This window comes from Chelonoidis abingdonii, chromosome 3 (genome assembly GCF_003597395.2).
Source record: "Chelonoidis abingdonii isolate Lonesome George chromosome 3, CheloAbing_2.0, whole genome shotgun sequence".
Taxonomy (NCBI): Eukaryota; Metazoa; Chordata; order Testudines; family Testudinidae; genus Chelonoidis; species Chelonoidis abingdonii.
The window spans coordinates 172035153-172179331 of NC_133771.1; the positions used below are offsets into that span (position 1 = coordinate 172035153).

Below are 144179 nucleotides of genomic sequence, written 5' to 3' on the forward strand. Positions count from 1 at the left end.
TGGTCCTAACCCTTTATGCCCCTTATGTCATCATGCTGCAATGAATACTCCTACACCCCTATCTTATACCATAATAGGAGGTTTAGAAACAATCTGGTCACTATGGAAGAGAGTGGGCTAGATGACTTACTAGAGGCTCCAAATGATTCTCTCTCTGAACATATCCAGTGAAAAATTATGACAACTTAATGCGAAAGGGAATTTAGGGATAGAATGGCGGGTGTTAAGGGAACAAAGGCTACTTGATCATTTCATGAAGTTCATGCTGATGTACAGATGTGATAAATGGACTGTGACAGAAAAAGAAAACACATAGGGGATGAAGTTAAGAATGAGATCTATTTGACTGTAGAATAATTTCTCAAGACCAGGGCCAGAACGCATTTAAGTTTTTGTATATATAACATCTAGGAGACTGTAGTGGATATAAAGAAGTAACTGAGAGATCATATTAGAGAGACAAATTAAAAAGCTCCTGGAACGAGCAACTGAATGACCTAGTACAAATGACAATGTGCATAAAGGACACCAAGGAGGAGGCAGGAGAGAATCATCATCACAGTTTTAATGAGTATAATGATAACCAGGCAACACTTCAGGGGGAGATGACAAGGCCACAGAATGTGTATGAAATTGAACTTAAGTACAGGGGAGTGGACTGAGCAAAGCCAGAATACCTTGTGCTGACTATTAAAACGATGGGCCAAATTTGCTGCATAATATAATAATGAATCGCATTTACTGGCACATATTTTTCTAACAGAAGTATCTCACAGAGCTCCCCAAAAGGTGGGGTAGGCATGACAGTGACCCCTATCGCGAGTGCCAGGCAATTGCCTACAATAGAGTTGAAAACAGCGATGTGATTTGGCTCCATGACGGTAAGAACAGGCTCAAGAAACAGTAAACCCCAAGCAAGCCTGACAAGAGTCCCCCTCGTCTTCCCCTTCCAGCTTCTCTCCCACCGCGCACGGTGCGGCACCTTGAAGCGTATGCACTGCTAATGCTGGCTCGCGGAGCCCCCGCCTGCTGCACAGAGGGACTAAGGAGCCGGGGTGAGGGAAAATCTGGAGGAATCCTCTTCCATGCAATCCCATCACGTCATTTTGTTGGAAGGCAAACACGTGGTGCAGGGAGACCTTATAAATCTCCCTCTCCATGCAAGATCGTGATGTTATCTGCTGGCAAAGTTTCCCTCTTCGCAAGGAAAGCAACGGGGCTCAGCGAGGGAGGGAGGCAGGCAGGCAGGAGGAAAGAGAGAGAGAGAGAGAGAGAGACACTAACGGGGCTGCAGATAAAGTACAGCAGAAGCTGCGCGTTTCGGGCCGGGGGAAGCCCTGCGGATCGGGCCTTGCGTGGCAAGCACTGAAATCAAGCAAGAGGGAGAAAGCGGCAAAGCACCTTTTCAACGCCCCGGCTCGCGACCCACAGGAGGCTGCAGCAGCAGGAGCAACAGCGCCGGCTTGTTGACTGTGGCTTGGGTTGGCTTTTTTTGGAGGAAGAGGAGGGCGCCGGGGAAGCTGCACCGCAAGAGAGGGGGGCTGCTCGGTGCATGCAGCCCGGGGCGCCGGCGGCAGGATCAGCACCGGAGCGAAGAGCAGAGCTCACCCAGCCCCGGGGAGTCCCGGGCTCTCCCCTCGTGCACACACGCGCACGTGGGCGCCCTCTCGCCGGCGGGGCGGCTCGCTCTGCTCGCAGTTGCAGCTCCGCAGCGCGGGGCCAGCAGCTCAGCGCGCGCCGCCAGCCCGCCCTTGACATCGCCCCTCTCCCGTCCCGTCCCGTCCCGTCCGGTCCCGTGCGTGGCGCTGGAGGAGCCCAGAGCAGAAGCCCGGAGCTGAGCGCCCGGCTGCCACCCGCTGGCCCTCCGGCTTCAGGCGCGCTGCTCACTGGCCAGCCCCGCCACACCGGCTCGCTAGGGAAACTCCTCTGGTGCCCGACGCCGCGGTAGGGGCTGGTTGAAATACTCCCTGAGTTTGTTCCGTTTGGAGGCTGATGCAGAGGTAGCTTTCTTTGCAACTCGCCTGTGTAACTCGGGGGCGTTTTTCATTTGCACGCCCGTTGCCTTTTCCTGGCAGCCCGGTTGCATTTCCAGCCTCAGCCGCTTCCCCTCCTTTGCACCCCCTCCATCTCCTTCTTTTTCAAGTCACTTTTTTTGGGACGCTGGGTTTAAACCCGAAAATGCACTGCTATCTCCTGAGCGTGGTGCTCACCCTGGATCTGGCCGCGGTGGCGCTCAGCCTGTCTACCTGCAGCACCCTAGACATGGATCAGTTTATGCGCAAGAGGATCGAGGCGATCCGAGGACAGATCCTGAGCAAGCTGAAGCTCACCAGCCCTCCCGAAGAGTACCCCGAGCCCGAGGAGGTACCCCCGGAGGTCATCTCCATCTACAACAGCACCAGGGACCTGCTGCAGGAGAAAGCCAACCACAGAGCCGCCACTTGCGAAAGGGAGAGGAGCGATGAGGAGTATTATGCCAAAGAGGTTTACAAAATAGACATGCTGCCTTTTTACCCTGAAAGTAAGTCCTGTGTGTGTGTGTGTGATTTCACCCCCCAAGCCTTGGCAGTGCCCAGTGCCCTGAAATACCTGCCCCATGTATCATAACTCCCTTTATCTGTTCATTTCATTCCTCTTCTTAGTTCGTTTTTCATACTTTTTGGAGGGGGGAAAGGAGTCGGTTACTTGCAGATCTGCTGTCACACACACACTCACTCTCTCTTACTTTTTCCTCTCTAAAACGACCCTATCTCTCTCCACAGCTGTCCTGTCCCTCAAATTATCCCTGCGGTTTTTAAAAAGGTATAAAAAAGAATTACAGGCTTCTTTCCCTCCCCCTGCTAACTCCCCAGTCCACAGAACATCATCCTCAAGATCTCTACTTAAATTGGTGTGGAAGAAAGGACAACTGCAGAGATCTCCCTTCTGTTTAATAGCTGCTGTTCCAATTAACGGTGCCTTTAATTTTAGGTACAAAGAAGTTCCTCCTTCTGTTTAGTGTCAGGTTGCTGAAACCCCTCTCATTTTTCTGCCTTTGCTATTTTTTTGAATGACACCGATGATACACATCTCATTCTGAACAATAAAAGGGAAAAATGTTCTGTGCTGATATCTAATCAGATCCCACCTATAATGAATACAAATCATCATAACATGCGTCTTTGTTTTGGTTGTGGTGGTGAGTGTGCAGAAAAGCATAAAACTCCTTTTAAGAAAAAGGTAAAAGCTAGCTGCTCATGCCAAGGAAGGTTAAATATAAGAGAGAGAAAAGAATAACTTCACCATCAGGGTATCCAAAACTCCAGTGCCTCCCTCTTCCCCCACCTTCCACTTGATGCCCTATATATTTGCTGTCTTTTTTTGAAAAGTACATACCTCTTGCTTAAATAGATAATGTAGCCATCTTGGTAACTTTATCCTAGAGTTTCTAATTGCATTTTCTTTTATTTATTTTTAGTTTACCGAGTTGTAGCTTTAGGGCTTGCTGTGTCTTGCATGTGATAGTCCCATGATGCCAGCCAAAGTGTCTGAACCTCTCTCTTTGCAGCTGCCTTTTTCTTCTTTTACTGTTGAATGACACCATCAGGTACAGGACACCCTTGCAGTCAAAGCCATTTTATTATTGTAATTACAATAACAGCTAGGACAAATATACTCCACCCTTGTTACCCTCAGGGAAGGAAGATTTTTTTATGTATATTGGAGCCAAGTGGATATACACAAAAGGTTCAATGTAATTTGTAGCAATAACATTGAGACAGAACGTGGAACTCATGGCACTTTTCCTTCAAAACACACCCCCATTGCCACACCACCCTTGCTGATATTTTGGTGAAAGTCCGAATTTTGTTTTGAGACCCAACAGCTCATACCCTGAGCCTGGTAGCAAGTATTTACTAACAGAAGCCATAGAAAGTAGTAGCAACTCCTTGATTTATGGGTTTTTGAAGACATTGATCCTAACCACAGATTTGCCTCCTTTCCCCCCCCAAAGAAAATCATATAAAGAACTACTACTATAAAATCCAGCCATATACTTGTTTGAAGTGTGTGACATCAAAGTTGACAAAAGAGGGTCTATTTTTTAAATATTGTCAAAAGCCAGAGTGGTACTAAAGTATCAGCAGGGTTTTGACAGTGTAAAGTAGTCTTCAGGTATCTACCAACAGAGTGCATCAGAAGTTTGGGATCAGAAGGCCATTTAGCAGCAGATCCAATACTACTGTGCAAGTGCCGTGGCTAACATCATAGTGAGTAGGTTAACTGTTTTTCTACTGCTCTCTAGTTATGCTGGATTGAGTGAACCTTTCCAAAAAAGACAGAAAGGAGGGAATTGCTCCACCATATTTTAAACAAACAAATTGAAAGTGCAGCATTGGCTGCTATATACATATTCTCCTGGACTTCACTGAATAATTTTCATAACTCTGCAGTTCCTGATCCTGTTAGGACAGTGATGAGGAAGGAGAAGGAGATCAATATGAATGCATTGAAGGTCAAAAGCTGCTGAGATGAAGGCATGGGAAAGATCAGTGGTTGAGTTTTTAACCACAAAGTTGTTAGCGTTCAGTAACTGACTGCAGCCCAAGTATTACAAATATGCTCTAATTATACTCATAGTCAGCTATATATCACTGCAGATTGCTGATAGGTCTTTGTGAGGCATTTTATACAGTTCAGACTAAATATTTTTAGCAATGAGGAGATGTGAAAGGAAAACTATAAGAGATATTGTATATACCCTAAGGCATATTTTGTCTTTAATATTATCCTTGGCCAACTGTACTATATAAATACAGTAAATATGAATAGAACTGGCAAGATGCCAATCTCCTGGGATGAATTTTAGTCAAGAAGGTATTTATGGGATATAAATAATACTGTGTCAACATTTAAAGAAGAGATCTGATTAGTTTTGAATTTATTCATATTAATCTTTTCACATGCTGTTAGTTTAAGGCTCAAAGTAAAGTTATGCTAAGGTTTACTGATAGTTTGCACTGAGGGAATAAGGGGGCATCTGGCATCTGCTTGACAGTCCATTTGAGGTTAAAGACACTTGTAGGCAGAATATATGTGGAAATTCAGAGAGTCAAAGAATAATAGACTCGTAGACAATAGATTGCAAAATTAGTGTCACAAAAATAATATCAAGAAGCTTTGGAAACTCAAAAAGCAGTTGAGCTTTGGTTTGTGCAGTAATCCCCATGTATCTTGTTTTGGGTTAGGTAATAAAAGTCCAAAGGGTCAGTAATTGAGTCGTTTTACAGAGATTGAATGTGAAATCTAAAGACAGTAGATGATAGAATGCTTGAAAGCTCTGTGCCTAGAAACAATTATCTTTCGAGTTCCAAAGTCCTGGTTTTATTAAAATGGGGTCATATTAGAAGATAATTTTGTCTCTGGGATAAAATTGCTGAGTATACAGGTTCTGATATTTAAATTGGATGTTTATTTCAACTTAGTGATGGCAAACACTGCAGTTTTAATCTGCAGATATGTAATATAAGTACAGTTACAGATTGCAAATAATAATCTGACATATCTGGGACATTTATTATACATACATATAATTAACAAGGCATGTTTTCAGGATTTGGAAGCCTTATTTGTGGTAAACATATAAAGGCCCAATTCAGTATTCCTTATTCATCTAAACCTCCCATTACAGTCAGTAAATTAGTAAAAACTGATGGATTGGGCCCTATGAAAGTAAGTGATCACTTTGAGTATTCTATCATCTTTGGAGGAGATGGGGATAAAATATACAAAGCTCTGAAAAATTAAGATTTCTTTTCTTGATAGTTGTTTCACATTAATGTTATACTAATATTATACAGACCCCACTCCCCGCCATGAAGTCAGTTCTTGCCTATCCATCAGTTTTATGGAACTTATTGATGTGACTTATCTTTCAATGAACTCTATAGCATGAATATTGTATTACATGGACTGTCATTCTGCTGAGTATTTGCCTAATGAAAAAAAACCAACTATATAAACTGGCTAGGTACAAGGCCATGCTTCTCTTTTATGAACAAGGAGTTGATTTACCAGTGATTATGTGCATGTGGACTTCTTGTCTTCAGAATAATTGAGTTACTAGTACAGTGGTGGCTATGCTGTATGCCTCCCCTTCACTGATTACATCATTACCAAATGTTAACATCTACTGATGTGCAGCTCACGTGTGTTTTGCATTTAGCAGAGGCTAGAACTTAATCTTTCAGGATTTTCTATTTTGTTAAAAATATGGAAGCATTCTCAAAAGGAGTGTATTATTTTAAACCTCCCAACTGTGTTGACCCAGTGGCCTAGCATTGGTGCTTAGCACCTCCCTGGAGTTTGATTACCCATAGTCTCTTGTAAGGAATTTGGAGTACTGGTGGAGGCTTCCAGTAGGGTAGAGGGAATGTGGTGGGAACGATGCCAAGCTTAAACACGAGTAGCATTCTTGAGTCCTCCTGTGCTCGTTAGAGCCAAGAAGTTGCCGATGAATTTTAAAAGGGGCATGATAATATTATGAACAATGGTATTTGTAATTATACATACTGAGTGGGGTAATCAAATGTCTTTCTTTGCTGCATAAGCTGATCACCATTGAGGTCAGGAAGGAATCACTCCTCCCACGTGTACTCTCATCATACAGATAGCAAAGTGTATTCTGGGTGTTTTTTGCTTTCTTCTGAACCATCAGGTATTGGCCACAGCAATAGTATAGTATCAGATTTGGGAGCTCAGTAATCTGATCTGGCATGGTAAATCTTGTTACTATGTGACTTGAGGAGAGGGAGACTAAAGAAAATAAATATGGAGGAACACCTTAGGTTCTTAGAGGGGTTCAAAAGACCTTCCAGAACAACAGAAACAAACAAACAAACAAAAAAAATCCTAGGACCAAAATCCTGAAGCCCCGTCTCAGTGCCTGCTCATACAAAACTCCCATTGACATCTTTCTTAAAGAGATACCATCATCTTGGAATCTAGTCAAGTTTTAAAAAAAGTAAATTTTCTGGTACTCCATCCAGCCGCTACTCCTCTGCCAGTTTGGGGTTTTACAGTCACAGATGACAATTTTTAGATGTTTTTCTGTCTTCTGCTTCTGTGTGAAAGACCCACATAAATAAAAGAGGAAACTGACTGACTAAAGTGATAATCATGCAAGTGACTGTATAGATGGAACCCTAAACCCACATGACGTTTCTTTGGCTTCAGCCAACATGTTATAGGATCAAGGCGCAAATGGCTACAGAGGGAAGGGAGCAGAACTGACTATTCTCAAAGTGTTGTCAAACACACAGCGTAAATAAACTGAAAAAAACTAAGACCAACTATTTGCTTACACTAACCTCTGTTAGTCCTAGTCATTTTAGGTGTCACTTGTAAAGACAATAGGTAAAATATTTTCATAGGCTGATGTTATCACTTTAAACTTGGGACTCTTGCATGTACAAGAACTGAGCAAAAACTAAACAAGGACGCTAGGATTTGTTGTTCAGTGAGGTCCCTATTCAGCGAGAAACACGTGTACAGCTTTAAGGATGTGAATAGTCGCATTAACATTTAAAGCTTAAGTAGCTTGCTGAACTGGGACCTGATTTTGTGGGACATTAGCAGAGGTATGAACAGAGTTTTGGAGCCATGCAGCTGAAATCCCTCACAACGCTTAGAAAATGTATCACTAATCATCAGGACAAGTAGCAGAGACAGGACTTGAAAAGTCTTTTTCAGAAAAAAAAAAAGTTTTCTGTTCATTATCTTTGTTATCCTGAAGAGTCTCTTCCAGTTAGGCTGACCAGATAGCGAGTCTGAAAAGTCCCAGGGGGCCTAGGATAATAGGAGCCTATATAAGAAAAAGCCCCAAATATCAGGACTGTCCCTATAAAATCGGGACATCTGGTCACCCTACTTCCAGTTGGAAAGCTTGCTTTCTTTGTTTATGCAAGTGTCTCTATGCTAGAAATGCTTCCACATTACAGATTAAGAGGAAACTCTCAGCACATCTTGACAAAACAAGTCATTAGTGAAGATGCACAAATGTTTCCATTCCCATTGTGAAACCATATGCTATACATTTAAACAGGCAGTTTTTAGCCTGGGAATTATATGTTCTCCAGGTATTATTTTAATTTAATAATATGTTATGGATGCTGAACAGATTTGTTTAGACTAAAAAGTTTGCTTCAGTCATTTGTACAGAGTATGTTTGCATCCTGCCTACAACCACAAACTGTGGTGTGTTTCTTTTTAAATCTATGATATCCACAAGTAGGTGCCTAAATGCAACATTGCTATCAATTTGCTTCCTGGAATGGTCTGGCTAAAGCAGCTAGGTTTCCTCTTCAAACAACTCCTTCAGAACCATCTACACCGTCCGTGCTGTTCTATAATAACTGAGGGAAAACCCAGCTGTGCAAAAATACAGTTGAATAGTGCAGAAGGGAGTAAAGGAGAGGGGGAAAGGGTTCAAAGGCCACAACTCTGCATAATGGGGCAAGGAGCACATTGAACACCAGGCGTCCTATCCTCCTTCCTCCCAATGTAAGCTGCAGGTTCTGGGTGAATGAATGAGTGAATGATGGTGCCCTCTAGTGGCTGGCAAAGTGGAGAAGAGACTTACTACAGGAGTTCTCCTTTAGCTCATATGACAGCGGGTGGGGCTTTTGGATCCGAATGACTGGGTGTATACTTCTGGTGGGTAATGGTTGAGGTTTTTTGTTACATACAGCAGGAGCTCTGCAAGTTGGTTCTGAACTGGAAAACACCTTCGCTGTGCAGTACGATGGCCTCCAAACCCAGTGGAGTTCCAAGTGGAAATCTGCTTGGGCTATTCACTGCTTGTTGTAGTACAGTATTGACTTCCCCCAGGGGAAGAAGCCTGTGGCCGTTGCGTGAACCATATAATGTGTCCCTGGGTCTGGCAAGCAGTGCAGATAGACTCTCTCATACCCAAGGCTCAGGGAGACACACCTGGATTTCCCTGTGGATTCCCATGCAGTGTGAAGTTTGCACCTGGATTGCCATCCTGTGGACACTATCCCATGTTCCCACCCTAGGCAAGAAAGCCCTGTAGCAATCCTGTGAGTTTGAACTGGTGGGATTTTCAAAATATCTTTTCCCATCATGCACGTTTTCCTGCAAGAGGGGAAGGTATGGCCCTAGAAACCGAAATTTCCTATGATTGTAGTTGCATGATGCACAGTGAGGTGCATTGAAACTATTCTGGATTTTCACTACAGACCTCATCTTCCTCCCACTGAAGTTAATGGAAGTTTTGCCCCCAGGCTAAGCTCTTTGGGGCAGGGTCTGTCTCTTTGCTCTGTGTTTGTAGCGCACTTAGCACAGTGGGTCCTGGTCCATGACTGAGCCTCCTAGTCAGTACGGCAATACAAATAAATAACAATCATAGTTTTAATCTGGACAAGATTGCACCACATATCCAAATGCCCTAGGACCCAAAAGTCATTGAAATCAATAGGAATCTTTCCACGGACTTCAGTGAGCTTTGGATCAGGCCCAATATGTTATATTTCCCTTGTATTATAAAACTATTATTCATTTATTTATAAATTCATTTGCTTTCCTTGCATGGAGAAGCTATTGCTTTTCAGACAAAAATATAGAGCAGGCTGAGTGAAAATATTGACTAGTGCATTATATTTCAGCAAACACTGTCGCAAACAAAACAAAACGGGGGGTTGGGGGGGGAAAGAGGAGAGAGAAAGAAAATGTTGTGACTTTGACCTTGGCTCTGTTTGTTTGGCTCCTTCCCACCATATCTAACCCACACTACTCTGACAACTACTGCATCTGTCTTGACAGGCTAGTTCACAAATAACCATTCATTCAAAACTCAGGGCTGTTGTAAGATTCCCTGTTTGTTGCTTAATCTGACGACTGTGAAGTTGAACATTGGCTTTGAAAAAAGGACCCTGCAAAATGACCACAGGTCCAGTCTGACTTCACAAAAACAAAAAAGGAGGTCTTGCTTGAAAGAGGATACTACACTTTTTAAAATATGTATATTTAAGAGCATTAAAACATCTATTGTTGCCAAAGCCCAAATTGGAATGTTCTGGGAAAGATAATTTAATTTTAAAGTGCTGGACTCATTTCAATGATGGTAATTTCAACACTTCCTGGGGAAGGTCTATCAATGATTATTATATGCACACAAAATGCAGCAGTAGATCTGTCATTCTTTCCATTTCAGTTCTTCACTCGTATAAATTCGTTATTTTTCCTCATTTGGCTGGTGTCGGTGTCTTGTGTTTTCACTGGCTGCGTCTCATTCAAACCCCTGCCTTGAATTTTAAAAGGCAAGCTAAGTGCTGCTGAAGTTTCCTTTTATTTGTTTTTGTTTACATTTAGCCTTTGCAATTCAGTAGCTAGCTCAGCTAAAGCAGAGTGTTGGTTAAATCATAGAGATGATTAAGGAATCAAACATGGGTTTTTTTCCTTTAAAAAAATTGGGAGTGAACTTTGTGAAGGTGAAAAACTGATAGCCCTGTGTCTTGTTGTTTGTTTGTACAGCTCCTGGCACAGTGGGCCCTGATCCTGCCATATGAGTGTTAAATAATAATGAGCCCAACATTCAATGAGCAGATGCTGTTTTAAGCTCTCCAGCCTGCACGTCTGCTAATGCATCCCAAACCTGACCTACAATAGCCCTTGTTATTTCAAAGCTTGGCTGCTCCTGAGCAGACGCTGCCCAGTGTGCTGTACGGATTGGTGTTTTTGTGCTCTGGATAAACAGGCACTAAGGACTAGCTGAAATTACCAAGAGTTCTAATAGGAAGAGTAATAAGTAGCATTTTTATAGCAGTTTAAGTCTTCAAGGTGTCATGTAAATATTAAGGCACAATTTTCCCCTCTTTAGGTACAGAGTTGTTGAAATACTGGCCAGAAGTGGCTGGCAAGCTTGGAATGGTGAGAGAGGGACCTAAGTCACCGCTGGTCATTAGAGAATATGGGAAGCTGCTTGTCCATTTTCAAACCCTACTTGCTTATAAGAATGAGGCAGACCAACAAAGCTGAGAAACACTCCTGTGAGCATAGTGAACATAACACCAGCTATTTCTCTTGGATCTTAATTGCAGACTTCCACGTTTATGAGGTTTTTCAGACTGGAGTCAACTCCAGCTAACTCTGCGCAAGCTCATGTTTAATGAACATACAGTCAATGAAATCTTTAGTGACTAGGAGCGAGTTTCATTCCCACATGTGAAGGTGACAATTTGCACCCCTTGACCACATGCCGGCCGGAGCAGCTTCAACAGGAGGCATTCACCCTTGGGGAAAGAAAGGCAGCTATATTACTACCATCCTTCATCAGGATGGGCACTTTTAAACTGGGGCTGCATAGGAGCTCTGCCAGTGGCTGTTGCCTAGGAGATGTGTTAAATCAGTGCATATCCTGGGTGCTCTGGTCCCACCCCCTCACCAGCTGATCCTGCCCAGTTTGTGAGCTGCTGTACTGGCTCCAGACTCCTAGCAGAATAGGGGGTATAGGCGGCTTTCACCATTGCTTCCCTTCCCTGAGCTCAAGTTCTTTGCAATGTGCCCTTCAGATACAGAGTAACCGCATCTCAGCATTAAGATATGCAGAAAGATGCTTGCACATTTTCTTTGTCCCTCCTGTTGCATATTGACGTAATATAGAGCAACAGAATATTGCAACAAACAGCATGTAGAGCACTAGGTATGTCAGCCTGGGAATAAGTGCCACCTTTCTTGAAGAAATCCACTGATCTGATGGTGTTACCAATCAAGAGGCTTATATTCAGGATCTACATTTTGAGCGGCTGGATATCTAAACTAGCAGTTAGATGTCTTTACAGTGGACTTGTACCAAAACCCTGGGTCCGAGCTCTCTCAAAAGTTGAATCTGGATCCAAATGTGGCAGATTGTGTCCATCTTTATGTCTGGGAGTGAGTCAGTTGGAATTTTCACACACCCCTCCTTTCTTGTGGACAGAAGACCCTAAAAGGATGCAGAAGAAGACACCTTTAAATAGATGACCAATGGCTGAGTCACAACAAGTATCATGTATCTAAGGAAACATTACACCCTTCCAAATTGGGTTCTGTCTTAATCCACTTTAGTGGGAAAATTCTCTTCCTTCTGGTGGTAGGGTATTTGTTATGGTAGGGCTGGAAAGAGTTCTGTCTTATCCACACTTACCACAAGACTAGCTGCACATGTGATGCAGCTAAGTCCTTGAACTGTTTGCTTCTACATGACTATTGAGAGTCTGTACTACTGATTTAGGGCCTGATCCAAAGCCCACTGAAATCAGTGGGAGTCTTTCCATTGACTACAAAGGGTTTTGCATCAGGCCTATGATGCTTTACCCTCAGTTAAAAAAAATAACCAAATTTTCAAGGTATTTTTGGACATTTTTGTAATGTGGCTCCTTGACTTTGATGAATTGCCATCCAAGATGTTCCTCTGTATAAGGCTTTGTAAAAAGCTTTAAAAATAAACTACACTGTAGCTTATTGGTAGCAGCATTTGATAGCAGATGTCATCTGGTAGCAGCATATGGCAGCAATATGGCAAGAGCAAATGATTATAGAATACAGAGTATTAGACATGAGTTTCTGTCCTGTACCTCTCAGGTATTCCACCCCCTCCCCTGCTCCCCGAGAAATGACAATCTGACCATGAAGACCTGGCAAATAATCATGCTGTAATACATTACTATCATCCTCCCTAAAGCCAGTTCTAGTCTAGAAGCTAAGGGCTCCTTATCTAAAAAGTCTCTCTACAGACAACTGTAAAAATCAAACCTTAATACACATAGCAAGAAAGATTCTAAAGGCTGCAAATAAGAATCTGGTAACTCAGCAAGCAACCCAGAAAGAAAGGCCAGGGCTAAGCCAACAAGGTCTTTTTATATTATCTGCAATATCTTAAAGTCAGTCCTGAATGGAGCTGGAACCAGCAGAGCGACTGCTAAAAGCATCAGTTTTTGAATCAACTAGCTGCAATGATATATGCTGAATTTACAAGCTGGAAAGCAAAGGAGTTTGAGAACAGGAACTGTGCTAATGGAATGGAAGTGAATATGGTTTTATATAGTGCCTCTTGCTTGATGTGTCACAGAGTGATGAGTTAAATATTTGGAGGTACATTCTGATCTCAGTTACATAGATGAAAACTTGGAGTAAAGCCATTGAAACCAGTGAAGTTAATCCAGATTTTCACTGGAGTCGTGGAGATCGGAGTTTGTCGAGTGAGTGATTCAGCAAATGGAGCAGTCACTGTGGATGGGATTTTCAAAGGAGCCTAAGGGAGTTAGCTTCTAGTTCCCATCAAATTGCAATGAGATTTGGTCCCTTAGGCCCCCTTTGTAAATAGCAGTCCCCTGTACAGATGATAGATCAACAGAGGAACCTGCATACTAAGAGTTTATCCTGCTTTCTTAAAAACACAAACAAATCAGTGAGAGCTCAGCAACCTTCAGAGGAAAAAAGGAGGGGGCTTGGTATTACCTCTTGTCCAAAGGAAGCCCCCACTACTGCAGTACTTCCCGTGCCTGATCAGGGCCAGCCTGGAGTATGTGTCCAAATACCCTGGAGTAGAAATTAAAGCCAAAGGGCCTGATTCTCATTTACTCCTTTACATTGTCAGAGTGGTGAACATGACAATCAGACCCACAATCTTCTCCTTCAAAGGCTTGCTTACTAATGGAGCCATAATGCCACCTGATTTGTGCAGGTGCCAAGGAGAGGAGCAGAGACAAGAGATTCTGCTCAGAGCATACATTTCCAGATCTGGCTGCATTTTTAACTAAATAACTAACTGATAACTTGACTGTCTGGTAGTTGAGGAGTGGCTGTGTGTTAACCTAGAATTCAGTAGGGTTAAATGCATTGACCTAGGTTTAGCACAGGGGTCAGCAACCTCTGGCATGCGGCTCGCCAAGGTAAGCATCCTGGCGGGCTGGGCCAGTTTGTTTACTTGCCACTTCGGCAGGTTCAGCTGAACGCAGCTCCCATTGGCCGCAGTTCACTATCCCAGGCCAATGGGGGTGGTGGGAAGCCGCGGCCAGCACATCCCTTGCCCGTGCCGCTTCCTGCCACCCCCATTGGCTTGGGACAGCGAACCGTGGCCAGTGGGAGCTGCAGTCTGCCGAACCTGCCGATGCAGCAGGTAAACAAACTGGCCTGGCCCATCAAGGTGCTTACCCTGGCGAGCCGCGTTCCAGAGGTTGCCAACCCCTCGTTTGGACCCTAGCATATATCACAGTAATTATGAATTTATTGGGTTTATCTTATTTTCCATGGGTAAAATATTGAAAAATGTCCAAATGACTTAGGAGCCTAAATCCCGGTTTCAAAAGTGACTTAGACATTTCAGAGTCTAAGTTCTGTCGGCTTATTATTAGTCGGTATCATTATGGAGGCTAATTTTGAAAATTTGGTTCATTAGCTCATCTTTCTCATTTGCCTGCCAATGTAACATTGTTCCTTACAGAACAGTTGCTAGTGCTGTGTCCAGTGTAATACTATAAGGAAAGACTCAATGTTGGTATCCAAAACTGTTGTTAAAGAATAGATGTGATCAGAGACATCCTGCCCTCCAGTATATTTGCAGTACAGAATGAAAGATACGTGTGGCAGGGTGAATCAAATTTGACTCCTGGTTATGGGCTTAGGGTGCAGTCTGGGAGCACAGAAAACTTCCATTACCTCCAGCGGGACTTTGGTCTGTATAATGACTGCAGCATCAATTGCTACACGGTTAGAATTCTACAGGTTGATTTCAAAATCCTGTGGTTAGGGTCTTATTCCTTTTTAATATCTATAGGTTTTCAGAATATTGTTTATTGCTAGGATTTTCAAAGGTACCTAAAAGAATTAGGCACTCAATACAGGTGGGTGCCTTTAAGATCACAGGCCAGACTGATTTCATCCCATTCACATTTATAGAACTTGCCAATGAAGGGTCTTACATACTAACAGTGTAAAAAATATTTCCCATTGGCTAAAAGTTGGGATTTAGTTTTGTTTCTAGTTACTACGTGTTGGTTCCTCCTCAGGTTTGACCTTAGGCCAGGTAATGCAGGTGACTACATCCTTACCCCTCACCTGGGCTGTCCTGTGCTGATTCAGCAGCTTGCAGGCTGGCTCTGTTTCTCCCAGTAGCTATTCTACCAGGATGGAAAGAAACCCACACTCACAATACTCTCCTCACCCACAGCTGCTTGGACATCACAAATAACCATAAAACCTGTGCTTCATGAATCCTAGCTGCATACTGGTCTGATCTGATCATTATTTGTTCATTATTTGACTTGGAGAAGAGCTCTGGTGGACTCAAAAGCTTGTCTCTTTCACCAGCAGAAGTTGGTCCAATAAAATGTATTACCTCACCTACCTTGTCTCTCTTGTATCTGGGGACCAACATGGCTACAACAATGCTACAAACATTTTTTTCACTGACAGATCAAATGGCTGCTTATTACACTAGCATTAAATAATAGACAAGTGCCTACTTGAAATTTTGTGGTTACTAAATTTGTACTTGAAGGCATTAGACTTGAAAGGTCTGTTAGTCACAGCTTAGGGCCAGTTCATTCCAATACCTCGCTCTGAAATTTTATGAAGAGTAATCTCACCACTCCAGGAGTTAATATCATTAATATTATCCAGTAATTTATTCTGAGGTTTCTTCCTGGTTGACAATTCAAAATCATTCTGTGCATTTCCTGTCCTAATTTGCAAGCATTGCTTTCACTTTAATGATTGATGTGAGACAGAGAAGACATCAGAATTCCAATTCAGTTAAAAACTTGCTATTTCTTCTGTCTCTGCCATTCATCTATTATCCATTAGCTGGAGTATCTTTATCTTAACTATTTAAATTGTATTGGCTGAGATTAGAATCTGTGAATTTCTACTCGATTGCAATACAGATCAAAATGTCCAATTTTCTTTTTACTTTCTTTCCCCTCCCTTCTTTATTGCACTTTTTTTCTCTGCATATTTCCTGTTTTTGTTTTTTTTTGTCTCTAGAGCAAAAGGTTGGACTGCCCAACCTGCTTTTCTTGAAAATGACTTGCTTTCGTTTCCTTCTACAGCCAGGGAATAGTTTAGAAATTCTGTTCTCTGAGCCCGGGGCTAAGTGTCAGAAGCCAGCTTCAGGGCTTGCCAAAGGAGCAGGAGTTGTTCCTGGCAGAGGTGGGGCTAGAGGAACAGGATCTAAACAGTGGGACTCACTTTCATCTCCTCTCTACAAACCGGTGCAGAAATTTGCTGACTACTTTTAAATCTTTCAGGCAGGATTGATGGGTCATTGGGGCCCTCTGTTTAAAGTAAAACAACCTACTATGATAGATAGTAATTGAGAAAAAGATACCATAATTAGTCTGTGCTGGGAGGGAAGACATCTGGTGTAAGAGTGAGTTACTGCACGTTGATTGTGATTTTGAACACTTGGTAAGGGAAAATGGGCTATTCTAAGCAGCTGGAGCCATCCTCACTGTCACCTTCCATGTACTGCCTCTGTTCTTAGATACACACATGCTCAGAATTGTTCTAGGGAGAATAGGGCCTGTATTTCCCCCGCCATTTCAACATCCCGTATTTAGAGGCAGGGACAAACCCGAAAGCTCAGATTCATATCAGTTTTTTTCCAAAATTCAGGGGAAATTTGGATCTGTTGTTTTGGTTTGGCCCATCACTGTTTTGCAGTGTGAAAGTATCAATGCTCAGAGTGAACCCTTCTGCTGGAAATAGTGTATTGGATAGTGATGATGCTTCAAGATTCTTATAGTCCTTTGCAAATTGCAAGCATATTATATCAGTAACAACTTTACAAATATGATATATTTATAGACTACTGGTTAATAAGATACAGAGTAATAAAAAGTGTGACTTCCAGGACTGCTGGTAAGAGACAACAGAACTTTGTTCCCTAATGTCACTCATCTGACCTATGTCAGGTTTACCTGGGTTAGTTCCCCTGACACAGGACAGGGTCAGTAACAGGTGTTGTGTCCCACCCACTGAACAGGTACACAGTGCAAAAAACCACTACTGTATACCTGCACTGTAGTTGGGACCATTCTGCTGCTAACATAAGTACTGAGAAGATGGGGGCATCCAGCAGCATCTGTCTTCTGCTAGACTCCTTGATTCATAGTAATCAGGTTTCAGATCAGGGCATAATATAAAAATGGCCTTGATGGAGAATCTTCTCCAGGCCTGGTATCTGTCTGCTGATACTGCTAGATCTCCGTGTCCCAATAATTGCTCCCTTGCTCCTTAACTTCTTCCTGAGACCACTCAGAGAGCCATAGACTCAGCTGTCACCCAACTCATCTGAATGTCTTCTCCAATGACTCAGCCTCTGCCATCACCAGGGACAGGTGCCCCAATGTCTATATGAAATCAGCAAAAGGATAAAGAGTTGTTAGCTCAATCTCAATTTAGGAAAGACAGAACCAGTGCTGGTAGGGAGTGGAAAATACTATTAAGGAACTAACCAGTACACTAAAATCATCAGTGATTCAGAACATCACGGATCATCAAGGTGGTGCAAAGCCTTAGGGTCTTGCTGGAAGCCTTATTCTCCCTTGACATGCAGCTTGCCACAGTGCCGAGAAACATCTTATTTGACCTTCACTTGACCAGTCAGCTGTGTTCACTCCTTTCAAGTGAGGACCCAGCCAAAGTGATCCAGGTTTTAAACATGCCCAGGTTGAAATATAGCAACTCAGTCTACTTAGGTTGGACACAACTGCTTCAAAAAGGCTAAAGCTGGTAGAGCATGTCTTACTGGTGGAAATACCCAATGCAAACACATCACATCTATGCTTTGCCAATTTCACTGGCTTCCCACATTTGCTTCAGTGGAAAGCTCAAATGCCTGGTTCTAATCTAGAAGGCACTTAATAGGCTGACATCTGTTTGTTTAGAGACTGCCTTACCTTCCAGGAGATCCCAAGACATCTACTCTCACTTTACAGGGACCATGTAACTGAGTAGGCCCAGATTCCAACAGTCAGCCAATGGCAACAAAGCATTCTTGATGGCAGGGCTTTGGCTGTGAAACTTCGTGGCAGAGGAGGTCAGACAAAGTACAAACCAGACAGTGTTTAGATCAAGGTACATTTTTTTGATAAGGAATTGCTATTCTTAATAGTGCCCCAAAGAAAATAATCCAAACCTCTACACAAGCAGTAACACTGTGCTCCAGAAAAATGGAGACAAAGCCATTTATATTCTGGACTTTTATTCTTCTTAACTTTTTAAAGATATCCCAGTAATAGTGGTTATATAACCTCCCCTCCAAAAAACAAACAAATAGTAGACAGTAATATAGATAGGTACAGCCTCCCTCTGCAGATTATTTCTATCAGCTGTTGCCAGATTAAGGAGTATGTGTAACCCACACATCTCCTGGGTGTGGTGTTCTGTCCCCGCTAGTGTCACCAGGACCACTTAGAGGTTAATGAGTCTGCTACAGCCTAAGCTAAGGGCCACGTAGCTTTTAGCTCATGCAGTAGAGGCTCGTGCATTTAGCTCCAGAGGTCCCAGGTTTGATCCTACCTGCCGACGAGGGTCTGTTGGTGTTAAATATGCATCCCTTGCTCCATAGTTCTTGTCACAGAGGCCCTGCACATTCATTCTTCTTTGATGCTGTGGAGGGGCCAGAATGAGAGGAACCACTTTCCACTCCGTATTGCAGCTGCTGGCTGAGGATTTTCTGGTGCGTGGAACCACATGCCAACCAGAATTTAGCCATGTATTTACAGGGATCATTTCACTCCAAACCTAAATGCAGCCAACTCCTTGGTAGAAATATGCTGTATCCATCTGTTGCTAGCAACACTATCCAAGAGAGGCTTTAGGAGGTAAAGTGATGGATACTTTAACATATGCAGTACAGAAGCCCCAACTGAGATCAGGCCTCTGTTGTGCTAGGCACTCTCATATGCATAGTAAGAAACAGTTCCTGCCCTGACAGGCTAGCAGTTTAAATTGATGAGCCAGTGGATGCTCCATGATATAATCATGCAGAAGAAGAAACGAGCCTGCTCTAAACTGGAGACGTTCATACCAGCTCAAAGATTTCTTCGTGCTGACAGTATTCATCATCCTGCAGCTGTACTAGTCCAATGTACTAGTACTTATCTAGAGACCAGTCCTACAGTAGAAGCAGGGAATTATATGTTAGAAATGTCACTTATCATTCAGTGTTACTGCTTTTTGCAGGGCCTGATTTTTACGACTTCTTTAACAGTGGCCAGATACCTTCTAGTGATTGTTATTTCTTGTCAGCTGAGTGTGAGATTTGCAAAGAGAATTTAGAATCTAGAGTATATTTCCCCATCAGACTATAGCAGTTGCAATGTAGGTCAAACTTCTGGCTCAAACCGTTAGACTGTTTTTTTAAAGGCTTTTACTGCAGACCAGCAAAAGCAGGAAGTTCAAAATTAAGGATGAAATATCTCCAATGACTCCAAAAAAACACACAGTATAATGAACTCATTAAAACTCTGCCACCCTGCTTGTGTTGAGTATTACCTTATTCTATGAGTAATTCCAATGAAATCAATAGGATTACTCATGGAGTAAACTACTACTCAACCAACTAAAGGGAGGGTGGTAATTTCTGGGCTTGAGAATGGGATGTCAGCAAGAATTTGGCACTGGGTTGCTTTTATCACAAATTTACATTACTGCAACATAGTTTTTTCAGTTTTATTTATACTGGAGTTCTTTATTTCTCTGAATTAATAGGCGTTATATATAAAGATATCACATTTTTCATCCAAATAACAAAACTATATATCATGATTTCCCAGGTAAATATATATATATAGAGAGAGAGAGAGAGAGAGAGAGAGACTGAAAGCATATTTTGTTACCAGGGCATATCATTTTTAGCCTGAGGAGCTGTTGTTGTTCATTAGAGAGCTAACTCTAGCACAGTACTAGCAAATTTTATTTTCAATGGATTATTTATCCAGTAAACTGTGGATGCTTCAAAGAAATATTGCCATCTTTCATTTATTACCTACTTATGTGACTATTAAATAGCACATTGGTATAACCCTGTCATTCACTGTGACTGTAATGGGAATTAGGTGTGTCTAACAACTACAGCTTCAGGCTCATCCACAGTGGCTGCATGTGCTCCAAGACAGGAAGGTCTGGTTGGTGTAATTCATAGCTGCAGATTCCCTTGCTGTGCCTGCTCTCCTCTCTTTCAAATAACAGCCGCTGTACATGGACTCTCGGCCAGCTGTCCCTACATACAGATGAACTCCATTGGTTCTCCTGCCTCTTGGCCCATCTGTGTCTGCATGGAAGAGGAAGACAGGTATCAGGACCCCACCAACAGAAATATGTAGCAAACAGTGACTTGGAAGAAGATGTTGCTGAGCCTGTATAGCATCTAATTTTCGAACGTGAACAGCTTGGCCATCATCATTTTTGTTTTGTTTTGAACGGCTGTCTGTAGTACAATACTTAGCAGTTCTTTAGTATCTTTCATCCCAGGATCTCAAAGCACTTTACAAATGCACATGGGAAATTATGAGAAAGTGGGAGCAATATAATTCTGCTCTGACTTCCAGCCTTGTGATTTTATAATTGTTTGCTCTTTGTTAAGGGCTAAGGATCTGATACATGTTCTCTAGAAAAACGGAAGCTATTTCGGAATGATAGGGTTGGTAAATAAGATGAAACATAAACTCAAAGAATTCCTTTTTTTTCCCTGCCTCTGACCTCAAAATGAGCAAAAGAGTTTCTAAAGTAATTAATTTTCATTCATCTTCAAGAAGTCAAAGCCAAGTAGTATCATCTTCCTGACCTTATTCAATCAGTGTGCAGTGCTGGACAGGGTTGCCATACTATCAGTAGGGTTTACCAGAAAATGCCATCTTCTCAGATTTGTGCTTTGGACGAGGACTATTTCAGTGATGTTTGTACAGTGCCTCACCCAATGGGGTGTGGGTCTGGAAGCACCACCATCATTCAAGTTATTATGATTTCCAAAACACCATCTCAGTAGTCCTCTACATGTGGTGCCATGAGTATATTACTTCACTAATGAACCTCCCTCTTTCACCTTTTCTGTGCTTCCCTTCATCTCAGCCTCCATCTCTTTGTCTCCATCAAATGCACCTGTCACTGCTGAACCTAGGCATTATCTAGCTTCCTGGACTCTTCAGGTGGGTGATAGGGGAGAGTGGTTCTATATATTTGGAATGGTTTAGGCAGGGAGCATATATAGAATTGGCATTTTCCTAAGCATCTGTTGTGTATTTAATCTGTTCGTGTTAATTGATATTAACTACACATTCATATTTTGTTTTTTAAATGAATTGCATGCAGATCCTCAGCTGGTATAAATTGGCATAGGGGCGTTATATTTAATTCTGAAGCCAAATGTTTGTGACATAGTCCTAATACCTGGAGGACAGGAATTTATAAAGGAAGTGTTAACTTCTAACTTTGGGCCAAATTCCTCGTTTCCTTTGAATCTAAGGGCCCAATTTACTCTTATGGAAGCAGCAACAGTGTTGCTTTGAAACTGTTTCAAGGAGATCATGCTGAATTCAGCAGCTGTTCAAAGTGCCAGCTATTGACGCAATAGTCTCTAACAGGCTATCAGGACGGGCCTTGAACTAATCATGATTCTGTAAGTGTAGGCCTGAAATATTAACATTGCATCACCCACAGGAAGGGGCATGTGCATTCTTTTGCGCATGCTTATAAACAGCAAATTGCCTTATTAGGAAAGAATGACCTAAATAAAATGTATAAGCACCTTTTATAATCCTAGACACGTCAATACAAGGACCAACTTTCCTAAGTTCCGTTGTACACTTTCTTCTGTATCTGGTTTGACTTCTCAAACGGAGAGACTTCTGTAAGATATTATTTGCAGATTATCTTCTGTTTCATGCTGTTCATAATAGATCTTTAATCAGGACCAAGACAGGGCAGGGAAACTACAAAATGTTAAACTTTTGTGGGGACAGGAGTGTTGAGTGATGTAAGTGCAAGTTGTTCATCACTTTGCTTCTAGAAGGCACTGAATATCCCTCTAGTCTTTTAAAGCAGAGCAGAATTCAAATATATATGTAACAGAACGTATAGATCAGAGAAGTTAGGGATGGAAAAGATCTAGTAGGACAGGTAGGGCATCTCCCTGCCAATGCTGGTGTCTGTTCACCTCAGTCCAGTCTGGTGGTAACTGTCTGAACCGATAGGCTAACTTTTCCTGTGGGACTATGATTAAAACGTTCAGAAGCAGCTTGGTGACTTAGGAACTTAAGTCCCATTTTCAAAAGTGACTTAGGCACTCATTGAAAGTTAATGGGACTTAGGCTTCTATGTCACTTAAGTGCTTTTGAAAATTGTACCCAATATCTCACTGTCTGGAGATACTAGGTTTTCCTGATGTTCAACCTAACCCAACCTTAACCCAGTGCTTTTAGCTTCTCTTCATTCTGCCTAACTGATCTTTCTGTCTATTCTGTACTTACCACCATTGGATCAGAGTGCGTAAAAACGTCTGATAATGTTTTTGGCACCTTGTTAACATTCACATGACAGTGCCAGAAATTATTCTAGCAAACAAGATATGTTCCAGGGTAATGTTACTACTGCCCTAAATCAGCTCTCTTTTCTTGGTGTTTAGGTTCTTCAGAGGTTTGTCAACAGTTACTGTGACCCATTATTTAGCTCTTGTCATGTTTTCTCATAAACCAGATCCTCCTGCCCTCTAATCACTTTGTTGCTTTTCTCTGAAGTCTTTCCAGTTAGCCAGTATCTTTCTTGTAAGAGAAGCTTGGAACTGAATGCAATATTCTTGATGTGGCCACACTTGATTCACATAGGGCTGGTCTACACTACCGCCTAAGTCAATATAACATGTCATTTAGGGGTGTGAAAAAGCCCCGAGCGACACAAGTTACAGCAACCTAAGCATTGTGCACACCAGCGCTGTGTCAGCGGGAGATGCTGTCCCGCCGACATAGCTTCCGCCTCTTGTGGAGGTGGAATAATAATGCTGATGGGAGAGCACTCTGCCACTGGCATAGCGCGTCTTTGCCAGACACGCTGCCATGGTGCAGCTGCATCACTGCTGCTTTGCTAATGTAGCACTTGAGTGTAGACTTGCCCATAGAAACAGCCTCCCTGCTCTGTGATGGGATGCCTCTGGGCATGCAGTCCAAAAGCACCTATTTTTTCTGCTGCCATGTCAGATTGGGAATTCATCTCTAATCTGCTATATCCATTGTCAACTCTCTCTCTCACTACTTTCCCAGTATTTTAGGTTATTTCTCCCCAGACATACTAACCTTCAGTTTAAACTTCATTGTTAATTACTCTGTTTTTACTCTCTCTAGGTTTCCATAAAGCTTTTTATATGCAGGGGCGCATGGGAGAACCTCTTGAAATGTTTATGCATACTGAAAAAAATCTTCTTCATGTGTTGTATTTCAAGAATCCCAGTGGCATTAGATGAGGTGTCTCAATGGCCTGTATGTAAGTGTCCTTCTACAGTGTTATGTGAGTCCTGTCATATGTATCAAGCTGGGTAAAGTGCATTCCGCAACCAAATGCACGTGTTGGAATTCTGCTGTACAATTCTGCAACCACCCTTTAACCACCTTTGGTGTAGGGAGTTTGCAGCTTACGAGAGCAACCTCCAGTTGGGCAAAGTATGAGCACGCCTGAAACACATGTAAGTATGCATGATGCTTTGCAATAAAAACATTCCATGTAACTCCATTTCAGAGTTTACAAATTCAGGGTGGTTTGCCCAAAGGGAGCATTGCTACTTGGTTTCCTAATTTCTGGGTCAGTTCCATGTTTCACATCCTAGTTTGCAGAAGGGTGTTCTCTATTTTCTGTAAACCCCTTGCCAATTTAAACACTATATACAGTACTTAATAGCCCTCAGTATCCGGTGTAACTTGAAACAGAATCATATGACTAAATTAAATCAGGAAGATTACTTGCAGTTATGCTTCTTTAGCTTTAATCAGTTAAATACCTGTGCTATCCTACTGATAACAACTGTAATCAATAAAATATATCTATAATGTATATACAACACAAAGCCGACAACTTGTTCTGAAAGGCCTTTTTGGTTGCTCTATTGCTTTATACCAGGGGTTCTCAAACTGGGGGTCAGGACCCCTCAGGCGTCATGAGGTTATTACATGGGGAGTCATGAGCTGTCAGCCTCCACCCCAAATCCTGCTTTGCCTCCAGAATTTATAATGGTGTTGAATCTATTTAAAAGTGTTTTTAATTTATAAGGGGAGCGGGGGTTGCACTCAGAGGCTTGCTGTGTGAAAGGGGTCACCAGTACAAAAGTTTGAGATCCACTGCTTTATACTAGTGTGTTCATAAGTAATCAGCTCCATAGCCTGTTCTTAGCAAGAATAGATGCCTTGCTAGTCTGTTTTGATCTTTAAAGGTATTGTTTCTCACACTGGTTTACATCTGTATTTTCTGAATCATCCTATTATATGAAGCAATCTGTAGAATATAACTCAGTTCACAGTCTGGGTTAGTTTTGGATTCTTTCTCTCTGTCTGTTGCCTGTTTCCCCACCTCATCTCAACCATTTACGTTTGTCCAGCAGACCAGGAAGGGAGCTCCTACAAAAATGAAGCAAGTGTTGTTTCAAGGATCATTTATTTTGGTGTTATTGTTAGGAAAAGAACAGAATAAGTAACAAAAATAAAATGGGTGAAACTTCAGGGACAATTAATAGACTAAAAGCATTGATCAAAACTTACAGAAATAGGGCCTTTTACTTTGATCTGTTGGTGAGCTTGGACATCGTTTCAGTATCTATGGAATTCTGAGTACCCGCTAATGCGGTTTGTAGCTTGCAGTCATACCCACTGCTACTGATACAGCTCCATAACTTTCAGCATTGTAGGGTCACTCTGGAGTGCAGGTTTTCTGTCATCCTTTCAAAGTTTTTGACACCTCTTTTGGTATGTGGAAGAGCTGACTTAAAAGAAAATCTGAAACTCACCAAGAAAAAAAAACAACCCATTGACAATTTAGCAGAATGTGCTCTTTGAAACCAATACTTTGCTGATCAACATGACGCAGGTAGCTGCCATCTCTGTGACTAATGGAAAATGAGTATGTCTCAATCAAACACATTTGTCATATCCTTCAGTTAGATCCAACTAGCTCCATTTAGCTGTTGCAGTCGTATCCAGGAAAACCAAAGCTTGTCTTGTAAAATAGGAAGTTCAATCGATTTTGAAAATACCAGATGCAATACAGACAAGAATTCTGTCTTCATTCCAGAGTTAACTCACATGATTACCCTTGAGTTACTTCCTTATCACCAAGCAGAGCAGCCACAGAAAAACATCTGTGCCCTGCCTCCACACTGGCACTCTACTACCTTGTGTTTGCTGCAAAGACTTCTGGAGACACATCCCATGGTTTGTAGTGCTACAGTAATCTATGCTGCTCAGTGATTTTGTTTGGTTTTGCACTTCTTCCATTCCAGCCACTGAAGGGTTAAAGTATCATAAGTGCACATTGACTGTATCAAATATTAATCCTTTTTAGTCTGTATATGATTTTGCTCCAGGCAAGGCATCTGTCTAGATCTTCAATAACCAGTATTTGAAATAAGTCCGTTTTAAGGCTCAGAAGACTGTCTAGGGCACAACAGATTATGGTAGGCTGAAATATTTCAGAAAAATGATTTTTTTTCAAATAAAAAATGACTAGCCAAGTTTGTAATAGAAATAACAACTGTATTGTAAGTTAAAAACTTTGGAATCCGAGTATTTTGGCAATATGGCCCTTTTACTAACTTCTTCCCATTTTAAATTGTATTGGGGAAGCTCTCAGTTGTACACAAAAGACCTTCCTGGTAAAGGACAGCTAGACAGTTGTCAACCAAATGATCTTATTCAATATACAACTCATGTTCATTGTGATGGGAGAATACATTAAAACTTTTGACCATGTCAGCGATCCTTTTCTTAGATTTCTGGACACAGTCAGCCATTTCCAGATCTACTTCTGAATCTGAGGAATTGCTTCGATCAAAACATGTAAAAGATATGTTGTTTTAGTGGAAACCAAAAAATAACTGAATCTTTTATTTATACCAATGATTACAGTGTTTCCAAGGATAGTTTGGAATACCAAGAAATCTGAAACAATAGCACCTGAGGAACAATTGTTAGACCCTGCCATTAGTCATGGAACTATTAAATAAATGTAGGATTTTTTCCCTTTTTTGATTCAAAGTGATTTCATTTGTTTTTTATTTTGTATATTAAGTGCTAAATTCTGTGCTCACTTATACCTGGGCAACACTATTGTGTATCTACTGCTGCAGGTGAGGACAGGGCCAGTGCTACCATTTAGGCCAACTAGGTGGTTGCCTAGGGCGCCAACATTTGGGGGTGCCAAAAAGCACCGCCCCCAATTTTTTTTAAAGCGTTTCGGCGGCTGCTGCGCTGGGAGGGAGAGAGAGTCTGAGCCGCCGGCAGCCAGCCCAGGGGGTCCCTTGGTCAGCACACCGCCGCTTGCAGCCAGCTCAGGAGTTCCACTGGGTCAGCGTGCCACTTCCGGCAGCCAGCCCAGGGGGTCCCCTGGGTCCGCGCGCCGCAGCTTGCAGCCAGCCCAGGGGTTCCCCTGGGTCAGCGTGCCACTGCCGGCAGACAGCCCAAGGGCATGAAACTTCCTTGCACCGGCCCTGAGTGAGGATAGAATGAAGCAGAGCAATCAACTAAAGGTGTTCCCATATTTCCCTGAATTGATGCTCTTAGTGCAGGCTGACTGGCCTTGTGTTTGTCTTATACCTTTGTCAAAATCTTGGTGGGTTTTGCAGTGATGGTCTGGAAGCAGACTTGCTTTTCCATCTTTTGACAGAAGCCTGCTCACAAAAGATACCATGGAAAAACCTACCAGATAGCCAGACTACTCTAGTTGTGTAGGCTAGAAATACATAGTACAGTACAATGCTCCCTTCAGCTGTTTTAAAATTCTTCTCTATTGTGCAAGGAGTACCCAGGAATCCTTTTGCACTGTTTCATCCTGATGGTCACAGCAGGCCACAGCATGATTCTGTCTCAGACTTCTTGGATACATGGCAGCCCATCTGTAATTGCTTTGAGAACCTTGTAGAAATTCAAGCCTAATGGTGCAAAGATTTCTGTTTAGTATTCTGTTAGACAGAACAATACATACAGTAAGTCAGCTTCTCACACGTGCACCTCTACAGGGTGGTCTCTTCTTCCTTCAATCTTGATAAAGAAACATTCCTCCTTCCCTTTTTCAGTCCCAAGTGAGCAGATGATAAGAAGAGGTGCGTTCATATTAAGTTTTTTGAGGTAAGGTTAGGTTTAAGGTATGTTTAGAAAGCTCTAAAGTTCTAACATGATTAGAATTTTTTGTGGCTACCATATAATCCATTCCTGCTCTAGCTGAATGTGTAAAATCTTATATTAAGATAGTTTCTTCAGTGAGTGTAGCAGTGGGGATACATTCCATTTCTATCATCATTACCTTTCGAGTAGAAGTACCAGAGACTTCTAAACTCAGGTAATAGTGTAAGTTACTTATTTGAGTCTCCTTCTGTTCCACAAGCAAACGCTACCAGCAGGAGACACAGTTTTCTCCACGTGAACCATTTAGTGGGGGAGGGGGTAAACTTTGCAGTTTGGGAGGGATCCCCCCCCAACAGAGGAGAGGCACATAGGCTTACATGCCACTGTCCCATCCCCACCCCCATTTCTGCAAACACAGAGCTGCCCAGCTGAGGGAGGCTGTGTCTCTGCTCTGCTGACTCTGCAGCTGGACACCACCTTCTGGGTCCTAGTGCCAGTTGAGCTCCCCATCTGTGTGCTCTGAGCCTTCCTGTTTTCTGTGAAATAGCAGTGCCCGTGATGGGGCTGGGTAAGGGGAATGGGTGGGGGAAGAGGCAGTGGGGAAAGAAGGTAGGGGGTGGAATAGGGCAGGGCAGGGGAATGTAGGAGTGAGGTGAGGAGGCTTGGAGCATGGCACAGTGGGGGAGGGAGATGAGATGAGAAAGAAAAGGGGATAGGAGAATTGCAGGGGGAAGCAGGACCCTGGCACGCAGCATCCCTTCAGCAGTAGCTGGGGCTCTCCCATTAAACAGGCCCATTAAATCCTCACCCTGACAAGTCCTACCCCCTACACCTGCCCCCCAATGAGTCCCCCACACTAAGACCACACCCCAATGAGCCTCAGCCAGCTGCACCTGCTACCCCATCCCATGAAGTCCCACTCCCCCAGCACCTGGAGCCCCCACTAAGCCTTCCACACCCTGACCCCCGCCAAGCCTCATCTCCCCACATCCAGCCCCCCCCCCCTCGAGCCCCAACCGTCTTCACCTGGATCCTCTGCAGAGTCCCATTGTCCCTGCACCTGGAACCTCCCAATGAGCCCCTGTTCATCCACCTCTCCCACCCCTGCACCCAGACTGGCCCACACAGAAATCTCTCATCCCACACCTAGAACCTCTACCCTAAGCCCCTCCACACTTGGATCCTGCTGGGCTGAACCTGCCCACCCACATCTGGTGTGCCTGGCACAGAATAGCAAGGCCCCGGGGTGTTTCTGAGGCAGGCCCGGCCCTTGCCCTGTATCTGGGTCGGGTGCAGCCTCACTGCCAATTCCCCTGTACCAGGGGAGATGGGGGCTTTAGGGTGATCTCCCACCTCAATGCAGCCAGTGGCCTGTGCTCCCCACTGCTGGAGCCACATTTACTTATTGACAAATAAAATTTGCAGAGTTGTGCAGAATTTTAAAATACTGTATGCATAATTTTTAGTTTTTTCGCGCAAAATTTTAAATTTTTTGGCATAGAGTTCCCTCAGGAGTATTTAGTGGGGAGGTTCTGTAAGTCATAATAAAAGGATAATCCTCTCATAGTTAGGTTAGTGTACTGCACCGGTAAGAAAGTCCTGAGACTGTTGACTGATATGGCAGAATAAGAAAGGATGGTATATTTCTTACCATCCTTACCTGTTGTTTGAGTTCTGTCCAATTCTAGATTTCTCCTCACCCCATCTAAAATATTTCTTCAACCTTTCAGTATTCTAGGAGCATGCAGAATAAGTCCAACTAAAGCATTCAGGGATGTGCTATGAACTGGAAACCCTATCTTTCTATTTCTGTGTGCTGGACGTAAGGAATCTTAGCTCAAGCATGAGGACTAGAAAGTGAAAATGCTAAGAATTGAAAGGCCAAATTTCAGAGGAGTTCTGAACACTTTTGAAGCACCTGCAATTCCAGCTGAAGCCCATGGGAGCTGCATTTGCCTATTATCTCTCAAGACTTGGCCCTAAATTAGCAGATAAGAAATGTGCTTTTTGACAGCCATGTGTTAGGATCCTTCCAGTGAGTCCATACTGTGTGATCGAGAAGGTAGTTGCCATGATATTCATTTTTGCCTCTAGTAATGCTTGCTTATAAAGAGAAGACATTTGAATCTGCCTACTGCACTGTGATTATATTTTTACCCTTTAGCATCAACATTGTCTCCTAGGCAGCAGGCAGAAGGCTGTTTAATGCATCCAAATAGGCATTTTCAGCTACTGGGAGTTACTGTAAGCAAATATCTCCAACCTGGCTCTCCTAACTCATTAAGTACCACACTTTGCAGACATCTATGACTAATTCTATACTAGCAGAATGGTGGTCAAATGATTTCAAAATCCTGCATGCAGGAAAAGCTTTTACTTGGTTTAAAATACTGCCCCCTGAGCTTGGTTGTAAAATGCCAGGAACTCCTGCACTTGCTGATGACCATGGCTATGTGTGATGATGTGGGGAGAGATTCTATGAGAGGTGAAGAGCATCACAAATCGGCCCTGATCTTTCTTCCATTGTTCTATATTTATGAAGATCGTACCAAAAATGTAAACAATTTGTTCCTCTATCCAAAGTTGAAAGGTTTATTCAAGACCCAGCGCTCTTTAAAGTTTCTAACTAAAAAGGCAAGTAGCATTTGTCTGTTTCCCTTAGGAAGGCATTTCTTTTAACTGTCACTTTGGTAAACAATCTGACTGTTTAGATATCCCAAGATTTTTAATACCTTTATTTGAATTGCATAAAGCTAGTTGAATTCAGTTTGACACTAGGCAACAAAGCATATACATTTAGGTGCCAAGGAGAGACTCTGCTGTGCTTGAGATGCTTTACATTCCAAACCAGTTACCTTGTAAGTGTAATATTTACCAGATTTCAGTTCAGCTGGAGATGAAGAGCAGGCCTGTGGAGGAGGGGGAGCTAGGGAGAATTTGAGCTTGAGAAGGAAAAGCTTGAATGAACTGGTACAGCTTGCTAAATTCTTATTGGGTAATTGACTTAGGGGAAGACATTGTAAAGAACAGAGTCACTCACTGGGCAGTTTATTCAGGCTAAAATCACTGTGCAAGAAAGGGAAGGGAAAAATTGAAAGAGCCACTCTAGCTGTGGATGTAAAGCTCTCTAGGCTTTGTTGGAGGTGGCTAACCTCTTTGCAAGCTTTGAGTTTTATTGCATTTGCACATGTGGACTGGTTATGACGATGACACAATAGCAGTTTTAAGACTTTCATCCCTACATAGCTTTACTTTTGTGCCAAGCCAGAATTTGTCTAACCACGAGACTCCACTCAGTCAGAGGGGATTTCGGTCAATTTCTCAATCAATGCTGGAAAACTTCTTGTTTGTAAACAGAGCTAGTCAATGAGATAAAGCTAAATGGTTGCAAGGATAGGGTCCCATAAACATTTTTTTGCTGAGCAAATAATAAAATCCAGAGTCTGAGAAGAAACAAGATTGATTTACAAAATCACCTACATAAATTATGTCCCAATAATCCCCTTTACATGCCAATGAAGAATGATTTCAAATGTTGTCTAGTAAACTGAAATATTAAAAAGAAGCTGGATCCAATTGGACTTCATTCTGTTGTTTTTTTCATGCCTCTCCAGCTGAAAAAAAATGCTCCAATTCCTAATACAATGTGTTACAATTGTGCAAAATCCTTAATCCTATTTTCCATTCATTTTATGTAGCAATTAAAACCACAGCACTGGGAACTGCTTTCATCGGCAACTTTCAATTGCAGAAGTCTACTTAACTTCACATATCTTACAATTATGCATTTAATTTGACTACCTTTCAATTCCAAAAGATGCTGAAACTTAACAATCTTACCTTAATTATCAATATGTGCATCTGTTCTCCTTCTGACATGTACAGAATTGTACTGCACAGAACATGACAGCACAATTAGGTCTTTTTAAAAAAAGTGTTGTCTTTCATGGAGGGCATTGCAAAATGCTTCACTGAAAGAATAATATATGAGCTTAAAGAGAAAGGAAAGTTTTAAGGGAATAATTAAAGATGGGAAATGACTCAGTGGCTTGAAGGAAGAAAATTGTGGGTGAGTTCCAACTGAGATGCAGCAGCAAGAGTGATGGAGCCACCACCAACTGTGGAGAGTAATGTTTGGGAGGCACTCAGCATCTCTCGGGGTGGAGCCATACAAGTAGACTGAGAAATGGAGGGATAGCTTGGAAGGGACAACACCGAAAGATCATGATTCATTCAGATGGCAGCAATTCAAGACTAAATCACTAATGAGTGCAGTGCCCACTTTCAATGTGATCTCTATGCAGAGAATTGTCCATGTAAGCTAGCTCTCTTGACAATTAAAACAATACTTGTTTGTTGAGTTTTAAAAGCCAAACTTCATATTTCAAAGTTAGATGCTTTTGTGGGACTGGATGGCTCTGTCTCTAGACTGACATCCAGTCCAGGTGAATCTCACTCCAGTATGTAAATGTCTGCTTCACAGATTCCCCACACTGTTGACACTAATTGTCAGCCCTGACTGGGAGCCTCAGATGAGAGGGCAAGAATGAAATGCTCATGAAGATTGAACTGCACTCTTACTCTTAGAGATGGTCTTTTCAAGACAGGAATCAAGTACATTGGCAGGACTCTAGGGGGAACTCATATTGCCACCATCATAGATAAACGGATTCAATCATTAGGGCTATCTATCCAAGACAAAATTCGCACCATTTGCTCTTAGGGTTACAGACTGTAACTCAGGAGAGCTCTTAAGCACATGCTTAAATCGATGCCTGTTCAGGAAAGCTCTTAAACTGATTTGAGTGGGACATGAGTTAACGTTAAGCACAGGCTTAATTGCTTTCCTGAATCAGAGCCACAGACCTTTTATACCACTGCACTATAGAAGATTCAGACTGATTTTATCATTTATCCCACACATATTCTTTTCCAATTGGTTGAAACTCTCTGCACATTAATAAAGGGAAAAGAAAATCTTTTACATGAAAACAACAATGCTGTGAAACAAGAGCAAAATGATTACAGTTGGATTCCCCCTCTCTAAGATAGAGACACATAAACACAACAGTCTGAACAGCTCAAATTGAATTGTGAAATAGCCTGAGAATGTATTTTTACTGCCATTTCCTTGATTTCAACACCACTAAGTTTGTCATGTATGACGGCTTTGTGGTTGTTGTGACACTGTTGTAGAAAATTGGATTTAGCGAAAGCTTACTTAGTAGTTCTTTAAATAATTCAGAATGTTTCCAATTCTCCCCCTCCCACCCCCAGCACAGCTTGCTTCAGCAGTGGCATGTTTTTGTATTGTATGAATAGTCTGTTAGCACTGAGTCATGATGTCAGTGTATAACCGGGAGGTAACCTTGGGGGTTCCAACCCTTTTACTGGGTTGTACAACAACACTTGCAGTTACAAGTCCTTTCCCACAGACGATTAAAGTGCAGTTTCGTATTCAGAGAATTAAAACATTGTCCTGGTAATGTAGCATTGAAATGCTTAACTCAGCTGCTAAGAGAATTTGTGATGGCTGTGTGTATTGTGGGAGTTGTAAGGTTTACAGAACCGGTGTTTTGGGCCCAGCCTGATTTTAGGGACATAGAAATATCAAGGCCAGTCTCAGTTTACATTAAATGAAGAGTAAATCTGTGCAGGGGATAGCTTTGAAAGTGTACTAAATCAGTTTTTGGTGTTGAAAGTTTGTGCCTGTGCTTTACTCCAAAGATAATGGATGAATCACGATCCATTTTACAGTCACCCAGGACTGGCCTCTGCTACCCCAAAAAAACACACAGCCATGAATCCTCCAAATCAAGGGGACTGCAAACCAGTTTGTGGCTGAGCGGGGTAGTACCTCATGGCTGCTGCTGCTGCTAAGGTAGCAGCAGGCCTCCTCTCAGCCTGCTGACTGGCTCCCTCAGTACCCCGCATGGAAGGCTATGTTATTAAATGGATTTAGCCTGGGACTAAGACCTGAGGATTCCTGCATTCTAATCTGACAGACAGTGAATTCTTTCTGTGGGGCTAGTCAAATCACTTATCCACTCTTTGTTTCTGTGTATCCATATGTCAGATGGAGGCAATAATACATATCTCCATACCTACTTAACATATATAGTGTTGCCAGTTTTGGCTGGACGTATTCCTGGAGGTTTCATCACATGACATAATCTTTAAGTAAAGATTAATTTTTAATTCCCGGAGACTTCAGGACAATCCTGGAGATTTGGCAACTCTAGTGTAATAAGAACGGCCATATTGGGTCAAACCAAAAGTGCATCTAGCCCAGTCTCCTGTCTTCTGACAGTGGCCAATGCCAGGTGCTCCAGAGGGAAAGAACAGAACAGGTAATCATCAAGTGATCCATCCCGTCTCCCAGTCCCAGCGTCTGGGATTAAATAGTGAATTGATGTTTGTAAAGCACTGTTATACGTGTGCTAGAAGTCTCCAGATTGCACACACTCACCCTCACAGGGTCTGAAGGCTAGAGCCCCAGACTCCAGTCTCATTTGGAGAATGTCCCCTTGAAATTAAACATTTCTACATAGTACAACCCTAGCCTCCACTTCTGCAGTGGAAGAGAGCATAAAGTTTTGCTCCAGACCCTTTTTACGTAAATTGAACCTGTTAAGTTTGGTGTTCCTCACAGAACCACGATTTTGACCCACCCTAAACTCCTCAGCCTGGCCCTGAGAATGGTGCTGTGATCACAGTGGAGAGGAGTTATTTATATTTGGTAGGGAGGTAGGGAAAGAGGATAAAAAAGTGGCCCCATAGACCTTAGAAATATTCAGGCCATTTCTGAAAGTGTCAAATACTAAGGAGTCCATTGAAGTCATTGAGAAATATCACCAGCTGTCCAGTATGTCCACTCAGGGCTTTAAACGTAGTTGAAATAAGGTTACTTTCTTTTTCTGACTTATATGTACAGTATGTTTAGTTTATTAACAAACAATGGTGACAAATCTTTTTGCACTTGGCGCAGTGTATTGAAAACTGCATTCTTGCTGCCTCAGAGCTGGCCTGAGCAGCCATATTGGCATCAGACCCCTGTCTCCAAGTGCAGGTGCATCCTGTCCATCTGCGGCAGGTTTCCCTTGAAGTCGTTAAGATTCCATGATTCCCATGTGCCTCTCTCTGACCTTACGCCTCAATTCCAATACCTTGAGAAATCTTAGAGCCGTGAAAAGAGGGATATGCACAGCAGGTGCAGCTACGTAGCTATGCCAAGAGTCTCATATGCTGAAGAGAAGAATAGATTTGTAACAGAAGTAACGTTTGCAATAAGTCTGACGGATTCAGTAAAACTATGTCTGGACAATATTTTTTTTAAAAGATATGGCTCATTAGTAAATTGGCACTGAGATAACATCCCAAAGCCAGGTTTAATCCTGTCAGTATAAATGAAATTGATGAGGCAGGTGCCAAAAAGAGGACAGATTTAATAATAATAAACACAGACGCAAACCCAGCCCAATACTTAATCTCCTGTTGATAAGAGAATGAAAAACACTGTCTTTCATAAAAAACATTCTTGGGGTTTTTTTTTATTATAATTATTATTTTATTTTTACTACCACCCTCAAGAAGTCTGCATATAGAGCAGTATGGTTTACAAGTAATGTAGCCAGGCTTTTCAGTGTATCTGCCAATGGGGATGTCTCTTGTTACAGATTCCTTCTGAAAACTTCATTTTAGTAGTCTGCAACCAGGAAAGGAGGTGGGGGAAAGAAAGGAAGAAAAGGCCTTTGTTATGAAGTAGCCTGTGGTCAATCTTGCAAACATTGCAGGAGTTGAATCTGATATGTTTTAGGCATCAGCATGCTCAGCTTACCCAATACAACAAATTCAGAGGGCCTCAACTTTACCAGTTAATATCAGAGGGGTAGTCGTGTTAGTCTGGATCTGTAAAAACAGCAAGGAGTCTTGTGGCACCTTATAGACTAACAGACGTTTTGGAGCATGAGCTTTCGTGGGTGAATACATCCGACAAAGTGGGTATTCACCCACGAAAGCTCATGCTCCAAAATGTCTGTTAGTCTATAAGGTGCCACAAGACTCTGCTGCTTTTACCAGTTAAGAGGGTCAGTTTGTGTTCCCTGATCAGTTTCTTAAATGGAGATGGGAGGTAGTGCCTGTGATTCTTGCTTATAAATTCTAGCTGAAAAAGGAGCGGCACTCCATGGGAAGAGATGAAAGACACTTTGGGTATTTTTCTTACATTCCAGTGTAAGCAGAATAGCAAAGTGCATACCTGAGAATTTTCCAAACACAACACACATCTATTTACATATTTGATTTCAGTGGTGATACATGATAACCTGGGATTTCATTCAAAGAATACCGATGGCGATTTGGAAGGGTTCTCCTTCCTCAGACGTTCAGAAAATAGCTGACGAAAGCTGAAGGACCATTTGTTGGCAACTTTAATCAGGAGAAAACATGAGGCAGAGAGTGTGAAGACTGTCATTTTGTGCCGGAAAAACCCTGGTCCATTGTTACACTAGACTGCTGTGCATGCAGGGTGAAATCCTGGCCCTATTGAAGTCAATGGGATTGACTTCAGTAGGGCCAGAATTTTACTCCAGAGCTTTAAAGCGAGGCTGGCGGCCCTGGTGGAAAGAATTGTGCTAGTGGAAAGGTTCGAGCTAGCATGCTAAAAATAGAAATGTTGATTTCCCAGCTCGATTCTGCCACATCTCACCAGGAATAGAAAATCATGAGACCATGTGACTTCAGTAATGATATGAGATTCTAGGGTACAGCAAGCAAAGCTTCACTGTTCATTTAGCTTTAGAATTATATTGGTCTTTTTGCCTTTGTGTCATAAATGTAGAACATTCTGATGTGTAGCTACCATTAAGCTTGAGCCATGAGTGTCAATTACTAATTAAAAAAAATAGTTAAAGGGCCTGATTCTCATTTACATTCTTTTAAAGGCCTCTTTACATTAGCAGAGTAGTGTAAAGGGGCCTTAGTGTAAATGAGGTTCAATTTCATAGCTTTAATCATTTTAGTTTGTGTATGTCTTAAAGATGGTCCAGGATGGAAAGCCAACTAGTACCACCAAAGTACTTTTGGGGAACTTGGTTACCCCTTTTAAGTAGTCCAAGACAATTGTTGAACAGCCCAAAATATGACCTGAAAATAGCTCTCTTGATATGCACCAAGTGTTATCATCAGTGCTCAGCCCCTGTGTTTCAGCATGGGAGAGGAAAAGCAGCACCAAAGGATATAAATAAAGCAGAGGGAAGGAACGAGATGAGTGAATGTGTGCCGTGGAATTTCTTTTCAATGGATTCATTTCCAAGCAATCCTAGAGGCAGCAGCAGACTGCATATAGTAAAGCAGAACACATCTGTGAAAAACTTGCAGGTGTTTACGTGTAGGTTGCTGGCTGGCCTGTTTTTTATTTATTTATTTTTTTTTTGCAAAGGGGTGAATGTCTAATCTTCCAGAGAGAGAGAGAGGGAGAATAATTGCTAGTCTTTCCCACTCCAGTGCTGCTTGTTCTGCTTCATCCTGCCGAGTGTAATTTAGAGGGGCAGATTCATATTCTGGGAAGGGTTCTATATTCATTTCTAAGAAAGTAAAGCATTCAGCACTGGTCACACTAAGTCCTTCTTTGGTCTGTCACTGTGCCATCAGCAGTGATTTCTTTGTCCCATCAGGATTCTCTGTGCTCTGGGCAGGAATATATAACTTCATTTATCATTTTATAATCCTAGAGATGTAATGTTACACAGCACTCACGCAGAAAATATAATAGTCTAGCACAACCATGAAGAAAGATGAGCTCTGAGTGCACGTTGGAAGAAAGAGAAGGAAAGTTTTCTAGGGGAGGCCACAGACAACTACCCCGTTCTTTCTCTGGTCAGAGGTTCCAACCATTCGAATATAGCTTTCAAACACCTCTGTAGTTCAGAGATATTTGGATCAGGATTTTGATTCAGGGCTTTGTGCTTAGTCCTACCACACTAGAATGTTTTCCCCGATACTAGTAATGTCTCTTCTATAGTGGTACTACTCTTCTGTTCAGTCCTGACCCTTTACCATTGCACTTCTCTTGCGGGGGAGAAGTGTCACTTTTACAGAAACTCAGTCTTATTCAGTGGAATGCACTCTCAAGACAGGAGGAATTTTAAAGGGCCAGGATCATGCCTTATGTTTGACTGAATAGCAGTGCCTGACTATGAAGTACTAATAACAGAAGGCCCTCGCAGTCCATATGGTAATTTACTCTAACATATATTTAAACATGTGAGTCTGATTGCACAGCATCTAGTCTTTGTTCTCTACTCTCTACCACTAGATTTCCATAGTCATTTCCTTTTCAATCTAAGCAGATGTTAGATGCACACATACAACTCCCTTCCCAATCAATGGGATTTTTGTGCATGGAAAGACTTTGTGATGCTGTGTATATATTTTAAGGTTTTACTCTCACTTTCCGACTAGCCCTGAGTCGCAGTCGGATCCCCCATTCTGTTTTGCAAATGGATGACCCTGCAACACTTTGTTTAGGCTAAATTCAACAAGATCTCTCTGTCTCCAAAAATAAGTGTATTCTAATTTGTTCTGTGGCCTGTTTCTCTTGATGGGAGCCTCTTAGCTCCCACATAATGTCATTGACGTGTTGTGAAATGCAGGAAGCACATGGACATACAGGTAATTATTTTACAGCAGGCCTTCTTTTGAAAGGGAATAGTAGCTGTTGAAAAAAACCAGCTTTTGTTATCCACTGACATTAAATATGGTCACCCTTCTCTGTAAAGGCCTTTTCCTCTCACCTCACCCACCAGCCATCCAGACTCTTTCACTATCGCTTTCTATTTTGGTAAAATTCTCCTGCAACGGGTGGCAGCGTGTGTGGGCTGGAATGAAGCAGGCATGCGTAGTATCTCTTTCTCCAAACTATTTAGCTCTTGCTGTCTCTACTTTGACAGCACTTAGCGTTTGGTCTTGTTTTTTTAATAGTTCATTCATCTGCAGGAAAGGAAGAAGGAATGGGTGCCCATGATGCTGTGCAGCATCCAGTGACATATTAATGTTGGGTTTGTTAATGGCAAGTCATAAGCAATATCAAGAGAAAGAGAGAGATAAAGAGAGGATACACAGATGTTTTTTCATAACATTTTTGCCTTTTCATTTAGGCCGTGCCCAGTATGTTACTTGATAGCCTACTGTGTGGCTTTTTGATCACACAGACGCTTGTGTTCAACAATTGTTTGCATGTTTTTGTAGTTGGTCTGTTTATCACACGTTTGACACCATTATCCTAGGCAACTAGCAGGGACTGGGAGAAAGTTTTTTGCTTTATGCCTTTTGGAGAAGGGAGCCAGGGGTTGACGAAGATTTAGGTCAGATTTTCAGTAGGTCTCACCACCCATAATTGGGGCCAGATATTCAGGAGCACTCTGTTCCCATTTCAGCACCAGAATACATGCCAGATTTTCAAAAGAGCATAGCATGTGCTGAGTGCTTTTGAAAATCAGGCCACAAGTGTCATAGTAGTAACTACTGGTTGCTATGTTTTTTTAGAAAATCTGACCCTTATTTAGGTATCTCTGTGGGAGCTCAGCAACTTGGAAAACCTATCCCAAATTACAGGTGCTAAGCATCCAGAAAATCTGATCTTGCTTGTCTTGGCTTAAAGCACCAGAAGAGGTTAATCCATGTCTGTCAAAAATACGTTAGCATTAGTTTCACAGTTTGCAAATGGACCCTGGGTCTCTTTGCACCAGGGTGGGTTCCAAGCCTCAGTTAACTCACTGTTTCATTGCAGCTACAGTCTGTCAGAAAGCAGTGGCTGTATGTGCCTGATAAAGGCATGATAATGTCAACTATATCTGAGGCCTTTGGCCATCACCAGACACAGATCATCTTTTCAGATAAACCAGCAGTGCACCTACATCTCCCTGTAACTTTACTCTTTGGTGTTAAGTTTCACCATCCTCCCCCACATTTTGAGGAAGTGAAGTTGCTGTTATCCTTTCTCCTGGCCTCCTCAGCTCCAGGGACTGGATGTGTTTTGGGTAATACATCCAGTCTGTTCCTGCCATGTGGCACAGAAGATGGACATGCATTCACTCTTGCTATCTTGCTCAGCAGTCCTTCTCCACCCAGTAGCACACAGTAAATGAGAAAGGGAGAAGGAAGAGCCAGAACTGACTATGTTCAGCAGGGTAATTGTTTTGTAGCCTGTATTAGTGGTATGGGGTGGCATTGCACAGAATAACAGCATTAAGCTGTGGAGTCATGCTCTGCTAGCTCAGATTTGGGTAAAGAAATTGCAGGGCCTGCAGAGCAGCAGGTGAGAGTGCTGCAGAGGTGGGGTGGGTGTATAGCCATTTACTGTCTTCTTTGTTTGTTTTCTAGATTGAATTATGTTTTAAGTTGAGATTGCAAAGATTAGTAGCTTCATGGGAATGGGAGTGGAAGGGAGACCAAGAGAACATGCACAGTCAGAGGCAACACGTGGCAGGGGTGGGGACACAGAGTCATGTGACCCCCTCCCCCGATTTCTGCCAGGCCTGCTTCAAGGTTACTGCTGGGCACCTGTCCCAGTATTTGTTTGGGTCTCGCACCAGGACCTGTGGGTGATTTAACCAGGGCCATAGGGTGGCTGATGCACAGGAGCCTCCTCCAGGGGGACGGGGCACCTTGGAAACCACATCTGGAAGGAAACCACCCAGCCTGCAGGGGCTCGGGGCATGGCCAGGGCTGCCCCATTCCCGCGCTTGGATTTCCTGTTGACTCAGAGCCTCCCTTGCTCATTCATGTGATGCTGCTGGGCCCCTGCCTTGCGCGGCAGCTGGCGGATCCAACCCAGGCAAGTGACCGTGGAGGCCAGGCAAGCTGCACTGCAAGCTTCACCCTGCGGGGAGAGGCAGGAGCAACAGCTGGATGCTGCAGGGAAGAGCTGCAGCTTTCCAGGAGGGGAGACTAAGGGCAAGGGGGAGGCCTACCCAGGGGTGTGACCTGAGCTGTTTGAGGGGTGGGGGAAGGAGGGCAGTCAAACCTTTAAATTGTGCCCTCCTGCTATCAACAGTTATGCATTGTCTCAGTTAGAAAATTACATCTTTTTCTAACTGTGGCCAACTTTCCAATCAGATAAACATATTAATTTTCTTACTGTATTGTACATTTTTACAGAGGAACAGCAGTTCAACAGCGGAACATTAAGCACAAAGTTGGTTAATTATCGTCTTGTAAATCCATGAACCCCTAGAACTGTATGGCTGTAGTTGGCTGTGCACAGCATGGATAGAACTCACCTCTTCCTGTTGTAATACTTGTATCATTTCAGCATAGATCATAATCTATTAGTTATCAGCGGAACAGGGCCTGTGATGTACATTGAGTCCTGATAGGCAATTCATGAAAATATAAAGAGAAAATTACACAGATAGATTCCTTTCTGGGTATGGATTGATCATAATGACTCTAAAAAGTTCATGAGCTAATATGGAAAGAAGTTAATTAAATAGAGACCTCGTCAGTATTGATTTGTGTAAATATAACTGAATGGGAAAAAAGCCAGTTTTCTGGGTAACTAGAGTAGGTGTCCTGTCTCGGGCTAGGGTTTTGAGTTGGGGTTTTTTCATAGCAAGGATTTGGACTTGACAATTCATGTTCTTAATGGTGGCATATTGGCTCTTTACCATTCTGCTGGGTTGACAGTTCTAGCAGCCAATATCAGTGGTACAGCGACTGATTTGATTTCAGTTGTCATCAATCCTCAGTTTTCCCACGGCTTCAGAAGAGTAGTCAGCAATTGGGTCCCAAACCTATTCTCTTTCTTACTGCCTTTATGTTAAGGAAATATCTCTTCCTTTCTCTCTCTCTCTCTCTCTGTCTATCCAAATATATTATGTCCATTGCCATGATATATAGATACCAAATACACAAATTCAAAGTACCAGGAGTATGAGATTGTGAACCTTGTACTCTATTTCCCTTCCCTCCCCTCTGCCCACTGTGATTAGGATTTATTACTAAGGATTATTCTGTGGAATAGATCAAGCTACCTACCATTTTTCTTTGGCCCTCCAGAACAGATTTTTAAAGGTATTTAGGCATTGCTGCACTCAATGTTGCAACTTCTGATTGAGTTAGGAGCCTTAGTCTAATTTTCAAAGGGGATTTAGGCACTTAGGAACCAAAATCCCATTGAAAAATCAATGGAATTTAGGCTCCTGAGTGCCTAAATCCCTTTTGAAAATGAGACTTAGATTCCTAAATAAGTGATGGATTGCAGTGTGGAGTGCAGCAATACTTAAATGCCTTTACAAAACTGGGATTCCCTCAATAACAGAAGCTACAAACAGATGTGTCTTGCATTATGCTCTGAAAGAGGCAAGACACAAATGCATCCTGATCTGTGGTGGAAGGGAATTCCATTGCCAGGAGCCCTCAGCTGAAAACTCCCTGCTGTATACTCCCAAGAATGTCACCTTTCGCTCCATCAGCCACAGTGTCCCTGTTGGATGGTAGTGTTAGCAGTGGACTGTGGAGAGAGAAGTGGTTGCTGAAGGAGTCTGGTAATAACCCAATGACAACTTTGAAGATTAAATTTGGGATGTTTAAGCGGATCCAGACAGGGAGCCGATGCAGAGCTGAGTTTCTGACTTCATGGCGTCACTGCAGGAAGTTGAACAGATATCTGCATCAAGCTCCACACTGCAGCCACAGTATGATCCATCTAGATCCAAGGCATTGGAATAGCAGATGGATGTCTCCAGAAGCCTTTATCACAGAGGGAAAAGCTTACCATGGGGGCGTACATCTGAGCTGTCCATTTGGGCCTTTGAATACTTGAATGTTGAACCCCTGAAAACATGAATGAAGCCTATGGGCATGATTTGGCTCATCTGTATATAGGCATCCGGTTGCATTCTGGAGACTGCTTCCCGCAGAATTCTGCAGTCACATTGGAGTCACAAGGGGTGAGCAGAATAATTAGCCGTGAGCTTTTGGAATCCAGATGTGTTAGACAACTGTCTCATTCCTTGGAGAGGTTTTCACTGGAAGAGGGCTCCTGACAGCAAGGATAGGATCCTGCTGGAAAGATATTCAGGGATAGCTTACAAGTTGCCTTTCCCTCCACCCCCTATACCTACAGCTTCAGTTGTCACATGCCATTGTTGTTAAAAGAGGGCTGCTCTGGACAAGAATCCATATGCAGGGCCAGGAATGAAATCTAAACAGGAGGTGGGAAGGAACAATGTCATGTTATGCAAAAGTGACTGCTGCCTATTAAAAAAAAAAAGAAAAAGTAGGCTATTCCTGTCAGTGAGTTGCAATCTAAACAGCCTACATGGTTCTAATAGTCAGAGGGCTAGGGACCTCTGCCAGAGTATAGAAAGCATAACAACTGCATTTAATAACAATCAAGCTACTCTTATAAATATTTGCATATGCTTCTTCAAAGCCTAGTACATGGCCATTCATATAATTCAGTTAGGAAGAATAAAAAGGAGAGACAGAGGGGAAAAAAAAGGGACCCCATGTTTTGTAACTGTCATAATGAAGAATGGGCAGAGCACCAGAAAGAAGAGGAGAAGGAGGGGAAAATAAAAAGCAAAGAAAACCCTCCAAAGTTTAATAAACACAAAAGGGAATAAAAATAAATCTTTGAAGCATTTATTACCAGTCCTTGATGGAAGGATTAGATTGAAGCTCTCAGCCTTTCCAGTGTGGGTGGATGTGTGAAGTCAGTCCTTATGGTTTCTACCAATGAAAAAAGAAAAGTTGTTTACATATCCTAACAACAGGAAACATATTCAATTAGTTCCACTCATTCGTGATGCTCTTTCAAAGAATGTTTAAGGCTTCTGCTCTCTAACAATGAAACTGTGCTTGGAAACTAAATGGGACGGACTTATCCCTGGTGTAAATGCATTGAAATTCTTGGCCAAGAGTCAAAGGGGAGTTGAAGGGAGTCCAACTGTGCCTAATTTGATACAATTTGTATGCTAAGGAGGGGTCAGAAGATGGTACAAATTACAGCATCTTAGAGTCACTTGGGGCCAAATCCAACTTTTTTTAAAGTCAGTGGGAGTCTTTCTACTGTCTTAAAGATGGCTACAATACACAGACTTAATGCTGGTACAATAGGATGGATAGATTTCTGAAGCCCCAATTTTGCAGTTATTTGTAAAGATTTTGTAAGTTAAGTAACCCGTCCTCAGTTATTTTCAAATGTTTGATATCCCCACACCTTTCGTGTAATGGAGATTGAATTCTATCTTATTTGGCAATGAAAAAATGGTAAAATAAATAGTTACAAATATTGATTTTGTTTGATTAGAAAAAATATATTGGGGAGGTGCGTCAAGGAAATTACTGGCAGATCCTTCAAGAATGCATTCATGGATTAATAATGGGCTGTATCTAAAACAAAAAACAGAAAAGGGACAAGGCAGTATAATTTCTATACACAACACTGAGCAACCTAGAGGAGACCCTTGCTAGATCTTATTCAGTAGAAATAGAGGAAGAAATATGTGGACATTCAGTAGAACTTAATTTAATTCTGACACAGAGGGATGAATGGGATCTTATGTACCTCAAATAAAAGCATATGAACAGGATGTGTGTGTTTGTGCATGTGTGTGCATTTGCCTGTGTGTATGGGAGAAGTAGCCCTTTCCTAACCTGGTTTATCCACAGGGAATAAAATTGTAGCCTGTTACCTTAAATAACTGACAAGGAAGGAAAATTTACAATTAATCCTAAATACATATATTTATGCATTATTAGCCAAAATTATATTCCTCCCATGATGTGAAATCTGAGGGTTCTGTTGAAAATTTTCTTTTCCTAGTAGGACAGGGACCAGGGACAGGTAGTAATCTTGGAGTTCCCTATAACAGAAAAATAAATCAAGAAGGTTATTTCTGCTGTAAATGAGGATGTACCTCCTGGTTCAGACACCTTTCTGATAGAATTTCTCAAAAAGTATTAGATTAAATTTTGTTTGATATGTAAAGGGAAGCTTATACAAGAAGGCTGTTCCCTAGTACTTTGAGAGAGGCCCACAACCATTGTATTACTCAAGATAAGGACTTCCTGTTACCAAGGCTTTATACACCAAATTCTGATTTTAAGATTATAGCAAACATTTTAGCCAGCTGGGTGGCAAGGATGTTGCCCAGCATAGTGATCAGTTGGGAGTTTGTTTTAGGATGTGGTATATTTGCTAATTTAAGAAGATTTTTTAATTGATAGGGCCAGTAAGAAAGACTGGTAAGTCAATGTGCTAACTGCACTAGGTGTGAGCAAGGCATTTGACCATGTTGAGTGGAACTTTATTTTGGAAGTCCTCTTTTATGTGGGCTTTGGTTCGTATTCTGAGAATTGGTTATCTGCTATGTATAAGGAAGCCAAACTATGGTTTAGATCAGTTCTTGGTCATCTGAAGTTTTCCTCTTATTAAGAATTACTTTTCAAGTTTAACCATTTTCCAGGTTCTAATTAGATTTTGGGCCATATGTCTAGAGGAGATGCCCTTGTAAAGGGCATAAGGACAGTAGAAATATATGATTTCATTCTTTGCTGATGGGGCCCTTCTCTTTACTGCATTGGTACATACCTTGTTTTTGTTCTTTACCATATTCAAATTCAGACAGAATGCATAAAATAGATGCAATGAACAGTGACTGGTGTACTAAATGTAAAAGTGAGGCTGGTGTCTTTTTGAAAATTAGGATAAAAGGATAACGAGTCTTGTGGATAAGGGAGAAGCGGTGGATGTGGTGTACCTAGACTTTAGTAAGGCATTTGATACAGTCTTGCATGATATCCTTATCGATAAACTAGGCAAATACAATTTAGATGGGGCTACTATAAGGTAGGTGCATAATGCTGGGATAACCGTACTCAGAGAGTAATTATTAATGGCTCCCAAATCCTGCGGAAAGTTATAACAGTGGGGTTCCGCAAGGGTCTGTTTTGGGACCGCTGTGTTTCAATAATCATCAATGGACTTAGATGTTGGATAGAAAAATACGTCTATTAAGTTGCAGATGATACCAAACTGCGGAGGGACTGCAATGCTTTGAGGACAGGGCAAAATTCAAATATGATCTAGACATAATGGAAGAAATGGTCTTAGGTTAAACCGGATGAAGTTCAACAAAAGGACAAATTTAAAGTGCTTGCACTAGGAAGGAACATCAGTTTCATACATACAGAATGGAGAGACGTCTAGAGGAGTAGGCAGAAATAGACCTAGGGGTCATAGTGGATCCACAGATTAAACATGGTCAACAGTGTGATACTGTTGCAAAAAAGCAGACATGTTCTGGATGCATTAACAGGTTTGTAAACAAGACACGAAAGTCATTCTTTCGCTCTTATCTCTGTGCTGTTGTGCTCCAACTGGAGTATGCAGTTCTGTGGCAGCCACATTTCAAGAAAGATTGTGAGAAATTGTCAGGGTAGTTAAACACTGGAATAAATTGCCTAGGGAGGTTGTGGAATCTCCATCTCTGGAGATATTTAAGAGTAGGTTAGGTAAATGTCTATCAGGGATGGTCTAGACAGTATTTGGTCCTGCCATGAGGGCAGGAGACTAGACTCGATGACCTCTCGAGGTCCCTTCCAGTCCTAGAATCTATGAGTCTATCTAGAACTGCTGGGTTGTTCAGAAGTTCATATAGCAGTGGAAAAATACCTTAAAGACATTGTAGACATGCAACATGTTCTTTATCTGTGGGTTTCCATTCTTAATGATCTGTCCCAATCGTCCTCTAGTGGCTTAGAAATAGATTCAAACTTATTGGAGTTGTCTTTTCTATAATACCTCACAGAAGAAAAAACTCTGTTCCATCAGTAGGAGAATGAATTAATGCCCTAGAGTCAGTATACTACAGGAAAAGGGATTGAGCAAGAGTCTCCTCCAGGATGGTTGAGAAAGCTGAAGAGTCACACTTGGGTTTTTAACTGTCCAGAGGCCCAATCCTGTAATGTGCTGGGTGCCAAATGCTTCCACAGCATGACAAGTATTGAGCTGTGTGAAGGGTGGGGAGAATGTTGTGTTTTAAAGGTGGTTGCCTAGATTTTCTGCTGGCATAACCCTGATGAAGCCCATGGAGTTACATGGATAGAGGATTTGGCCCACTTTGTCAATTTGTAATTATGTGTTTTTCATCTTTGTTTCTCTTCTATACAGTTTTCAATTTTAAAAAATGTAAAAGAAAAGTCAGACTTCCCCTTAGCTTTAGTGGGAGTTGTATCAGGCCTCTAGCTTCACTTAGATTCATCTCTGAATTTGGCTCACTGTACCCACTCTGCAACTGGAGGACCTCTTGCCAAGCAGCAGTGTGGAGAATATCATGCATGCAGAGTGTTTTCAGCAACACTGTTACTCTTGCACCAAAAAATTAAAAATTCTGCACACAATATTTTAAAATTCTGCAAAATTCTGCAAATTTTGTTTGTCAAATATATGTGGAGGCTCCAGCATGGCATTGAGAAGCACAGGCCACTGGCTGCACAGAGGTGGGAGATCACTGTGCAGCTTCCCCCCTGAGACATGGACTTAGCAGTGAGGCTACACCCAACCCTGACACAGCGCAAGGATTGGGCCTGCCCCAGAAACACCCCAGAGCTCTGCCCCTCCAGGCCAGGTGTAGGCAGGCAGGCTCAGCAAGCCAGGATCCAAGTGTGGTGGGGCTTAGTATGGGGGATCCAGGTGTGGGTTGAGAGAGTTCTGTGTGGGGCAATCTGGGTGTGGGCAGCTCAGTGGAGGATCCGAGTGTGGGGCAGTCTGGATGCACAGGGGTTTGTTGAGGGGTTCTGGGAGCAATGGTAATGGGACTCTTCAGGGGAGTCCAAATGAAAGTGGTTGGGGATCAACGGGGGGAGGGTTGTGGGTGTACAGGGGACTGAACTCAGCAGGGGGTCTGGGTGTGTGGGCAGCCCTGCACAGGGATCCCTCCCCCTGCACCTGAGGAGCAATCGGTGGAGGAAGCACGGGAGGGGAGGAGGAGTTTGCAGAGCTTCGTGCAGCTGGGGGAGAAATCTGGGCATGGGTCTGACTTGCCTGCAGGTGCTGTGCAGGGGAAGAGGAAGTCCCGTCCTCCCCAGCCCAGCCAGGACTAGCAGCTGAGCCCGGTGCAGGATAGAAGGCACTAGTTGGGTCTTCCCTAGTCCCGTCCCTTACCCCACATGATTTACCTCTCTGGTGGCTGCCCTGGGCACCCAAAACATATTGCTGGGGAGGTCGCTCACTGCAGAATTCCCCCAGGAGTAGCACTATGCATGGTTTGCTGCTTGTGCTCATGGACAAAATTAGGTAGAACAGCTTACAATGATCGCTGAACCCATTATGTTATGGAATTGGGTGTAAGTGCTTGCCATGTTAACATCCAGTAAGATGTAGGAGAGAAAGCCTTTTGAAATTTAAACTGATGATTTTTGTAATGCTGTCTTTTAAGATTTTGATTCAGCTTTTCTAAATGTTAAAATAGTGCCTATGTTTTTGCCTGATCGTCTTCAGTGCACAGCAAGAGTTCATTTTAATATATATGATCAGTTATTGTTGATAGTTGGTCACTGGATGTGTAGGTCTCTTTTTGTACATGCTGGTCTATTCCCTTTCCCTTCTAATTATTTTTTGCAGTTTAATACAATCAAAATATTTAAAACAGAAAACACATTGTACGGGGCTGAATATTTTTACTGTAGGTTTTGAAAAAATGAAACCTATATGGGGCAAAGTGCTTGCCATTAACTCCTGTTTTCTTGGAAAATACAATTAAGCCTATGCAAGTCTGAAGTCATTCTCCAGATATCAACTGTCATGAACATGCTCCAATTTATAAGCATCCAGGATTTTCCACTGTTACTTTCAAAGAACAGGGTTAAATGCGTGCCCTGAAATAGAGTGTGAAATGGTTTGTTAATCTCTATTAATCTGCTATTCCTCTAGTCAAACACATGTATTTATTTTTCTGGTTAAATTGTTAATGATATTAAATTGGCCGTTGGAAACTGAATCACGCTGCACACATTTCCCTTACTGTTTCTTGAGGCTATCTTATGTTGTGGTCTTTAAAAGAACAATGTATTTTATCATTTTAAAAGATTACACTAACTTCTTGCAGATGCCATCCCACCAAACTATTACAGCCTTTACTACAGAATCGTAAGATTTGATGTCTCAGCGATGGAGAAAAATGCTTCCAACTTGGTGAAGGCAGAGTTTAGAGTTTTTCGTTTGCAGAATTCAAAGGCACGGGTATCTGAACAACGAATAGAACTGTATCAGGTAAAGCTCTGACTATTACTGTGGATTATTGTACTAACTCCTTACGATGACATTTCCTGCGCCTGATTCTTTGGTTTACCCTCAGATAACTCCGTTGATTTCAGTGGAGTGACTCCCAGTTTACACTTACGTAAGGGAGGAGAGAATCGGGCTTCATGTGCTCAAAATTGAAAAACTAATTTCAAGTGTCTTCACAGTCCAAGCTAGTAAATTAAAAATAATAATAGTACCTTGTACTTCTACATCCTCCTTTCACTGCAAAATCTCAAAGTGCTCTACAAATATTAATTCACTAATGAGGTCTTACAGCACCTTTCTGAAGTAAAAAAATTCTATTATCCCCAATTAAGCAGATGGAATAAAATGAGGCAGAAAGAGGTTAAGACCCAATTTTCAGAAGCACCCTCTAATTTTGGGTGGCCAGCAACTTCAGCTGAAGTCAGTGGGAGCTGTAATGTGCTCAGCACCTTTGAAAATTAGACCTTGGATGTCTACATTTGGGCATGCAACATTGGAGGGTGCTTATGAAACTTAATCTTACATGACCTGCCCCAAATAATACACTGAGTCAGTGGCAAGAGTAAGGAACAGAATCTAGGATCCTAACTCTCCATCTAATCACTAGTTTACATGTGAGAAATGGGACTGTTGTTCTCAGGCCTAATCATAGACTATTGGGATTGGAAGGGACTGTAGGAGGTCATCTAGCCCAACCCGCTGCTCAAAGCAGGACTAATCCCCAAACAGATTTTTGCCCCAGATCCCTAAGTGGCCCCCTCAAGGATTGAACTCACAACCCTGGGTTTAGCAGGCCAATGCTCAAACCACTGAGCTATCCCTCTCCCCTGATCCCCAGCTGGATCAGAGCCTGTTTACCCTTCCTTACCAGAAATGGTCATTATAGCATTTCAAAGTAAGATTACAATCTGAGGCTTTATTTGTGGTACTGTTTCTGTATGACAGCCACATAGATCAAAGGGAAAGGAGGAAGCAAAAACAGAGAGACAAAGAGTTACATGTTCTTGTCTCTCTTCCATAGGTCTGTCCTGCTGAGACTTGTTTATATTCTAATAAAATGTATTTTTGATGGTTACTCTGAAAGTTCACCAGGCACTTCAGCTAATAACATGCAGTGACTTAGGAGCTCAGTTCCCAAGAGTTCTCACCAAAGGGGTATGTTGGTTATCATATGGGTATTACAGAAACCACATGATACTTGTGTAGCAGTGCCTCTCTGCTGGGCATTCTGCCCAGGATCACACTTGTTAAACCCTAGTAAAGTCCACAGGGGAGACTCTGGGTAGTATCATTGACTTCAGTGAGACCCCTTGTGGAGTAAAGTACAGCTAAGTGGAATAAGGGTATTACCATTTGCTTTAAGAGTTCGTGCTGTTTTCTTGAAATTGGAGCTCTGCTGCCATCATCCCTGAGAAGCTGTCATGAGAAGTATGCACTGCAGTCATCATTTAGGCCAGGGATACATGGAATTCTGTTGCAGGTGCCCAGCTTGCAAAACAAAGGATCTCCGAATCCTCTTAGAAATCAGCAGCAGGAGTGCTGGAGTTCAGATCTGCAGGTTGTAGACTGGAACCTGGCTTTATTTGATACCCCTGATGGAGTGGGAGATAAGTTCAAATATATATGATATGATTTTGAAGTTTCTGTAACATTCCTTAAAAGAAAAAATTAAAATGAGTCTTTGATGAAGGTGACTGAGGCCCTCTATTTATAAACAAGATAGGCAGATCATAGGGGAGTGACATTGCAAGCTCACTATGCTATCACACCTGTGTGTGTCTCCCTACCTGAGGGTAGTTCAGTCTGTGTACTGACTTGGTGTTCCTACTGAGACTTCCTCTAAGGGCCCAGCTCCTTAATGGTAGTTAGGCACCTGGCTCCCATCAACAGGAGTTATGGTCACAGTGCTTCCGTGGTAGCTAATCAGCATCCTGAAAGGTGTGTATTTGGGGCAGCCTGAGTTAAACCCATTGAATTTCTTCATTTAGGCATTGAGGGACAGGAGGGTTAAAAAAAGTGCCTTTTTTAACTGAGTACCTGACTGGTAATGAGGGCCAGCTGGAGCTCCTTATTGGGGGTATGTGCTTGAGCAAGCTTGTGCCCTTGGTAAAGTATAGACAGCTGAGAAAAGGCAGGTACTTTGACTTTATATACACAGTTATTGGTGAGGGCTGCCTACTTTTTGGTGTTGGGCAGGGGGTAATGAGGGAAAGTTTTCTATCAGTAATAAATCTAGACTAGAGTGAAATCAAATCTGACTTCCCCAAAGAAACAGAAGGTTTAAAAAAAACAGCTAGCTTTGTGTATTCTTGTATAAGAAGAATGGGTCGTGCTTATTATTTTTTGCTTACCTACTGATTGAAGACACCAAGCCTGGGACTATAATACAGTTTTAGGTCCTCAGTGTGATAAACTGAATTTGTTTGCAACATTTCCTCTGCAGCACATCTATTGGAGTGATGGGTTTGTGTGGCCAACTGTTCACTGGGTGCTGAAGTGAGACACTCTGATTCATTTCTTAAAGGCTTCTGAAAATCTGAGACATCCTTATAGCCAATTCCCTTCTCTCGTGGTTTTTATTTTCCTTTTCACTGAGGTCTAGTTACCAATCTTGCATCGTTTTATGCAGCTCTCAATAAAAGGGTTGACCCCAATCATTCAGCTAGCTCTGTGATGGTGAATCTGTGCTATAAGGTACCTTCACTAGTAGTTCTGCCTACATGAGCACTACCATCTCTAAGTACTGCTAAATTCTCTTTCTAACCACCCCAAGACCTACCGGCCGAATAGGAGGCAGCAAAAGAAGGGGAACTTGGTGGGGTCTTCAGAAGACCGATTCTTTGAAGTGCCTGAGTTGGCTCAAAGATGAATTGTTGTCCAAGTAAAGAGTTGGAACTGGAGAGGAAGGGAAAATCAAGGAGGGTGGGTGGGAGAGAGGGGATTAAAAAAAACCAGATGTCTTGGGAATGGAGGAGAGCTTGACTAGAAGCATGGGGCTAGGATGAGATTGAAACTAGAGCTAGAAGCTTCAGAAGTGGAGAGGAGAATATGGGAGGTAAAGCAAGGAGTGGTGAGGCAGGTTCTTAAGTCCACAGGGTTGGTAGAGGCAGGAAGGAGAGAGAAGAATAAAAGAAAGTTACTATCTGCAGAGACATTCACAGCCAGCCCCTGTCACTGCTTCTAGTACACAATTCCTTGCACGGACAGCGAGTCTCACACAAGAGCAACAGGGCTGCTAGTAGGGTCGACTTGCACATTCCATATTCCCCTTCCATGCATAAATACAACCCTAACTTCCTGCTTCTCTGTGGGATATGTGGAGGGACAGCTTGTGCTAGGCTTTCTAGTACTAGTGAGTCTGGAAGGGACAATGTGGCTTTGCATCCCACATGGGGAATATATAATTTGATTGTTAGCTTCCCACTCCCTCTGAGTTCAGGAATGAGTATTTGGATTATGTGTCAGAGTTGCATTAATGAGATCCTATTAATTAGTTCCACACCCACCAGTTTCAAGAAATGAGTGTGCATGCAAGTCCTCTACCTACCTTTTTGGAGCTGAATTCAGGCAGGTTGGGAGGGGTAGGAGCCACTTCAAGGGGAAGGAGGTGTTCCCCAATATACTATGTGCAAGAATGATATGGGGGTAGAGGGCTCCATGGAAACAAAGAGACCTGGTTTACTTCGCCCTGTAGCAGATTTCACCTCATAGTCAGAGAGGCTATGATTTGAGCGTGTGCAGCGGGACTGGGACTAGTTGGTATTCTTCCTAATCTGGCTAGATAGAAGTGAATGGAGCATGCTGGAAGGACTGAGTCCTAGTATTTGGAGTTAGTGTCATAGTCTGATGTTGGGAACAATTGCAGTCAAAAATATAAAGGTGGGAAAGAGAAAAACTAGGAAATTAGCATGTGATCAGCTATCACAATGATGAACATTCCTTGCATTCTCCCTCTAGTTCTCCAGGTACCTGGGTCCCTCACCTTATAGGACTACTCCTTCAAGCTGAAAAAGTTAGAAGGCAGCATCTTTGCTTCTCTAAGATCTTCTATGACAGTACTCACCCATTCCTTTGAGGCCTCATCAGAAAACGGGTGCACTGCTTTTTGCTAAGGCCCAATAAAGGCACTTACTTCAGGACTCTATTAAGACAATCTAGTGCCTAGATGCACCAGAACACAAATCACCCATGTCTCCTTCCCCTTCATTTGGTGTGATGGTGCCAGAGAGGTGGGGTAGTGGCATGGAGCTTCATTCTTACTCCAGGAGCAATAACAAGGGCCTTCCTCCCCTTAGAGGTGGCAGAAGGATCCTCTTCCCCACCCTCAGAGAGGCAGGATTGGCAGCAAGGAGGCCTCCTTATATTTACCCCAGTAACCAGAGTGTAGCTGTTTGAGAGGTTGGCCCAGGCCTTCCACACTCCTCTCCTCCTGTCACATAATAGATCTCAGAACACCCCATTGAGATGCACAGGGAATTTACACTTCTCAAAGCTATTGTTTCTGTCTCCCTGTGGACTCAGGCAGACATGACTGCATCGGTTACATCATGGGCATATATTCAAGATTTTCTTTACAGCCACGATGGCTAAAAACTTAAAATGAAAGCTTATTTCTCAGGTAATGACATGATTCCACAAGCTGGTCTCAGACATGCACTTATAGTACCTATGCCTTAATCTGGCTCTGATTGACTCTATTCTGTCAATGATATTCCCCCTTCTACACATTGTGGGGCCACTGTAGATACCAGGGGATTTGTTTTAGTTCTGGCTCTTCCACTGACTTGCTGTGTGACCATGAGCAAGTCACTTGGTGTCCTTTGTACCAGATTCTGGTGTCTTTTAAATCAGTGTAAATTTGGTGTACTTCTACTGAAATCAATGCCTGAGTAGTGTAACTGAGATCTGAACAAGACCCTGCATGCCTTTGTTTCCCCATCTGTCAAAGGGGTATAATAACACTTACTTACCGCACAGTGGCATTCTGAGGATCAGTGAAAAGCCCTGTGCAGATGTGAAGTGCTGTATAGGTGCTAACTATTTCATCCTTATCATCAAAGGAAGGCTCTCAGGAGCAGGAAGCAAATTGCTTCTGTATTACACAGCTGCTGTCATCTTTCCAAGACTGTAACAGGTGGACGGACCCACAGAGATTTAAACTTGTCAAAAGAGCTATAATTTCTGTCCCTTTTCCTCCCTGAATCCTCCCTTTAATCAGTTCATGGTGGCTGCTGAACATCAGCACTCTGGAGAGTGGGAAGCTGGAAAGAAATAAAACAGCACAGCCACAAACACCAGAGAATGATCCTTCCTGCTCCTTCCCTAGCTATCAGCTCGAGAGCATTCACGTGATGCGCCTTTGAATGTACATGAAGACTTTAGAGACTATTAGGAGGCTAAAGTACTTTTGGAGGAGGAATAAGATTAAATAAACAAGTCCTAACATCCTCCAGTGGCCCTTGCTATGTTTTTAAAGACTTATGCCAAATGCAGGCTTTATTAGAAGTTGATCAGATAAAGCTTGATGTTATGGGAATATCTTTGTTCATCAGTGCTTTGAAGACTTCAGCACTTCTTTCTTTTATTAAGGTGCTTCTATATTTATGAATAAAGCCTCTGCACTCTTCTGAAAAGGCCCAACTTTTATGAATAACATTCCAAAAATAAATAGGCACCTTAGCAAAGCTGGAGAAGTGAAAAGCTCAGCAGGGCAGACTCCTATCCACTCTAGTTCTGAGAGGTATTGTTTTTAAGGTAGCTTTATTAAGTACAGACTGTCAAACAATAACATGTTAAAATGACTTCCCGTGGAACCGGCGCCATGTTTTGGTAACACATCATAAAGCATTGTGAAGCATGCAGTTGAAACGCTGGTCTTACTGTGACTGCTATCTGAGGCTGCTATATATATGGGTACCTGATAGGCTGGTAGAAGAGAGGAATGCACCACGTGAAACATTAGAGGAAGAAATAGTCAAGCTGAAATAAGCACGCAGCACCAGAGTAGAGCCCAAGGGGGACATCAGATTACAATGAAGAATTTGAGGAAACTGGGAGCAGAATTTTACCCTTTGTGTCTCAGGGCCCAATCCAAGACTTCAGTGGCATTGGATAAGCCCCTAAGAGCTGAACAAGTGTCAGAAGGGTAGCTGTGTTAGTCTGGATCTGTAAAAGCAGCAAAGAATCCTGTGGCATCTTATAGACTAACAGACATTTGGAGCATGAGCTTTTGTGGGTGGATACCCACTTCATCAGATGCAAGAGCTGAACAGTAGTCTACACTTCAGACAAAGTTACCTCAAAAATTTTAAGGGCCCCCTTTTGAGGTGCAGAATGACGATGCCATGGAATATATCACCCTATTATAAGTCAGATTTAAATGTAAGCCACAGCCAGTGTTCCAAATACCACACTTACAATTCAGATGGCCTTTTGTCTTGTTTTCAGTTGGGGAGTACAGTTAGAATGAGATACTAAAAGCTTGGGCCAAGTTACACTTGTGTAAATTTGAAGTAATTACATTGACTTCAGTGGAGGAATCCCAGATTAACCTTATTGTAATTGAGAAGAGAACTGGGGGGCCTCATTTCTTTTTTGAACAAGAATTCTAAGTTATTCACTGGGCTTGCTAAGTAATGCTTTTTTCATGCTATGGGAAATACTGGTCAGAGAAACTGGATTTGGGAATCTGAACCAGGACAATCTATCTGTATTATAAACCTCACCTGAGGCATTTGACTTCACTTGGCTGGTTTTGCGATGGACTACATATAAAGCAGCTTATTTTGATAGTTATCACAATTTATATGATATTTTCCAGAAATTATACTTTTGCAATCTGAAATTTAGCCTTCACTATGGCAAACACACTTTATGCTGTGAAACTGTAAACTTTGTAGGATATGTGGGCTTAACGGTTTTCTTCCCTGCAAAAGGAAAAAATGAATTGCTGAGGCGTGGCGGGTCAGTATGTCCGGATATGTGGGGTATATTTCTGCCTAACCTGTTTTCTATTTGTACTATAATTCCCTTTTGTCCAAATACTACTTGTCCTGTGAAGTCTAGCACACACCAGACCTTATATAGAATACCTCTGGCATATCAGTTGATTAGAAAAAGTGTCATTTTAAAAAAAGTTACATATAACTATCTATTGTGCCAGGGCCGCCCAGAGGATTCAGGGAGCTTGGGACAAAGCAATTTCGGGGCCCCTTCCATAAGAAAAAGTTGCAATACTACAGAATACTATATTCTCGTGAGGGCCCCTGCAGGGCCCGGGGCCTGGGGCAAATTGCTCCACTTGCCCCTCACCCCCAAGGCGGCCCCGTATTGTGCTTTTGGAAACTCGCCTCACCTACTGAAGTGCATCTATCTCCTGGCTGGAAGCAGCAACTGTTGGAGACAGTGTCTGGGAACCAATCCATGTCCTATTAGAAATTCACACAGATGAATACATATTCACAGCTATACATCATTGCACATAGAAATATAGACCATTGACTGACAGAGATTATTTACAGTTAGTGGCAGGTATACCTTATTAAAGAAAAAGAGTGTCAGAGCAACTGAATGCAGAGGTGCAGTATAGTATTTGGCTACATCTTAGGGTCTAGTAATTAATACCCTCTAGGATACAGGGTTGGGCTGGGTTCCTACTCCCAAACAAGCAGGAGTTGGGAGTGTTATGGAGGGAAAAGCTTTAGCCTCCATTTTGGGCAGAATTTCAGGAGTGATAAAGAACCTTGAGCTGTTGAAAGTCATCCTTTTGGCTGATGAAGGAAGAGAGATGACGAGTTAGAAAGAGAGTTTAATAAATTTTGGGTCAGAAGAATGACCACCATAGTATTACAGTGCCTTTTGGGCACTGACAAGAGCCTGGGGGTCCCTTGGCAAAAGGAGCTGATACTTTGCTCTGATTATTATTCATACAGGACTTCTTTACCACTCTACAGAGAAAGGGCTTCTGCCACACAGCTCCGTCTTGGGAGGTAGAATAATTTGTAAAAAGGAACCCAGGCATGAGCAAAAATAAGGGAAGAGTGAAGCAGAGCACAGGGAACCCTTCTCTGCTAAAAGAAGAGAGAAAGGTATCCCCGTCTTTCACTGTCGTGCAGGAACACAGATCCCCTTCTCCCATGAAATTGGAAATCCCTGGGCAGGGAAATATGAAGAAATTGCAGTGGAAAGAACAGGTGCCTGATGGGAAGAGTTTGGTGGAGTTCTAGTCTTCCTACCTATAGATGGAGCAGCATCAGTGCTTGACAGAGAAGAAGGGATGACCCCATGAATATAAGACTCCTCCCTCCCATTTATTAAATAAAAAGGATTGAAGAGGAGATGGTCCATTAATGAGCTTTCTCTCCCATCTTGGAATAGAAGAACCCAGGGCAACAACATGGCTCTGTTGCCCCTTAGGTTCCACAATACTGCTAGCACTCCACAGTGTATACACAGGGAAGCAGTAATCAGTAAAGGAGGCAGATAAGTGAGTAGAAAAGATTTGAGTGTGGAGGACAGTGGAGAGAAAAGGTTGAAAGAAAATTGACGTGGGGCAGAGTAGAGATTTGGATGGGAGGGAAGTTAATCATAAGGGGAAACTGGAGTTTAAGGAAAAGAAGGCAAACTGAGAGATGGAAAGGAACAAAGAGGAATGACTTATGGAGCCAGATAGTATCTTGAGAGATGTAGTAAGTCAAAACATTTGACACTGGATAGTAAGTATGGTACTAAAATATTGCAATAAAATGCATATGAATGTGAGCTATAGATGTCAGGGGACATGACTGTAGGAGGAGCAGGAGAGACCTAATTTTAGGTGGGAGATGAGCACATGATCACACAGGATTCTGAGGGTAGGGATAGGAGAGTGGAAAACCCATTCTTGCTTTGTTGGCTTTGGCTCCTAGTTGCCTCTGGCAAGTTACTGTTAAATGGCTAGATAAATGTACAGGATTTTTTTGTTTTGCTTCATTTTGATCTTCTGAGCTATCTTAAAATCTTCTAAACTGGAGGAAATTGCACTGAGTAGTTCATAATCTTCCTGGAAGAAGGATTCCCAGTCATCTTTTCCGGTTTGTTGCTTACTCAATGCAGAGTCTTCCCTCCTGGTTAAGTGTAAAACATGCATTTGTAGAAAAGAGGCTGAGGAAAACCAGGGATGTTTCCCCAGCACCATATATTGTACCCACTCATGCATAACCTTCATTTGGAGAATAAGGATGTCTTCTGAATGGCTCGTCCCATCACCACAAGATGATGCAGTGCTGTATCATCACATTTAGAGACCTGTCCATGATGACCACCTGAACTGGTGGTCAGCTTCCTTTTTGATCTGCTTTCACCACTCCCTCATCCCTCCTCCATACCTTCAAAGCAACTAGCAGGACGATGCAGCTAGGCAGATGTTCTCAGTGCAGTTGCATTGCACCTAGATATAAAGTGGATTTGGGTCTGTGTTCAATATGTTCTCTTTATTTGGAAACTTGCATGAAGAACGTGTCTGGCAAGTTCCAAGCAAATGTATCACAGCGCTATAGATTTTCAGAACATTTTGGCAAGTACTTTGTACTTTTGTTTTTTGGCAAGAACTCTGCACCTCGTGTGTTAGTTTCTAAGGACCAGATTCTGCCCTCAGTTAGAGCCTATCCAAAGCCCACTAAGTCAGTGGAAAGACCCACATTGACTTCGTGAGGTTTGGGATCAGGGCCATACACCCTCAGAGCTTTATAATATTGCATAGGGTTGTATGGATCAGAGCAGACTCTGATTCTCAATGTTTTGCAAAACCTGTTCCAGATAAATCTTGAAAATTGATGCAGCAAATCTTATAGCAAACAAATGGTTGATCTTTTGCGCTGATGGTGAGAAGTACTAAACAAGCAAATACATTTAAATCAGTTTTATCAGATAGTGGGTATCTTGTGAAATGTGCTGCAAAAGCTTTTCACAGCTAATTTATCACATGAACTTTCACACAGAATCATTAAAGAAGAGAAGATGAGCACTCAAGAGATGAAAGTGGTTTGCAACAAACATATAGATTTGTTTCTTGCTAGAGTGCAAGATTTTGATCTCAGTTCCTGAATTCTGTAGTAGAGTGAGGAAAAATTAAGGACTAAGGTGAAGGTTGATTACTCACCCTTACTCCTTAGAAAGAATGGGGTGAACTCAAAGAGGACAGTCTGAGAATATCAGTGAAATCTGGGATCTGACAGGGGATGAGTCTCTTACTCACTGGAGCAAGTGGCACACACTTCAGAGGAACCAAAACCTGCATATGTCAGAACTTGGAAACATTTTCACGTATATTCATGTACATTCTTGGCATCTTACCTGAGATCACAGTGTGAACTGTGAAAGTGGTTATCCTGAGTGATCATTTACAGCCATGGTGTGGTTCATAATAATCTAATCTCTCATGCTCTTCCCTTGACCAATATCAGTACATAATTGGTCATTGTTTAGGGCTGTTCAGTACAAGGGATAAAAAGTTAAAAGAAGGTTATTTGCATTATTGACAAAGGACCATGAAGTAAAGGATATTGACTGATGAGTAAGAGAAGAATTAGTGAGTCTGCTGAGATGCTGTAGTACAAAACAGTCTGAGAGGTCTGAAGCAGCAGAGAAGAGGACAAAAGGAAGGAAGTTATAAGTGAGCTGACAGTATCTGGAAGGAGATCATCAGGAGAGGGGAAAACAGATTATTGACAGGTTTTTACAAGCGAATACCCTCATCACTATTTCAAAAAAAAAAAAGCTAAAATCCACCTTAATTGATTATAGTTGCAACCCTATTTAAGGTGGTAACGTAACAGACAAGATAGTTATTTTAAGGTTGTCATTTGATTTTTGTGTTTTGAAAATTATTCAGCAATTTTTGTGAAGGAAGGGTAAATTGCCAAAAATGTTTCCTAATACTTAGTGACTATAATACCCAGCCCCAGATATAAAATACCCTCGTTATTGTTAAAGCTTGGCCTTTGATGTGTGGTCAGAGTTTTCTAGTCTTTAATTGATGTTAAAAAGCACTGTATCAGCCTGTATTTGTATATAGTCATTGTAGAACTGCAGTTGGGATTTTGTTTGTTTTTTAAGGAGGTGATTGATTTATTAGCCAAAATTACCTAGTAATAAATTACAAGGTTCCAGGAACACTTGTTTATAGTTTTTCTGTTCTTTCATTTTTTTAATGTAGTGGCTGAATACCAGCAGCTGTTGGCCAATCCACCATACCAGGATTACACTATATCCTGGAAGTCCTTATGCCTCTGGATAACTGTGCAGTTGAATAGTCCAACTGAATTTAATAGGACTATCTATGTATGAACAGTTATCCAGATGAGTGAGTGTTTGCAGGATCAGGGTCTAATTTGCAGCTTAACTATATTTACTCTAAAAAAGTTGCTTTTGGAGTTCTAGTTATTTGAAGAGAGTTTCTGTCTGTCTGTCTGTGGGATTCTTACCTTTTTCTGTGGGGGGAGAAGGGAATATGCTGTTTTAGATCGTTATTGTTTTAGAAGTCATTCATTCATCCCCTATTTTTACCACTTGTTCTGTGAAAAGGCCAATAAAAAGGTTAAAACAGAGCATTTCTGTATTTGCATTGTTTAAAAAGTTAGACATTCAGATCCTCAGCTGGTAGAAGTCAGCGTAACTCCACTGATGTGAAACAGAGCCACACTGCTCTACACCACCTTAAGATCTGGTCTAGGTTGAAAAAAGAGTTGAATTTCTACTACTTTCAGAAACTCTCCATTATTGTTTATTATGATATAAATAGCAGTGTGAGTTTACACAGTGCTTCACAAAACACAGAATAAAACAATCCTTGTCTTCAGTTTTTACATTGGCAGCTGATATGTTTCGTCTCGTTATTTACTGAAAAATGCAGTACTTTCTTGGGAGTGAGTACTCATACACACACTAAGCAGGTTTATCTTCCAAGATTTTAATGATTTCAGCTAATTGTCTTGTTCTCCTAGATTGTTTTTTAAGTCTTTTTAAAAGCTAATGCGCTGTAAAAATAAAGCTGAACGAGTGGCAACAGCAATTGAGAATACAGCCTATACTAGAAATGCATTTATAGTTTCCTCTAATTTCTATCTGTGATGAAATTTGAATCCTCTTTACCATTGAATAGAGTGACCCTACTCTTCATAATTCCAGAATCTCAGAAAAGCCTGCTGTCTTCACAATGGATGGGGAGATGCATACATATATCCCTCCTCTCTGAGCAGTGAATGCACCCCTTTGAGCTTCAGGGTTACTTCATAACTGTTCAAACTTTATAGTGAGTCCTTTTATAGAATTAGTACAGGGGAGCATGTTTGGTGGGAATGAGAACAGAATGGGGAATGGCAGAGAGGGGGAGTTTTTTGGTCCTTATGCCACCACCACTAGAAAATTTCAACATAAAATATAATACTTTGGGGTCTTGTAGGCAATAAGCAGCAAAAATGTGAATGCCCCATTTGTTTACAGTGCCTTGGGTGTATTCTGCAAAGATGCATTAATGTAATCTGCAAAGGACTAGACTGTGGAACCCTTACTTGCATCCATGAGGATTTATTCCTGTGAATAGCCCCTTTGAAATCCCTGTGACTATTCCTGCGAGTGCTCATCAGCATGAGTTAGGGTTCGTTAAACATGTCCAGGTAGATGAGGTCTTATGCATGTTTCTGGCTATGCTGCTTCATCAGCCTTTACAAATGAACTAGTGTGTGTGTGTTTCTTTCACAGGGTCCTGATAGTACATGATCATACCCGATGTAAAGCATAGGCAACGGGGCAAGAGACCATCTGTGAGTTTTGTCAAGGTGCCTTCAATTCATGAGTTTGTAAAAAGAAACTTGGTCCAGAATATTTTTTTTTAACAGTGCCATAGAAAAGAAGCCCTTGAAGGCATGGCCCAAGTTTGGGAACCTCTGATCTAGAATAATCCCTTCCCTTAAGGATAAATACATTAAAGATTATAAGGTGCTCAGATACAACAGTAATGGGGATCTTGAAAAGATTAACAAAGACATTTATCCCAGCCATTGCCTTTACAGAGGGATACCGTACACAAAAGGAGAGCAGGGAAAAAACGAGAAATTGCTTTCAGATGTCAAAGCAATACCTACCAAATAAAAGTGATACTGTGTATAATTGTCCAGAACTTTACTGGATACAGTCCTCTTACCTGGGTAATTTTTCTATCACGTTACCACATGCACTTGCATACCATGCTGCTGTGCAGTAACCCTTTTTAAAATCACAACTGTGCGAGCCCACATGAAAGCTAGACCAAAAAAGCACTTTATACGCACAAGATCATTCACACACATAAGCTGCAGGTATTTCACAGAACTTTCACTCTCCTTTTGCATAGCTTGGGCCTGATTTTCAAAGGCGGCCTTCACTCATACACCAGTAAAGCTGTGTATGCACAGACCTGTGCATGGATGCTTTTGAGCATCGTCACCTACCCATGTATGCAGAAGATTAAATGTGTCGCTGGTACATGTGGGTGATGGCTTTTTGTACATGTAAATTCTGTCTCCTAAGCCTGCATGTGATTGAATCTATCACCTTCATGCGCAGGTGATAATGCACAAAAAAAGATTGGGATCCAAATGAAAATCAGATTCTTTGTAGCTATTCAATGGAAGGGATTAGAGGAGATGCTAGAGGGACATGTGAAGTGATTGCTTTGTGAAGTGGGGATTTTACCTCAATGCCCCTCTCCACACCCCCAGAGTCATTTATGTCTTTCCTTTCTCACTCCACTTATTTTCTTCTATTCTCCATTAGTATGTGGAATTCCATGGTGCTTTGCAAATAATTTAAACAAGCAGGGTCCCTGCCCCAAAGACTCATCATCTAACTCATGCAAATGCAAGTCACAAGACAATATATCAGGTCAGAGAAGGTGCTGAGACATTGTCAGAGGGCAAAGCAGCATAGAAAGAAAAGCTTCCCAAAAGGAATGGGCTTTAAAGAGTATGTGACAGAGATGGCAGGTCCTAGTCCATATGAAGTGGAGAGGTTGTTGCCAGTATGGAGTATGTCCAGAAGTAAAGTGCACAGCAAAAAGTATGAGAGAAGGACAACGGGGAAGATGGGAGAGAGGATGTGGAGTGTTATCATCTCTATTCAGTTATAGAACATAGAATGATAGAATATCAGGGTTGGAAGGAACCTCAGGATGTCATCTAGTCCAACCCCTTGCTCAAAGCAGGACCAATCCTTACTTTTTTCCTGTAAAGATTCCAAAGACTATCTAGAAAGAGGAGTCACTTTTTGTCTCCTACTGGGTGGCTGTGTCAGAGTTCACAACAATACTGTGCTGCAGTGTAGGAAAGGAAGTGAAGAATACTTTATTTAATTGAAAGTGCAGGAGGAATTTTGATCAGTAGATTGTAATGATCCACACTAGTATTTGGCTGGCACAGTGGGGCTAGTGTGCCCTTACCTCTCAGGGAAGAAAATTTCATGGGGTCTTTCTTGATCACCAGCAGTCAAGGCACTGATTTATGTATCTTCCTAACACCATATGGGAGTGCTGATTCAATCTAGAGGGAAGAGAGGAACACCCCTGCTGATTCACCAATATCACTCAGTGCAGCACCCGTAGTGCTTGGAGGTCTCCCATCCGAGTACTGCTCAAGCCTGACTGCTTAACCAGTTATACTGATAAATTAGGTTAGCTGAGCACTGCTTAGCTTCGCATTAATAACCTGGCCTGAGGTGCCATAGCTTTCTGTTCTTCCTGCAGATGCTGTGAATGGAATGAGGAGATAAGTCTCCTGATCCAATAATGTAATAATGGTCATGTAACCTTCACACTGAATTATTCCCATTCTGCTGTTTCTACACATTTCTCATAACACTGTCAGTTCTGAGAGCAAGATTGGCTTTCAGTGCACTGAGTGAAATACACTCTTGTCTCTTATGCCTGGTGAATACTGATAGTCTCTGACACATGCCTTTCACAGTGTTCCTCTTGCCAGCAGGCTGTCATGGGGGAGAGGGAGGAAAGGGGGTAGGAAGACAAGCTCTTTGGGGACTGGTTCTCTCCCTTGACCAGTCCCCTCTACTCTCTCAGGGTCCACCTGAAGAGCCTTAACTTGTCTCAGGGCAACCATATCAAATCTACTTGCATTAGCAAATGGCTTTTTGCATGTTTCATACTTTAGAGACATATGATGATATGAAGAGTCAAACCTGCTGTGAGGTGTGACCTCACGCAAGGGCGGAGATGAGTTGAAGTGCTGGGTCCTCTTCAGCTCTCTTCTGAGAAGCATCCATCCATCCATGCAGCATGACAGCTGTGTCTTCTTCTTAGAAACACTGGAACTGACCCAGTAAAATTCCAAGGGAACCCAAAGTTATATCCGTGCTACCACTGGATTTTCACAGCTGTAAATAATGCTAATTCACTCAGCCCTCGGGCACAGCTGAGGAATGGGAACCTCTTTGCTGCCTTCGTTCTCTTGCTGTATAGTTTTGTGAATGCTTAGTTTCAAGAATGCATTGTGAAAAAATAGGCCCCTGTTCTGAGAGGTGCCGAATGCCCTCTGTGCCCACTGAAGGAGTTTACCCATTTCTGGGAGGGGCTCAGCAGCTTGTAGGATTGGACCAATAGCATCTTGTGTATCCCTTCTCTCTCAGTCCTCCAATAGAAGTCTAGGGGAGGAAGAAATGCTCCTTCCTTCGAGAAAGAACTTACCATACTGTTGTTCTTGTCAAGAGACAAGTTCAGTGCAAGGGCTGTTCTCTGAGTGGAGAGATCCAAATACAATTCTCTGACTCATGCAGGGGCTCCAATGAAGTCAGTGGAGAAATACTGTGTCTGGGGCAGTATCTGACCCTTAGAAAGTAGACTAATTCCCTTTGTTTCATGATGAAGAGCCTACTTCAATCACATGGCCTATTTTTGTGCCAGTTGTCCATGATTTTTTCAGGTGAATGTTACCATTTCATTTGCTGATTATGTGCCAACAAAGTGCTGACTTGGGTTGAGAACACAGGATGGAAAAATGACTATGTCTATCAATCATTCATTTTAGAGATGGACTTAGACTGTGGCAAAAAAATCTAAGAAGTCATGGAGCTGGCATACCAATGGGTGCAAACTGATGTTATCATTAGTTCTTGATTAAAATGTACTTAACATGGCATGACATTCCAGCTCCCTGAATCAAAAAAATCATCAGTGTAGTAATGCCAGGGAACTGGGCAGTTCACAGACAGCCATAAGCCCAAGTTTTCCTTCCTAGATATGGAGGGAATCTGAGATTGTTTGCAATGCGAGATTGCTCAGTCGTTTGGAAATAAGGGGAAGAATTTGTTGCACTTGAGAATCTGGAAATGTGCTGCAACATCTTATATAAGTAGAAAAAGTTTTTTTCTAATGAGGTGTGTGCTCAGTACCAGGTTGTGATAAAATACAGTACCAGGTTGGCATAAAATACAAACTAAGTTGGAATGAAAATTTCTGTTAAAAAAAGGGTCTTAAACAATACAAATAAAAGGTGATATTCAACTAGGATTTACACTGCTTTATATTGCTGCACCCTCTACAAACAGCTGCATAAGCCACATCTTCTTGCAGTTGTCTGTAATACAATGAACATTCATGTGGCCAGTAACCCAGAGTCAGAGTAGACATTAGTAGCTCTAATAAGGTAATATTTATGTACAGATGAACTGGTCTTGAAGAATATAACAGTATCATCAATGTACAAAGCACCAATAGGCTTTCTTTTAGCCTAAGATGTGCATGTGTTAATTGACTCAACATATGTATTATGGCCAATGGTGGACTGTCCTCGCTAACTTAAATGTTGGAGTTTATTCCCATTGCTCCACCACTTCTGCAGTATTGTAGTGCAGGGCAGCATTTTGTTGCTGTCATTTCTCTAGATTTCCCTTGGAGAACTACATGGAAAAACAGTGTTTTTGTTTCCGGATATAAGCTGATTACGTAAGTCTTCCCAGGAAAATACTTTGAAAGTCTAGGTGCAAATATGACTTATATTATAGAAACATAATATATTTATAGAAACATCAAGTATATTAGAGGTAAGATATGTTGCATTAGGGATAGATATAAACTTCAGCTTGGCAACTGCCATGTCCCTATGACTACACAGAACTATAGAGTAACTGGTGGTCGACCATATGCACTACTGGTTCTGGAACAGAATAATCGAAATCAAGATGAAAAGACCTCATTTGCCAGTATCTTTCATGTCACTTTTACCACAATATGCAGATGACTTAGTCCCTGTTCCTGTGTTCTGTGAAGTCAACAGCAAGTGTCCTATAGAGAGAGAGTCTTATCCTGCACCACTGCTTAGTATACATTTTTGTGTCAAATGCCTGAATGTCTGTCTACCCTGTGTATGTGTAGATTGCTGTTACGTTATTTATTAGCATACCACTGTGTTATGTTAAGCTCTTATAGAGTGTCCATTTTGATAAGTCTGCAAAACTGTAATCTACAGAGTCTTGACTTGTTCACTGTTTCTTTCAGGTTGTTAAATCCAAAGAACTACCTTCGCCAGGACAGCGCTACATTGATAGCAAGGTAGTTAAAACACGAGCTGAAGGGGAATGGCTGTCTTTTGATGTCACTGAAGCTGTACGTGAATGGCTCCATCATAAAGGTGATGAGAAATGCTCTTCTCTCTTGCCTTCCCACCCCAACTCTTCCTTCATTACCTGAATTATTTCAGTGTCATTCCAGATTTAAAAATGATCCCCCTCACTTTCATGTTTTGCAGAGAGGAACTTTGGATTTAAGATAAGTTTACATTGTCCATGCTGCACCTTCGTGCCTTCAAATAATTATATCATCCCAAATAAAAGTGAAGAGCTAGAAGCAAGATTTGCAGGTAACAAACCAACAACAAAAAACGAGGGAGGAGTGGGAGGGTGTACAAAGGGCGGTGATGTTTGCTGATTAAAACATAGAAATAAAGAACTTTTTATGGTTTCTGTGAAATATAAAATATAACTGATGTGGGGGCCTGCGGATGATGAACTAAAGAGCTTTGACTCTTTGTTGGGGGGAATGGGATGACTGAGGACACATGGGTAAAGCCATGTTAACACTGTGAAATGTAACTGGTCCACAACTGAATCAAAGAGATTGCACTACCATAAGCACAAATGGTTCGGTGCATCCATGCTAGCCTGTTCCAAACCATTTTACCTTCAATGCCCTATTGGTATCTATCTCACAATTCAAGGCACAGGTCCCAAAACAGTGGATTTTGGGAGATCTTGAAATCACCAGTGCGCTATGGGACATAACTGAGCTGACAGTATTGACTGAACTGTTTCAGTCTGAACTATTTTATTGCTGTCCACACTGGCACTAAAATGGTGCTGGCTACAGTAGTGCAGACTAAACCATTGATTAGCCCTGATGTAGGCAGGTCTAATCCAGACAATGTTTAGAGCACATGCAAACTGTTTGCAGCACTTTTGTCTGTGAACATGATGTGTTTTACAAGTGTGCAAGAGGAACTAAGCAGTTCTTAGCATGGTAAATTTCTCTAGTATAGGCAAGGCAGTAGTCAGGTGTTTGGCTTTCCATTTCCCCAAACAAATGAGTAATGTCATCTTGAATTTGGTGGACAGAAGAGCCATTCACATAACATGAAGAATGTCCTGGTGCCAAACACTATTATGGCTGATCACAAGATACCGTTTTTGGAAGGGTAATTGTTTTGCGGCTGATGTAAAACCATATCAGGCCCTGCTGTTTGTGAGTACCTGTAAATGGACTCCCACATCTTTGCAGGATGCTAACAGCTCCTCTTGCTCCTGGGTTTTTTCACTTGGTTATATCTCTGATGTAACTTTTCAATATGCATTAACTCTAACTGTAGCATAGATCATTTGAGGAAAAACTATACGGTATGTGCCAAAGTTGTATAAATGACCTACAGTGTTGTATTCGCCAAAGTTCTGTTGTATCTATTGAAGTCCTTTGTCCTACTGAATAAGACAAGTAGTGATCTAAGACCATTGTCAATGGCTTCCAAAAAATTTAATTAATCCCAATATCAATGGTCTCTAGTTCCAGTAAATTTATTTTAAAGTCCCCATTGCCAGATATGTACCATATTAAGGGGCTGGAAGGATTGATTTATGAAGGAAGATTAACAAAACAAAATAATATGTATTGGTTAGTAATATAGAAGACTATGAAAGATAGGAGAAAAGCGTACCAGCATTTGAAAGATGTAAAATGGAAGAACTAAGAGGAATTGCTCAGATGGCACAGTGGGGGTAAAATAGGAATAATGGAATGAAATTAAGCAAAGAAAAGTGTATGTGAAATGTCAAGAGATGATCTAACGATGTCTTCTGGCCTTAAAAGCTACGAATCTGAAAAGAGAGAGAGTCCATTGGACTGGTCTCCCACACAAAGTGGCAAAAGCATCATCATGCAGGTCATTTATAACTAGCTTAGACAAAGTGGACTTTCCCACATGGGTAGGTGATCCAATAAGTCTTTTCCATCACTAATTTTGATAGATCCATTAGTTGACTTCAAAAAGCCATTAAATGGACTAAAACTGGGGGAAGGCCAATATGTCAAACATGAGGGTACGTGATACTATATATACCTTAATGCAGAGGTCTTAGGTTGTGATTTCCTGCCCCCGTGACACACCCATCTGATGTCCTCACCACCAGTTTTCTAAGAAAGAGATTTTTTTAAAGAGATGGTTTATATAATTTGTGAAGAAACAGCAACACAATGTTTATCACCAAAATGTATTTTTTGAAGGTATTGATGACTCCTACATATATTCCAGTGGTGATGGGAAAACTTTCAGGTCCAGTAGGAAAAAATACAGTGGGAAGACCCCACATCTTCTGCTAATGTTATTACCCTCCTACAGACTTGAGTCGCAACAGCCCAGTCGGCGGAAGAAGCGTGCTTTAGATGCTGCCTATTGTTTTAGGTAAATATATGTATAAAGTCAACTTACTTATATTTACTCCTACATGCCTAAAGGTGTAACTTGGGTTGTTTCTAACATGATTTGATAAATTTCTTTTCACTAGGTGTTAACACAAAACTCTGCCCCATGTTCTCAGACAGGTTAGGTCAGTCTATAGTAAAACTGACATGTCCATGTGGGATCTGAACCTAATAGGAGATCATTACCCTCAATTCCCATTGAAGTTAATGAGAGTTGAGAGCACTCATGACCTTTAGAAAACAGGAAATCAAGATCCACCAGTACTAGTCCCCAACCACATCAGTCATGTAATCACAGGAAATAGTTCATGTGAGGATGCTAACCTCCTCAGAGGAAGTTCACCTTGGCAGAGTCTGTACCTGTATGACCTGGGGGAAACAATCCTTCCTAATGTTAAGTCTGGCAAACCGTTGTATATGCGAGCAAAAATAATTGTAGCTAAGCATTGGATTTTAGTATACTCTGAGCTTCTATTGGTTTCCAAGTAACTGTTTCTTTTTCTTCTTGAATCCCATGAGTGTAGATTATGCCAGTATCTCGTGGTTTAAAGAATTACAGCTGAGTCACATAATTCTATAGGGAATGATCAGCTGCTCTGCACATTTCCCCATTGCAGAGCCACAAAATCTTAAGTCTCTCAGGCACCGTTGTTTCCACACAGGAGACAACTATAGATTAACTTCTCAAATATATGCCTCTGATTCAACACTGGTAGACTAGTGACTGATTAGCGCTTCCCCTGTACATGGGATAATCTGTCAAATCGTAGCTTAACATCAGTAGTAAGGCATCTATGGGTCTAACTTCAGTGAGAGCAGCATTTGGGCCTTAGTACTTGGAATTGAAATCATTGCTTGGGCACTGTATGGAATCTTACAGTTTGAATTAGTATGAGAGTCAGGGGTGAGCTCACCTGTAAAGCATTGCCTTATGAAGGAAGCAATTAAATAGATTCTCCCTCCCACTGTACCCGCCCCACCTCCCGTACACACACACACACATTGTGGTTCTGAACAATGCATCTGACTGTATTTTTATTTCCAGAAATGTGCAGGATAATTGCTGCCTGCGTCAACTTTATATTGACTTCAAGAGGGATCTTGGCTGGAAATGGATTCATGAACCTAAAGGGTATAATGCTAATTTTTGTGCAGGAGCCTGCCCGTATTTATGGAGCTCAGATACTCAGCACAGCAGAGTAAGTCCTGCCTTTTGAGAACTTTGATTTATGTGACTTGTATTAGAACATCTATGTTAAAGCCTTGGCTTGAATTATATTATCATTGCCACCAAATGCCAAAAGCTTTCACAGTGCAAAATATATTATTTTAATTACTTCCTTAGGGTGAAATTCAGCCCTCTAGAGGGAACCAGTGAAGGCCTCTATTTAGAGATTAAGCGGGACTTATGTGACCTTGTGCTGGCTCTCTGCATGGGAGTGAATTTCATCTTAATTGTGAGCCCATCGCTGTGATATATGGATGCATCACATATGTCATAAACATCAAGAAGAGAGTGCCTTATCTTCCCCACTGACAAACTGGGCCTTGCCTTGCTGTCTCTGGAGGTTAACATGTTCTAGTTTTGCTAGGCTACCCAAGAAAATGGAGCTTCCACTAAGGATTCTCTTTCTTCCACCTACCAAGTTGCAAAAGCATGGTATCTGCGTGGGGAAGCTTTCACTGCCACTGCCTGGACCTTACCTATTGTTTGGATAACTGGAGGGATTTGGTTTCCACTGTTGATCTGCCACCTTTTACAAATTTCATGAAAACTGAATAGATGTGATTTATTCCCTTTTTTTGGTTCTACTTTTAAGTTTCAGTAAATGTGAAAAGTTAAACTTGTCTCCTGATTGTACCATGGAAGCTGCAGCTGGATTCAAACCAGAATAATGGCTCCCATTCCTCAAGCCTTCTGTAAAATATCAGATTAGTATTAGCAAGCGATTGGATTACAGCACATTGAACAGTAATCTTGCTTTCTCTAGTACGAAAAAATCTTATAGTCCAGGCCTGTGTTGATCTTGAATATAAACAATTTAGTATATATTCACTGCATATGTGTGGCTGGCTGGCTGCATCAGTGTAGTCCGGCAGAGTCAACAGGCTCAGATGCAAGAGAGTACAAATTCCTTCTGATACACAGAAGTAGTATGCAAAGTTTGGAGCAGCACTTGTTTTTTAAGGAAGAAGGAAGAATAACTGTCATGGTCACAAATATGTGGTTTGGACAGTTACCCAACAAGTTAGAGGTTGCTTAATAAAGTAGTTAGTGTTGCTGCACTGAACAGGACTTCTGTCTCAGCTGCGAACGCTGTGCTGAAGCTCTGGGAAAAGGTCACTTAGTATTTAACTAACACATTAATGGCATCCTTGGAAATACCTGTGTATCATCAGTGGGTAGCCTACATACTTCCTTTAGAGAAAATTGTTCTGCATGTGAATCTAATGTGGCATGAAAACTGCTAACTTGGCCGTAGTTGGTTCCAGGCGAGTTTTGCGATCAAAGTCACAATTAATCCATAGCAGCAGTAATGGACACAGCAGCATGGGAGAAAAACAAAGCAATGCCTAACTCAGTGAAGGGTTCGCTTCTCCCTTTGATGCACTTGCAAAACCAGTTAACAGTCAACTAAAATCTGAAAGCATAAATATGGCTCTTTCAATGCCCGTCACGTTAACAAAATGTAACGTACAGAATGTACGTCTAATACATGTAGGTATAAAGGGCTGAATTTCCAAAGTAGTTTCCATGGATGTCCCCAGAAAAATACCCATAAGTCCATTGTTCTCTCAAATCCCCATATCTGTGCACAGGTTTTTAGAAGTCTGTTGAAGCAGGAAAGGACATCTTGGTGGATGTTGGTATCTATTGATGATGGGCATAGGGTGAGTGAGGTAGAAGGCATGAAGTTGTATTTGGCAAGGGAGACAAATGGGATGAGATGTATTGTTAAAGTGTAAAGTGTGACCAGGGCTACAGGCCTGATCCAAAGAGTATCGAAGTCAATGGGAGTCTTTCCACTGATTTCACTGGACTTTGGCTCTATCGGAGCAAGTGATGCTAGAGACGGAGATAGGCATTGATTTGTGGACACAATGATAAATGTTTTCATCACAGTTTTTTTTCTTCTTCTAGGTACTCAGTTTGTATAACACCATAAATCCAGAAGCGTCTGCCTCTCCATGCTGCGTGTCCCAGGATTTAGAACCCCTCACCATCCTGTACTACATTGGCAAAACGCCCAAAATTGAACAACTTTCCAACATGGTCGTAAAATCTTGCAAATGCAGCTAAAAGAAATCCCTGAAACAGCAAGAAACAAATACGTAAAAATAACCAAGGAAGAAAGAAAAAGAGATTAAGAAAGAAAAAAAAACTAAGTTCATCAGTGTTAAAAAAATAAAAAATTTAAAAATTAAAAAAAAAAAATCTAAAAAGAAGAAAAGTGGTACTAGTCCGAACTGTTTGAAAGTTTGTTTGTTTTGTTTTTTTAAAACTGGCATCTGAAACAAAACATTGAAGGCCTTTATCCTACATTTCACCTACTCAGTTAGTGAGATAGACAAGAAGCAAACAAAAACCAAAACCAACAACAACAACAACAAAAACGAAAAGAACCACACCTTTTAAAAAATAAACACTGGAAGAATGTGTTAGTGTTACTATGTGAAAGGAAAAAAACAGGAAAATCCCATTAAGTGGAGTTGCTGTATCTGTCCCATGCCTTACTTGATCTCTCTGTATTGTTATGCGATAGACATCCTGCTCATTCTTTTTAGTTTTAGTGTTAACAGTGCATTATTTATTTGTATGTAAAAACTATCACATGAACATTTCTTCGCCATTGGAAAAAAAGAAACAAATGTGGACAAAGTGGAGACCAAATAAACTGCCAGAAATATGTTTAATGCTTAGGGGAACTCAAGCGCAAAAGATCCTGAAAATAATGGTTAGTTTAGTTCAATTAAAACAGAAGTCAGTTATTACATTATTGAAAAAATCTGCCTTAAAAATGCCTTATTTTATACGCCAGCGGCCTAGGGAGGCTTCTTGTAAGGTCTCAAACCCTTGTTTTAAATACTGAAAAACTTACTAATAAAGGACGCTCTGTTTCAGTCTCAAAGACAAGTCTATAAGATTTTTTTTTTTTTTACTGTAAATGATTAAAATGTCAGTTTAGTAAACCAGTGAAATATTTAACATGTACTGGTCTAATCTTCAGACCTTAATATGTTGCTGTATAGCTATGCTATGGGATGTTTTGTTCTTTTGGTATATGTAACCATACCTATAGTATTACAATAGGTGGGTAGTAAAAGCCAGCTTAATTGGAAACATATCTGTAGATCTCTATTGTAAACTATTAAAAAAATTAAGTACTTTATGTGTAATGTGTAAATTTTCACCATATTTTTGTATTCTGTAATACTGTCAACTCTCATGAGTTTGAATTTGAATTTGGGGCTCTTTTTGATCACTCAGTCATGTGTTTCCCTCTAGCTGGCCAGTATGAGTAGAGTCCCTATATTTTGACTTGCACTACAAATACATGTTTTATAATAATTTGCTATACCTGTGCTTTGTATATTGTTCATCATTATGACATAAGCTACCTGACTCCATTTGTTTTTTGTTTTACAAAAAGGATGGATTAAAATATTCTCCTCTTCCCTTCTCCCACATCCTAGTTCATCCACATTTGTAGCAGTGAATCTCAATGCGACTCTGAATTTTAAACCCAGTTTTGTTTTATTTTCTTGGCTAAAGACAGTCAAGCGGATAAAGGAGCAAGATTTTCAAGAAAGGATTTGCAGCCTAAGTGATACGAGGCTAGGGGCCAGCCCTACAAACCCTTACACAAGTGAAATTCTCTACTGTGCAGAGGGCCAGGACTAAAGCCCTAACAACAAGGCTTGAGTGGGACTTAATCAGTTCAGAGGCCTTATACTGGCCTTTGGCACAGCAGTGACTTTTCACCTGCAGTTAGTCTATGGGAGTGATCCTTCTCCCACAGAGGTCAGCAGAAGTTTTGCCATTGACTTCTATGGCATCAGATGAGGCATAGTGAGCTTTGGCATGTGGAAGGATTTGGAGGATCGGGCTCTGTGTCTTCATTTAATCTTTTTTCCTTTCAGATAACGCATTTTCTTTTTCCTCTTTCTAAAAAAAGGAACATAAGTCTCCTAGGAAACTCCTTTGGGCCCTAACAATCTTCAGCGTATTCCAGAGGGAGTAAAAAAAGATCTACATTGTACACACTGTTTAAAAATAAATGAATAGCAACAGATCCCTAAGCTAGACAAAGATGAGTAAAAACCATGACAAGGAACAGTTCAATTGATTTCACATTATAAGTTGTTCTGAATGGCAAAGCTTGAAGCCTGTGCAAGGAAGTATGACAATTGGATGTAAAGGGAACATTCCCTCAAATATAATACAGGAACAGGACCTAGGGTGAGATCCTGGCTCCATTTAGGTTGATGGTAGTTTTGCGACTGACTGAAATGGGATCAGGATTTCAAGCTTTAAAGCAAAACATTAGGGGCCTGATCCTCCACTGTGTTCACTTGAATTTAGGATAGTGTAACTCCCTTGACTTTAGTGGAGCAGCACTGCTGTAAAACTGAAGTAACATAGTGGAGAATCGGGCTCAAGGTCTGGATTCTACCTCTTTGATTGGCACAGACAGTTCCCATTAAATGAGCCTGTGCTCATTGCTGAGATCGAAATGTAGCCCTGCGAATAATCTGACCCTGCCCATTGTCTCACTGCAAAGGAAGTATATGAGGGTTTGTGTGTGTGTGTGGTTCTTCTAGTAGAAGTATTTATTATTTAGCAAATTGAAATTAGCAAATGAAGGGTCCAATCCTACAAACACTTGCAGGAGCAAGTGTTTACTATCTTGAAGAGACCGTGGAAATAAGCGAAACTCTTTGAGGTAGAAAGCACTGGGACTGCTGGCCTTTGCAGCATTTAGCCCTAATCTGTTTTATTAGCTTCAATATCAGAATTCTGTGGGTCGGGAGGAGGAGACAAGGGCTGGGCAATTAAAAAAAACCTGAACTTGCCATTATCAATTTAAATGCGGCAAAAACCTGGTATTGAAGCTTGATGATTTGAAGTAGCGGGATCTGAGATGCCATTAGTGTACAACAACTCATCATGTGCTGGACACAGCCAAAAATTTGGGCGGTGGGTATGTTTTAAAAAATCTGTGTATAATGCCTTGTAATTGCGTTAGGTCATTTTCCCCAAATTGGATGAAGTTTTGTTTTGTATTTTTTCCTCAGAAATGCACTGATAGTATTTGAAACGTTCTATTTTACAGCTCCGAAATCTTTCTCTTTTTGGTTTCTTTTTAGACATATATTTCCTGTTAGTGAATAAGACATTGGGCCTGATCCTACAAAGTGCAGACAGAGCTCCTTCGGGTTGAAACTGTGGAGAGGGCCAGCGCGAGGAAGGCCCTGGCGCCTTTTAAGTTCAGCGCAAAGCCTCAGAATGAGGTGTAAGTGGAAATAAAGAGGCACAGAGGGGCATACTATGGAGCCCCTCTGTCGGGTGCTGATTTCCTTAGTTTGCAATGAAGACGGTGGGAATTAAGGATACTCAGCACTGGGCAGGAGATACTCAGTACCTCACAGGATCAGACTCAAAGGGAAGGGGTGGGGCTGAGGGACAAATCTTAGCACTCAGCTGGTTGGGTTAGGACAGCATTTTTTGTGTGTTTAGCAGCAATACAGTTGTATGGATGGCATGGTTTTAAAAAAAAGGAACATAAAAACAGCTGTGTTGTATTTTGATGACCGATTACCTTGTATTTTAACACAGTGTATGTCTGTTTTTGTGGTGCTCTAGTGGTAAATAAATTATTTCAATTTTATGCTTATGTCGCATTCGTATGGCAGTCTTCTTCTGACATAAGAAATCCCTCAGTTCAATACTATATGTCTCAGCCTAATGTGGGAAGTAATTTTTGCATACTTGCTCTTCAGGTGGCATGAATCTAACAAAAACTGTGCTCTATATGGATGGATCGCTTCTTTGCTCTGTTTTAGTGCAAAGATTACATAATCCATGCAGTGCTTTTTTCCTTCCATTGCAGTATAAATACAGGCTTATTGATTGACAGAAAATTGTTCCAGGTGAATGTAATGCCAGCAAAAGGTGTTCTGGATTTACAGTCCTGGAGAGTAAAGTCTTCTGTATTCAAAATTACAACATAGGCAGTGGGATTGTAAACCTGTTTCACCTCCTCATTGCTGGGGCCAGACCCTGATCTGTGCCACACACAATCAGTCTAGAACCTCTCTACAGAGACTACCATCAATCGCTTACCAATTGTGTGGGGGGCTTTCCCTGCTAGGTCACAGGTTTGAATCCAGACCAGGTCAACCTGGCAGTGACAAAGTAGTTTCTACTTCTGTCTGTTTATTTGTGCTAGGTGAAATGAGTCGGTGATCTGAGTCCAGTTCTTGTTCCACATGACAAAGGCTTTTGTCCAGCTCACCTCTAGATAGAACTCAATGAAATTGTACAGTATTCACATTGATGAGCTACATAATCATTGTGAGCTCTTGTCTTGTGCAGTTTCCCACACAGTCTCATAAGAGGTCACAACCTTGCCTGCCCTTAGTTCTGTCATGTGTTGGCTAAGTGTGTGTGTTATACTCTACTTGCAAACCACTGTGTTTATAGTGGTTTGTTCATAGCAGAGAAATAGTTACATGGTTCTATTTCTCTTGACAAGTAATTTGATTCCACTGTTTGTTATGAGAAGAGTCGTTCCCACCCCATTCTGCAATTTACAATCACGTCATCCGAGCAATTAAGAATCAAGGGGCCCAATACCACAATTTTTACTCCCTGAACCATCAGTAGCCTTAGTCACCTGAGTAAACGTAACTCAAGTGAGGGATGGTCACAGGACTAGACCACAATGTTTTAAGATGAATTTATGAATACAGTATATTAAAAAGTGTTTGTAAACATAGAAGCTGATGGCAAGAAGTACAAAGCAAGTACAATTCCTGTTGATTTCAGTGGGAGTTAAGGTTCTATCCAAGAAATACTATGCATGCCTCAGTGCTGAAGAAAAGAACCCATCTGTTTGTACCTGGTTATTTACCATATTTTGCTAATAATAATAAATGGACCCCGAGGACTGTAAATATCTTCTTAAACAATTAGGTTTGGGATGAATATTAAAATAATCTTAGGGATCAGTTCACCAGGTTAGTCTAGTTTTACACTGGTTGATCTTCATTAATTTCAGTGGTTTTACACTGGCATAAACCTGCAGTAATGTAAAATTACAAGGCCTTTAATTTCCATTTATATGAAGTTCTGCTGAAAGATGCTGCTTTTGATGTAAAATTGCCAGTGATAGGACTTTCCAATCACATTCTTTCCAAAAGTGATCCCTACACATTCTTACAGAGCACCTGTTTGGCAAGACACTTTGAAGTCCTGGTTTCTCTATTTCTACAAGTGAAGAATGTTTCATGGGGGGTTGATGGGGATTTTTAGTTAGAAAAATAATTACTATGCGTATAATTAGAAAGAAACAAAGTAGAGAGAACAGAATGTCCTGAGAAAAGATTTTATGATGTGGGGCTGAAAAATGAGACCGGCCCCCTCATAAAGAGATGTAATCAAACAGCTATGCATAATTAAAGGTAGACGATTTGTGCAGAATAGTGTGTTGGGCTTGTCTTTTCCCTTTTCTAATACAGCTTACCCAGACTTGAGCAGAGACACTCGTGTTACAGTGCTTGAATCAAAATGTGGTTAATAAATATAGAATATTCAATATAGGAATAAAACCCCAAACCCTGTAACTGTCTTGAAAACTAGTTTTTAGGCCAAAATCTGCCTCTTAGATCAGACGGAATAGATTCTATGAGGAGCCATGAGTTCTGGGAGAAAATAAACCAAGAGGTTATGTAATTATATGTGGTTATAAAGTAGATGTGAAGTAATGTAGTTGGCTTGTCAGTGGGTATGGGTGTAACAGTAATTTCTTCATCTATTTAAAAATAAAATTAAACGGAACAGAAAGCTGATGAGAACTCCCAATCAAATTTGATATGCTCGTTTAATGAAGTAACCTGTTGGAATCTAATACTGAGCCCCATGGGCATAAAGCCTTCTTAAAACATATTGTGGTGGTCCAAGAAACTAACATTGCCTTTTTTGTTGTTTTAATCCAAACCAAAATGTTGGCAGGAGTGGGGAAAGGGTCAGTGATCATTGGGTTTCTGTAATGTTTGCACATGCTATAGGCTGAGCCCAATAAAACTTTTTAGGTGTGAGATGCATGGTTTGTTTAGTCATAAGAAAGGGAACTAGATGCAAGTGGCAAATAGGAATTAAAGTGCTTTTTATGCTTTGAAACACACTGTGGGATTCAGAAGATTGTTCTTACACATCATTTTCATGCAGCTAATTAGAGGTGGGTGCAGGCCAAAAAGTTCAGATGAGGGTCCAATTTTTTTCAGATTCTGAGGTCAGGGACCTAGAACCAAGCTGGATTCACACTTTACCAAAGTTTGGGGGATTTGGTTCTGAGGCTGATCTATAACGAGAGTTCTTATGGCCAAATTCACTGCTCGAGTATGCAAAGACAGCTCCATTGACTTTAGTTGAACCCACTTACACTAGCAGGGTGAAATTTGCCCCTGTGCAGAGGGCTCATGCTTACCCAAGGCCTATGAACTCCCAAGTGAGTGACTAGAGTGAATTTAGCCTCCTGACTCTTTGGCCATGGTGCCATGAGCTCTTATGCTTGCATAACTGCCAGCACTCCAGCTCCAAATCTCGTTTAGGGATCTCATCATCTGAATTACCATTTGCTAAAATAGTAGTTACAAATCAAGATGACTCTCAGGGATGTCTCTGTCACCTAGTGACCAAAATTCCAGCAGTATGGTACTGATCTGACAATGTCATTGCTAGCTGATGGAACCTATGTGAATGAATTGGTGGCCTCAGTCCAATTTCTAGTGTAAACTTGTTGGCAATCTCAGCAGAGAGTCCAAGAATATACAGATTTATCTCAGCCAGCAAAAGCAGAAAGTGTCTTTATCTGAAAGAAAATGGCTCCCCCCCCCACACCCCATTTGGAAAAATGTAAATATGAAGTATAAAATATGCAGCAGTTCACGGTCAAGTTATACATTCCACTGCAGTGTGTAACCTGCTATCTTAGAGGTGGTCTGGATCAATTTAAGAAGATTTGGGAGCTTCAGCTGTGTTCAGAGATGTTATAAAATATGTTGCTTCCATTGGTTTCGTGAGAAAAGTTAAATAAGTTTTCAAAATATAATAAATGAGCATGTTTTAACAAACCCAAACTACTGTATGTGCAATGTAGAAGATTAATCATTGCAGATGTCTGGTCTGAACCAAAGCCAATTCACGTATGAGGAGACAGGTGCACATAAATCAGGAGCACTGAATGTATGCAAGGAGTATGTGAATAGAGGATGGATTGTGTGAACATAAAGCACTTTAAGCTGAACAGAGACACAAGAAAATTGTATTTGTTTTTGCTTTGGTCTTCATTATAGTATTTATCAAACTTGCAACTGGTTCCTACTGTTCATAAATTCCTACTCATTTGTCTTGGCATAGAGAAACCTTTTAGCAGGTCGGAATTTACTTAGCCATAACTGCAATCATAGATATATTCCAATGCGGGTGTGAGAGGAGGCCTTGAATTAGTCCCCCTTTGGGAAATATGGTCACCCTAGGGCTCCTTCAGTGCCAGGCCAGATTATAGTACTTTCTCCTAATTACTCTGACCTATTGTCTCCATTTGTTCGTAGTCAGCCAGACCTACTGGGGTGGGCCTGGGGTAGGTTGTTTTCTGGGCTTAGCTCTGCCACGAGCTCAGACTGTCAGCAGCCGCGTATCCCACTGCCTGCAAGCCATACTGTGCAGTCTCCTCCCAGCCCTGCCCTGCAGGCCCCTTCTCAGCAGCATCAGGCCCAGCGCTGATCAGGTGGCCAGTGGCCTGTGCTCTCTTTTGTAGGGCTGAGCTCCTCCTCTGCAGTGGCATCCCCATCACCCAACAGCAGATGGGCTGACAACTGATCGGGACTCTGGGATGCACAGAGGCCAGCTCCTCCCCTCTATCTTCCCCACAAACCAAACAGGGCTCAGGGGATAGGGCCAGCTTCTTTACTGCACTGCAGCTGCCACGTGGGATGGGGACTCCCCCAACCAGCCTGCACACCAGACTCAAACTTTGGGGAAGTGAATTTAGCAGTTGATCCATAACTCCTTAACGGGCAAACTTAGACTCCAGAAGAGAACACCTCCAAACTCTCGGGAAACGTTCTGGCTCAGGCTCAGCTCTCGTGTGTAGATGATCACCTTTTACTTCATACGGGTTTTAGTCATTACGCTTTGCAAGAGTAGAGTGACATAGATTTCCTAAGTGCATTTCATTTATGTGCATAGCTCTGAGAAGCTGCCATGTGATCAGAAAGCTCTTGGGGCTCAGAGATAATAATGGCTGCTAGCTGAGTCACAACAGGAAACATAATCCTCTTATCCGTCAAGCGCATCCAGGACATCTACCCTGACCTGCATCTCAGACATCTCTATTGGCATGTTTTATTCACTGGCTGTATTAGTTTGTGGGGATTGGGATGTATTAATGTTTTATCTGCATATGATTAAAAAAAATAAACTGTGGACATTGGCTTCTGCCTGTGACAGGAGCAAGTGCTTTAACTCTGAGCCATGTCGCATGAGTGAGGCCAGGAAATAAGGCCCAGTGTTTTACAACACTCCTGCCCGCAGTCGAAACCTCAGAATCAAACACATCTGGAACTTTAGGAAAGTTTGGATCTAAATCTGGACTCAAACTTTGTGGCTTGGGCCCATCTCTCTGACCGCTCCTAATAGCAATATGGAGCATTTTCTCATCTCTGGTGCTCAAAGGGCTTCATGAAGGTCATTACTGTCCCCCTTTTACAGATGGGGTAACTGAGACACAGAGAAAAGTCGCTTCCACACAGTAGGTGAGTGGCAGAGCTAGGAATAGGACCAAAGTCTCTTGAATCCCAAATCAGGGGCCAGATTGTTGTTAATGAAATGAGATTCATTATAAAGATTGCCAAGGAAAAAATGCCACGTTTTAAGAAAAGCTTCTTTGTAGAGAAATGTAGAACAAGAAATATTTTTGTCAAGGCAGTAAAGGATGACAAGACCTGTTTCTGCTAGGATAACCTGGCCGCGAATTGTGGAGAAATAGTTTAATTGCAAAGTCCGAGTAAACCTGCAGTATGAATTTGGGTTACTCTCCTCTGTTACAATGCACTCCTGTCCCTTCGTCTTGATATATTCCTTTGAAACTCTGCCAGAGATAATCTCTCACAGTACCTGCTTGTACACTGAGATAAAAACAGCTAATGTCTAAATAAAAATGAAAGGTCAGCCAAACTCTTTAGCAGCCTTTCTGTATGAATCACTAGTACATCTGTTTTTCCCGCTGGAATCATTAGTGAATGAATCTAGGAGACAGTGATTCTACTGCTTGTACCCAATTGTTATATTACATTTATCAGACACTGGAGGTTCATGCATCACACACAGTGGCAATTCCCCATCTGTATGAATTAATCTGGCCCTTTATCACTTCCCCCACAGACACTTCACAGCAAAGGAATACACAACAAGGATAATATTTCAAAGGGAACACTGTTCTGTGATCAACATTAATCTTCAGTGGAGAATTCCCTGGGTCCCACATACTGCTGGTGGGGTCCAATAGCTAGCTGTGCTTTACTTTTTACATATGAAAAAGGTAATGAGGGTGAAAGGAAAAAAGCCAACAGTCTTTGAAACAGATGTCACTCTCTTATCCAATGAAATCATACCATGTGTTCAGCAGCGGAGCCAGCTCCCATACACAACACTTTGTCAATGTGGTTGAACTCTCTTCAAGAAGAAGCACTTCCAGAGGCTAAGAGGGTAACCAGTCCTTATGTCTAGTCAATCGATGGCCGCTGTGCTGAGGTTGTCCACAAGCTTACCAGTTGTAATGATGGCAATTTTGTGTTTGATGTGGACGTTTGTCCACAAGGAATTGGACTGAGACCACCACTTCTTCACAGAGACCAACTAACAGCCATGAGATATAATGATTTTGAGTGGAGTGGAGTGGATTCAAATCAGTGGCCTAAAAGTGAAAGGCCCATTACCAACCTCCTGAGCAAGGCTTTGGAATCCAAGTTTTTCAAAAATATTTCTGGCTTTACATTCACGACACCTCTACAGAAATCTGCCCATTAGAACACCAGACAGACTCCTGAAGGGAAGTTCAGAAAGCCCTTAGAACATTTTAGAGGGCTGGTAGCCTCTATATACTCATAACTAAACAATATGCAATGGTCAAATAGAACAAAGCTATCATTGTCCTGAATGGCAAATAACACATCTCTGAAGTCATGATACAAAAGATATTTGTGGAAAGGTGAGCTAAAATGCTATTCCAAAACATAGTAAAACATGGAGACTCTTAGGGATGCTGAACACCCATCAAATGTCCACCATTCAGCTTTACATCTTATTTGTCTGATAATAAATATTTTTGTAATATAAAACCTGATGTATTATTGTTCCTCAGCCTTCAAACTCAGTGTCAGTGTCCCACTTAAAAGAGACCTTTTCAGCTTTAATCTCACTAGTTTATACAGCAAGAGAACAGAGATCAAAGTATCTTGAGAACTTCATCTAATTATAATTGCCTCTGCAAATACGAGAGAAAATTTGACTCTTTCATAACAGAAAACACTGTAAAACAATATTATGCAGTTTACAAATTCCATCAAACCACTGTACAAATAAACAATGCTACTGAATCACACAACAAATCATCTTACAATTAGGCCACACAAGATCATCTGGTTTACAAACCAGCCTACGAGCCAAAGAGGAAAACTTTGAAGATAAATATTGCCATATGTGGAAGGCCAGGGAAAAAATTACTAGCATGGCGCATCATTCTGAAATGTAATTCTCTGTGGGAATCAAAGATTTCATATTGAGACTGATGTGTTTTTGCAAGAAACTTCAGAAAACGGAGGGGTCTGGAATCACAGATAGGACTGGTGACTGTAAAGGAATAAGATAACCGGCAGAATTGTTGGATTCTGTTTCTTAGTTTGTTTTCTAGTCGAGTGCATTTGTGGATAATTCTGATTATTCACAAGCCAACTTGAGAGCTTTAATGTTTTCCCCATCTAGGAAAGTATATTTGTATGCGAAAAATTTCCTGCTCTTTCTCATTCAAAATGACATCGACAACAGTAGCATATTTATTCAGTCTATACAAGCATTTTAAAGGCTAAAGCTATGTTGAGGATGATACTTTATACTAATTCAATATCTGGAAGTTACCAGCACAACTGTCAGAGTGTCTAGAAATACCTGAAGACCTAAAGCTAAGATTTCCAAAACTGTCTCGTGATCCTGGGGCACCCAACATGAAGCACTTTCAAAAAGCTTGATTTTTCAGAGAACATAAGAACATAAGAACGGCTGTACTGGGTCACACCAAAGATCCATCTAGCCCAGTATCCTGTCTACTGACAGTGGCCAATGCCAGGTGCCCCAGAGGGAGTGAACCTAACAGGTAATGATCAAGTGATCTCTCTCCTGCCATCCATCTCCACCCTCTGACAAACAGAGGCTACGGCACCATTCCTTACCCACTCTCGCTAATAGCCTTTAGTGGACTTAACCTCCATGAATTTATCTAGTTCTCTTTCAAACCCTGTTATAGTCCTAGCCTTCACAACATCTTGAGGTAAGGAGTTCCACAAGATGACTGTGCGCTGTGTGAAGAAGAACTTCCTTTTATTTGTTTTAAACCTGCTGCCTATTATTCATTTGTGACCCTAGTTCTTGTATTATGGGAATAAGTAATAACTTTTCCTTATCTACTTCTCAACATTACTCATGTTTATATACCCTAATAATTCCCCTTGTCTCCTCTCCAAGCTGAAAAGTCCTGCCTCTTTATCTATCTCCTATGGACCCGTTCCAAACGCAATCATTTTAGTTGCCCTTCTCTAACCTTTTCTGGTGCCAGTATATATTTTGAGATGAGAAGACCACATCAGTACGCATATTCAAGTTGTGGGCATAATGATTTATATAAGGGCAATATATATTCTCGTCTATTCTCTATCCCTTTTTAATGATTCTTAACATCCGTGTTTGCTTTTTGACCGCCTCTGCCACTGCGTGGACATCTTCAGAGAACTATCCATGATGACTCCAAGTCTTTTTCCTGATTTATTGTAGCTAAATTAGCCCCATCAATGTATGTATGAATTGGTGTTATTTTTATCAATGTGCATTACTTTACATTATCCACATTAAATTTCATTTGCCATTTGTGTGCCAATCACTAGTTTTGTGAGATCTTTATGAGTTCTTCACCAGCTCTTTGGTCCTAAACTATCTGCGCAGTTTAGTGTCATCTGCAAACTTGCCACCTCACTTGTCACCCTTTCTCCAGATCATTTATGAATAATTGAATAGGATTGGTCCTAGGACTGACCCTTGGGGAACACGACTAGTTACCCTCTCTCATTCTGAGAATAACCATTACTTCCTACCCGTTGTTCCCTGTCTTTTAACCAGTTCTTAGTCCATGAGTCCATGAAGGACTTCCCTCTTATCCATGCCAACTTAATTTACGTAAAAGCCTTTGTGGAGACCTTGTCAAGGCTTTCTGGAATCTAAGTACACTAGTCCACTGGATCCCCTTGTCCAAATGTTTGTTGATCCTTTCAAGAAACTCTAATAGATTAGTAGCATGATTCCCTTAGAGAAACCATGTTGACTTTTGCCCAACAATTTATGTTCTTCTATGTGTCTGACAATTTTATCTTTACTATAGTTTCGACTATTGCACGGTACCAACTTAGACTTACCGGTCTGTAATTGCCGGGATACCTCTAGACCGCCTTGTTAAATATAGGCATTACATTAGCTATCTCTCCAGTCGGTGAGGACAGAGACCGATTTTAAGACAGGTTACAAACCCTAGTTAATAGTTCCTCATATTCATATTTGAGTTCTTCAGAACTCTTGGGTAATGCATCCGACCAGTGACTGTTAATGTTGAGTTTATCAATTAATTCCAAAACTCCTCTAGTGACACTTCAATCTGTGACAGTTCCTCAGATTTGTCACCTACAAAAGCCGGCTCGGATTGGAATCCTAACATTCTCAGACATGAAGACTGAAGCAAAGAATCCATTTAGTTTCTCAGAAATACCTATCATCCTTTTGTATCTCAATCTATCCAGGGACCCCACTGGTTGTTTAGCAGGCTTCCTGCTTCTGAGTACTTAAAAAACTTTTGTTATTACCTTTGAGTTTTTGGCTAGCCATTCTTCAAACTCTCTTGGTTTCTATTATATATTTTTACACTTAATTTGGCATGTTGATGCTCCTTTCTATTTACCTCACTAGATTTGACTTTCACTTTTAAAGGAAGTCTTTTATCTCTCACTGCTCTTTTACATTCTTGTTAGCACGGTGCTCTTTTTTAGTTCTTTTACATGTTTCTTAATTGGATATACATTTAAGTTGGGCCTCTATTATGTGTCTTTAAAAAGGCCCATCAGCTTGCAGGGATTTCACTTTAGTCACTGTACCTTTTAATTTCTGTTTAACTAACCCCCATTTTTGCATAGTTCCCTTTGAAATTAAATGCACCATTGTTGGCTGTTGAGATTGATTCTTCCCACCACAGGGATGTTAAATGTTATTATATTACGGTCACTATTTCCAAGCGGTCCTGTTATAGTTACCTCTTGGACCAGCTTCTGTGCTCCACTCAGGACTAAATCTAGAGTTGCCTCTCCCCTTGTGGGTTCCTGTACCAGCTGCTCCAAGAAGCACTCATTTAAAATATCAAGAAATTTTGTGTCTGCATTTAGTCCTGAGGTGACATGTTCCCAGTCAATATGGGGATAATGAAATCCCCCACAATTACTGAGATCTTAATTTTGATAGCTTCTCTAATTTCCCTTAGCATTTCATCATCACTATCACTGTCCTGGTCACATGGTCGATAATAGATCCCTAATGTTATATTCTTATTTAAGCATGAAATTACTATCCATAGAGATTCTATGGAACATGTGGATTCACTTAAGATTTTTATTTCATTTGATTCTACATTTTCTTTCACATCTAGTGCCACTCCCCCCCGCACCCCGCATGACCTGTTCTGTCCTTCCGATATATTTTGTACCCCGGAATGATTGTGTCCCATTGATTGTCCCCAGTCCACCAGGTTTCTGTGATGCCTATTATATCAATATCCTCCTCTATCACGAGGCGCTCTAGTTCACCCATCTTATTATTTAGACTTCTAGCATTTGTGTACAAGCACTTTAAAAACTTGTCCCTGTTTATTTGTCTGCCCTTTTCTGATGTGTCCGATTCTTTATGTGAATGTTTCTCGTCTGATCTGGCCCTTACATTATCCTCTTCCATCCTCTGCTCCTGACTATAACCTAGAGAATATCTATCAATAGACTCTCCTCTTAGAGAAGTTGCTGTCCGATCCACATGCTCCTCTGCAGCAGTCAGCTTTCCCCCATCTCCTAGTCTAAAAACTGCTAGGCAACCTTTTTAATGTTAAGTGACAGCAATCTGGTTCCACTTTGGTTTAGGTGGAGCCCATCCTTCCTGTATAGGCTCCTCCTATCCCCAAAGTTACCCCAATTCCTAATGAATCTAAACCCTTCCTTTCTATACCATCGTCACATTCACACATTGAGGCTCTGAAGCTCTGCCTGCCTACCTGGCCCTGCGTGTGGAACTGGGACCATTTCTGAGAATGCCACCATAGAGGTCCTGGATTTCAGTCTTTTCCCTAGCAGCCTAAATTTGGCCTCCAGGACATCTATCCTACCCTTCCCTATGTCATTGGTACCAGCACTACACATAAGTCTATCCAGATGCCTCGAGAGATCCACAACCTTTTCACCAGGCAGGCAAGTCACCATATGGGTCTCCTGGTCATCACAAACCCAGCTATCAATGTTTCTAATGGTCAAATCTCCCATTACTAATACTTGCCTTTTCCTAGTGACTGGAGTTCTCTCCCCCGGAGAGGTAACCTCAGTGCAAGAGGATATCCTAACACCATCTGGAAGGAGGGTCCCAACTATGGGAAGGTTTCCCTCTGCTCCCGTTGACTGATCTGCTTCCCTGGGCCTTTCATCCTCCTCACCAGCGCAGGGGCTCTCTGACTGGAGGTGGGACAATTCTACAATGTCCCAGAAAGCCTTGTCAACATACATCTATGCCTCTCTTAGCTCCTCCAGTTCCGCCACCCTGGCCTCCAAAGCCCGTATGCGTTCTCTGAGGGCCAGGAGCTCCTTGCACCAAATGCACACATATGCCACCCGCCCACAGGGCAGGTAATCATACATGCTACACTCAGCACAATAAACTGGATAGCCCCCACTCTGCTGCTGGTCTTCTGCCCGCATGGTCTCCTGGTTAATGAAAGGGTTTGTTTAAATCAAGGAGTTGTGAATGTAGTTTAGTTTATAGTTTTAAAGAACAGCAAAAGCAGCAAAGAGTCCTGTGGCACCTTATGGACTAACAGATGTATTGGAGCATGAACTTTCATGGATGAATACCCACTTCATTGAATACCCACTTCATGCATCCGACAAAGTGGGTATTCACCCATGAAAGCTTGTGCTTCAATACGTCTGTTAGTCTATAAGGTGCCACAAGACTCTTTGCTGCTTTTACAGCTCCAGACTAACACAGCTACTCCTCTGATAAATAACAGCAAAGGGCCCTTCCTCCCTTTCCACTCCCCTTCCAAACTCCCTTGCGAAACTCCCTGTTAGAAGCCCCTGTTAGCAGAATGGTCAACATTTTTTGAAAATCAGGTGCCTTTGAAATGGCAGAACTTAATGCCCAAAATTGAGGCACCTGAAATCACTGGTCACCTTTGAAAATCTTGGTCCATGAGTATGCTCCTACCAATGTGGGTGGTAAGATTCCTGTTGACTCCAATGGTACAGGCTCAGGCCCTAAAGTAATTTCATGGCCCTAAACCTTGATGAATCAAGTCAAAAAGATAGCTTAGCAAAAATAAACAAGAACACGATCAATTACCACCTCCATCCCAAAGACTCTTGACTGAAATATTACATGAACATATAGGATAAAAAGGTGGTTGATGTACTAGTGATACACACAATGTGGGAGCAGTGCTGTGAGTCCAGTCATATTTTGTCTTGCCATAGCCTGGAAGATTGCGAGACAGTTGGGGGCGGTTGTAAATTTTATTTTATTTATTTATTTTGCTGAGAAACAATAAAAGCGTGCCTGGGAAATATTATATTTTGCAACTTATATACAGAATTTCAGAGCATTCCCCGTGCCCCCACTGGTTTTTAAATAGAAAATGTTTGCTTAGAAGCTTGCATTTGAATTTTGTTTAACTCAGTGGGTTTTTTTTCATTCTGTCACTGGTGGTTTGTCATCAGGTTGCTCATGGGTTCTCGGGCTCTGCACAATGGCGGGCTTGTTGTAGAGTGACTCATGAGCGTTGAGCTTGGGCACAGTGTGTTGTTATTGTCGGGCTGATAACAAGTGCTGGGCTTCTAGCATTCAGGTGGTTCTTCTGTTCTGAGGAGAGTTTAGGAAAAATCATCAGTGAAACTGTATGTGGTTTTTTTATGTCATACCAATGAATTATGTGGCTGTTACAAAGATATAAGGCAAAAGACATTGGTAGCATCTGTATAGGTAAACACAATATGAACTTCTTGGAAGCTGTTGCATCCAATGCCTAATCCTTTAAAGTTGAAAAATAAAAGTTTGGTTATCAGTGACTTAAAGCAAAAGCTCAAAAAGTAAAGAACTTTCAGAATGGACAAGATATGTCAAAATGATTTGTAGACTATGATTTGGGCCTGATTCTCCATCAGTTACACCAGTGTCACTCCAGTGATGTCAGTGGAGTAACTCTTGATTTGCACCATCCCCACAATGAATGCTGATTTAGGCCTTACTGAGCCAGCACAAGAAATAAGAATCACCTTGGCTTAGCCTCAGGCCATATTAACTTCTGGGTCAACAATCTTGTTCTTGTATTTCAGCATAAATTTAGTAACTGATAAATATCATAGGAAAACAGTGTAACATTCTGCATATCTTGCTGCCTCCTGGGCCCTTTTAAATCATCTTAAAGATTGTCTTAACTCAGAGGGTGGAAATAGCATGTCCTTCTACAATCTAGCTCAGTGGTAGGCAACCTGCGGCCTGTCAAGGTAATCCGCTGATGGGCCGCGAGACAGTTTGTTTGCATTGACCATCTGCAGGCTCCCATTGGCCAGGAACGGTGAACTGCAGCCACTGGGAGCTGCAGGCAGCCGTGCCTGCGGACAGTCAATGTGAACAAACTATCTTGCAGCCCGCCAGTGAATTACCCTGATTGGCTATGTGCGGCCCACGGGCTGCAGGTTGCCCACCAGTGAACTAGCCTATTCTTTTTCCACATTCACTCACTGATGTACTATTTTCTTTAAGGCCCACATCTTGCACTTAACATCTGGCCTGAGTAGCTGGGAAGTGAGAGTAGCGAGTTATTGGGTAGTGAGAGAAATCTCTCCCCAGTGTTACCGAGCAGCTGTGTTTGTCTCTGTGTATGTATATGTAACATTTTCAGACTGATGCTAACATTGCTAGACACGGATCTCTAACAGTGTTGATTAAAGTGGCCAGCAGGTAGGTTAGACAGGATTTCAGCTCCATGATCTTCTAAATATCAGCCCATGAGGCACATCGAGTCTATTAGTTATTTATTATTTGCTAAGCATTGACAAAGTACTTGGCACTGTACAAAGCACAGAGGAAGATAACTTCTTAAGGCGAGGAGCCTTTCACTTCATACTAGATGGACAGAATAAACTGCATGAGGAAACAAAGAGCAAGTTTCTAACTTGGGACTGGGTAGATCCTCAGCTAGTGCAAACTGTCCACTGACTTCAGGAGTGAAATTGCCTTGGAGTATTGAAACTTCAATGAAGCTATGACAATTTACACCAATTGTGGATCTGCCTATATACATTCATTTTGTCTCTTCACGACATGGTTGGGTGCCAGCATTTTCACTGAGGCAGGCTAATGGTTTGGGACTGAAAGAAGAAATGAGTTTGGAGGAGGAGGTGGAATCTGAAGGAGGAGCATCTAGGCAACTAGCATTCTAGGATGAAGGGCAGGTTCACACACCAAGGACAGCATGGAAGAATGCACTAAGGTGAGAGACCTCTGATTATGATGAAATGCTGCTTTCTCACAGCTGCTGGCCTCATTCTGATGTTTCTGATGCACCAGACTTCAAAGCAAACATGGCAGCCCTTAGACCAACAGACAACTGTTCTCTTTTAATATCAGATTCTGGGTAAGATGTGAATGGAGGAAGAAACCTCTATGGTCTCTGCAGAGGCTTGTCTATATTGAGCTGTATTATCTCCCTTGTTGCAACACAGTGGAATGTGTCATCCTTAGACCAACGAGTCCCTTGTCTGGCATTCAGTAACTTGTTCTTTTTTATTTTTATTATTTACCTCTCTTTTGTCTGGGAGACTTTCTCTGCTTCTCTTCACAAATCCAGATCTTCTCTCCAGCTCCTGCCAAATGTCAAAGCACTGCTCCAGTAGAAAACATTGGTTTGATCAGGTGAGGAGCTGGTTCCTGTCGTTTAGCTGAAAGAAACTGGCCAAACAGCTGGCCAGATACTATGAGTGCTCCTGCTAGAGGTGGCAAGTGCTGGGCCTAACATGCAGAATGTTCCTTGCTGAGAGTGGGAGGGGGTTTAATGGTGTAATTTCTAGGCAGCGCATAAATCTGCCTAGTCAAAGCTTTCCACCCGCTGTTGGCCCTGGATTCTGTTCCTCAAAAGGACCCTGCTCTCTGGAGGTGGTGGGGAATGTATCACAGAAGGAAACAAAAGGACAGTTTTGTGGGACTTTGAGACGCTTTGCCAGAATTCAGGGTGACCCTCAAAGCACACTGCATGTTGACTCTAATTATAAACAATGCCTTTTATATCTATTGCTGCACCAGTTTACTTAGATGTGTGTAATATTGGTGACACAGATCTAGATAGGCCCAGGTCCTCCGCTACCATTAATCAACACAGAGCTATTAAAGCAAATGGAGGTATGCTGAATTACACCAACTGGCCCTATCTGTATCATCTATAGCTACATCTACGTACTTATAACTCTCTATCACCCACATCTAGAGCTGCCATCTGACATGTACACACAGAGACAGACTGCAGATGTGCAAGGTGTTGGGGTGGGGCAAGGAGCAGGTGCTGCATCCATTTAAAGGATGGCCCAGCTATAGGGGGCTCCTCAGCACCCTTGGGGCAGGCTGTGCCTTAGAGGCATAGTCTAGCCTCATGAAAGAGAGTAGGACATAATTACATTTTTTCAAGGTCTAAAGCTCCTTATATCATTGTTGTATATGATATGATCCCACCGTTAAAAAAGGGAGAATGAAATGTTCACCATCCATTTCAAACAGTGTCCAGAAAGCCTGTCAGCATCCTGTTGGAATCCCTCCAGGCAGGTATTCATTACATAGATTTGACTTTTTAAATACGATAGAAATGAGAACTGCAAACTTAATACGTTTTTCTTCTTATGCGGTGAGGGGGCAGAAGGAGGGGAATAACATTTACCTCATAATTTCCCTTTCTTTTCCCCCCTCTGTGTAAGACACATTATTCTCTCTGCAAAGGTACTTGCTAAAATTTTCCCTCACGCTTGAAATTTACTTACCCTGGGTAACAGGAAATGTGGAGCCTTGTGATGTAGATTGTTATACCAGATGGTAATCTTAGCACATGCTATTTGTGTAGATCAGTGGTGCAAGTGAGTCATCATTTGTAGCTGCCTTTAGCTGCTGTGAAAATGGTCCTTTCAATGATAGTAAATAATAATAATAATGAAGTCTCAGCATTGTTTAGGCCAGCACTTACCTCAAGATTATTTTACATTTTCGGCTGCTGAAGATGTGTTCTTTCTTTTCCAGGGAGCTCAGTTACAAGTCATCAAGGACCAGATCCAAAACTCATTGGGAGTCTTTCCATCAGCTTCAGCGGGCTATGGATCTGATCCCAGCTTGTATTGCACCACACTTCTGTACAGCAACCCTCATCCCATCTCTCCACATTCCACAAGGTACAGGTAATGGTTGCCCACCTTCTTTGACATACAAAGAAGCGCAACTGCATTAACCCCCCAACCTCAGATGATGGTATTGTGCTTTGTTCACCTTGAGAACTGGTTCTAAATTCTTCACATTGGGCTGAATTCAGAAAAAGTGCCAGAGGGTGGGGTAAATTACATCTTTGTTCACTAAGTGAAGCCCCCCATGCCCTAAGAGAGGGATTCACCCTGATGTTGGCAGATGGTGTCGACCACTGCCACTGTCCTTTGGGGCTTTAACTTTTGCTGAGAGCAGCACTTCTCAGACTGTGGGTCAGGACTCCAAAGTGGATCATGACTCCCTTTGAATGGGGTTGCCAGGGCTGGCTTAGACTTTCTGGAGTCTGGGGCTGAAGCCCGAGCCCACTGCCAAGGACTGAAACCAAAGCCTGAGGGCTTCAGCTCTGGGTGTCAGGGCTTAGGTTGCAGGCTGCTTTCCTGGGGCTGAAGCCATTGAGCTTCTGTTTTAACCCGCCTTCCCAGAGTGGTGGGGCTCTGGCTTTGGCCCCTTCCACTCGGGGCTGTGGGGCTTGGGCGGGCTCAAGCTTCGGTCTCCCCTCCTGGGGCTGATGTAATTTTTATTGTCAAATGAGGGTCCCGGTGCAATGAAGTTTGAGAACCCCTGGCTTAGAGCATTAACATAATATCTTTATTATATTTCTCTAGCACCATGTGCATGATGCTTTACAGATAATTATAAATACATGTTCCTGTCTCAAGGAATTTGTAATCTAAAACTCTGATGCTGCAAAAACTTGGGCTTAATTTTACACAGGTTTTGGGCCAAAACTATAATTACAGTTGTTGCTGCTGCTCACAAGGTTATCCATCCCTGTGATGAGGTGTCCACCCCTACACAAAGCCTGAGTAGGTAGAAAGGGCCAATTAACCCCATGACAGGATACACCGGAGGAGAATGAGGGCTGATGAGCTCTAACTGATGATGAAGCCCAGCTGGCCAGGGGCAGGCTGAGCTGATATAAAACCATGAAGTATTGAGAAGAAAGGGCTACAGGGAGGAGCTCTACAGTCACTTCCTAGAGGGGAGGGACAAAGAAGTGTTGGGGAGAGGGGAAGTAAATTCTGGGATGCTACCTGAGAATAACAAGACGCTGAGAAAGAGTGAAGTAGCCACAGGGAACTGAGGAGGTTCCAGGGCTGGGCCAGAAGATGGAGAAAGGAGGGTAGGAAAGAATTTAGGAAAACAGTGGTAGGGCAGACTAGTTGCTGAGGTATAGAGTCCCTGGGCTGGAACCTGGAGTAGAAGGTGAGCCTGGGTTCCCCTACCTTTCACTGGGGAAACAGCACAGTGTGGGAAGTGCATCAGATGGCTGCCTGAAAGAGTTCATCCAGTGGGACTTTGATTCTCTAGAAGGGGGAAACTACAGTGACCTGGCTGGAGAACTAAACCTTGGAGAGGGAGCAATCAAGCCCAAAGGGAGAGAGACAGGGCAAGCAACTGACGGAGGGGGCATGAGACTGATTGAGAGCTAATCCCCATATCCAGCTCCTAGATTTTGTAATCTAGTCAAAGGCATCTGGTGTTCTGGCTTTGACCCCTGGTCTGCCTAAAGACTACCCCTAAGCTAGGCCCTATCCATAGCCCACTGAAGTCAGTGCTATGACTCCCACTGACCACAGTGGGCTTTGAATCAGACTTCTAGTGACAGGTTTTATTAATCTGCTAAACCACTGTCATAACTAAAGTTCTGTTTTCCAAAGCTGAAAAGTAACTGTCCCTGACAAAAGGGAGCACAAGTGGCCTTTATGCTCATCTTAGAGCTGCTTTGAAGGTGGCTATTGGAAGACAGGCTATTATGAGGTGTGGACTCTTTTACTCAGAGAAAATAGGTTTTGGAGGGAGATGTGGCTTTATATTCTTCCTGATGAATCCATATATTCTGAAAGAACTGTAAGCATGTTAGTTTCCTGCTGATAGCTGGAGTAAAAGGTCTTTAAAGCTGAACTCTGTGTTCTTGCTCTGATGTCCAGTGTGTGTGCAACCCTTATAAAAGGCAGAAAAAATCCTGATGTTTGGAGAAGTTGTTTTAATATCTTTAGTGCCAAAACAGACAGAATATGTCTGTGCTCCTTTGGAAATCTAAGGGGAATAAAGCTGTTTCTAAGGGGATAAATGTCTCCCTCATTTCCTATTCTGTTTTGTTGGTTACTGTAGCTTTCAAACATTCCTAGCATGTTGCAGGAAATAAAAAGGGCAAACCTCCCTCTTCATTTCGACAGAAGGCTTTCAAACCAAACCTCCTTGTGTAACTGAGGTCAAAGAGTAGTCAGTCCTAAGCCAAGGTGTAGCAACCTATCCTGAATGGAGCCACAGCTATTTTGCTCACCGTGCCAAAACTACTCTGAAAGTAAGGAGAGGTGAAGTGGGGGTGGGGGGAAGAAAGGTGAAAACTGCACTGGCCAGATTCACTTTAAGCATTAGCTGATTGAGAATAAAGGCTATTCAGAAGTGCTACTCTGAGAGTAAGGTGGTATTCAGCATGAGCTAGGGATGCAGAATCTGGTCTTGAGTAAATGCTGGTGCTTGAAAAGTACATTTGTAATAGCCCAGTTCTGTTCCCATTTGCTTTGTGACAAAACTCCTATTGAGTTCAGGGGGACAGGAACAGGCATTCAGTGCTTTTTCTTCCTCCTGCAGTTTGTTCCTTCTGTAAGTTTTTTATATCTGAGTTCCATCACAGGGCAAGATTAAGCCCTGAGGCACAGTCCCCAGCAAACAGTGGTGCATAAGCATTGCTGCCCCAGGCAGCTCCTGCGGCTCTCAGCTACTCTTCTGAGGCTCATTTCTCCAGGAGATTCCATCTTGCTCTAGAGAGGCTGGGCATAAACTTCTACAGCTATTTAAAGGGCACACCATTCCCCCTCTACCTTGCAGCCAGTCGGTACCATCTACTCCCATCCTTTCCTGCAAAATTGCTCCCAGAAGGAGCACCAGTCAGATGACCCTTCCCCTTCCCCTCCAACCTGGTGCTGTGTTCCTGATAGGTCTAGCATGTCCATTCAAGGAATTTTTGTTGGGGAGAGGGAGGAAGGTCCTTGTTCCCTCCTCCCCCCCCACAATGAGGCTGCATTATAGGAGAGCACTATGTAGCCAACACAACACATTGGGTAAAATTCTAGCCCTATTGAAGCCAATGATAGTTTTGCCCTTGGCTTTTACAGGACCAGGATATCACTTATTATTTAAAAAACCTGATGGTTACATATTTGGTATTCTCTCTGGCTCAGCATGGTACAATTTGTTCATCTAAATAATTTACCTATAAAGTCATGGGTTGAAATCTTTCTCCAAGACTTGGTTACTGACTTGTAGCTGCTGCATCATTTGAGTGTCTATTTCAGTGCCAAACTGAACTGTGGTAATGAGGATGGCCATGACTCCACAATGATACCACCAGTGGAGTTTAGAACCACAGGAAGATTGAGCAGTTTGTACAGAAAGAACGAACGTAAACTGCAGTGTAAAGACCCAAAGTCCTACCTGCAGAAAGCAATAATCATCCTATTGCATTTCTTTGCAGAAAAAGTCATAAAATGGCTGCTGTCATCCATAAATTTTAAGGTGAACTCTGAAGGTGGAAAATGAAATGCAAAGCCAAGTGGAATATTAGCATATAACACAAGTTGTCTTTTACAGACATTTAAATGTTCTCTAATAGCACCGAGGCACACCAAGGTGTGGTCCTAGATCTTGGCACGGTTAGTATTGTTTTGCACACGGCTCCTCACAGATTCTTTCCAGTGATTCCTTTTGATCTTTCTGAACAGGCTGGCATCTACCTGTTTACAGACAGGTCAGTGCAATGTGAGCCTTCAGTGGGCGTTTGTTGAAAACATTTCTTTATAGTGTTAATGAGTCACTCTAGTCCTGCATATTGTGGACAGACTGTACGGTACTTCATTTACTTATGTATCGTAAGAGCTCTTAATGCAACTCACTAGTGTCACTATAATAATTTCTTAATTTAAAAGCATATTTTAGTTCTACCTTGCACCAAGTTACTTTGTGTCTTTTCAACACAGCTTTTTTTTTTACTTCAAATTACCATGCAATTCATTATTTATTTCCCTCCTAATATTTACATAGGAAGCAAAATAATTTACATATTTCATCTGTGGCTGAAATAGCTACAACCACCACAGTCTCTAATGCTCAGTCTGTCGCTAGTAGCAGCGTAGGGTAATCCCTGGCTAAAATATTTTTCAAATACACCATTTTTCTTGTGACTTATTGAGTCAGCATAGCTCAATTCAGAGGAAGCATCTAGTTTTCAATGGAATCCAGTCTTACAGCTGGACTGACTGACAGGCACAAAAAAGTAAACTGACTTGCCTGAGGTGATACTTGAGTCTTCATTTGAACGCAGGACCTTCCTGCTTCCCAGACATTGTGCTGTAACAGGCCACACGTTCCTCAAATCCACATCTCCCACGATGAGGAGATTTTCTCAGGCCCTGATTATTCTCTTTATTGCACTCATTGTCTGGCTCATTTTACTTCTTTATCAGTTGCATCAGTTTGGCCAGACCATATTAAGAAACCACTGTTCGACATTCAAGTTTGGCTCTGGATTTCCTTCTGAATCATACACTAGGGCAAAACTTTGAAAATCTCATCCAAGACACAGATAAATTATACACATGGCTTTAAAATGTCTTTCAACAAAAAAAAGTAAAAATCCAATAGCTTTTTGTTCCCTACATATATCTGAGACAAACAGAAGTTGTGTCGTCTTTGTTTTGTGAAATCATGTTCTGATATGAAGCTGTTCAACCCATGTAGAATCTACTCAAAAAACCCCATCCCCCTCTAAAGAACATGAAAAAATTAACTATTATCCTTTACCATTGTTTGTGCTAATTAAAAATCTCTGAACAGCCAGTTTCAGAATCATGTAAACTCTCTAATAAATTTGTAATGAAGGAAATATTCAAAGATTTAGTGATTAATGAGCAGATGTTAACAGGCAATGCAAACTTATGGGAAACTATTTCTAATAGTGATGTCAACAGAGAACAATTCACAGACATAATTACTAAAAAATTATCAGAGACTTCCTTGTCAAGTATTTTGTATGTTTATAAAGGTGTTGGTGACTCATTTTTAAGCAGTCTGGGAGACTTATTTGATTTGGAATCAGGGTTTTATTATAGCTTAGCTGTTATGTAATAGTTTACTCAGACTAATGGTCAGCTATTCTTCCTTGTCAACATATTCCTTATGTGTGCAGTGAGATTTCTTGTAATTCTTTCTGCTAATCGTATCTAAATGCTTTTCCACACTTTCAGCTTTAGAATATAGTCACCATTTAAAGCTGAGTGGAAGAATGCATCTTTGCTTAATTATACATGGGATTGCCTGCTAACCTCTGTAAAATTCAAGTGCCAAAGTACTAATAACCTGTACTGTTAAGTTGGTTGTGTCATGTGGAGCAATTATCTCGAACATGCAAATAGACTAATGTAATTTTTGCCTACATTTACTTTAGAGGTAATTTTATTGCATATAGAACATTGTTTTTCATGCGGGCAAGTGTGTTCACTGATTGGTTAGGCTATGGTATGAATACTAATTGCTGTTGCTGGCTTTTCTGATTCATTAATGTTGAAAGCAAAATAATCTGGGTATAGTTTAAATATTGGCACTCAGACAATTTTAGCAATTCTGTTAGTTGCTTATTCCAAAATATGCCTGTATAATCAGATATGTTTTACCTATCTTTTTAGATTTGCTCAGCATTTGAGAGTTGCCACCCTTGCATACATGGTACAGGAGTATTTCTGAGTATATCTTTGTGTCTTGTTCACACTGCAATGTCAGATAATGTTCAGCTTAACAGGATCCTGTGTACATTTCAACTGTGATTAGATTATCGGATGTGATCAGTCCTTCCATGGACACAAGGTTTGAAGCTTTCCGCAAGCATTACACCTTCCTGGGCAGCCATCTGTTTACACAAACATGAAAGCATGTCAGTGTAAATATCCTTTCCAATCCATCCTTAGATTGCCAAGTCTTTGGGACAGGGATTGTTTGTTTGTTACATGTTGTGACAGACCCAGACCAGTGGGGTACAGGAGTCTGGTCCTATTGGCATCCAGAGGGGGTGGGCGGGCGAAGCCCGCCCACTTCTAAAGGACCTCCCCCCAGCCTAAGGGGAGGACCCACAGGTCTGGGACACCAAGTAAGTACGTGGGACAACTAATGAAAAAACAGGATCAGGAGTGAGGCCTTCGATGGAGGAACCAGGGGACCCCAGGTGGAGCAGAAGCAAGCGGTCAGGAGAAAGAGAACTCGGGGACAGGGGGACCGGGTGAGGTCGCCAGATCAGGCACGCTGGCAGAGGGTCTCCTCCCCCTGCGTGACTGGGTCAGACCCAGGGCCTCGAATCTCTCATAGATGGAAGGAGATCACATCCACACCCGGGCCCTCCTCGCTGCACCCGAGGTGACACCCACCTCGCGACTTGCAGAGGCATTGAGTGGAAGGGGGTGAGAGAGCTCCCTGGGGCTCCAGGGAAGGGACCGCCGGGAAGGGCGGCCGTTATCCTCCGGTCATCCACGACTCCCCAGCCGGCAGCCACAGAATGGGAGTCATCAGGGGACAAGGCGGAAGGCTCGATCGGGCCCCCCTTCCTGCTCTTCCAGGGGCACTCCGAATCTGAAGGATGTAATGAGGCTAGAGCACTTCGGCTTGCCTCGCTTCCCTGCATAAAGACCAGCCTCCATAGGCATCATCCGGGGGCTGGCTAACAGGCGGTCGGATCTGGGGGGCAGGGCATGCTTCAGGGACTCCAGGAGCCGGGTGGGATGGCAGAAGTGAGGAAGATTCCCCCTGGATGAGCCCTCTCCCATGCCCAGCGGTATCCCCTCTGGCCCCTTCTCCAAGCGATGACCGAGAGGAGGAGGAGGGGCAACTTCGGGTGCGGGCAGCCAGGGTGCGTGATGACAGGGCCGGCACTGTGCCGGGGCTACAGGGTCCGGACGCTCCTCCGTGCTGGGCCAAGGGGCAATCCCTCCGGATGTGCCCATCGCCCGGCAGAGGTAGCAACGGCTCCCAGTCGAATAGTGCACACCGGTAGTGCCCCTGTAGGGGACCAGAAAGGACCCTCGAGCGCCTCCCCGCCACGTGCCGCCGGTTGGCAGTTGAAGGCTGACTTGCTGGCCGGACAACGAAGGACATGACGGAGGGCGAGGTCCTTGCAGCCCAAGGGAGAGGGCCGATGACGAATGGGGCGTCCCAGGGCAGAAAGGGGCGCAACAGGGCGGCATGGGCAGGAAAGGAGGGACGGACGTCAGCAGACGAAAGCGGACCCCAGGTTCTTCCAACGGCTCCAGGGGGATGAACACGCCCAACTGCCAGGGCCCTCTCTACGCTCCTGTGGGTGGCCTCCGATGCGAGGAAAAGACCACCTTCCGTACATTTTGGAGCCGCCACGCATGGCCGTGGGCCCCAACCACCCTCGCCAACGCCGCACGTAGGTCCTCCACGTGGGGCAGGCGGGCACCAGGAGGCAACGACGCCGTGCTTCCTCGTCAAAGTGGGAAAGGGTCCCCGCGCTGTAGATGGTGGTGGAGAGCGGTGTCGGAAGGAGCGGTGGGCAGGCGAGGGCCGCCGCCACCTGGGCGTAGCCGGGGGGCAGGGGGGACACACCAGCAGAGCTGGGGGAGGGAATGCGGGAGGGATGCCGCAGCCGGGAGCTGGGCTGCGGCAGTCGGGGGTAGTTTCTGCCAGTGGAGGGGCTGGCCTTTTAGAGGCCTTTACCCTTCTTCCCCACCCGCTTCCCACCGGGCTGGGACGGGCTCCCGAATTGGAAGGGGGAGGGACGTGCAGCAGCGGTTTCTCCCGGGTACTCGCCGCTGCGAGGTGCCGCCAGCCAGCGGCGGAGGTAGGTGGATCGGCAGCGGCAGTCGAGGGAGAGGCTAGGGCAGTGGACACGGGGGCAGGTGGAGAAGGGCAGTGGGAACATCGAAGGGGTCCCCCCATCGCATTTCCCCCCCATAACGAGAGCGGGGAGGGGGACAACAGCGAGGGGAGGGGAAGGAGAGGAGGCGACCACCCCTCCCCGCTAGTGCGCAGGCAGGGGAGGAGGGGTGCCAGAAAGGGAAGGCTGGGGCGTGGGGAGCACCAAGGACCTAGGGGTGGGAGGGGTTCCAGGCACCGACGCAGAGGGGAGTTCCGGTCCTCCAGTTGCAGTAGGGGATCAGGGGGGACAATGGCAGAGGGCGGGGTGCAGTGAACAAGGGGAACCTCTCAATGGGAGGGGCACAAGCACATGGGGAGGCGTGGGCGCACGAGGGGAGGGACCAATCAGGGCTTGGGGAAGCACAGGGTGGGGGAGAAGGGCTAGCTGGGAATGGGGCAGAGGGACCACGGGGATAGCTGCAGGGTGGGAGAACTAGCAGGGCCACAGAGGGAAATAGGTGGGCGGCAAAAAAAGAAAGGGGCCAGTCCAGGGGAGGGGGAAGGTGGCGCCCACAGGCACTTGTGCGAAAGTCAATTATAGGCTGCTACTGCTGCAGGCCCAAACGATGGAAGTGGGCGTAGTGGGTCAGGCGAGAGCTCCGTCCAGAGGCAGGAGTCCAAAGGCGAAGGAAAAACAGCGCCACGGGGTGGTGGAGAGGGCAACGATGGTGGTGGGGGCGAAAGGGAACACAGATGGACCGGGGGGCAGGCTCCGCGAACAGCCCCGGTGTCCAACAGACACAGTCCAAACCCCCACACAAGAGCACAGGTCGAAAACACTCAGTCCAGGAATACCCCCTCCACAGTGGTCATACACAGTCTCCAGCAGCGGACAGTCTCCTCTCTCCTCCACACTACCTCCAGGCTCCAACAGCTCACCAGTACAACTGCCAGCAAGCCCCAGCAGCTCCAGGTGGTGGTGGACCGGTGTCCAGGCAGAGGGACCCCGCTCAGAAGGTGTCCCTCAGCACAAGAGCCGGGTCCTCACTCCCCCTCTCTCTGGGAAGCAGGCCAGCAGCCCGCCCTCCCTCAAGGGCTGTAGGTGGAGTAACAGCAAGAACCGAGGGGGGGGGTGAATATCTACTAGCCACGTAAGCAGATAGCAGAGAGAGGGGTGGGGGTGGTGTTTAGGCCACGCAGGGAGCAGCAGAAGCAGGAACAGCAGCAGCAGTAGCAGCAGCAGCCTCTCCCTCCTTCCTCTACAGCGGAGCGGTCGAAGGGAGAGGAGCTACTCCTGGCCCAGGAGAAGCAGGTGGTTCTGTTCCCTGAGGGACCAGAGCAGGGCTGCACTAGAGTAATCAGGAATATGCTAGAGCTATTAAGGCAGACAAGCTGGTTAGAACACCTGCATCCAATCAAGGCAGGCTAATCAGGGCACTGCGTTTAAAAAGAAGCTACCCAGTCAGGGATGGGGAGACAGAGAGAGGAAGCATGTGAGAGGAGCTGGAGCAAGAGGCACAAGAGCATGAGAGTCGCACGCTATAGCTAAACAACGGCCTGAAGGGACACCGCGCAGAGAACCCGGACAACGCCACTGCTCTCAAAGCGTCAAGGGAGCATGGCGCCGCCCAGAGGAACTCCGCCCGGATGCGTGACAGACGGAGGAACGGAATAGGCCCCAGTCGCAGGAATCCGTCAGCCAACTCTCTCCTGGTTGTAGATGGCTAGTTTGGCCAGGGCCAAGAGGGGTTGAGAGGAGATCCGCGACTTTGTGGGGCCACTGGAGGAGTGCGTAGGAAAAAGGTGAGGGGAAGTGCAACCAGACTCAAGAAGATATTCGGAGGGCCGGAACGGGGCTGCAACCTGGCGCACTCAAGTAACATCGCAAGGTCTCCTTCTCGCCACGAAGGGCAGTGTTGGGACAGGGTGAATCACGCCAAGTACACGCCCGTGTCACGGCCCATGAAGAGCCGCCAATGACTTCCCCAGCGGGCCGCGGGATAGGCGAGTAACGCTGGCCCACCGGGGCTTCTCACCCTCGGAGAGGTGGCAGAGGTCCCACCATTTGGTATCGGGACGGGACGCGAGGGTGAGGAGTGAGGGTGTGGGCATGTGTGTACAGATTTTCCGTGGCGCGGTCTGGAACGAACGCGCACATGTGCAGCCGGCTTGCAGAAAGGTGAAGGGGGCCGATTGGGTCCACGGGAGGGGCCTATAAAATGTCCATGGGGCGGGGTGAGGGGGGCGGGGCGTGCCTCTCGTGGACCGGTCGAGGAGCCACGCAGCAGGCAGCAAAGTGGTCACCTTCGAATACGCGCCAGGGAGTATAGAGGTCTGGAGAGCCCCATCGCGAGCGAGCGTCAGGGATCCAGCCAATCTCCCCGGTCGTGTCCAGGAGGTCCGACCCGTGGTGGCCCCGCCAACCAGCCTCCGGCGCACTGCGGGGCACTCCCGACCCTGCACACGAAGCTAGGGATTGTGTAGCAGGGGCTCCGCGAGGAGGTCGCCGCCCCGCTGCGACACGGACCTGGTCGCGGAAAAGAGCTTCCAGGTTCGGAGGAGATCTTGGTAGAAGACCGGCAGCCCGGAAGAGAGTCCCCAAGGAGCTGAGAGTGAGAGGCTGTGCTGCTGGAGGACTAAGAAGTACAAGTGTTATCAGACACCAGGAGGAAGATCCTGTGGTGAGGATAAAGAAGGTGTTTGGAGGAGGCCATGGGGAAGTAGCCCAGGGAGGTATAGCTGACATGCAGCTGTTACAGGAGGTACTATAGACAGCTGCAATTCACAGGGCCCTGGACTGGAACCCGGAGTAGAGAGTGGGCCTGGGTTCCCCCCAAACCTCCCAACTCCTGATCAGACACAGGAGGAGTTGACCCAAACTGTGAGGAAGATCACTAAGGTGAGCAAATCCGTCAATAAGCACAGGACCCACCAACGTAGAGGAGGAACTTTTTCACAATATATGTACAGCACCTAGCACAGTAGAACCCTGATCCCTGACTGGGGCCTCTGTGTGCTACCACTGTGCTGCTAATAACAGTTAACAATGAGCAGCTTAGCTCCACCAAACTATTCTCAAATGCCGTCTCCAGTGTCAAGTCCAGATAAACTGGCTATAGGTCTCTGGGGAAGGAGGGAATGGAATCCTCCACCAGTCCATGGAGCAATCCCACAGCCACTGCTACACATTTAGAACACATTTAGTGACCCCTTTTGCTGCTGCTTGCATTCTTTTCCTCTTCCACAGGGGGAAATGTCCAGTGGATCCATGTAGCCATCACCTCCCAAACCTCCCTGCTGCACTCTGAGATGCAGGAAGTCCTTAAAGAACAGTGTTTGTGACATGGATGGGCTGCACACTCCCTGTGTGACCTTCCCAAATCCTGCTGCTCCACATGCATGCTAGAATGACTGCATACAGGACATTCATCAGTCCTTTCTAGGGCTTCAGGGATTTGATCCATAGGAAAATATCCTATTGACTAAGGCTTGGGAATCTTCCAATGAAAGAGAGTTTTAGCAGAAAAGATTTGTCAAACCTGAAATGTTTTGTGGTAATGTCTTGGCTTTGATGAACCATCCTCACACCTCAGGCAGGGTCATAGTAAACCAGCAAACCCTTGGTTGTGTAGACTGAGCTGTAGCAAAGCTAAGGAGAAAAAAAATCTCATAGATGCACCCTCACCTCAACAAGATTGTTTTAAAAAAAAAGCATTTAGTCACATGAGCTACCAAAAAGGGATTTCTGAGAAGTGGTGTTTGCACAACATGTGAGCACTGCAGCACATCGGAAACAGCGTAACCTAGCAATGGTAGCATGGCTCCAAGTAGCAGTCTGGGCATTTGTTTCATTTCCATACTCTGTGGACAACTTGTTGAACTGCACCACACTGTCTGCACATGTTCTACTTGGCTGGGATTTCAAAGGTGCTTAAGAGCTTCCAGCAACCACTGGAAGGTGATAGGATTTGGATGCCTTAGGCTCATTTCAAAATCCCAGCCTTATTTTGTTACAGGGTAGACACAGGGCTTTTGGGGTCTGACCTTGTAAGGTTCTGGGCCCTGGCGGTAAACAAGTGCCTACCACACCTTCTGAAGTCCATGGGCCACCTTCTGCTCTCAATTACACATGTAAATCTGGACTAACTCCCTGGAAATCAATGCATCTGGTCCTGGACTACACTCCACTTACTTTGTGCCTTGGCACCAGGCCACAGTGGCCCTAAACCAGGTGAATCTGGCCTTGACTAGATCTCCCTTGTACAGGAAGAATGTCGGATAGCAACTGCCACAGTAAGGGCTTCCCCTACACTGTACTGATTGCTAACTGTTGTAACCTGTGCCCAGGAATGAGGCTAATGCAGACAGGCCCTGGGATTGGGGAGTGCAAAGGGCACCTCATGCCTCAGCTATGCCAAATGTTCCTCAGCCACAGCCAATGGTCTTGCCCAATGTAGTTACCCTGGGTTTACTCCAGTGTAAGTCAGAGACCACTTTTGTCTAGTGTGAATGGAGGGCACTCATTCACACTAGACAAATCCTAGGTGCAGGTCCTTATATTGACAATCCAGTCCCAGAGTGAAAAATATACCTCCTGTGAGTCTCCATCGAGGAGTCTACCCCTGTCCCACTGAACATTTAATTCAATGGGGGCATTTCCACACAGGTTTAGAGGAGGAGGGGGAAAAAAAAAACCCAACCCCCCCAATATTGATGAGCTCTGAATACAGTCTCTTCCTGGTCGCTTTGTCACTTTTCATGTGAAAAATAAACCCTTTGTAGAAGCTGTTGACTGTACACTATGTGGTGATGGATGGATTTTCCCCATTCACATGTCCCTTTATGATGGATTTATCCATTTAAAAACATTGCAAAGAATATTGGAGGCAGCAGAGGAAGTGACCCTTGACCCTCAAAGCCTGCACGCTATACCCAATTGTCTGAACTCTAGCCAGATCCCATGTGTTGAGAACCGGGCTTTCTCCCCACACCATGTTCAGCTAAGCTCTCACTGGCTCCTGCTTGTCTGGCAACAGTTTGTTCCAGCTGAGCAGTGTGATTGGTAGTGTTTTGGTCTTGCTCTTAAGCTATAGTGTTATACCTTTATAAATACATCATCATCCATATCATGGCTCTGAGAATAGACATACTACAGCCCGCTCTCCGTGCTGCTGCTGCTTGTATCCTCTCCAGCATCACTGGGGAACTGTCGTTCATCTAAAGAACAACTATCCTGGAAAACAGGATAGGTCAGTGCTGGCTGTCAACCTGGAAAAAACTATTCCAGTTCTGAGCTGTTAGGGCCGCCTGTCTGTTCTCACAAAGGCTGGAGATTTTCAAAGTCATGGTGAGGGGGTCTAGCAATGGTTGTGCTCACTGACACAGTGTTTCAATCTTCTGAAATGCTAATCAATAAAAAGAATAGAATGTACCATATCTTATCATTCACTGAGTGCCTTTTGCCTTTCTCAGATATTGAGTTCTGTTTCCTGGGAGTTAGACAACATCAGAGTGGAATTTGCACTTTGAAACTCTATTGGCAAAGCGGAAGCTCTCCCTGGGTGAAATTCATTCCTGTGCAAAAGTCCGGCATGGGACTGACATAAACTGTCAAAACTAGGGCTCAGCAGAGTCTTCAGTGGTGTATAGTTCTTATACGCAGGGTGACTTTCACCCAGTGAGGGGTGCACCATTTGGCTTGGGAGCAACTGAAACAAATATTTCTAAAGCTTAGAAAGTTATTTTTGGTGGACGCAGTGTTTTCTTTTAATGTAGCTACCTAAGGTATCCTGATTTATGGCTCAGCCCACCAAAGCACTTATGCACATGCCTAACTTTAAGCATGCAAGTAGTTTAATCAGCTTCAGTGAGACTGCTTACATCCTGAAAGCTGAATAAATGCTCAAATGCGCTGCTGAACTAATTCTTGTGTACATACTCTTGAAAGGCCTGCAAATCGAACTCAATGTGAGTTATGCCACTGACTTTAATAAGAGCAGGATCAGAGGTGAAACACTTGTGTGTACTAGAAATAATTTTTGCAGTTTGCCTTTTAATTCCTAATGATCCCTCTTGTCTGTGGAGAAGGCAAGAGAAAATAATAATTCAGTGTCAAAAGGGGATAATGGGAGGGAGAGATGGGAACAGTGGAGAGAGAGAGTTGCTCTCTGATATAGCTAAATCTAGCACTGTACATTGGAGACTCCTTGACTGGATAGTGGTTAGAGTTTGAAATGTGGCACTTGTTTCCCTTTCAAAGGGGTTTGAAACAGATCCCTATTTTATTTTTCTTGCAATATATTCACAATTTTATTTAGTAGAAATGTTTATGGAAAACACGATCAAGACCACTTGCAAAGTGATTATCAACATTTTTCACTTGTGGAAAAAGTGGGTTACCAGTAAATGTTTTGCTGAAAAATGATTTTGGTAATCAATGAAGCAAACAAACAAAGAAAAAAGAGCAGGGGTGATGATGATGATGTTTTCAATAAACATTTTGATAAAGTTGCCAACAAATTTATGAAAAATGACATGCTTTGAAAAAGGCAAGTTTTTTTGTTTTGTTTGTTTTTTAAAAAGGGCAAGTTTTGGACAAAAATGGCCACTTTTTCAAAGAAAATGTTTCTATTTAAAAAATGGTGATCAGCTCTAATAGTCTGGGAGATGGGGAGAACTCTTTGCAAAGCAGCTATGAAAAATACCGCACAGCTGTAACAGCAGTTCCTTTCAGGCAGTGTCCTTCTTGCTATTCATAGGATAGGGATGTCAGGGAAAAGAACGACAGATCCAGCAAATAAACTGTGTGTTGGTACATCAATACTTGTCTGGAGAACAAAGGTAGGAGAATGGAGGTGCTGTGATTAAGAACAGCATGGGCCTTTTAAAACAGAGAAGGAAAAGAGAGGCTTGGGGATCATCCTGCTGCACTGAAAGGGTGTGTGTGTGTACTGAATGTGTCTGTATATTTATGTGCTGTGTGTGGGTGAGAGATAGGATCCTGGAAGCAAAGAATGAATGAGAGACGTGGTCCTGGAAAGAGAAAGCTAGAGAAAGGCCAAAGAGCATTGCTGAGCTGGATCCAACCCTAGGACATCGCTCTAGCCAAGGAAACTGTAAGTTAGAGAAGGTTTTTTTTTCCCCTGTACATTTTTATTACATTTTGAGTAATTTCCCACAACATTCCACATTTCTAAAAGCTTTTCAGAAGGAGAAGGAGAAGGAGAAGGAGGGTTGAGAAACATCCATTTTTTGAGAAATTCCAGAACTCTTGAGAGTTCTCTTGTCCCTCGTTCTAAAAACTAGCAATGACATAATAGACTTAAAAACAAAACAAACAAAAAAACACCCTGGCAGCAGCTACTCAGTGAGAAGAACTTCAGCTGGTGTCAACTGCCCAAATCAGTGGAGTTAGGACTATTTACAACAGTTACAGAGCGGCCCCCTGGTCAATAATAATGGTATATTTCAATAGTACTTTTCATCCCTTATTGTAATGGGGGTGGCGTGGGCAGAGGATTAGTGTCTATTTTCCAGGATAAGGAAGCAGGGGTGATGTAGAGGGGTTAATTGAGTACTTAAGGTCACATAGTAGCACAGTTAGGAATAGAACTGAGGCTTCCAGCCTCTTGTTATAATGACTAGATGACACCCCACCCCATCTCACCTTTCTGCCAGCCTGCCAGCTAAATTCAGTTTCAATGTGTAACTGGCTGAAACCTTGTAATAAGGTGCCATTATAAGTCATGACTTATGCTCAGTTAGGTAGAGAAAGGTGAAAGGTCATGTGATCCTAAAGTTTACCTTGGAAAGATACTACAAAACAGCCATTCACGCTGAAATGTTCATGGGCTTTGCTATTAGTCTGTCTTTTCTTCCATTTACTTTTACTATTATCATGTCTCAAAGTGGTGCAGGCCAGCTGACTGTGAGCTAATTGCAGATGAAGGTATATATAACTTGCTAACTAATCTCTGAATACTGTGGGAGATACATACATGATAATATTTTTATGGCAAATTTACTGCTCAGCTCATCTGGAATACGCTGTGAGAGCCGCACTGCAGGAAGCTGTCAGGGTTATTGACGATTTTTTATTCTCTTTGGAGAATAAGAAAACACAGGCTTCTGTCCTCAGTGGATAGTGTGATTTGTGAAGCACTGAAAGAGATCAGATTACTGCAGAAAAGGAATATCCAATGGGTGACTATTTGTGCCAATTCCAGTTCAAACATAAGCTTTCTTATACAAATAGTTCATGGCAGAGCAAGAGGTCTTAAAAGGGATGTGAGCTGTAACCAGAGCAGAGGGAAATGCTAACATTTTGTTCCGACCAGGAAGAATTTTTATAACCAGTCTTTAGAATGAGAATCTAGAAGTTCTGGAATAATGTTATATTTTATTTTTGTTATGTTTTGAAACTCCATCCTAGTAGAAGAGCTCTGTCTTCCTTCCCATGCAGGAAAATGGTTCCCTGCTCCAGATGGATGTGGCTAGGCTAGCATTTTATACACTGCTCTGTGTTGGGGGCACAGCAGATCCATCCCATCCCATCCCAGGAAGAGGACCAGCAGGCATTCTGCCATTGAGGCACCCTTCAGAGGCACAGTGCCTGCTGGGGGAAAGATTGGGGAGGAATTTACTACTTCCTTTTAAGTAATGTTCTCCTCTGCTGTGTGGACCACAGGATGAGGTAGAGCCAGAGCCCTGTCTACTCTCAACTCCTGCTGCCTCCCCTCTGAAAAGCTGCCTCTATGCTCCTTCAAGCAAAGAGACCTTGATTCCCTCTGCCTTTATATTGGTTTGCAGGCAGGGGGACAGTCACTGCTTCCTCCTCTCATACTGCACAGTCAAGTTAGGTCAGGTCATAATCTTGCCCAATATTTGTAATATGGTTGATTAGATCTGTTTCCCATTGAACAAAATAAGACACTGAAGTTAGGCAATTAACATTCAGATGCTGGCAGACTGAGCAGCTTCGGTGATACAGGATATGTATACTGTAACCATCCATTAAATAGGGAAGTGGTTAAGGCACAAAACTGGATGCAAGAGATTTGAGTTCTATTCTTGACACTGCCACAAATTTCCTGTGTGACCTTGTGTAAACATAGCACATAATGGCTATATTTACGTATTACCGTTGTTGTTTTAATAGCTAGTTCTCATTTGGCACCTTTCATCTGCAGATCTCAAAGTGCTTTACAAGGGAAATCAGTGCTATTATCCCCCATCTTACAAATAATTACCCAGTTGTAAAAGAGGAATAAGAAGAATATGTTTCTAGTATAAAGGGGCATTTTGAGGCTTCACTGTTAAGAACTTGCTAGTTTCATTTTTTAACATTCATTCCCAATGAATGGTTGACCTACAAGGCTGAACTGGATGCATTTCTGACTTGCTTTCAGTCTGTAATATTTATATTCTTTTTCAAAACTCCATTTAAACAAATTGTATTTGAAGTTTTTAATGTTTGGCACACTGTCACTTTATTTCCATGTTATAACAGTTGTGTGTGTGTGTGTTGTTGTTGAATGCCTTGAGGAGTTGGATTGCATATCTGCTGGTATGCTGCTGTAGCACTGTAGCAGACTGAACTAAGCTTCCAATAATAAACAGTGACATTAACATAAATATTTGTGGTTTATGCTTTCCATTTTTTCCTTATAGGAACCAAGTTAAAATTTTGAAATACTTTGGGGATGTGATCAGTGGACAGTAGTGGGAAAGAATTTCTTCAAAACTTGACTTGTAATCAAAATAAGGAAGGAAGAACTGAAAGAACAGAGAATATTTTTGTTAATCAGGATATGGTGCTTTCCAACATCTGGATGTCAAAACAAGTGTTTTGAATTCAATACTATTAACATGTGTCACTTTAATGAATTTTTTCCTTTCGAGCCTATTGGGTGGTTACATTTTTTTGGCAACAGTTTTGTCGTCTGCTGCTTACATTACCTGACCCATGGTCTATTTTTCTTATGATGGCTGTGGGAAAAAAAACCTGACAATAACTCAGAACCTGGAAAAAGCTCTAGGACTGAGTCTCATCCTCTAAGTGAACCATTTCAAATGGAGGGGAACCTCATGGGATTTGTATTGCTTTTTGCTTATGACATCATGTAAAGCCAAATGAAGAAGTATTCAGTTCCCCTGCATATCAAAGAGCCGTGATTAAAGGAAATACATTGGGATGGGGCTTGATAGAAAATCAAAATAAGAGGTCAGCAAAAGATCAAGCATCAACATTCACTTCCAGCAAACTGATAAAACTAATAAGGGGTGACTCAGCTTCCCGTGATCAAAAAGCTCCTTTCTCTGGAGTAAAATAATAAGCCACTATGTATTCTTTAAAATCCCAGACTGGAACATCAGCCCACGCTGGAAAATAAAATACCCCCACATGCCATCTCCTTTCTGGCCACAGCCTTGTCACTGATATTTAAATGGATTCATTCTGTAACAGAGAGACTCTGGCTCACCACACAACAGGTGATGATATTGTGGGGGGGAGAGACCATGCATGTGGACTGTGACCCAGGGAGACTGAAAAAAAGATTTTGTTTCAAATCAGCTTTTAATGCATTTCAGAAACTCCTTTGAATGACCAGTATTACAAACCAGGAAAAAGGTAGCCAAATGTGGTATTGGAAGAAGAAAACAAATGAACCTAATTAAAAATCCTTCCAAACTAGAATTCATTGTCTAATTATTTTTTGCTGAATAACTTGTATCAAAGAGTAAGAGACTGGTGTTCTTGCCAGTCCCTGCAGCTACATTTTATAGCTACAATGAACAAGCATGCGTGTGTGTGTGTGTGTGAATGCTCTAAGTTTCTTTTACATCGGATTTACACTGACCAAACAGTAAAGCTGCTAAATGTTTTAAATAGCAGCTCTGAAAGCTATTAAAATATTTAAAATTTCAGTGCATTAAGAAAGGAGAGGCAAACAAAGCCTGCAAACTAGATGCTCACAAATGATGTTTAAAGTGAGCCAATAATATTTGTTTTGAGCTTCAAATTGAAGGTACGCTTGAGTGCATGTGCTGGGTGCCGATTCCACAATGCTTATACACAACACATCATCTTGGCCTTCAGTATATTCAGTGTACTTTGGATTCACATTGGCTTCAAAGAGACTAACTCTCATGAGAGTAAGTATTATTCAACGTGAGTTAGGACTGCAGAAAGAGACTGTAATAGCCGCTGCCTGTTCCTACTTGATGGTTACTCCACCTAGTAATTGTCGCCCAATATTTCATGTAAGCATTTTCACAAATCCCCTAAGAGGCTGTTAAAAAGAAAAGTGAGATGTTTAAACAAATGAAAAGTATTTCTTTTTATATCATTTTGAAAAATGTTTTGTGTGTGAACTTAGAGCTGCCAAAAGAGCTGTGTCTCCTCTCTTTTTTTCTGTCAAACACACACCACAAACTACCTTACACTGACCTACCAATGTGCTGAAAGCTAAGCCCACACCTCAGGAGTCAGAGAATTGTTCACTTCAAGGCCTATTCATTGCTTAGATGCTGTACTGCCATAGTTGCAAAGTTTTGGTTTTTGTGATGTGGACACTTACCTACTGCGATCTGAACTGAGACCAGTAAGATACAATCAGGGGCTGAATATACTGCCTTTGTAGTACTCATAGACCTGTAATAACCTGGATCCTGAACCCAAGATGTGCTGCTGAGTGCCCCAAGCTCCTGTTTAGTCCCTTATAGCAGTGGCTCTCAACCTTTCCAGACTACTGTACCCCTTTCAGGAATCTAATTTGTCATGCGGACCCCAAGTTTCACCTCACATAAAAACTACTTTCTTACAAAATCAGACATAAAAATACAAAAGTGTCACAGCACACTATTAGTGAAATATTGCTGTTTATCTCATTTTTACTGTGTAATTATAAAATAAATCAACTGGAATTTAATATTGTACTTATATTTAAGTATATCGTATATAGAGCAGTATAAACACGTCATCGTCTGTATGAAATTTTAGTCTGTACTGACTTCACTAGTGCTTTTTGTGTAGCCTGTTGTAAAACTAGGCAAATATCTAGATGAGATAATGTGCCTCCTGGAAGAACTCTGCATACCCCCAGAAGTACACATATCCCTGGTTGAGAACAACTGCCTTATAGGATTGGGCCCCTGGTGAGCAAAGAAGCCCCTATGATCCAGAGCCTGGATTCTTAACATGACTGACATACTGCCCTGTTTCTTTGCAACCTGGCCAACCCTGGAAGTTATTCTTGACTTTGTTTTGAATGATACACTGAAAAAATATTTGCGCTATACAAAGGCATCTCATTAATAAGGATCAGCACTCAGGTCTGAAATGACATGGAAAATAAGATGGAAAAATAAGTTTCTAAAATTTTATATCAAATTTTGGTTGAAATTGAACTAAATTTAAAAAAAAAAAAAGAGGAAAAGGACCATATAGACTAGAGACACAAGTGTTTAAATATGTTTATGTTCATAAACGCATATGTTCATGAGACCAGAACTAAAAAAAGGTGACTGGAGGAGGAGGTATAAAATATCAGGCACTAAAGAAGGCTAGAAAGATGACAGATTGAACTGTGAAAAACAGTCCAAGGTAGGGAATTGCAAGCACAAGAAGTACTGATATAAAATAAGACACTTCCCAAGGGCATAAGGATTAAGTTTTCAGTGAAGGAGACAGCAAGTGTGAAAGTCACAGCTGAGGTGATTCAGTGAGAGGATATTCTGCACTTGGATAGGTGGTGGGTTGTAAAAATTGGTTCTTGTTGAGGCAAGTGGAGTGCAAGACAGACAAATCCTGTGAACTGCCCAGAAATTTTAGTTAATGTTGTTTTATTCGCTATTGAAAACACTAGAAATTTCTTATTATCACAATAATTTTGTTCAAACTGTGTTTGTTCAATGCCTGTTGCAGGGTGAGGTCCCAGAACATGGTACTCCATGGAATGGAAAGAACTGTAGACTACTCCATTCTCAAATCTGTTCATACTTCATGGGAGTTTTGAAATAACATTTCCTTTCCTGGGATCTAATTTATTAAGTTCTCACAAAACAAATACAGTTCATCAGGCGTTTCCAGGCCTTCTTTCCTCAGGGCTTCCAATTAATCCTTGTTTTAGAGCTTTGGGTTCCATTTCTCTCTCAGCTACCCCAGTTTCTTCTGCATAGGGGAACTCTGCTGGTCTCACTCTAGTCTCTCTGGTGAGACCTGGTCTCTTCTTAGCCTGGTCCCTAGGCTCAAATTCCTTCGTCCCTTGGAGCAGGGTCTCTACAGCCCTCTTTTTTGGGGCTGTGCTCTAATCCTGGCAGACTGCCTCAGCCCACCATTATCCTTGTTCTGCCTCATGAGTCCCACCTCCAGGTGTCTCCTGATTCAAGGCTCCCCCTTGACTGAGCTAAGAGCACTCCTTTATAATCCTCAGCAGGCAGTCACAGGGCTCAGGTAACTTATTTCTCCCCACATCCCACCTTGACCTGCTTATCCTTCCAAGAAGGAATGGTGCAGGTTTGACTGACTCTGGGGTCTCACTGCCCTTAAGGGGGACAGATCACCCTGTTGCAATGTCACTTACTAATGTTGCAGCAGTCACCCTTCAAAAGTCAACAGGTACCATACAGTTACCATAGCTGTTTTCTATTCCAAAGGAATCAGTGTTTGCATATAAGATACCACTGTGTTCCAACTGTTGATAAATGGTGACTTTATGATGGTGACCACTGTAGGTCTGCTATCCAAGTCTTTTGGCTCTAACAACTGGCCTGGAGATTTCATCCTTACAAGGTATTTCTTGTAGTATTTCTGGCACCATGCAACTCTGATTACCCAAATGTCTTAGTGCAGGACATTTGAAACCTTACTAAAATTCAGACAAGTTAAAATGCAGATAACTCGATCTCCCTGTGTCATTCATTTCAGGAGATGAACTTAAATGACACTAGTGTGCTCCTCTAGTCCAGCTTGCCATGATGGTGATGGTCTATTGTGAGTATGAAGAACCTGGAGCACAGTGAAGCAGATGTCTTGCTAGCTGGCTTCCCTACAGTCCAGCCAGCTGTGGCTGCACTTTGGCAAATGTTGGTTGCAGTGAAGAGGATCCAGTGCAATCCCCAGTGAATGTAACCAATCTTCAGATAGCCAGGACTATTGCTTACCCAGGGTTTGGTTAATATAGACTGTACTGTCTGTCTCCTTCCATCAGTGCTGAAAATCCTATGAGAACAAACTTTCTTGCAGTATTTTGGTACCTCTGTTTCCAGACCAGTCTGGAACCAGGAATTGCAAAGGCAAATGAAAAGGATTCTGACTAGCTTAGATATAAAACAAAGGTTTGTTTTTCAAATCTCAGCTGAAGCTCAGTTCAAATTTTGCTTGAAGGCTCGGGTCAATTCTAGAGCTTATTGAAATTTTTTAGATCAAAACCCAAAGTGAGGGTAAGTTGTTTTTGTGTGTGTGCTTGCTAGCTAAATTAGGGGTTTCACTACAAACCCCAAACCCACCTTGGGAATCACTGAGTTTTTGTGAACATCTTTCCCCATCTGCACAGAGTTTTAAGGAACAATGGACAGATTTACAGTTTTGGGTGAATACTACAGAGGTTTGGGCTGCATTTCACCTTGCGTTATCTGAAATACAAAGCAAAGGTAACGTGCAAAATTGGGCCAAAGGTTTTCAAAAAGCCTCATTAACAGAATTCACAGGATTTACAGTTCCTAGTTTTTTTCGCTTATGGGAAATAGTTGGTCTATTCCTACAATGACAGAGGGATGTTGGGGTTATTGATAACATTCTAGGCTAAAATACATGGTGCAAAAGTATGATGTCAAATGTTGTTTTCAGTTTAGTTAGAATACTGAGGGCTCCTTTACTATGCAAGGAGCCTGAGCCATGTTAAGAAAGGATGTGTAGGGACACCACCTGCGTGGTGGCTTGCAGCATTATGCCTACCAAGAAGCTAGTACACTACCTAACACTAGAGTGACTAGAACCATTACCACACTTCCATCAGTGCTGTACTCCAGGGGTAGCTGCTCTCAGCCTGTCCAGACACATGCTTTTGGAGTATTCAGAAGCGATCCCCCTTCTTTTCCCCAATTCCCTGAAAGGGCAAACAGCCAAGATATAGCTGCCTTCTGCACAGGAGAACTGGGCAGGAAGGCCTGCATGTGCTCTAATCTGTCCTAATTTGTCTGTTCACAGCAGCCATAAAAGTGGGTTTATTTTGTTTGTGGGTTGGTGTGGTGGACTGGGTTTTTTTTTGTAATGTTTTACAGCAAAACTACCAGGGCTAAAGAAGATGAGGATGGCATATGGGGAATAAGGGAATGAAATTGCTCCCCTAAGAAATTTAGCACAGGGACAGAATTGTTGTGAGACACAGCTGTTTAACAATAAATGCTTGAAGACTGAATCATAACAAAAAAAAAACAGCGAGTGGCTAGATATCAAAGTGTGAAAGAGTCAGAGATGGAACAAAGGATAAAAAAATGAAAACAGACACGACGTTAAAAACTGGTTTCCTTTTGGAGTTTCAACCCCTATCTGGGGGCCAGCAATGAGGATACCACATCAGAGACCCTTTTCACCTTGCCTGGAGTGATGAGCTCATGTTTGCAGATTGTCTAACACTTTGTTTGCAAGCCAGCAGTATCAGATTTACACTCCTGTAACAAATTGTTACAATGTGGGAAGAGGTTATGGATGAAGTACAGATCTGTGGGACACTTTAAACATCTTCAGTTGTGTCATAGTTAGATCATGGAATAGAAAATAGCTGATTACAAGAGCTGTAGCTCCTACTAGGGGTAAGATGAAAAAATGTGGTGTCTTTCTTTCTATGATATTTCAAGACATGTTTGTTAATATGGTATAGCTAGGCATGCATTTCAAAATGCCTTTGGCATATCTTAAAGACACAAGGTGGGGGAGGTAATGTATTTTATTGGACCAACTACCTGTGCAAGCTCAAAAGTTTGTCTTCCACCACCAGAAGTTGGTCCAATAAAAGATATGACCTTACCCACCTTGTCTCTAATACCTTGGGACTAACATGCCTAGAACCACACTGCAACCGTTGGGCATATCTTGACTAAAAGAGATACTGACAATGCTAACAGGTCCTCACTTTTACCTGAAGATGACAGTGTGTTGAATCTCATTGATTTTGGGGAGGGTGTGGGGGTGAAATCTGGCAGCTTTCTTCCCAAAATGCAGCTTTGCTCCTTAGCTGAGTGAACTGCTGAAAACAAACCCCAGTCAACCGGCTTCTGGAGTTGCTTGCAGTCTTGAGCACATGGACACAACAGATGGATGCGTATGTGCTCATCTTATCCATCCCTTTGATTTGCCTGTTTCATCCTGTGGATTTCAATCTGACTCTTCTCGAAATGAGAAGAGGATTGAATAATGCAAAAGGGGGACTTCAGCTCAGACAACACACTTGTTTGTTCAAGATATAACAACTTATAGTGGTCCCCATTTAAAAATTCAATATTTACTAACTCCGTGTAGCTGGAGAATCACCTCAGAACATTATTATGCATCATTTGTATTACCGTTGTGCCTTGCAGCCAGTCATGGACCAAAACCCTGCTAAGCCAGGTGCGGTACAAACAAAGAACAAAAGGACAGTCCCTGCCTTGAACAGCTTGCAATCTAAATAGATAGCATGGTAGCATAGTCATTCTGGAGTGGCAAAAGCAGTGGTGGGCAATCAGTGGCCCGCGGGCATGCGGCCCATCAGGGTAATCTATTGTGGGCCGTGAGACATTTTGCTGACATTGACTATCCACAGGCATGGCCCCCCGCAGCTCCCAGTGGCCGGAGTTTGCTATTCCCGGGCAATGGGAGCTGTGAAAAGTGATGGGCCAGATGAAAAGCACTGCTTCAGTGTTATAGATCATGTTGTTCAAACTTAAATGCAGCCTTTGGAGTCCTGTCAAGCTGCCAGTATATTTCAACTGAATCTCAAAGGGTGAGCACATTCGTACAGATGCTCAAACTATGTTAATCAGCTGCTTCTCGCAGCTCCTATTGGTCGGGAACAGCAAACCGTGGCCACTGGGAGCCGCAGGGGGCCATGCCTGTGAACGGTCAATATCAGCAAAATGTCTCATGGCCCGCAATTAGATTACCCTGATGGGCCACATGCAGGCAGCATGTTGCCCACTACTAGGCAAAAGGCTAGGTTTACATTTTTAAGAGCATCCACCCATTAGGCCTGGACTTTTAATGACACCTTCCCCTCCCCTCCAACATCTTCTTCAGCCCAGATGTCATCACAAGCATTTTGGACAGCAAGTCTGGGGAAGTGGCTATCGTAGTGATTTAGCGCTTGATTCTGCAAACATTTATTGCCATTCCTATCCATTCACTTGTGTGTATTGAAGTTTGTCCTTTCTAATCTTTCCCTTTTTTAAAAAAACAATTGAAGATAATCATGGCAGACAGGGCCAGCTTTAGGCCGATTCCCCGGATTTGGGCCCTGAGCTTTAGGTGCCTTTTTAATTTTTAATTTTTTTTTACATACCCGGCGGTGGTCCGGATCTTTGACGGCACTTTGACGGTGGAGGGTCCTTCACTCGCTCTGGGTCTTCAGCGGCATTTTGGCGGCAGGAGGTCTGGAGTGAGTGAAGGACCCCTCTGCTGCCAAAGTGCCGCCGAAGACCTGGACCACTGCTGGGTATTCAAATCGGGCCCCGCAGTTCCTAAAGCTGGCCCTGATGGCAGAGATCCATTCTTGGAGTCCCATCATTCATTTTATGGTTAGAAAAACCCATCTCTGGCCCTGGCTGGGAGACATGTAAAAAACATTCTGCTGCTGTTTGGGGTCAGGATTTGGGCCACATTAAAGCTTTTTTCCTACTCTAATGTCCTATTAAACAGAAAAAAGAACTGGCTAAAATGCCATGCTTGAAGGGAGCTCTCCAAAGTCAGATCCTTCCAAAAGGCCAGGGATACAAATCCCCTTGCCACACCTTCTTCCTGTTTTCACTCCTCGGGGGTCTCCGTAGGCAAAGATAAAAGCACTCTGGATATCCAACAAAGTGTCTGTGCCTGATTTTACTGAGAGGGAGAACATGAGACAAATAGACTTCACTGTGGCTGCCATTTAGATTAGCTATAAAAAAAGTGTGATGACAGTCTTTGCTAATTTATAAATCATTATTACAATTTTAATATATTTCTATTCCCACTCCATTGAAAAACTCAGAAAATCTTTTAGCGTACTGTACAAGCCAAATTATGCTGCTTTACTGTAAGTCATTCACCAGATGCTTTCCTTCTGTTAGCAATATTCTTCAGAAAACAATTTAAAGTCTCAGAGGAAAAAATATATATTTCTACTGTCCTGCAATAAAAGACAGAATTTGGGAAAATTTCCTGAATTTAGACTTGTTGCTGCAGCTTCAGGAGGCCTTTTCATTTCTCAGCGGAACTGGCTCTGTGACCATTGCTAATAGTTTTAAGAGAAAAGTGACAATGATTATTATTTGTTTCCGACAGTACCCAGTGTGCTAGGTACTGTACGAACATTAAAAAGAGCTAAACCCAGCCCCAAATAGCTACTTTAAGGATTGCTCAGAAAAACGAGATACCTTACACCGTAATTGAGTAACACTTTAAATCACAAAATATTCATTCTGTTCCTAGACCTCTGACTCTTCTGTTATTCTCATGTCCCCTCTCCAGCCACACCCCCATTCCTGCTGAATCAGCAATGTCTGAGACTTTGTGGTAATAGGGGATTTGTAAAGTTAAGCAAGTTTATAGGGTTGTCACACACCTCCTAAGGTTCCATTCCCTTTGGAGACCTTGGCTACGACTAGCCACTCAGTGGGGCAAATTATCTGCTGGTGTAAATGGGCAGAACTCAACTGGCTTCAATGAAAGATTTGCCCATTCTGGTGTGGAGTCAGTTTAGTCACCGTAAATGACAGCTGCTGCTTTCTACCCCGGAGGTGGTGTCATCTCAGTAATGGGGGATGTGACTCCTCTGTGTGAACATTTGTCTGCACATATTAAGTGATTACCCAAGTGTCTAGCGAAACCTGGTTACCCAATAGACATAGTCTCAGTTCCAGGTTGAACATAACTGCATTGGATATCATATGGTTACTTCAAAGCTGTTAAGGGATAGAAGTTACAATCTGGAGACCAAATGCTCTAAAGCATATGGGTAAGTGCTTTACTAAGCTGGGGCCTTAAGATGTCCCTTAGGCCTGATCTACACTGGGAGGCAGGTCGATGTAAGATACACAACTTCAGCTTTGAGAATAGCGTAGAAGTCGACGTATTTTAGATCGACTTACCTCCCATCCTCGTGGCGTGGGATCGATGACCGTGGCTCCCCTATCGACTCTGCTTCCGCTTCTCACCCTGGTGGAGTTCCGGAGTCGATGGGAGCTTGTTCAGGGATCGATTTATCACATCTAGATGAGACGTGATATATTGATCTCCGATAGATCGATCGCTACCCACCAATCCGATGGGTAGTGTGGATGTACCCTTAGTGTTGACTATGAGAGAGGCAGAGAGTGACGTGCAGGCTGGTGACCTATTCTTCTCTCTTGTTATTTGGTGTATATAGTATTGTAAAACTGGTGTGCAGAATCTTGGTCAGAATCTGATCTAAGGAGAATCAGGCCCAGAGTTTCCAAAATGCGTGGAGGAATCTTTCAGGGTGAAAAGCCCCATGTAAGTACAGCATATTATTATTTATATGACTATAATGGCAGCAGGTGTTCCCAACACTGCAGCTTTCTGGGATAACAGGGCATTATACAGAGGTGGTAAATTGTGCTTTCAATCACATAGCATCCTCCCTAACCTGGGGGCCTCTCTGCCTTCACTCTCCACTGCCTCACTCATTCAGAAAGACCTGAATCCTTGAGAAAGAACTGGCTTGGCTCATCTTTTGCTGAATTCCCTAAAACATATCTGGCTAATAAATCTACCACCCTTAAGATATTTTTCCAAATAAACTTTCCCGGGATATCATAAAAGTCCTGCAGCTTAATGGCAAAATAACTGGAATATTCTAACCGAGAAAAAAAAGAAGAAAATTAATCCAGAAGGATAAATAACTTATTTTAAAGGACATTTCAAATAGAGATTCTTATGATATGTGAAGCAAATTAAACTACCATGTTGTTTCAGGGGAAAGTAACCCCAGTATCATAAAACCACAGGAAGTAATGTCCACACAAAGAAATTATTGCCATTTTGTTCCATCAGTAATAAAATAGCATCACATGAATTATAATCAGTCTATAACTTTATCCACATGATGCCTCGGCCTTTGTTCTTTCTTGGACTCTGGCTGGATAGCCTTCACTGTTCCTTTGGGAGAAGATACAAAAAAACATAAGCTTTGTACTTTTTCAGCTGTTAAAAAATATGTCTACACTGGTTTCCCTCCTTCCCCCTAACAGGCTTAGCTGGTTCCTGTTCTTAACCCCAAAAGAGAACCACAGTGATAGCTGCTCTTTCATCTTTTACATGGAAGAATTGCTGTCTTAATTTTCAAGGATTTCAGCTGTAAGGAGTTCAATGATTTGATTATGATTTCATAAGAAGGTAACTCTAGCAATAGACCCCCTCATCCTACAATGATGTATATGTTTTTTTAGCAAATCATATAGCATAGGTTTCTTTACTGAGATGTAAACTTAAGATCTTCTGTCTCCAAGAACGAGCACTGAATATTGACATTTAAATCCAGGGGTTCACGAAAGGATTAGAAAAGTACCCCAGATGGAAAATGTTATGGACACAGGAGAAAATGTGTCAGTGAAATATCAGTGTCAGAAAATAACAGGAAATATGGTAACATGTGCTGGAAAAAGTTGTCAGTTACAGAATTGCCTGAAGTCAGCAGAGCTGCATCCATTTACTCCAGGGCTAAACTTGACCACAGAGCCTTTAAAGTGTATGAAAAAAGATTAAATATAATCCAGAGTAGTAGATACAAAGGGGAATTCAAGTAATCTGTTCAAAAAGAGCTTTACAGGACTGAGAGTGCGTTTAACCAGTAGCTAATTCTCTAATGTAAAATGGTTTAGACTGCACGATATCAATTAAACTCTATTCTGCAAGACAAGTAGGTAAGTCCTCAATTCAGGAAACCATCCTGTAACAGAGCAGGCTTCTCTCCTGTCCTGAGATCCCACATAAATGGTCTTGGATGCTTTTTATTAGTTAGCACCTTTGTGAGTTTTATTTTTTACCTGTCCCAGCCCACCATCATAATTCCATGCACCATTGCAATCCCATCCCTACTCCTAAACCTTTCCTCCAAGGAGACATCTCACCACCCTGAGCTTTTATTTGCTCTAGCCTGCTAGCCTTTCCCCTTGCACTTTCTTCCTGTGCTTTTTAGTTACACTCTCAGCAAATGGGATAATTTGGGCAGGTCTATACGTTCTCCCATTGACATAGTGCTGTCTACAGCAGGGGTGTCATAAATAGATAGCTAAGGGTTAATGTTTCTTTCACCTGTAAAGGGTTAACAAAGGGAACCAAACACTTGACCAGAGGACCAATCAGGAAACTGGATTTTTCAAAGTCAGGGAGGGAATTTTTGGGATCTGAGTCTTTTTTGTCTGTCTCTCAGCTATGAGAAGGTTCTTTCTATCTTCTAATCTTCTGTTTCCAAATTGTAAGTACAGGTAGAAAAACAATATAGGCTTTTATGTTGTTTTGGTTGTATTTACATGTGTGTTTTGCTGGAATGTTTCAAATTGGATATCTTTTATAATCAGACTGTTTTTCATATTTTCTTATAAGCAATAGCCTGTATGGTACACTTGATACAGAGATTATGTTCATGTCTTTTTCTTTTCTTTTTTATATAAAGTTTTCATTTTAAGACTTTGTTTGAGTTTTTTCCTCTGGGTTAGGCTAAGAATGAAGGGAAGGGGAATTCTCTTTGTGTTTAAGATCACGGAGGTGAAGCTCTGCAGCCAGGAATGATGGGCGAGAAAGGAAGACAGGGGTGGGAAAGGGGGGGAAAAAAAAAGTTTTTTTTTTTTTTTTTTTTTGCTCTCTGTTGTTTAACTCTTCTAATGACCCCAGGCAGGAAGACGCTACAGGGGAGAGAGATAAGAATCTCTTTCTGTTTCCTTGTCTTTGGGTTTGTCTCTCTTCTGTGGAGAGAGGAAACCTGCTTCTGGCTCCTGTGATGTGCGCATTCGCATCCAGTAATTCAGCCGCACGAGAAGAGGAAGTCTGGGTGGGAAAGAGCATGCATCAGTACTTCCAGGTTGCTAGACAGGACCGTCTGGGCTGGAGAGAGGGCGGGGGGAAGTGGGGTACTCTTCCCTTTGCTGTGACCATTCCGAGTCCTCTGAATCTTAGGGTCCCCTCCAGGGAAAGTCTTCGCGGGGACCAGAGCGAGGCAGGCGCTGTAATTCCTGTCTGGTGGCAGCGAGATAAGATCCAAGCTGGTAATTAAGCTTGGAGGTTCATGCTAGGCACCCAGATTTTTGGACGCTAAGGTCCAGATTTGGGAAAGATGCTAATGATAAGGGGTTAGGTTGGAATAACTCCATTGCTCAGGGGTGTGATTTTTACACCCCTGAATGATGTAGTTATACCAATATATGTCTGTGTAGACCTGACCTTAGCTTCTTAGCTCATCAGCTCCCCTCCCTTAGTCTGATTAGGTAATTAAGTACTCCACTTCTCCATCAGGCCTTTTCTGGGAGAATGAATTAATGCTTACGTGATCAGAGTGCTGGGTCAGCTACATCTGAGTGCTTAAGCATGAGCCCCATTAAAATCAATTAGATTTAAGCATATGCTTAAGTCCATGCACATGCATATGTGCTTTCCTGAATCTTTACACTTTGCACTTTTATAGTTCCTTCCACCTGATGGTGTGAAAACACATCACAGATATTAATGAATTACCACTCCTGAGAGATGGGTGTTATTATTTCTATCTAACAAAGGAGCAAAATTTGGAAACAAAGGGGCACCAGGGTTGGAATTGCCTTTCTGAGACACAGTTCTTTCCTGGTACTCTTCCAGTAGCAGTGCAGCTACGCAAAGCCCATTCCAAAGGATGCTGAGCGACGTAGCCCTAAATTAGGGATCTCAAACTCAAATGACCACAAGGGCCACATGAGGGCTAGTTCATTGGCTTGAGGGCTGCATCACTGACATCCTCCCCACCTTGCTGCCCCCGGCCCTGCCCCCACTCCACCCCTTCCATGAGGCCCCGCCTCTTCCCACCCTTTTCCTGAAGTCCCCACCCCAACTCTGCCCCCTCCCTGCCCCCAGAGGGTGCATGAGGGGTGTGGCAGGGGCTCAGGGCAGGGAGTTGGGGTGCAGGCAGGGGGCTCAGGGTGCAGAAGGAGTGTGGGATGCAGCAGGGGGCTCAAGGCAAGGGGTGGGGTGTGGGGTGCAGCAGGGGGCTTAGGTCAGGGAGTTGGGGTGCAGGATGAGTGTGGGATGCGGCAGGGGGCTCAATGCAGCAAGGCATTGAGATTCAGGCAGGGGGCTCAGGACAGGGGATTGGAGTGCAGAAAGGGTGTGGGATGCGACAGGGGGCTGAGGTTCAGGCAGGGGGCTCAGGGCAGGGGATTGAGGTACAGAAGGGGTGTGAGATGCAGCAGAGGGCTCATGGGCAGGGGGTTGAGGTGCAGGCAGGGGGCTCAGGGCAGGGGATTAGAGTACAGAAGGGGTGTGGGATGCAGCAGGGGGCTCAGGGCATGGGGTTGAGGTGTGGGGTCCAGCACGGGGCTCAGGGCAGGGAGTTAGGGGGGCGGGTGCAGGAGGGCTTCGGGCTCTGGGGTGGCAGTGGTGTTCCGCTCTGGAAAGTCGCTGGAACAATATCCCTGGAGGACAGGGACGCAGGGCTCCGCATGCTGCTTGCTGCGCCTCCAGGTACCTCCCCTAAAGCTCTCATTGGCCATGGTTCTCAGTTCCTGGACAATGGGAGCTGCGGGGTGGGGGCGGTGCCTGGAAGCCAGGGCAACACAAGAACGGAGCTCTCTGCTTCTCCCCCTCCCTCCCCCCAGCTGCAGGGACATGATCCAAGCCACTTCAGAGAGCAGCGCAGGACTCAAAGGGGGCAATTCCGCAGGTATAGTTTGCCCACCTCTGGCCTTGGCAGCCTGCAGGAAATATAGGCCACGTGTTTGAGACGCCTGCCCTAGATGATGATGCAGTGGTCAGTAGCTGTTCATATTTATGACATTGGTATAGCTGAGATATGACATTGGTATAGCTATTTTTTATTCTAAGTAGAGTGGGAAGCTGTGATTACTTTCATATCCCTGTGTAATTATTGCTGGCAAATGATGACATTTAATGCCGACCAGCGTAAATATGGAAACGATGCCCATCATTGGAAGCTTTTTGTTATGAGAAAGTTATTCCAACTTCCTAACTTTCACAGTAGCTTTAGGGCCTGTTAGAGATTGAGCATCTGTGTAATTTTAGCATCTGCATTTTGACAAATACATCCTATATTTTTGGCTAACCCCTAGAGTATGTCAAACAGAGCAGTGAGAGTCCAGGCAGGAGAAAGCACCATTATTTCAGAAGAACAAGCAGACCTTTTTAAACAATGTAATGCAAATTGTTTTATTAACATTATTTTTGTATGAATCAGGCATTTCTTTTCCAAGGGAAGAGAGGAAGAGGGAGATCACTTAGTTAAATCCTCTGTCACAGTTTTGTGCTGAATATTGACTTCTAGCAATAAATTAAATGATACTAGGCTTCTTGGGTATTATGCTTGCAGAGATTAGCTGTTTTTTGCTGCGCTGGCGTGTTATCTTACCCCAATTATAGAATTCCAATGGAAATGGTAAAAGGAATTGGCATGAAAGGAGAAGAAAATAAACTTTTCTAGCATTCATAGACTATTATTGCTGAGTTGCACAAGCAGGATCATGTTAGACAACTACCAAGAACTGAAAACAAGAAGAAATAATGAATAATTCAGGAAACAAAAGGAGTTCTACTAGTGCTAGAAGATGGAGACTGACTTATTTTTTGTGCTGCGACCTTTCTCTGCATTGTAATTTTGACGGCAGAGCTTTACAGACGAGATGGTACCAACTAAACTTAAAAAATTACTAACAGCCAAGATAATTCAAAGAATAATGAGGTTACAACAACTGTGAAGACACAAAGAAAATGATATCAGTTATCTCTTCACAGAGCTCAGCACGAAAGAATCAAGTGCTTTGGCTTTAATGCTAATGGATGGTGGAATCCTAGCTCCCACTTCTGTTTAATCAGGATTTGCCCTGCATGATGGATTATTGAGAGGTTTGGATTTTTCTGTGTGCAAGGTCATGTGGAGTAGTTTTTGCTTATATTTATGTTTTGGAATTTTGGTTGTTTTTTTTTGTCCAGCAGCACATGGAATCGCATTCACACCAAGGGAAATACCAATTTTCACCTAAAGCAAGTAGGGCTAGATTATGACTCAGGGGATGTCTACACTGCACTTAGATACCTGTGGGTGGCCCATGCCAACTGACTTGGGCTTGTGGGCATCAGGGTAAGGGGCTGTTTAACTGTGGTGTAGACAAGTTCGGACTGCAGCCCACCTCACAGGGTCCTAGACCCTAGGCTCCAGGCCGAGCCTGAACATCTACATTGCATTTTACCCCACCCTTAACCCAAGTCAGTTGGCACAGCGCAGCCACAGCTTTTTTATTGAAGCATAGACATACCCTCGGCCAACATGAGAACACAATGGACTGAGAGAGAGTAGGAACTCCACTATTAACAGTACCCAGATCACAGATCTAGGCATGAAGAAGTAACTGGGTCTTCAACCACCCATCTGCTCTGGGAAGAGAGGAGCAGGGAATGGAAGGAGACTTGGCAATACAGATGGGTTTCACCACATATCCAGTCTTGCTGATTTCCCCCCTTGGCTGTTTTCAAAGAGAAACTACCCAGACTGCAGTACCAAACTTATTTCCTTTTCAAATAAGAAAGATTTTACTAAGAGTAAGAGGCTCATGTGGCTACTAATGCCTGACTTGTCTGCTCTTTATTACTAACCTGACAAGCACTCTCATTTCAACCTTAACTCCATTGCAGTTTCCTCTATATGATTATAGGGTCAGAGATGGAAAAATGTATCTAGTAGGACTTAAGGAAGTGCAGGAGGGAGGACATATCTACTCTTAGGCTATACCACCTCTAAGCCTAGCCAAAAAGCTTAGAAAAAGATAACGCAGAGTTTGGTCTGTTCCTACTGTACAAACGCTGGAATTTCCTCAAATCTTTTACCCTGTATTATATTACAACCTCCCCCACAGCAGCTTTATATGTACAGTATCCTATAATTAAGGCTCTGATTTAGTCACGGGTATTTTTAGTAAAAGTGATGGACAGGTCACAGGCAATAACCAAAAAGTCAGGGGCTGGTGACCTGTCCATGACTTTTACTAAAAATACCCCTAACTAAATCTTAGGTGGTGGGGGACTTCCAGGGATGCTACTGATCGGGGGCCACTCTGGGCCCTGACGCTGTTGGGGTAGGGACAGTCCGAGGTCCTCCCACCACTGCTGCTGCTCTGGGCAGAGGGTAGTGGCCTGGGGCCCTACTGCCACTGCTCCCAGACTGCACCGGGACCAGCTGCCTGGGGCTACCCAAGCAGCAGCCGTTGCGGCTGGCCCTGAGGCCTCCCCAGCTGCTTGGGCAGCCCTGGGGTCAGCCACACCAACTGCTGCAGAAATCACAAAGGTCCCAGAAAGTCAGGGAATCCATGACTTCCATGATCTCTGTGAAAGACTCACAGCTTTACCTATGAGGCTCTGCATACCGTCAACCGCCACTAACGTCAGGGGTAACTTAGGACACTCAGCACTTCCCAGGAGCATTCAGTTTCTTGCAGGACTGAGCCCGGGATACAGACAGTATAGGACATTATTTGGATACAGAGATAGTATCAGATACCTCCTCTGAGGTATTTCATTGCACCAAGGTGTCCCAGTCAGGACACATAAACAGTTGCAATTCATCTTTGTTTAGAACCAGAGTGAAAGGAGCATTGATGTTTTCCTGTTTGCTCGGTTATATGAACTGACAAACAGAGAAGAAATGTAGCTCAGTCACTAGCTCTCTGTTGGTATCCAAAAAGAAAATAGTTGTGGCTAAAATTTCATAATGACCATACAGTACATCTTTAAAAATCTAGAGGTTGGTCTGTTACTAACCCATTATTCCCCTTATTTAATACCTCACGAACTATTAATAGGCCCTGTCTTGCAAGTACAGCATGTTTGTCTGTTCATTAAAGGATTGGCTTTCAGAAAGATTTAAGGCAAGGATTTCATGTGCCAGATGTGCTTGTGTGCAAATCCCAGTTTGTGCATGTGCCCATAGCTTGCATACTTGTGTCTGTCTAATACATGCCTTGCCTCTTGGGATATGTCTACACAGCAGCTGGGAGGGTGCTTCCCAGCCCAGCTAGACAGACCAGAGCCAGTTCTGCTGAAGGTAGTGAACTAAAAATAGCTGTGTGGCTGGGGCAGCATGGCCAGTGGCCCAGGCTAGCCACCCAAGTACAAACACACCCAACCCAGGTAGCTAGTCTCAGCTACTGTCCTTGCTGCCATAATCACGATGCTATTTTTAGTATGGTAGGTTGAGTCCATGTCTATCTACCTGCCCTGAGAAGCACCCTCCCAGCTGCTGTGTAGACCTATCCTGAGAGGTAAGCCACGTATTTGCATGCTAATATGAGTAGATACATGTCTGTCTGTCTATCTATGGGCATATGGACAAACTGGGGTTTGCACACATGCACATCTGTGCTCACATCATTCACGCACACACCACCCAGTATTGCGTCCCTTGCCCTGTGGCTGATTTTGATCCAATCATTAAGAGGACTGTGACTCGAGGGAAGTAGTCACTTGGCCAGCAAAGAGCTGGCGTGTGGTATTTGCATAGGCTCCTGCACAGGATTTGTACTGAACCCCGGGGAAGCACCTGGAGAGATTTGTGCTTCAGGAGAAAGCTGAACCGGTACCACAGAGCAGTTCCCCACTTGGCAAGAGAACTGTGCAGCAATACAAAAAGCCTGTCTCCATGAGGAGAATCTATTTTTCCTTTCTCATTCCTCATATGGTCTCTCTCTCATCACAGTGAGCGAAAAAGACTGGTTTGGCGTTGGGTTGCTCTTCAAGTGAAGAAACCTAAGAGCCACTGGGGGAAGCAGCTAGCTGTGCTGGAACTAAACTAAAGCTATTATTTGAACTGATTGTTGATGGATCACTCTTACTATCTGGCAGCCAGCAGAAGGGATGAAGAAAAGCAGGACAACAGCTGGTGGTTTGTAGTGACTTGGTCAGGATCATAGCAAGGCAGATAATGGTTAGCCAGTATGAGTCATCGTTTGGGGCAATGACTCTTCGTTCTTGGCCCAGTCAAACGACGTCAGAGAGCTATAAAAGCTGGCGATTGAAAATGTTTTACAGGTGTGCTGCAGAGATGGCTGACCACACACTGCAAGAACAGCTCAACTGAGGAGAAAGGAAGTGCTCATAATCAGAGCACCTTTGAGCTGGGAAGAAAACAATGATGTTTATATACCAAAGAGATTGGTTCCTTATTCATATACTAAAATAGTTTGTAGTCGTTTGATCTTCATCCCTCCTCAAGGCTGACATTCAGTTTCTATAACTGGGGATAAGGTGAAGGGCCAAATTTACCTAGCCCTGCTCTCCCACATGCTCCTTCTCGAACTACCAGAATTAAAGCCACCATCAGCCCTGGTTTAAGTCTAATACTGCTCTGTTCTCCTATATGACACACAGTGCTGGCAAAAAGAGTCTTTCTTCTAATGTGAAAGGAAGTTAAAATTAGGGATGGGTGAACTAATATTCATAAAATGAAAACCAACTAGCTCATCTATTGGGGGATTATAGTCTGCCTTGGCATGGAAATGTTATGGAAGACAAGAAAGGTCATTTTCCCTTCATGCTAATATGCCCAAGTCTTACTCCTATCTTGAAATGATTTGAGGTTCAAAAAAAAAAGTTGAATGAATAATTTTTCTGAAATAATTTTTCATTTTGTGCAACTCGATGATTACTGAAGGGCCTGATCCCACCACCATCGAAGTCAAATCTTTCCATAAATGCAGAAGTACCAAAATACTATGAGAAGTTTAGTAGTATTTATTTTGCAGCTATTGGGAAGTACCAGAAATCCTAAAGGAAACACTGTTGTTATGAGATTTTTCTCCCCAGTTTTACAAATCAAGCATATCTCGGTAGATCATTTGGATAAAGTTGCAATAAGCATGTGAACTTTTCAGCTTTTGTCCCATCTGATCTGAACTCTGACCATATGAAAGATTTCTTATCATTAGTTAAAATGCATGAGCGACAGTGGAGCCTTTTGCCTTGTTTTTGGAACTGTAGCCCAAAAGCCTAGATTCAATGACTTCTGGTTTTCAAGTGAAACTTTTTACACTGTCCAGAAACAGTTTTGGTTTTGGTAATAATGTTGTAAAAATATAGAGGCCATATGGTGCCTCCAAGTAAAAAAATTATATGCAGTGGTATACACCTCTGAATTATATGAAATTCTGCGGGCGCCAGTGAACTGGACACTATTGTGTCCATGTCTGATATGGATATACACCTCTACCTCTACCTCGATATAACGCTGTCCTTGGGAGCCAAAAACTCTTATCGCATTATAGGTGAAACTGCATTATATCGAACTTGATTTGATCTGCCGGAGCGTGCAGCCCCGTTCCCCCGCCCCCAAAGAGCGCTGCTTTACCATCTTATATCCAAATTTGTGTTATATCAGGTGGCGGTTATAACGGGGTAGAGGTGTATTTCTGACAGCATTTGAGATGAGCTCTGCAAAGACAGCCTCCATGTAGTTATCTTTAATCTTTAGCCCATGGGACAGCTTGGGGGAGCTGCAGGAATCCATACGGTAGGTAGAGGGAGATTCCATTTTTCTTTCATTCACCAGAGTCCCAGCCTTTAGGCCACCATCTCTTCTCCCCTTTGTGTACTCACAAATCACTTTGTTTCATGAATCATACAATAAGCACTTAATCTCCTATATTGTGCCCCTAGAAAGAGTACGCTGAAAGCACGCAACAAAATGGCATAAATAGGAGAAATGTATCTCTTGGATGAGATTTAAAATTAAGATCTTGACCTTTTGTGATTATTACAAGATCCCATAGCAAATTTTCATCCCATTTTTTAACCATCTGTATTTCCAGTTGCATTTCAGTGGTGGGTGATGTGATCTGCACATATGCATAAAGTTTGTTAGGGGCTTTGAGATTCTCCAATATGATGCACAATCAGTCTGCCCTGGGATGCTTATGAGAGGCACAACATAATAAGTTGTTATAGTATATTATCCATGAACAACACTCAGAAATCAGTAAAGAGAAGATTGCTCAATATTCACTATAGTCCAAGACTGCTATGCTTTAGATGTTTTATTAGGGTCTGGTCCAACAACACTTACTCATGCAACTGGTCCTATTTAAGCCAATGGGGCTAGTCAGACAAGCATAGATTGCACATAAATAACAATTTAAAGATTGGACCCTAAATCTGTAACGTAACTTCAGATTTGTGCTTATAAATTTGTATAATAGCATTCTTTGATTTCAGTGGGTGGCATGTTGCATACAAACTAACAGTGCAAATGGTATTTATCTTTCCAATTAGGTCAGTTATGATTATCTGACTTTAAAGAAAAGCCAGAAGTCTCTGGTTTAAAATCATAATATTCATAACTTTTTTTCACAAATCACATTTCATGTTGCCAGGCTGTCTTTCAAATAGATTCTTTTGCAAGGCCTAAGCACATAACAGCTAATTTATAATATTTAAAGAGTGCAAAGCAATCTACACAAAGACCTAAGTCTAGAATCTGTCAGACAATTGAAGGGATTGGCATTCTAGCTAAAGATGAGGGGGAAAATAGCCAAATAACATTTAATAAATAATTGCTTTGCACTATTAACCCTTTCTTGATGAGTTATAAAGCAGTTTTTAAAATGGTTAAGGAGCTTAGTGGTTAATACAATAATAATTTAATACAAACATAATTTTCCTACTAATTTGGCTGTATATTCATTTTGTTATAAGAGCCGATTGCCTCATATTATTCTGTAAAAGCAGCAAAGAATCCTGTGGCATCTTATAGACTAACAGACGTTTTGGAGCATGAGCTTTCGTGGGTGAATACCCACTTCGTCGGATGCATGTCATATTATTCTGCATGTCATTAAATAATTTAAGTATTAAAAGACCATATTCAAAAGCAGTAGATGAATGTCAGCTGTCTGATGGCTTATGTAAAATAAGCTGGTAGCAGCTACAGTGTTCAGAATAATATGGCTTGCAGCCAGAGCTGCTAGTTACCCAAGCTGGATCATGGTGGTTCAGTACTTGGCTGAGAGACCTATAGGGAGGTACTGCAGGAAGTTGTTGGTTGGTGATTTATGAAGTGGCACTCGTCTCTCTGAGTCAATGTTGAATGAGTGCCAGCATGGCATTAGGGGCCACTATACTGCGAGAGGTGCTGGGTCTGAGATGTAAAACCTAGGTCCTGATCAGTTATGGTTAGTAAGCATTTCATGACTTTTTTCATAAGAGTAAGGGTACAATGTCCTTGCTGAGTACCTAGGAATTTCACAGTGGCCATTCTGCTATCCACCATAACAACTTCACAGCAACATAGGGGAAAGAATTCAGATTATCCTGTTCCAAAAACTAAGGCCTCTAGTGCTGGAATTGAAAGAAAGTCTCCATTCATTGTTAGTAGTATGGGCCTTATGACACAAAGGCGATCCTTTCTAATTGTATCTAGTAGAGGAAAGTGGTGTACAAACACATCACTCATCTCATTACAATATTATGATGACCTCTGATGAAAATACATTCATCGACACATATATTTGTATATGTATATGTATGTATATTTCCATACATATTCAGAAAATCTTTACAAGGAGTCTGAAGATAATGGATTTAATCTGGACCCAAGACACAGTTTTCTGAAGATAAAACTCCACTGTAGCTTCTTCATTAGAAACCCTCTGAAAGGGGTTTCTGAAAATCAGCTAATCTACATATCACAACCTATTTTCATTAGAAATAGACTTAGGCCAGTCACTGATTATATGTAGACAAATTCACTTATAACCTCCTAAATCTAGAATGATTTTCAGTGGGAACTGGTATATTTTTAAGTATGTTTCAAGCAAAGAATTTCCAACATTATGTGGAATTTTGGCTTGGGATTTTTGTATGACAGATGTTTAAAGAAATAGGGGTTGAAAGGGGATTAAGACATGCTTGCAACAATTTAGGGCACAAATTCTGTAGTCTGCCCTGAATATTTTTGCATATCCATCTATTCTGTCAACAGAGTAAGTAACTTACTTCGGACAAAGTATAAATACTGACTAAGAAACCGAGGCTTTATGACTGTAAATTAAAGCTAACACCATAAGTTAAAAATGAAATTGGTGCCAAGTACGTTTGTCAGTAGATGTCTATTTTTACTTATCTTGTTTGTATATGATTTACTGCATTACATAAACCATGATGCCTTATGTAATAAAATGATAATCATCCAATTATCTGACAGCATGATAATCTTTCAGCTGTTTCAGGTACTGGAACATGCCACGAGTTGTTTTTGTATTGTATTAATGTATAAAATACACAGACACCAATCAACTTTGCCTTAAAATAAGAAGCTAAGCAGAACCGAGTGGCAGGAACTCATCACTTACAAGTGGGTTCCATACTGTACATTGTCTGCCAGCTGAAGCCAGGATCTATTTCAAGAGTCTTCTTCCTCATTTACAAAGCCCTGAATAGGTAAAGTCCCAGTTATCTCAATGACTGACTCCAGACTACATCTGCTAAACTTAATAAGAACTCTTTAGTTGGTGGAACTCAGTTTTAGCTTGTGACAATCACAGGAAGCCAGTGAGCGGGTCATGATTATTACATGTGATTCTCTAGTTCAGACTAAGCTCATCTCTTTCTACTTTTAGAGGGAGCTATGAGCCCCACAGTTTTATTATAATTTTTATTGCTTGTATTATGGTTATGGTCCTACCAAATTCATGGTCCATTTTGGTAACTTTCATGGCCATAGGGTTTTTTAATTAGTCATTTTCACAGTTTCAGATGTTTACATCTGAAATTTCACGGTGTTGTAACCATGGGGGTCCCAGTCCAAAAGAGGGCCATGGGGAGTCACAAAGCTGTTGTATGGGGGTCGAGAGATTGCCACCTTCACTTCTGTGCTGCCTTCAGAGCTGAGCTCTGAAGGCAGAAGCTGCTGAGCTCATACCCGGGGTGGTTCTTGCCCCCACATCCGCCCCAGGCCCCATCCCCACACCCCACTCTGCCTCTTCCCAACCCTGCTCTGCTCCCACCCTGCCCCCACCCTGTTTGCAGTGGGCAGGAGGCACTGGGAGGGAGGGAGAGGAGTGATCAGCTTGGCTGCTGGTGGTTGCTAAGCACTCACTAATTTTTCTCCTGTGGGTGCTCCAACCCTGGAGCAACGACAGAGTCAGCACCTATGGTGGAGCATCCTGTAGCATGGGGAGGTACCTGGAGGTGGGTCTGATCTCTCCCTTGACAGTGGCCATGCAGGGGAAGAAGAAGTCATATCCTGGACTGAAGCCCACTGTATGGTAGGATCCTCTGGCTAGGATGTCCCCAGCCCTGCTGCCTCTCCCCCTTTCCTCCACTATTTGTTTGTCACAATCTGTGACATGGTTTTTACAGCTGAGAATTTGGTGGGGGTCCTAATCATAGTAGTGCCTAGGGGTCCAATTAAACTTGGAACTGTACAAACACATAATATGAGACATTCCTTGTCCCAAAGAGTAGACATTCGAAAGGGAGAAGACAAAGGGTAGCAGAGGAAGCAGAGGCCCAAAGAAAAGAAATGATGTTCCCAGTGAGTCAGTGAATAGAATCCAGATCTCCTGATACCTAGTCCAGAGCTCTATCCAATAGACCAAGCTGCCTCTTTTGTTTAGGCAAACATGTCCCTAAACAACTGTGAAGGAATCACCACACAGCACCTAATCATAATAAGAAATTAACTTAAAGCAACTGGGAGGAAAATTCTACTTACTTGAATTATGAGGCATCTTGAATCTGAGAGAGCATTAGGACAGCGAGAGTTGTTATAGGCACTCACGTACATTTGTATTATTCTATAAATCTAAATAAAAAAAATGGATTATGCCATTGAGAACTTTCACTCTGTTACGACATCCTTGTGTCCCTTTAATTATGTTTTTATATTGCCCGGGCTTTTGTATTTTTCATCATCTCCACTCTTTCCCTAGGAACTGCCATGGTAAAATAATAGTCCCATGCACAAGTCTTGTAATAGCCTGCAGAGTATCCTAGCTGAGTAGTATCCCTTTAAATAGTTTGTGAGCCCTCTAGTGGCCCTCACTGCGTTGTGTTTCAGAAACCATGTGAGCCCTGCCAGAACAGCAGCCTATATATGTAGATAGGTCTTGCACGTTAGTAACCACGGTATTTAGACCCCATTGTGCCCTCGTGGTTCCTTCCTGTTACTCTGGTTGTGTACAGAGAAGACTCAACATAGCCGTGAATGCTTGCTGTTGCCATCTTCTCACAACAGTTAGAAAATGTAGACTTGCAGGGACTTTTAGACTTATTATTTTAGGAATCCTCTCCTGGCCTCTTGTTTGGTTGCAGCATTTTTGAAGCACGTGTAATCCCTATTTTCTTCACCGGAGTTGCCTGACAATCTGATGAAGTGAGACAAGCAATTCTCTTTTGCACCTGGAAATGATCTCTCTTTCCAGTCCAACATTTGTAGTGTGTCTAACCAAATTGGTAATTATGATTGTTAGTGTTGTCATAATTTCTTAAGATTCTATTTTAATAGCGGGCAATCATAAAAAAATATTACACATGCCATTGCTAGTTATAGTCTGCTTTTTAATTCACCAATTGTGCTGTCACTGAGCTGAAGTGTAGGAAAACATTTGAGAACCTTTGACAAGCTGGGAGTGCCATGTAAACACACATATTTGGGCACTCAGTACCTAGAGAAGGAATGCCAAATTTATAGTTCCACAACATTATGATTCATGATTTCTGAAATATGCATGATGGAAGAAAGGCAGAATGCTTTCTTAACTTAACCAGAAATGTTTCACTATTTAAATATCATTTCCCTCTGGGGCTAATGGGTATTCTTCATGGTTTTGACAGAGAGGATCTTCCCATTTCTTCTGTTTTAACTTCTCCCCCTCCTACAGTTTGAAGGCATAATGTAATAGAAGCCATCATTCCAGCCAGAAGCCTGGATAAGATTTCCTTCAGAACTCATCTGTCTGTGAATTTTTCAAGTCCATAATCATGGGGGTATCTAATCAGCTTAAAGTTTTACTGTCAGGGGAAGCTCTTCCTTCTCTTAAAGGGGAATTATTCTTCATCTCTGTAAAGCAAATTGGGCTCTTAGATGCATGGGTTTAGTAAAAATATATTTAATTATATTAGCAGTATTTGTAAAGAAATATTAAATGAGATATGATTTATATTACAGGGGGTTCTTTTCTTAACAAAATGTCCATTTTGGGAGATGGCTTGCACCCTGATTTTGTGTTTAAAAGGGATAGGACTACTGCTGTGTCAGGGACCCGCTCATAATATAATCAGATTTCTGTGATTTGCAAGAGGCTCTGCACTGATGCACACTTCCACAACTGGGCTCCGACAGAACCAAATTCTGATCCAGGAAGCAACAGAAAATGTCCCAGCACTGGTCCAAAGCACAGAATTTCCAGACTTTGTCAAGACCACTCTGCCTTCTGCAGAACTACAATCCACTTCTTTGCCCATGACAGTACTGTAGGTATTTATGAGAAATCCCATATGATATAAGATTGGTGAAACTGATCACATTCTGAGAGAAAAAGGACAGGAGAGGAGAGAGTTTGCCCAGAGGCTATTGCCTGATGGTATCAGAAAAGGAGACCAACCTTAACGAGAAATGCAGGATTTGAGCATATGCCTACCTTTGCTAAGATCACAGGCACTTACACGCTTTGGGTCATAGGGCTTATATCCAGCTCACCTAACTTTATTCTACATAGGTCTGAAGTGTGCCAAGGGGACACAAGATATATCTCTTTGGCTGTTTTTCCACTAGCATGACAAACAGTTGTGAAGGCTGTCCTTGCCCTTATGAGAAACAACAGAAGGCACATTCATCAGTGCCCTGTAGTTGTGCCTCTTCTGCTGGTGCATCATCCTTACTATTAAATGCATAACTTCCTCCTAACCTAGGCCATATGCAGTGAGTTTTTATTTGTTTATTTGCTTGATTACCTTCTCTATGTGGCCCTACCAACAGGATAACTGAGTGAAGGGACCTCAGATATGGAAGTAGTTACTCAAGCTAGTGGAAGCTAACACAACTCTCCTATCTCAGCGTAGGATTTACTTTTCCCATCTGGCAGGGAGTGTTTCTTGGTAGCTGATTTGGAAAAATAGAGAAAAGTCTGATGGTGCTTGGCAGTTGTTTACAGGTACATAGCCTCCTCCAAGCATGAAATCACACCTGACAATGACATATTTTGACCCCAATGAAGACTACTCGGGGATCCTTGGGTGCTATGTTGCCAGTCCCTTTGCTGCTCTGTCTTCCACTGTTCCATCTTCTGCTTCTGCTGCCCCATGACAATAAAGCATAGACTCATTTTCAGCAATGTACTTGACACCAAAGAACAGCTTCAACAATCTGCTTCTAGGGGATCTAGGCTTGGCATGGTACTTTCTATATTTTCATGGGCCTTGTAAGGTTAAGGGCCCTATCCTGGAATTTGCAACATTCCAAGGAAGAGGACAGAAGATTTTCTAATGACATTAGGTCCAAAACCTTAAGAAACTACTGTTAGTCAATACCAGCCCTGCAGGCAGGTCTAAATTACTGTAGTATATAGGGGTCCCAATCAGGGGCCAAAGCTTCATTCAATCCCTGTCCCAGAGAGCTTAAGGAGTGCTTTCCCTGTGAAATGTATTTCATGAGCTATTATGGAATTTCATCTGAGTATCTTCAACAGGCTGTAAAGGGTAAACTCCTCTACTTGGTTTCCATTTGTAGCACAAATAGAGGACTACTAGTGCCCACTCAAATTCCACCACTGGGGAGACTATGCCCTAGCTACCACAGGAAGAGAAAGGGGCCTCCGGTATCATACATGATCCACTATTACAAGTGATAGCCATAAGCTGCGCAGAAGACATTGGCACAGACCCAAGGTTTTTCTAGGGCCTTTTTTTTTCTAATCCAAAAAGAGTTCTACTGCATTGTGCTTGATACTATATCCACCATCCACCTGCCATTTCACACCTCAAGAGTTTCATTGTCATGAACAACTGAGAGCTAATTATTTAAGCTTGGAGGGAAGGAAAGTTTTCTGTTGGGTATCATCACCCTGCCTGACATATAGTTGTATGTAATGCATCCTTTGGAATGTTTTGCTTAAATGCATGTCAGTATCTGGAGACGTGAAGCCTCCGGGCTCTATTGTCTGAGAACGTGTGGTGCAAAACTGTGTCTCTTTGTTTTGTTACTTGTTTCTTCTCAGCTGCTGCAAGAACATCTGTTGCGGGATGTCAACAACCCCAGCACATAAAATCTGCTACTTCTATACTTGTGGTCCATAAAGCCAAGGCCCATCTGACAGGATTATTATTATTTACATTATGGGAGTGCCCAAAATGTGCTATGCCCTTTCTGAGCACAGAGGAAGACAAAGACCTTGTCCCAGATGGCTTGCCATCCAACACAAGAGAGACAGAAAAAAGCAGAAAAGGTAAAAAGGATGTAACCCAGAAGTAGAGTGCTACGGGTGATGAAAGGCACATACGTTATTAGCAAGAAGTTTTTTTGTTAATTATAGAGACTTCTTTAACATCTCCTCTCAAGGAGGTAGACATCATACCTTTGATACCCTGGTGTGGCTGTTTGGTGTGGGCATGAGAGAGATTAAAGGAGATCCTGAAATCATTAATGTCAATCAATGTGGGTTTATGGAAAATAGAATCTGTCAAATGAACTTTTTCTGATGAGATTACAAGTTGCAAGTTTACAGGAATACCCCTTGGATATTCTCTAGGAATTTTTTTGGGGAAGTTCTATGACCTGTGTTATACAGAAGGTCAGACTAAAAGATCACAATGGTCCCGTCTGATCTTGCAATCTATGATGTAAGCAATATGGCTACCCCCAAGCACTCAAAAAATCTGAAACTGAAAACAAAATCGAAACCTAAATGTATTGAAATATATTTGGTTTTTCTTTGAAAAATGGAAAAAAAATTGACATTAAATTTTCATTTTAGTCCCATCTATTTATCAAAAAATGTTTCAACAACATTTTTTGATCAGCTTTAGTTACTTGTATTATAGTAACAGCTAGAATCACCCACTGATACTGGGACCCCATTATGTTAGGCTCTGTATAATGAGAGACAACCCTTCTCACACCAAGCCTACAGTCTAAGTAGATTAGGTAGACAGATGGGAAAGAGGAAACAGAGGTGAAGTGACCTGCCCAACATAATACACTAGGGCAGAGACAAAGCTGAGAATAGAACCAGGTCTTGTTTATATAGTTCCTAGCACAATGAGGTCTTGATCCATGACTGGGTTTTCTCGGCACTACAGCAAGACAAATAACAAACAATATATCTCCTGGCTTCCAGCGTATAACCCACCAGAGCATGCTGCTGCTCCAGAACCTTGAGTCCTATGTCTCTATCTTGACTTTCTAAAATGGGGTATTTGAAACATTTTGTTTAAGATGAAGATTTTTACCAGTTCTACAGATGTTCCCCAGTGTAAGATGTCTTAAACCCTGGGATCTTTCTTAGGGCTGGTCTACACTACACGTTTATACCGAATTTAGCAGTGTTAAACCGAATTTATGCTGCACCCATCCACACAACAAAGCCCTTTATATCGATATAAAGGGCTCTTAAAACCGATTTCTGTACTCCTCCCAATGAGGGGAGTAGCGCAGAAATAGTTTGGCTGTCGATTAGTTAGTGTGGCCTTGTGATTAATGGTTATTGGTTACCGGAGCTATCCACAGTGACCAAATGGTGAACCCAGCTCTGGAAGCTATTGCTGTAATCGATGACGGTGGCAGGAGACAGGAAGCCCCGAACTTTTGAATTTCATTTCCTGTTTGCCAGCGCGGAGAGTCACTAGATCAGGTTACAATGCAGTCTCCGAGAATCGAAAAAGTCCAGATGACTGCAGGAGTAACTGGACTGAGCGTATGGGGGAGGTTCGTGCTAATAGAACTCTATTCCAAAAGATGAAATGAAAAAACATTTGAAAATATTTCCAAGGCCATGATGCAGAGAGGCCACACCAGGGACTCAGTACAGTGCTGTGTGAAAGTTAAGGAGCTCAGACAAGCCTACCAGAAAACCAAAGAAGCAAACGGAAAGTCCGAGACAGGGCCAAAAACATGCCGCTTCTATGCTGAGCTGCATGCAATTCTAGGGGGGGTCCGCCACCACTACCTCACCCCTGTCCGTGGATTCTGAGGTGGGAGTGGTAATCGCAGCAATGGCTGAAGATTCTGCAGATGGGGAAGATGAGGAGGAAGAGGAGGACGAGTTTGTAGAGAGCACACAGTACTCCGTTCTCCCAAACAGCCAGGAACTTTTTCTCACCCTGATGGAATTACGCTCCCAGCCCTCCCAAACAACTATGCCAGACAAGGAAGCCATGGAAGGGACCTCTGGTGAATGTACCTTGTAAACATAAGACTTGGTTTAAAAGCAAGTGTTTTTTAATGATTAATTTGCTCTGAGGACTTGGGATGCATTCGTGGCCAGTACAGTTACTGGAAAATTCTGTTAACATGTCTGGGGATGGAGCAGAAATCCTCCAGGGACATCTTCATGAAGCTCTCCTGGAGGTACTCCAAAAGCCTTTGCAGAAGGTTTCTGGGCAGCACTGCTTTATTCCATCCTCCATGGTAGGACACTTGACCACGCCATGCATGTAGCAAGTAATCTGGTATCATGGCATGACAAAGCCTAGCTGCGTATGGTCCAGGAGATTGCTGGCATGCAAGCAACATCCTTTCTTTATCTTGCTGTGTTATCCTCAGGAGAGTGATATCGTTCATGGTAACCTGGTGGAAATTCAGGAATTTAAGTAAGGGGACAGAGATGGCCATTCCTACTGGGCTGTTTGCCTGTGGCTTAAAAGAAATCCTTCCCAGCAGGTAGCCAAGCGGGGCGAAAGGGGCTGCGCGATTGGCGCTGAGATTTTCTGCATTTGGCTAGCAGGGATCTTTCCTGCTACCAGCCACGTGGTTGGGTGTGGGGAAGGGGGGTGTTTAGTAGTGATCTTCCATGATACCAGCCACGCGGTTGGTGGGGGGAAAGGGGAGTGTTTAGCAGTGATCTTCCATGATACCAGCCACGGGATGGTTTCTGCTGCTGCACGTTAACAGGAAAGAAGCAGCACTCAACGGGCTTTGCTAGCTATTTGGGAAAGAGGGGTGCTGGATAGATGAAGGCTGCAGAAGACGAAAGACAGTGGCTTACCATGGCCGCATGCAAGCTGAATTCTGCTGCCTGGACCTGCGTCTGTGATCTGTAACACCAAAGCCGCAGGCACTCAATATTAAGAAGCAAAATGTGACCTTGTAGTGAAAACACATGTGCTATGTAAGGTGAATAGTGTTGTTTACCATGAAAGAGTATGACCATTGTTCTCTAAAATGTATCTTTTAAATACTTCTCTCCCTTTTTTTCCCTCCCTCATGCAGCTGCAAATTTTTCAAGCCTCCCTACTCCGTCCCGAAGGCTATCTCAGATAAGGCGGCGGAAAAAAAAAAGACGCGAGAAGAAATGTTTTCGGAAATCATGGAAGTGACCCGCAATGAAAGAGCTCATCTGAATGAGTGGAAGGACGTGGTAGCAAAGTACAGGAAAGATGCCAGTGACCGTGAGGACAGGAGGGACCAACGTGAGGACAGGAGGGACGAACGTGAGGACAGGAGAGACACTCGAGATGAGAGGAGAGATGCTCGAGAGAAGGTGGCGGCAGGAAGATCAGCGGTGGCGGGATGCAACTCTGGGCTGCTGCGTGATCAAACTGACATGCTCTCCAGCGTATGGTGGAGCTTCAGGAACGGCAGCAGGATCACAGAGTGCCGCTGCAGCCCCTGTATAACCACCTCCCCCTCACCATGTTCCTTAGCCTCCTCACCCCCAGACGAGTAAGAACTCGTGGGGGTAGGCTCCGTGCACCCCCCACTCCACCCCAGTGGACAGCCCAACAAAAGGCTGTCATTATTATTGAAATTTTTTTAGTGGCCTTTTCCTTCCTACTATCCTCCTCCCAAACCCCACCCGGCTACCTTGTCAGTTCTCTCCCTCTTTTTATAATTAATAATAAAGAATACATGATTTTTAAATGAGATGACTTTATTTCCTTAGAAAGCAAGCTGTGATCGAAGGGGAGGGTGGGTGGCTTACAGGGAATGAGTCAATCAAGGGGGGGGGTTTCATCAAGGAGAAACAAACACAACAGTCACACCTGTACCCTGGCCAGTGATGAAACTGGTTTTCAAAGCTTCTCTGATGCGCACCGCTTCCTGGTGTGCTCTTCTAATCGCCCTGGTGTCTGGCTGTGCGTAATCAGCGGCAGGTGATTTGCCTCAGCCTCCCACCCGCCATAAAGGTCTCCCCCTTACTCTCACAGAGATTGTGGAGCACACAGCAAGCAGCAATAACAATGGGGACATTGGTTTGGCTGAGGTCTGAGCGAGTGAGTCAGTAATGTGCGCCAGCGTGCTTTAAACGGCCAAATGCACATTCTACCACCATTCTGCACTTGCTCAGCCTGTAGTTGAACAGCTCCTGACTACTGTCCAGGCTGCCTGTGTATGGCTTCATGAGCCATGGCATCAAGGGGTAGGCTGGGTCCCCCAGGATAACTACAGGCATTTCAACATCCAACTGTTATTTTCTGGTCTGGGAAGTAATTCCCTTGCTGCAGCCGTTTAAACAGAGTAGTGTTCCTGAAGACGCGCGTCATGAACCTTCCTGGCCATCCCACGTGGATGTTGGTGAAACGTCCCTTGTGATCCACCAGTGCTTGCAGCACCATGGAAAAGTACCCTTGCGGTTTATGTACTGGGTGCCCTGGTGCTCCGGTGCCAAGATAGGGATATGGGTTCCATCTATCGCCCCACCACAGTTAGGGAATCCCATTGCAGCAAAGCCATCCACTATGACCTGCACATTTCCCAGAGTCACAACCTTTCATAGCAGCAGCTTAGTGATTGCTTTGGCTACTTGCATCACAGCAGCCCCCACAGTAGATTTGCCCACTCCAAATTGATTCCCGACTGACCGTAGCTGTCTGGCATTGCAAGCTTCCAGAGGGCTATTGCCACTCGCTTCTCACTGTGAGGGCTGCTCTCATCTTGGTATTCTGGTGCTTCAGGGCAGGGGAAAGCAAGTCACAAAGTTCCATGAAAGTGCCCTTACGCATGCGAAAAGTTTCGCAGCCACTGGAAATCGTCCCACACCTGCAACACTATGCAGTCCCACCAGTCTGTGCTTGTTTCCCGGCCCAAAATCGGCATTCAATGGCTAGAACCTGCCCATTACCAGCAGGATCTCCAAAGCGCAGGGCCCGCAGTTTGAGAGAATTCTGTGTCCATGTCCTCATCACTCTCGTTGCCGCTCTGCCGTAGCCGCCGCCTCCTCGCCTGGCTTTTGCAGGTCCCGGTTCAGCATTGATTGCACGAGAATGCGTGAGGTGTTTAAAACATCCATGATTGCTGTCTTGAGCTCAGCAGGGTCCATGCTTGCCATGGAATGGCATCTGCACAGTTCACACAGGAAAAAAGGTGTGAAACGGTTGGCTGCTGCTGCTTTAATAGAGGGAGGGGTGAGGCTGTACCCAGAAGCACCAGCGGAAATGTTTTTTGGCCCCATCAGGCACTGGGATCTCAACCCAGCATTCCAATGGGTGGCGGAGACTGCGGGAACTATGGGATAGCTATGGGATAGCTATCCACAGTGCAACGCTCAGGAAATCGACGCTAGCCTCGGTACAGGGACGCACACCACTGAATTAATGTGCTTAGTGTGGCCGCGTGCACTCAACTTTATACAATCTGTTTTAAAAAACCGGTTTCTGTAAAATCGGAATAATCCTGTATGTAGACATACCCTAAGGGAAGAAACTTTTAACATGCAATCACCGTAGGGCCTGTATGTGCATTAATTTTTATGAATTACTATTATATTATTTAACAGCACCTAAGAAAATGCTGGATACCAATATTAAGATTAATTAAGATATGATCATGTCTTGGTTTCATTTTAGAAGCTGAGTTATTTGGACACAGTAAGTTAAAAATAAATGGTTCTAGCAAATCTTCATACCAATCATCAGTGTCTCCATTGTGTTTCTGAAGCTTTCTGAAGACATTATCTCATAGAATCATAGAAATGTAGGGCTGGAAGAGACCTTGAGAAATCATCAAGTCCAGCCTCCCAGGCTGCGGCTGGCCCAAGTGAACCTAGACCATCCCTGACAGGTATTTGTAAAACCTGTTTTTAAAAATGTCCAGTGATGGGCGATTCCACAATCTCTCTTGAAAGTCTATTCCGGAGCTTAACTACCTTTATAATTAGGATTTTTTCCCCTAATATCAAACCTGCAGATTAAGCCCATTGCTTCTTGTCCTACCTTCAGCTAATGCTGAGATCAATTGATCATCATCCTTTTTCTGACAGCCCTTAATATATTTGAAGACTGTCATCAGCTCTCCCCTCAATCTTTTTTTCTCAAGACTAAATATGCCCAGGTGTTTAATCTTTCCTCATAGGTCAGGTTTTCTAAACTTTTATAATTTTTATTGCTCTCCTCTTGTCTCTCTCCAAATTGTCCACATCTTTTCTACAGTCTGATGTGGTGCCCAGGATTGGACATAGTACTCCAGCTGAGGCCTCACCTGTGCCAAGTATAGCAGGACAATTATCTCCCATTTCTTATGTACAACACCCCTGTTAATATGTCTGGGAATGATTATTAGCCTTTTTAGCAACTGCATCACACTGTTGACTCATATTCAATTTGTGATCCACTATAGCCCACCCAAAACAACAAGGAGTCTGATGGCACCTCAAAGACTAACAGATCTGTTAGTCTTTGAGGTGCCACCGGACTCCTTGTTGTTTTTGTGGATACAGACTAACACG

The 144179-nt window shown here is 42.8% G+C and overlaps 1 protein-coding gene across 1 annotated transcript; it reads left to right on the forward strand.

The window, feature by feature from the left end:
* The first annotated feature begins 1385 nt into the window (after window positions 1–1385).
* Window positions 1386–74533, forward strand: TGFB2 (transforming growth factor beta 2). The gene is made up of 7 exons (XM_032786269.2): window positions 1386–2521; window positions 48476–48639; window positions 66176–66308; window positions 66426–66536; window positions 68447–68624; window positions 69690–69843; window positions 71787–74533. Exons 1-7 carry the CDS (start codon window positions 2179–2181, stop codon window positions 71943–71945), a joined length of 1242 nt encoding a protein of 413 aa, XP_032642160.1. The 5' UTR covers window positions 1386–2178; the 3' UTR covers window positions 71946–74533.
* Window positions 74534–144179: the final 69646 nt, after the last annotated feature.

What these genes read in the sequence shown, in the direction of transcription:
- TGFB2 (XM_032786269.2), top strand. Translation starts at nt 2,179, where the DNA reads ATGCACTGCTATCTCCTGAGCGTGGTGCTCACCCTGGATCTGGCCGCG. An exon ending in TGAATGGCTCCATCATAAAG is followed by an intron (nt 66,309 to 66,425) that starts GTGATGAGAAAT and finishes CATGTTTTGCAG; the next exon opens with AGAGGAACTTTGGATTTAAG. An exon ending in GATGCTGCCTATTGTTTTAG is followed by an intron (nt 68,625 to 69,689) that starts GTAAATATATGT and finishes TTTTATTTCCAG; the next exon opens with AAATGTGCAGGATAATTGCT.